The following is a 113,515-nucleotide window of genomic DNA, read 5'->3' on the forward strand; positions in this document are numbered from 1 at the left end:
GTAATGCTGCAATATCAAATAACACTCACTTGCAAGTATCAAGTAAATTTTACATTCCATAAAACATAACAGTTCTGAAGATATTAAGTAACATTTACTTAATTCCATCAAAGTTTTTTAATTATATTTATTTAACCAAATTAAGTAAAGTCTATTTGTTTTTTCATAAACAAGAACATCATTTTACTCAAAAATTTAAGAACACTTTATATATCTGTACACTGTAAAAAAACAAAAAACAATAGCTACTCAATAAAAATGAGGCAACAGATTGCACGCAAGGAAGTGCCTGTCAATTAGAAACAGACAAAATTCTCTTGATTTAGAATTACATACACATAAAGATTATATTTAATATGATCAAAATAAGTAGAATACTTCTCAAACATTTTTATATTTAAAGTTACTTAAACAACTGCCTCAAAATCAAGGACACATTTATATTGAATACATTTTATCAAATATATTAAGTAAAACAAAGTGACTACAGAACAAGTCAATTAATCACCTTTGACTTTGTAAAAATAAAATACAATAAAAACTGAGCAGGTAAAATTTTAACCAAAATAGAAACTGGCAAAGCTGTTTTACTGGACATGAATATTTCATTAGACTGTGCAGGTGTCCCAATTATTTTGTACTTATTACAGATCTGGAATAGTACTTTTTAAATATGTAGTGAAAACTTATCACCCTCTTTCAACATTCATTACAGAAATCACACACTCAGACACGCTCAAAAATGTTTCACTCACACAGACATGCTCAAAACAACTTCTGGGGGAAGGTCAAGACAGAAACAGTCTCTTAAACTTTGAGCAGTGGTGTAAGGATTATTCATACCCTTATTTAAATGGAAAAACAACCAAACAAACAAACAAAAACAAATTTTTTTACACGTACTGCATTAAAATTTGTACTAACAGTAAATTAAAGATGTATCTCCAGCAAAAGGAATTTAAAGTAAGACTTAGTATATTTTTAAAAGAAAAATATCCAAATTTTGATTACAAGCAGGGTAGTGACTGGCCTTGACCAGTGTGTGGATACTTCCACCTATATTTTTGTATGTATAACACATAGTACTGTAGTATTTAAACTTATTATCACCATTATTACCCTACACCACCTGTTACCATCCCCCACACACACACAAGCACACTCACACCCATGCAGCACCCACTTTTCATCTCACACACCTGTTTTCATCCCTATATTGTGTGAAGGCATGCTCTTTAAATTTGACTTTGAAGTGTTTAATGTTTGAACATTGTTTTAATTCTTCACACATCCCATTCCAAATTTTTACTCCACTGAATGAAATGCAGAACCTTTTTTTTCTATGATATATATGTTCAGATAAATTACTTTGCCACACATGCTGAGTCACAGATTGTATTGGACGCATTGCCCCGTGTTATGAACCAGACTGAGAAGCTTCTACAACATTTAAAAGAAATGTTGCGCTCAGACACTTGGAGTTAACTCAGTTCGCACACAGTTTTAAATACAATCTTGACAGAGTCATCAATTATTAAAACAAACCTCCCACAATACCCACAGACAATTCTCAGAGTAGACACACAAGACGTGTAATCTTTAAATTCGCTCTATGAGAAAAGACCCAGCCCATACATTTCAACCCTTCATTAATCACTCTGATTGATTATTATATAAACACACATGTTATTAAAACGTCTTGATTAGAACAGTCTTTATTAAAACATTTTGATTGGAATATTGATTGGAGAAATACAGCGAGACACTTTGCCTCCTGATTTTTGGCCGGATTTTCTAAAAAGAAAATCCCCCTTTAAAATCAACACAGAGAACCGTATTCTCTGTCTTCAGGCTGGATTAAAATCACATAATCCACCTTTTCTGCAATTTATACAGCGGACTCCAAACGCGGATCCCTGTTTTCGGCGAGACACGTCGGCCCCCCTTTACATCAAAAGGCCTTACAGCGGGACCGTTATCCCCTGTCTTCAAGCTGGACAGTCGTATGCCCCCTCTTTCTTCTATTTTTATTTTATTCTATTTTAATTTTTTAATTAAAATAAAACATTTTATTTGTTTTATTTATTTTTTTATTATTTTTATTTTTTTTATAAGTCAATAAATCTTCTTGACGTATTGTATTTCTAACTATGACATCTGTTTTCTATTGACAACAACTCAATTTTGCAATTAGGCCAATTTGCACAGATTTTATTAAAAAGGTTTGTGCTCACCTTCCTTTTTTAGGGTACCCTGCTGTTGTCAACAAAGTCTGGATGTCAGTGGTATCAGCAATAATTCAGGCTGTTATCTATTTCCAAAGAGAATTACAGGTTAAATTTCAGATCAAGCATATATAAAAAATTAATTTTAATACTCACGTCCTCCAGCTTCCACTCCCCATCACGTCAGGGTCACCATTTGTTAGAAAATTGCATGAGGAAACCTTGAAAATTGATAATCTGTCACCGACAGAAAAAAATCTGTCACCAACAGAAAAAACCTCACCATTTTTCTGCGCATTCTTTGATGGGGAAATGAAGAGCTGGAGACGTCCAAGTTTCTCAGTTTAACAAAAGTTTTATTACAATACGTCAAAAAATGTGCACTATACAGAGATCTCCGGGTTCAAAATTAACTCATGTCCCTGAATACAAACAGACGTGTTTCAGTTCATGAAGTCTGAACCACGACTCCCTCCCTGGAACCCATTAAAATACTAACATTTGTTTACAAAACATGCTGGTCGATTTCTTCCAGGAAGTTCCGCCTTCTTGATCCGCTCATTCGCCAGTTTTAATGCACGTCATGCCACCTGGTTGCTTGCTGCCGAAACCAGGCCTTGCCTTGACCTACTAACAAACTTGTTAGCACAAACATTTTTCCTTGTTATGACTTACAGAGATTCTCACACGGGATTTTCATTCGGCCTTCTGTGGTCTCCCCTCTCCAGACACACATACACACACAGCAAAAACTATTTATCAATATATCTGGATGTCATTCTCTGTGATTTATAGAATCTTAATCAGTTTAAACAAATGGAATATATGTAATTAAAGTAATCATAGTTTTCTACATCAATATTAACACACAAACACAATCAATGTATCAAATCATATTGTCTGACTTAATATAAATGCATAGAGATATTTATTACAGTCAAGGTTTGACCTTTGATAGTGACCTGCGTCACTCACAGAGAACAGAGACAGACCACAGAGAAGCAGAAATAAAGCATAAAACCATTTACCAATATAGAAAATAATCAATTATTTTAACAATAGTGAAAGCAAAAATGCCAATCTGAGGCTCCAACAGGGTCCACAGAAACCAATGGGTAACGCCACTGTGGCTACTCCCACTTCTTTTATACAGTCTATGGTAGCAACACTTGAGCTTCAGAATGCATAGCTTGATTAGCAGTAAACAGATTGCAGGAAAACTAAAAACAACAATCACAACCACATTTGTAGCCGGTCGGGTTAAATCTCTAGGAGGAGTTCGTTAAAGTATGACATGTGGAAATGTTGAAAAATGGCCATACTAATCAAAATGGCCGACTTCCTGTTGAGTTTAGGATATAGGTCCTGCTGACTTTTGTTCGTCTGGAAGAGTTCTATATGCCTACCGAGTCAGTGCTCGGGCCCTAAAAATCTGTGGAGTACCTTCAGATAATGGGGCGTTTGAGGACTAGGTAAAAGATTCCTGCCAATATTTGCTCAGTCACAAATCTACAAAAAAGGTGGATGTAACAAATATATCAGCTAAACTGCTACAGAACTGTGTGCACTGGGGGTTTTCAACTGAAACCAACAGCAGATGGCAGTTAAAGATATTACCCATAGACTGTAGTGAATGTAAGTTCACTCTCCCTTTAGCTTTGTCTTGGTCTGTTACAAATGAAAATATTTGGTTCTTTAGCTTCTTAATGCTTTGCTGTGTAGTGTTCTATGTTTATGAAGGGGCATTTCACGCATCAAGAGAAAATGATTGCATGCATCCTGTGTGTCATTTTATCACTTGATCTGATCTCTGACACAATCATGAACCACTAAAGTTCCACAGGAAGCAAACTTTAAGACAACTTCCCCAAGTTATTTGACAACCATTATTGGTACTATTTGCTGCTTCTCAGGAGACAGAATGTACAACACTTCTTGTCAACGCATCAGCTTTAACTTTGAACACAGATTCCTGCCTCCCGTTTACATCTTAGTCTTCATCGTTGGTCTGGTAGCTAATGGCTGGGGACTGAAGTGTCTGCTGCAAAATTGGAAGAATCTGAGGATCATCAACGTGTTTGTTCTCAACCTTGGACTTGCAGATATTTTGTACCTGCTCACACTCCCCTTTTTGGTGGTGTACTACTTAATGGAGAGTAAGTGGATCTTTGGAGATGCATTCTGCAAGATAACAAGATTCTGCTTCAACCTGAACTTATATGGCAGCATCGGATTCCTTACTTGTATAAGCGTGTACAGGTACCTGGTCATTGTCCATCCAATAAGAGTGATGGGAAGGATAACTCTGACTCACTCTGTGGGGATCTCAGTCATGGTTTGGCTGTTGGTGAGTGTTCAAAGTCTCCCGGACATGTTCTTCACTAAAACATCGGTAAACAGCACTGAGGGATGTTATGATACCACCAATAAGATCTATGTTGAGGATTATCTGAAATACAGCCTAGGATGGACACTCACTGGGTTTTTTATCCCATTGCTCATCATACTGGGCTGCTATGGACATGTGATTGTTGTTCTCTGTCGTAGTAATACCACCGACAAGTTACTGAAACAGAGATGCTTGAAGTTGTTGTGCATCTTGATTCTTCTCTTCTCTGTCTGTTACATCCCCCATCATGTATTGAAGAACCTCAACCTTTGGTCAAGAGTTCTGCTTAAACAGGGGATCTGTCGTAAATGGTCTAATGGAGTCTACATTGCTCATCAGATAAGTCGTGGCCTTGTGTGTCTGAACAGTGCTCTCAACCCTCTGGTTTACCTCCATGGAAAGGAAAATATTCTCGCTCAGCTCAGACAGCTGCTCCAGCAAACTTGTCTGATGTTCAGTCATCCGCCTCCAGCAGGCTCCGGTAGTGTGTCCATGGCACAAATCACGGATGAAGTTTAGCACAGAAACAACATGTTAAACATTTTACTGTATATATCATGTTTTTTTTTATTGTGACATCTAGAGTAACCTATGTCACATTTATATAAATGTTATGCAGTTTAGAGGGAAGAATACGTTATTGTTTTTTCGGTGACTGTATTTTTATGTTAATCGTTTCAAATAGATGTTTTATTTCTTTCATGATCTAAGTATAGACAGCTCTAAATATCTGACTTCCAGTTATTTTATTGCTGTGTGGTGTCTATATTAAGAGACTGTTAAAAAAATTTCTAATGTAGATCATCCCCTAGAATTGTAGGATTTAATTATTTAGGATTACAATGCTGAATGTTGTTCAGTTGGAGGAAGTGATGTGTCGTTAATTTTTTATAAACTCTATGGTCACACCATGCATCATCTTGCTGCAGTAGCACTGAAAGGATTCATAACATGAACCATACTGAACCATATATATATATATATATATATATATATATATATATATATATAAATACATAAAGGCATAACACATTACTTATTTTTGTACTTATTTTTACGCTTCTATTAAATGTTGAGAAGAAATGATCTACAGGTGCATCTCAATAAATTTGAATATCATAGAAAAGTTTATTTATGTCAGTAATTCAATTTAAAAAAGTGGAAATAACACATTATATAGATCCATTACACACAAAGTTAAACATGTCATGTCTTAATTTATTTAATTTCTCCTAATTATAATGATTATTACATTTAATGAAGACCTAAAATTCAGTGTCTCAAAAAATTTTGAATATTACAAAAGACAAATGTTGGCCTCAAAGTTTGTCTATCTATATGACTCAATACTTGAATCGGGCTATTTGACTTGAACTGCTGGAAATGGACTTTTCCATGATATTATAATATATTGAGATGCATCTGTAAATAGGTCATAATTGTGTAATTCATTTGCCTCCATCTTTGCTGTTGTTTTATTATTATTTATACACATAAAATGCACCTAATAAAACAGGTAGTCTATCTTGGCTTTTCTTGTATTTGTTGTCATAAAACACAAGGTGGAGTAGTGGGCTGTAGCTTACAGGCCGCAGGCTAACCAGGTGCAGTTAAACAAGACTCATTTCATTTCTTGCATTTCTTGATCCCCGCTGGTGGAACACACTACCAGTTCCAACCAGAGGGGCGTCCCTCTCTACCTTTAAAAACCTCCTGAAGACCCAGCTCTTCAGAGAGCATCTTCTTTCCTAGCACCACACGATAATTCTACTCCTTAAAGAATTGTCACTAGCACTAATAGCTCTTATTGCACTATACCTTGATTGTTTGCTTTTTTTCTTCCTGTAAGTCGCTTTGGATAAAATCGTCTGCTAAATGACTAAATGTAAACAATGTAATCATTGTTGATGTCAGCAAACAGTTAATATGTCACTAACTTCAGTCAGTACAGAGTTAAACTATCTTGTTGGAGACTTTTTGGAATTGACATTAGGTAACTAAATTTATGGATATTTTAATGCTGTACCAATTTCATGCAGTTAATATGATATGTATGCCAATGGCGACATTAAAGTGTAATAATACTCTGTAATAAGTAAAAGTCCTGCACTTAAAATGCAGTCAAAGTATAAAAGTATTAGCGTTGATGCACTGCTTATTGTAATGCTGCAGTTGGTACATTTTTTTTATTACTTTACTACTATATTCTACTGATCATCCTGTAATAATACATCCTAATTTGTTTATTTATTACAGGCTTGTCATTGATCTTAATCTGGAAAGCAACACAAGCTTTAAAAATAAATGTGGTTTTGTAAAAGGTGCAATATTTCCCTCCACACTTGTTTGTTATTAGACTGAGAGGACTGGGAAACTCTCCTGTGAGGAGTGGATGTGTCCCCCCTGCTGCAGCTCAGGTCGGAACTGTTGCCACCCACTGTCTCCAGGTCTTCATCTTCTCTCTGCCAATGCTTTGGGGACCTGCCGTGGATTTGTTAGTACTAACCAATATTGAACATGTGTTGAATTTGGATGCGCAGCACATTTGTTTAAGGCTGCCACACTCCCAAGTTACAGCCCAGGCCTGCAACATTTCAATGTATTTCAAAGGACATTACTTTTGAGGGGCAGAGTGAGTCATTTTTTAAGTTATATAAGTTAATGTTTCATAATTAAATTTATAGGGCTGACTTCAATCAGGATTTTTGCTTCCATTTTTAAGGTGCATTCAGAAGAAATTTAAATACAGCCAGTATTTTCTGCTGCACTTAGAAGGATGCATCTGTTACAGTCCTCACTCTATTTTACTTCCTAATATACAGATTATAATATATTAGTTCATAGACTAAAAGATGTTATACATAATGTAATTTTATGCACCACATTGTACTGCAGTTGCACTTATTTTTAATATCAGAATTTTGACCAGACCGGCTGTGTGAGTCCTTGTATCACACAGGATTATTTATATGTGTTGTTTTGCATTTCTGCAATATTTGGAAAATTGAGCTTATTGAATCCTCAAGAGTCTAAGCTTCCCACAAATACCAAATTTATTCAATTCCAAGACTGTTTATGGACCCCAGTATGCAAAAATATTAAACACCTTAGGCGAAATTTTTGAGGTCAGGCGGCTGCCTTGAAAATAACCATATCCCTTTTTACCTGGCTAAAACAGGAAATGGTTGGTACCAGTGGATTCCATAGATCTTTTAGTTTCATTTGATATCAATATTTTTTAGCCCTAGAATTGAGTCTGCTGCAGCCGCCAAAAGAAAAAACAAAACAGTTGAAAGGTTCACCAAAATAGACTGGCCAACTGAATACCTGCTTAACTATTGGCATTCACAATTACCTTAAATGTTCCAATGATAACACACCAAACTAAAACAGCAAACGATAGTTTCAACTGCTTAACCCAAGATCGTTAACATTGTCTGTTTTGTGCATTTAGCATTCTCATGACACTTACTCACTGCTGTGCATGGTCAGGGGTGCATTAACATCACTGGAGGCCCCTGGACTACAGAACTTTATGAGGCCCCCCATCCCCAAATGGTTGACACACTATATTTTGCCTATAAAAACTTGTTACAAGGTCATCTTTGACTCCGTGCCAAAGAAAATATGGGAGGAGGGGAAGGGGCCTCTCAATGTCGCACCAACCCCACTTTTAACCCCTCTTTTTTGAGTGCTTGTTGTCACACTTTCATCTATCCAGTTTTCATTTTTGCACCACCCTCACCAACAAACACACATACAAAGAAAAACTATGTTGCACTGCCACACACAACTATTTACTTCTGTGCTGAGAACAAAATATACCTTTAGCTATGTCAACTGTCTTTGACTTTGACTCCACCTTCTGGACAGTTTTTATATTAACCTCACCACAACTGATAAGCATTAAAAGCTTGCTTTTTATTTTTTTATCTTTCAAACAATGTGTATTTGCTTTATAATGAGCATTATGGCCTCAGAGCAGCTAGTGTGGCTGCAAACTTCTGTCTTTGCAGTTTATTTAGACCTGAGACTTCCTTTTCACTCACCCTGAACAACTGAAACACAGCTCTGCACAAGTTTGTTAAATAGTCTTCCTAACGTCACTGTTTTTTTTCACATATGCATTATCAAAACAATTTTAGTTTTTTTGAGCCTGTTTAAAAAAGCTTTAATCAGTGTTATTAGATATATGTTTGTGAATCACTGAGCCTTTTGACTGTTTCAATTGACACAAAGTTAAAGAATTTGTATAATATATAAGTATAACTTAGACTACATGCTTCTTTATGTATGTATAATATTTAAAACAAAAAGTCTAATAAGTTCAATAAAAGCATATCTTCAATGAATCTGTAAATCTCAAATAATGATTGTTTAAAAAGTCCTTGTGAGTGTAGCAACTCTACCATCAAAGGGAGACTCTTACCTTCCACCTGTGTGAAGGATGAAGCACTCCTGCATCAGTCAAACAGTTTACACACTTGCATATCATGTCACTGTGTAAATTATTGTCCCATCAAGAGTAAAACAGACGATGATGCAGGGTACGCTTTGGGGCAGAGCTTGATAGGTTGCTACCACAGAGATGATTTAAGTTGTTGCTTATTTTGATTCTCTTGTTCTGTGTTGGTTACATTCTCTATCATGTATTGAAGAACCTGATCCTCTGGTCAAGAGCTCTGTCCAAACAGAAGCTGTGTCATAAAGGGTTTAATGAAGTATTCATTGCTCATCAGATAAGTCATGACCTTGTGTGTCTTAACTTTATTCTTATTTATACAGTCTATGGTCTTAACAGTGCTCTCAGCCCTCTGGTTTACATCCATACATACCTATTCTGTGAAAATAATTCAGTAGTGGCTTTCATCATTGTGTCAATTGTGCACTTGTTAAGAATTATTAAATATTCTCCTATCTTTTTATCTTCATAAAAGTTGTCCATTTGTCCTTATTTGTAACGATGTATGTAAAAGAAACAAAACTTTGTGTTTTCAAAAACAAGCTGGCACCAATCCTTGATTTAATATTTTTAATAATATGAATAATATCATGCAACTGTGTGTTGTGTGCTAAAACTCAGAACAATGTGGACAATGTGGACTTTCACTGACTGTTCTCTGGCATTAAGATATTTTTTTAAATATACAGTTGAGGCAGCAGGACTTAACACAGGAAGTCATCATTGAACATAAAGTAGGTCACATTTCGTTCATCTCTTATAAGTCAGATCATCCGCGGATAAAAACACCAGTACCAACTTCCTTTCAGAAGACAAAATGAATAAATCTTCCTGTGCTCGTGTCAGCTTTAAATTTGAACACAATTTTCTGCCTCCCGTTTACATCTTAGTCTTCATCGTTGGTCCGGTAGCTAATGGATGGGGACTGAAGTCTTTGCTGCACAACTGGAAGAAACTGGGTAACGTCAACGTGTTTGTTCTCAACCTTGGACTTGCAGATATTTTGTACCTGCTCACACTCCCCTTTTTGGTGGTGTACTACTTAATGGAGAGTAAGTGGATCTTTGGAGAGGCATTCTGCAAGATAACAAGATTCTGCTTCAACCTGAACTTATATGGCAGCATCGGGTTCCTTACTTGTATAAGTGTGTACAGGTACCTGGCCATTGTCCATCCAATGAGAGTGAAGGGAAGGATAACTCTCACTCACTCTGTGGGGATCTCAGTCATGGTTTGGCTGTTGGTGAGTGTTCAAAGTCTCCCGGACATGTTCTTCACTAAAACATTTGGAAACAAGCCTGGGAAATGTTATGATACCACCAACAAGATCTATGTTGAGGATTATCTGAAATACAGCCTAGGATGGACACTCACTGGGTTTTTTATCCCATTGCTCATCATACTGGGCTGCTATGGACATGTGATTGTTGTTCTCTGTCGTAGTAATACCACCGACAAGTTACTGAAACAGAGATGCTTGAAGTTGTTGTGCATCTTGATTCTTCTCTTCTCTGTCTGTTACATCCCCCATCATGTATTGAAGAACCTCAACCTTTGGTCAAGAGTTCTGCTTAAACAGAGGAACTGTCGTAAATGGTCTAATGGAGTCTACATTGCTCATCAGATAAGTCGTGGCCTTGTATGTCTGAACAGTGCTCTCAACCCTCTGGTTTACCTCCATGGAAGTGAAAACATTCTTGCTCAGCTCAGACGACGACTTCAGCAAGCTTATCAGATGTTCAATCGTTTGTTTCTGTCAAACTCTGGCTCTGTGCCTGTGGCACAAACTGCAGATGAATTGTAACAAGAATTAAGAGTTTAACATTAACTGCTAAATAATAATTAGCTCAAACAGCATGCACCTGTACATCTTAACTAGTGGTGTGAATTGACAACAATGTAAATGAAATTGTCAGTTTTCTTTTGTGTTGCTTTCTTTACCTGAAAAATTAGCCTTCACAGTCATATTTTTGATAGTTGTGTTAGTCACGATGCAGTTAACACATGTCATACATACATATATGACATACTTTATGGGTCGTTGTTTAAACAGAACAGGTTATTGGAGTGATGTTGTTAGTAGTGTGGAAACCCACTGTCATGATTGATCTCTTTTGGCTAAACCAGGAACTTGAAATGTTTCACGTTGCAAACTGAAAACTCATGTGTTCAGACTGCGCTTTGGTCCATTAAATGAAAAAACAACAACAAGGAAACTCTTTCTTTTTCTTTATCTATGTCTTATTGTGTGAAATAAAGGCACAGATGATAAGCATAGTACTACATTTGAGCTAATACCCTAATGTTGGCATGCACCCATTGGCCTCTCTCCTGTTGACATATATTAAAAGAGTTGGGTCTGAATGTACACCCCAAGAGGAAATGGAAGCATCCATCCTGTATTGATGTGATTCATTTAAACTGTGTGTTGCCACACTGTTACATCCTGTGTTGATGGCAACCTCAAAATACCATTTATTATTGCATCTACCCGACTTATATGCTATTATTTTGGAGGTTAAAACAAAGGTGAGTACACTAAGGCCATTTACTTTTAAGCAAGTTAAACATACCCTGGGTATATTTTTGTTATTTGCCTCCACTAAACCTGACCAGTGATACCAATGCAGGAGTGTCTTTTACCTTCATTCTATACAGCTGCCCGCTGTTCAGCTACAAACAGAACTGTTTGTATGCAAGTCCATCGTAATATGACCATACTTCTGACTTGATTTATTACCTCAGCAAACATTCTTATTATGAGTTTATGGTCTCAATCATAGTTTCAATTCCTTCTTCCATACAGCATGATGTTCACTGTGTATATTATTGTCCCATCAAGAGTAAAACAGACGATGATGCAGGGTACGCTTAGGGGCAGAGCTTGATAGGTTGCTACCACAGAGATGATTTAAGTTGTTGCTTATTTTGATTCTCTTGTTCTGTGTTGGTTACATTCTCTATCATGTATTGAAGAACCTGATCCTCTGGTCAAGAGCTCTGTCCAAACAGAAGCTGTGTCATAAAGGGTTTAATGAAGTATTTATTGCTCATCAGATAAGTCGTGGCCTTGTGTGTCTGAACAGTGCTCTCAACCCTCTGGTTTACCTCCATGGAAAGGAAAATATTCTCGCTCAGCTCAGACAGCTGCTCCAGCAAACTTGTCTGATGTTCAGTCATCCGCCTCCAGCAGGCTCCGGTAGTGTGTCCATGGCACAAATCACGGATGAAGTTTAGCACAGAAACAACATGTTAAACATTTTACTGTATATATCATGTTTTTTTTTTTAATTGTGACATCTAGAGTAACCTATATCACATTTATATAAATGTTATGCAGTTTAGAGGGAAGAATACGTTATTGTTTTTTCGGTGACTGTATTTTTATGTTAATCGTTTCAAATAGATGTTTTATTTCTTTCATGCTCTATGTATAGACAGCTCTAAATATCTGACTTCCAGTTATTTTATTGCTGTGTGGTGTCTATATAAAGAGACTGTTAAAATAATTACTAAGGTAGATCATCCCCTAGAATTGTAGGATTTAATTATTTAATTATTAAGGATTACAATGCTGAATGTCGTTCAGTTGGAGGAAGTGATGTGTCGTTCATTTTTTATAAACTCTATGGTCACACCATGCATCATCTTGCTGCAGTAGCACTGAAAGGATTCATAACATGAACCATATATATATATATATATAATACATAAAGGCATAACACATTACTTATTTTTGTACTTATTTTTGTGCTTCGATTAAATGTTGAGAAGAAATTATCTACAGGTGCATCTCAATAAATTTGAATATCATAGAAAAGTTTATTTATATCAGTAATTCAATTTAAAAAAAGTGGAAATAACACATTATATAGATCCATTACACACAAAATTAAACATTTCATGTCTTAATTTATTTAATTTCTTCTAATTCTAATGATTATGGCTTACATTTAATGAAGATCTAAAATTCAGTGTCTCAAAAAAATTTTAATATTACAAAAGACAAATTAAAAAAAATATGTTTTAATATGGAAATGTGGCCTCTGAAAAGTTTGTCTATTTATATGAGTCAATACTTGGATCGGGCTATTTGACTTGAACTGCTGGAAATGGACTTTTCCATGATATTATAATATATTGAGATGCATCTGTAAATAGGTCATAATTGTGTAATTCATTTGCCTCTTTGCTGTTGTTTTATTATTATTTATACACATAAAATGCACCTAATAAAACAGGTAGTCTATATTGGCTTTTCTTGTATTTGTTGTCATAAAACACAAGGTGGAGTAGTGGGCTGTAGCTTACAGGCCGCAGGCTAACCGGGTGCAGTTAAACAAGACTCTTTGCATTTCTTGATCCCCGCTGGTGGAACACACTACCAGTTCCAACCAGAGGGGCGTCCCTCTCTACCTTTAAAAACCTCCTGAAGACCCAGCTCTTCAGAGAGCATCTTCTTTCCTAGCACCACACGATAATTCTACTCCTTAAAGAATTGTCACTAGCACTTATTGATGCACTAATAGCTCTTATTGCACTATACCTTGATTGTTTGCTTTTTTTCTTCCTGTAAAGTCGCTTTGGATAAAAGCGTCTGCTAAATGACTAAATGTAAATGTAAACAATGTAATCATTGTTGATGTCAGCAAACAGTTAATATGTCACTAACTTCAGTCAGTACAGAGTTAAACTATCTTGTTGGAGACTTTTTGGAATTGACATTAGGTAACTAAATTTATGGATATTTTAATGCTGTACCAATGTGATGCAGTTAATATGATATGTATGCTAATGGGGACATTAAAATGTAATAAGTAAAAGTAAAAAAGTATTAGCATTTATGCACTGCTTATTGTAATGCTGCAGTTGGTACATTTTTTTTATTATTTTACTACAATATTCTACTGATCATCCTGTAATAATACATCCGAATTTGTTTATTTATTACAGGCCTGTCATTGATCTTAATCTGGAAAGCAACACAAGCTTTAGAAATAAATGTGGTTTTGTGAAAGGTGCAATATTTCCCTCCACACTTGTTTGTTATTAGACTGAGAGGACTGGGAAACTCTCCTGTGAGGAGTGGATGTGTCCCCCCTGCTGCAGCTCAGGTCGGAACTGTTGCCACCCACTGTCTCCAGGTCTTCATCTTCTCTCTGCCAATGCTTTGGGGACCTGCCGTGGATTTGTAAGTACTAACCAATATTGAGCATGTGTTGAATTTGGATGCGCTGCACATTTGTTTAAGGCCGCCACACTCCCAAGTTACAGCCCAGGCCTGCAACATTTCAACGTATTTCAAAGGACATTACTTTTGAGGTGCAGAGTGAGTCATTTTTTAAGTTATAGAAGTTAATGTTTCATAATTAAATTTATAGGGCTGACTTCAATCAGGATTTTTGCTTCCATTTTTAAGGTGCATTCAGAAGAAATTTAAATACAGCCAGTATTCTCTGCTGCACTTAGAAGGATGCATCTGTTACAGTCCTCACTCTATTTTACTTCCTAATATACAGATTATAATATATTAGTTCATAGACTAAAAGATGTTATACATAATGTAATTTTATGCACCACATTGTACTGCAGTTGCACTGTTTTTTAATATCAGAATTTTGACCAGACCGGCTGTGTGAGTCCTTGTATCACACAGGATTATTTATATGTGTTGTTTTGCATTTCTGCAATATTTGGAAAATTGAGCTTATTGAATCCTCAAGAGTCTAAGCTTTCCACAGATACCAAATTTTTCAATTCCACACTGTTTATGGACCCCAGTATACAAAAATATTAAACACCTTAGGCGAAAATAACACGTTAAATGCATGAGAAACTTTGCTTTTCTCCTTTAACTGCATGGCATTGTATAAGGTAGGCATGTCTGTAAAGAGGAGACTTGTGGCACAATCATAGAACCCATTTTCTTTAATATCACTTGAGGTCAGGCGGCTGCCTTGAAAATAACCATATCCCTTTTTACTTTGCTAAAACAGGAAATGGTTGGTACCAGTGGATTCCATAGATCTTCTAGTTTCATTTGATATCAATATTTTTTAGCCCTAGAATTGAGTCTGCTGCAGCCGCCAAAAGAAAAAACAAAACAGTTGAAAGGTTCACCAAAATAGACTGGCCAACTGAATACCTGCTTAACTATTGGCATTCACAATTACCTTAAATGTTCTAATGATAACACACCAAACTAAAACAGCGAACGATAGTTTCAACTGCTTAACCCAAGATCGTTAACATTGTCTGTTTTGTGCATTTAGCATTCTCATGACACTTACTCACTGCTGTGCATGGTCAGGGGTGCATTAACATCACTGGAGGCCCCTGGACTACAGAACTTTATGAGGCCCCCCATCCCCAAATGGTTGACACACTATATTTTGCCTATAAAAACTTGTTACAAGGTCATCTTTGACTCCGTGCCAAAGAAAATATGGGAGGAGGGGAGGGTGCCTCTCAATGTCGCACCAACCCCACTTTTAACCCCTCTTTTTTGAGTGCTTGTTGTCACACTTTCATCTATCCAGTTTTCATTTTTGCACCACCCTCACCAACAAACACACATACAAAGAAAAACTATGTTGCACTGCCACACACAACTATTTACTTCTGTGCTGAGAACAAAATATACCTTTAGCTATGTCAACTGTCTTTGACTTTGACTCCACCTTCTGGACAGTTTTTATATTAACCTCACCACAACTGATAAGCATTAAAAACTTACTTTTTACTTTTTTATCTTTCAAACAATGTGTATTTGCTTTATAATGAGCATTATGGCCTCAGAGAAGCTAGTGTGGCTGCAAACTTCTGTCTTTGCAGTTTATTTAGACCTGAGACTTCATTTTCACTCACCCTGAACAACTGAAACACAGCTCTGCACAAGTTTGTTAAATAGTCTTCCTAACGTCACTGTTTTTTTTCACATATGTATTATCAAAACAATTTTAGTTTTTTTGAGCCTGTTTAAAAAAGCTTTAATCAGTGTTATTAGATATGTTTGTGAATCACTGAGCCTTTTGACTGTTTCAATTAACACAATGTTAAAGAATTTGTATAATATATAAGTATAACTTAGACTACATGCTTCTTTATGTATGTATAATATTTAAAACAAAAAGTCAAATAAGTTCAATAAAAGCATAACTTCAATGAATCTGTAAATCTCAAATAATGATTGTTTAAAAAGTCCTTGTGAGTGTAACAACTCTACCATCAAAGGGAGACTCTTACCTTCCACCTGTGTGAAGGATGAAGCACTCCTGCATCAGTCAAACAGTTTACACACTTGCATATCATGAATAATATCATGCAGCTGTGTGTTGTGTGCTAAAACTCAGAACAATGTGGACAATGTGGACTTTCACTTCCTCTTATTAACTGCATTAAGATGTTTTTTAAATATACAGTTGAGGCAGCAGGACTTAACACAGGAAGTCATCATTGAACATAAAGTAGGTCACATTTCTTTCATCTCTTATAAGCCAGATCACCCGCAGAGAAAAAAGACCAGTACCAACTTCCTCTCAGAAGACAAAATGAATAAATCTTCCTGTGCTCGTGTCAGCTTTAAATTTGAACACAATTTTCTGCCTCCCGTTTACATCTTAGTCTTCATCGTTGGTCTGGTAGCTAATGGATGGGGACTGAAGTCTTTGCTGTACAACTGGAAGAAACTGGGTAACGTCAACGTGTTTGTTCTCAACCTTGGACTTGCAGATATTTTGTACCTCCTCACACTCCCCTTTTTGGTGGTGTACTACTTAATGGAGAGTAAGTGGATCTTTGGAGATGCATTCTGCAAGATAACAAGATTCTGCTTCAACCTGAACTTATATGGCAGCATCGGATTCCTTACTTGTATAAGTGTGTACAGGTACCTGGCCATTGTCCATCCAATGAGAGTGAAGGGAAGGATAACTCTGACTCACTCTGTGGGGATCTCAGTCATGGTTTGGCTGTTGGTGAGTGTTCAAAGTCTCCCAGACATGTTCTTCACTAAAACATTTGGAAACAAGCCTGGGAAATGTTATGATACCACCAATAAGATCTATGTTGAGGATTATCTGAAATACAGCCTAGGATGGACACTCACTGGGTTTTTTATCCCATTGCTCATCATACTGGGCTGCTATGGACATGTGATTGTTGTTCTCTGTCGTAGTAATACCACCGACAAGTTACTGAAACAGAGATGCTTGAAGTTGTTGTGCATCTTGATTCTTCTCTTCTCTGTCTGTTACATCCCCCATCATGTATTGAAGAACCTCAACCTTTGGTCAAGAGTTCTGCTTAAACAGAGGAACTGTCGTAAATGGTCTAATGGAGTATTTATTGCTCATCAGATAAGTCGTGGCCTTGTATGTCTGAACAGTGCTCTCAACCCTCTGGTTTACCTCCATGGAAGTGAAAACATTCTTGCTCAGCTCAGACGACGACTTCAGCAAGCTTATCAGATGTTCAATCGTTTGTTTCTGTCAAACTCTGGCTCTGTGCCTGTGGCACAAACTGCAGATGAATTGTAACAAGAATTAAGAGTTTAACATTAACTGCTAAATAATAATTAGCTCAAACAGCATGCACCTGTACATCTTAACTAGTGGTGTGAATTGACAACAATGTAAATGAAATTGTCGGTTTTCTTTTGTGTTGCTTTCTTTACCTGAAAAATTAGCCTTCACAGTCATATTTTTGATAGTTGTGTTAGTCACGATGCAGTTAACACATGTCATACATACATATATGACATACTTTATGGGTCGTTGTTTAAACAGAACAGGTTATTGGAGTGATGTTGTTAGTAGTGTGGAAACCCACTGTCATGAATGATCTCTTTTGGCTAAACCAGGAACTTGAAATGTTTCAAGTTGTAAAACTGAAAACTCATGTGTTCAGACTGCGCTTTGGTCCATTAAATTAAAAAAACACAACAAGGAAACTCTGTCTTTTTCTTTATCTATGTCTTATTGTGTGAAATAAAGGCACAGATGATAAGCATAGTACTACATTTTAACTAATACCTTAATGTTGGCATGCACCCATTGGCAGTTGGGTCTGAATATACACCCCAAGAGGAAATGGAAGCATGCCTCCTGTATTGATGTCATTTATTTTAACTGTGTTGCCACACTGTTACATCCTGTGTTGATGGCAACCTCAAGATACCATTTATTATTGCATCTACCCAACTTATATGCTATTATTTTGGAGGTTAACCTTTGTGTCGTGTTCGTTTCTCCCCCCTTACTTTGGTGCTCCCGGTCAAATTTGACCGGCCTGTTTTAACTGCCCTTACATTAACACAAAAACCATTGATCGTCACCAAATTGTATTTAACTCCCTTTTAACCTGTAAACAATGTCTCAGACTACTGGTTACATGAATAACTGCAGTGAATAGACACAGAAATTGAAAGTTGTATTCCAAAATTAACATTTATTGTAGAAAAATCAAAACAGAGACCAAATTCTCCTAAATACTAATAATGATTATGAATAATTTGTAATAATACAAATACTCCTGCTAGAATCAACAGACCCATGTAGGCTTGGAGGTCTACCTGGTCCAAGGCCTTCCATGTGTCCGCAAACACACGCCCCCCTTCCAGGTTTGTCATCGCCAGTATAATTTCCACAATGGACTCTGGTAAAAAGAGTTGGAAGCTGGACTTGATGTCATCCACACGAGATGTTGCATACCGTGTTGGCCCTGGTGACATCCTAATGATATTTTCCCCTCTTGCTCTGCCTCCTCTGTCCTGGGGGGATGAATACCAGAGCAAGTTGCCATCCTTGGACTGGAATGTCACCTCAGGTGTGTCTTCCACAGGGGCCTCTTCCTCGCCATCTGTTGACTGTTCGGTCTCATGATGGTCTGGATCAAAATCAGGATCGTTGTCTTCTATTTCTGAAACATCCTCCTCTATTTCTGGTTCAACTCCAATCCCGTCTTCATCAGTTTGAAAAAAAAGGTCAAGAGCCTCTCTGACAGAAAAACGTCTGATCGGGCGCCGACTCATTGTGTTCAGAGTAAAATAAGAGCAATGCACAAGCAAGCTATATATAGGGGATCTGTGAGAAGATATCATACGTTTTGTATCGAAAGTGTGGTTCACGTGGGGGGATGGCCACATTAGCCCAGGAAAGAGCCAGGTTCCCATAACAAACACCTAATTGGTAACTTTGAAGTGTTACACGTTTAGTCTGGAAGGTGTGGTTCATGTAGGGGGACAGGCACATAAGCACGGGAAAGAGAGGACACATGCTCAGTCTGAAAGGGGTTCACGTGGGGTGGAGTGTGTGTGTGTGTGCGTGCGTGTGCGTGTGTGTGTGTGTGTGTGTGTAGGTGTGTGTGTGTGCGTGTAGGTGTGTTTGTGTGTGTGTGTGTGTGTGTGTGTGTGTGTGTGTGTGCGTGTAGGTGTGTGTGTGTGTGTGTGTCTGTGTGTGTGTGTGTGTGTGTGTGTGTGCGTGTAGGTGTGTGTGTGTGTGTGTGTGTGTGTGTGCGTGTAGGTGTGTTTGTGTGTGCGTGTGGTGGTGGTGGTGGATTTGTGGTTGTGTACTATCTGATGAATGAACACAATCTAGGGTCACCCATTCATTTCCTATGGCGGTCATTTTTGACCGGGAACACCACAGGTGTTACAAAGTTGACTAAACAACTCAAAATTCAATGAAAGTAGTGATCAGCAATTGTATATGTTCAAATGCCTAGTGTGGAGGATATCATAAGCCCTTGAGACAATAAAATGTAAAACACAATATTTATGATTGATCGAAATGGAAATCGGTCAGATTTGACCGGAACACGACAGGAAGGTTAAAACAAAGTTGAGTACACTAAGGCCATTTACTTTTAAGCAAGTTAAACATACCCTGGGTATATTTTTGTTATTTGCCTCCACTAAACCACACCATTCTATACAGCTGCCCGCTGTTCAGCTACAAACAGAACTGTTTGTATGCAAGTCCATAGTAATATGACCATACTTCTGACTTGATTTATTACCCCAGTAAACATTCTTATAATGAGTTTATGGTCTCAATCATAGTTTCAATTCCTTCTTCCATACAGCATGATGTTCACTGTGTAAATTATTGTCCCATCAAGAGTAAAACAGACGATGATGCAGGGTACGCTTAGGAGCAGAGCTTGATAGGTTGCTACCACAGAGATGATTTAAGTTGTTGCTTATTTTGATTCTCTTGTTCTGTGTTGGTTACATTCTCTATCATGTATTGAAGAACCTGAACCTCTGGTCAAGAGCTCTGTCCAAACAGAAGCTGTGTCATAAAGGGTTTAATGAAGTATTCATTGCTCATCAGATGAGTCATGACCTTGTGTGTCTTAACTGTATTCTTATTTATACAGTCTATGGTCTTAACAGTGCTCTCAGCCCTCTGGTTTACATCCATTCATACCTATTCTGTGACAATAATTCAGTAGTGGCTTTCATCATTATTCAAATTGTGCACTTGTTAAGAATTATTAAATATTCTCCTATCTTTCTATCTTCATAAAAGTTGTCCATTTGTCCTTATTTGTAACGATGTATGTAAAAGAACCAAAACTTTGTTTTCAAAAATAAGCTGGCACCAATCCTTCATTTAATATTTTTGTGACTTTTCAAAGGCATTGCAACATACAAACTAAGCATAATCAATTATCAGAAAGAGAGAAAAAACAGTTTTATCTCACGTTATTTACTGTCTCCAGCTTGATTCATCATGAGGTTATCTATTCTTTCTTTGACTTGGAAGTGGACATCTTGGTCCTTCTCAAACGTCTAACGAGACATCTACAGGAAACCCAGATGATTGTGCTGATCATCAAACCCAGTGTTACAAAGAATGCCGCCACATCAAAGCCATGATAGGTGTACCATGGCATCTTATAGGACTCAGTGCGCAGATGTGCTGCGCCCTTGTGCCTCATGACGTACTCCACCCAGAAAACGGCACTGTCTAAGGGTTTAATTGGTTTGTCATGATGAAGCTGTGACAGTTTGAGCATATTCTGTTTGTATGACTTTTCTGGGTCTAGAATGTTCTTCAGAGCACTTGTCAAAGACTCAACATCCAAGGTGGTCACTTCAACAAACTCGCCTACTCCTCGTGACTTCAGACGCACCATGTTGTCGAACTGGTCAAAGATGAGAGGAATGCCCAAAATTGGGACACCGTGGTTGATGGCCTCGTAAATTCCATTAGTACCCCCATGTGTGACAAATACCTTGGTTTTAGGGTGACCTAGTAGGTCATTTTGAGGCATCCAATCAACCAGCAGGGTGTTATTTCCCAGAGTTGTAGGTCTTTTTCCGAGGTGTCTCCACACGACCTTCTGAGGGAGGTTGGCAAATGCTGAGGCAATGATCTCTGATATCTCAGGGCCGAGGTCACTCAGTAGGGTCCCCATGGTCATGATGACTACCCCATGTTCACCAGAGCTCTCAATAAATTCCTCTAAATCCGGTTGGAGAGGCTTGGAGGGCTTACCCTGGAAGCCTCCAATATAGACAACATTGGGCATGGTGGGACGAGGGAACTCGAATGTAAAGTCAACCCGCATTAGCCAGATATCAGCTCCTTGCATGAGAGACATCACACTAACATCAGGTCCAAAATAGCGATCACACACAGCCTGGTAAGGTGGACTTGAGACATAATGGAGCATGTAAACCAATATGCTGTGATACATTGCATTTTTGAGTCTTTGGAAAAAGTCCATCTTGTCAGAGCTGTCGGAGAACAATTGGGGGACGTAGGACAGAGGAGAAGGAGCGATGGCAAAGTGGGCATCCCCGTTAAAAATCCAGCGCACATTGAAAACCATGGGAAGCTTGAGATAATGTGCCACCAACACTCCACCTGGAAATGCAGGGTCAGTCAGGCACACATCATATCCAGTTTCCTTCAGCTCCTTAATTAGTGTCTTGTTCTCAAAGATACTGACGACCAGTTTCGCAACTACTTGCTGGTTGTCCCCTATCATGTTGAAAAGATTCTCATAAAACTCAAAAAATGCCCATAGTGACCCTCTATTCCGACGTATCTCTAATGACCTCTTCAAGAAAGAAGTCATGAAGTCTTGGCTCTCTATGTGTTGGGACTGTTCCTGGGGGATGGTGATGGAGGTGTAATGGGGTGAGACCTCGGAAACGTACCAACTAGTGGAGGAACGCAGTACCGTGATTTGATGGCCCTGGGAATGAAGGGCTTCCACCAGGATTTTCATATTAAGCCAGTGGCTCCCATCAATGGGGTAAACCAGCACCTTTCCACCATCACAACTTGAGGACAGAGTAGCTACAAACAGCAGGATGAATGCCAGCGCTGGATATGACCCCATCACTGTAGAAGAAACAAAGAACTTTACTGAACAAATATTTGCAGATCATACAGTGCTCAAGCTGCAGAAGAACTTCACACATTATCATGTTTTTTATGTCATCTTCAAGCATTTCCTATGGTAGCCCTGAAGTGCCAAACACAACAAAAAAATCAGAAAACACAACGATATTAAACTCTAACGGAAAAGGTAGGTACCTGTGGGTAACATGACTCGTCACTGATTGGATGAACGCAACTTCCGTCTTTTTAACCGTAGGGACATGCTGCTTTCATGTATGATTTCAAAATATTTGCGCAACCGGTGATTCATACTTAGTCTCTACTATCAGAGAGTATTTTGATGCAGGGCATACATATGAGGTGGTGTTGGATATACTGTCAACATTTCACAACATTCAAATGAGTATACGTACGCTTAAGACACATGTAAAAGAAGGAGGGTTGTACAGATGACAGAAGAATTCTCAACTAGCTGAGAACTAAAATGTGCCATTCTGACCGAGCAGCAGGGGCATGGTGTTATGTCGTGGTAGACTGATTTTCACACTAACTGGTTGCTGTACTTGTGTGTGCAGCTGTGTTCTGCCTCAGTTACCAGCTTTGATTTTAATAAAAACATATTACTGCTGATTTTACTGGTTACATCTTCTATTTACTGTTGAGAATATTGATGTATAAGTGAAGACTACATCACAGCCACAGCCAAAATTTCAAAACCACTTTGCACCGTACTGTTGGACATTATGCAAACATTGGGGAACTAATGCCCTAATGTTGGCATGCACCCATTGGTCTCTCTCCTGTTTACATAGATTTAAAGAGTTGGGTGTGAATATGAATGTCATTAATTTATACTGTGTGTTGTCACACTGTTACATCCTGTGTTGATGGCACCGTAAAATCTGAAGATACCATTACCATACCATCTACCCAACTGCAATTAATTTGGAGGTAAAAAAAAAAAGTGAATATACTAGGGCCCTGTACTTTTAAGCAAGTTAAACATATCCTGGGTAAGTCCATAGTAATATGACCATACTTCTGACTTGATTTATTACCTCAGTAACATTCTTATAATGAGTGGATGGTCTCAATCATTGTTTCAACTCCTTCCTCAATACAGCATGATGTTCACTGGGTAAATTATTGTCCCATCAAGAGTAAAATAGGTGATGAAGCAGGGTACGCTTTGGGGCAGTGCTTCTGTATGATTGACAGGTTGTTACTACAAAGATGCTTTAAGTTGTTGCTTATTTTGATTCTCATGTTCTGTGTCGGTTACATTCTCTATCGTGTATTGAAGAACCTGGACCTCTGGTCAAGAGTTCTGTCCAAACAGAAGCTGTGTCGTAAACAGCTTGCAAAACAGTTGCATCTCCTGTTTACTGTGGAGAATTTTGTTGTATAAGTGAACTCTACATCACAGCCACCTATAAAAAATAAATAAATATATGACAATAAAATGTTTGTAAGATCGGTTAGAGCTGCTAGCTACAGCAAAATTAAATACCTCCTGAACCGCAAAGTCGCTCCTGTATTAGTGTTTAAACATTAGACAATACACTGTAAAAAAAAATGTCTGTAGATTTTTCGGTGAAAAACTGCTAAACCATGACCGTAAAAGACATTAAAAAAATTATAAATGAGTTAATTCAGTTTCAGTAACAATGAAACACTGTAAATGTTTATATCAGCCAAAACAGTATTTTTTACATTAAAAAAAATACATTACTCCACTGTGAAATACACTGGCACCGTGTTTGTAACAAAAATATAATTCTTTTGATGGAAAAATGTTTTATTTTTTACGGTAAAATATGGAATAAAATGGATATCTTAAACGGGAAATCAACAGTTCTAATATCATTTTGCTAGTTAGTTAGCTAGTTTTACTAGTTACTACTATAACTTTTACTTTACTTTTATTAGGGTAAACTTCTGGCAACCACAGATGCCACGTTTTTACCATAAAAACAACAGTTGAACAAACTTTGGCCCAGAATAAACATTTGACAATCTTTGTGTGTCTCTTTTACAGCAGGCAGAGACAGTGGGATTTGAAAGAAAAATCAATGTGTGTGCATGTGTGCTTGCTCAAACCTGATGAGGCCCACTTGATATTTTTTGCCCTGCTAGTGCCCTGCAAGGTATTGATACTCATCCACCACTCCTAAAATGTTTCCAACCACATCTGCAACATTTAAGTAACTTTGAATCCATATTTGGTGTGTTTCTTATCAGTTTTCTATCACAGTGTGTCTGTCTCATCATGTGCTACATGTTGCTCTTTGTCCAATGTCTCAATCTGTTATTTTTCCTGGAACTGTTAATGTTCATCACCTAAGTCAAAGTCCTTGTGCAGGTGTCATGTATCAGAGCCCTGTACTATGCAAGCATTAAGTCGTGTTGCACAAGACTTTACTGTGTGCATAGCATCATATTGAACGTAAAGTATTACAATTATTAGACTAAAATTAAAGCCAGCAGATGTAACATAAACAAACATTGTAGTGTCTAGAATGACCCAGACACAAGATATTTGTGCATTCGTTTGTTACACTAAAAAAAAAAAAGCAAGGTCTCATACAGAGATAGCCTTTTCTGCAGGCTTAATATGTAGTTTGTTACAGTGAAAAAACTAATTTGAATAGAGAAATAGCCATTTGTCCTGGAACAACCTCCTCTGAACAACCTCAAGATTAAAACCACATGGTCAAAAAAAGAGAGCTAAAAACAGAGCACACATGCATGAACAAGTAGTTTGTCCATAAAAAAGTTTCTCACCTCAGCTCCTCTGAATCCTCACGCTCTCTGTGACTTCTCCCTCAGACAAAGATAAATCCAGTGTGTGATGTTATCAATGAACTGTGCTGTTGAGCTTCTAGGTGAAATAACTGTGCATGTCAGTCGACTGTTTATCCAAACAAATGCAACAATGCAGAGGTCCCCTTTAAACCCTCCGCCTATTTTTCCTCCCTGTTCCGCCTATTTCCCTCTGCATCAAAAACCAGCTGGATATGATTTTACAAACTTCCGGAATGCGGAAGTTCACAGATGTTAAAAGGGGTGTCTGATGGAATTCAAACCAAGCTACAAAGTAGCCTCTGCTCTCTACCACCAAGGTTGTTTTGTTTTTGTCACTCCACCTTCTGGACAGTTTTTATATTAACCTCACCATAACAGCTAATCATCAAAAGCGTACTTTTTTTTTTTTACTTTTTTTTTTTATTCTTTCAAAGAATGTGTGTTTGCTTTATATGAGCATTATGGTCTCCGAGTAGCTAATTATGCTGCTATGATCTGGATATTGTTTATTACCAGGGCTGGACTGGCCATCTGGCATACCGGGCAGCAGTGATGCCGGTAACGCGTTAATTAGTAACGCGTTACTCTAATATGACCACTTTTTTCAGTAACGAGTAATCTAACGCGTTACTATTTCCAAACCAGTAATCAGATTAAAGTTACTTATCCAAGTCACTGTGTGCGTTACTATTTTTTGTCATTTTCCTTAGTAAAACGATATATTTGCTTTCTTCTTGCGACTCGGGGAGCGACGTCGATCGGCGGTTTTGCAATCTATTTTGCGGGTAAAAATGGGTTTGGGTGGGTGGATAAAATTGGGCTGTTTTCGGATCAGTTCTGGGGGTTTTTGAAGCCGAAACACGGGCACTTCAGATCCTTTTTCTGCGACCCTCTGTTCAGCAGGCAGCAGTCTCACTCACTCATTCACTCACACACACACTACAGCTCTGGCTGACGTGCCCCCTAAACTCACAACAGACACTCCCACTACCTTCAGGCTACGTTAAGTCAATCAGTAAGGATGACTATATGGCGCTTTATATCCAACACAATCATGATCTAGTCTGTCCTTAGCCTACAAAATAAAGTTTGAGAAATGTCTGCATGGAGCACAGCTGCTTACAGGTGTGCAGCTGACAGTGACAGTTTCCTCATCGCTACCTGAGCCACCATCCGATCCTCCTCCTTCAGTTTTTGCCCGTACGCGCCCGGTATCTCATCTCTTTCTCTCTTGCGATTCACACAGCACAGCTGGACAAAGTGGTCTATAACTGCCGTTTATATGCAGCAGTCAATATGATCGCTATTGGCAGTACGGGGTATAAATGCTCAGAGTTTGTTTCATTTTAATATATTATTATATATAAGTTGTAAGCTTCAGAAACCATCAAACACATATATTTAGGAAAAGTCGCCGAGAGTATTTATTTTTAAGTAAAGTCAAGAAAGACTGTCTTTATTTTATTTTTTATTTAAAAAAAAAAGAGAGTATTTATTTTTAAGTAAAGTCAAGAAAGACTGTCTTTATTTTATTTTTTATTTAAAAAAGAGTATTTGTTTTTAAGTGAAGTCAAGAAAGACTGTCTTTATTTTATTTTTTATAAAAACATGTATTTTTTTCAGGAAATTGTTTTTAAGTTTGTACGTTACTGTTAAAAATACACTTCCAATAAAATGAGCATTGGCAATTTAAAACTGGTTGTCATTTTTATGTTGAGGTGGCGAGGGGTGGTTGTCGGCAGCTGCTGAATGTAACTAATAAAGTAACTTGTAATCTAACTTAGTTACTTTTAAAATCAAGTAATCAGTAAAGTAACTAAGTTACTTTTTAAAGGAGTAATCAGTAATCGGATTACTTTTTCAAGGTAACTGTGGCAACACTGCCGGGCAGTATGGTGGGCCCGGCAAGACATTTGGGCCGAACGACTTGAAAAAAACAAAAAAACAAAAACTTTTTTTTTTTTTGGTTGACTGATTGCCCAATGGCCAATAAAACAGGTAGAGGGAGGGCCGAAGGCCAACGCCCCCTCCTCCTTGGCCCCTTCTGCTGTCAATCAGCCAGTCATGTCACGGCCCGGCAGTCTCATTGGCCAATGATCAATAAAAATCAGGTAGAGGGAGGGCCGACCTCCTCCTTGGGCCCATCGGCTGTCAATCAATCAATCAATCAATCAGTCACGGCACAGCCAGAAAATAAAAATGTAAAAGAAATGCATAGAAGTAGCGGAGAAATTAAGAGGAAAACAAACGACAAGCCCTTCCTTCGGGCAGATGCTGCTAAGTGCGCTACACTATCTGAAATGTTTGGTGTTGCGGCAGCTGGAGCTGACTCAGCACGGCGCCGCCAGGTGATGATGGAGGAATTATCCTTTAGGGAGTTAGGAGAGAGAGGTGGAAAGATGGCAGCACCCGACAACATGCGGTAAGAAGCAATACATATTTCTCTGCCTGGCTCAAATATCATGAAGTCAGGTTAATAACTTTATTTTGTTAGCTTGTTACCTTTTTGAACACAGTGTAGTTTGTTTGCTACATCATCAATGTATCGTGTATCGGTCTCTTGTTTACAAACAGTAACAGGTGCGCACGCAGCACAGGAAGAGAGGGAAGTTTCTGCTGCCTCCACTATGTTTGGCACGTCTGAACTTTTAATGAAGTTTAACAGTTATGGACTTTAACTTGATGGCTTAATTGTTTGAAGTTCATTGACTGGCACAGCAACATGCTAGGCTAGCTGTTGTTACCAGTTTAACATTATAGTGCCTCGCAATAATTTCATGTTGGTCAGTTCTGTTAGTGTTTGAAGCTGATTTGCTGTTGTCTGTGCTAGCTTGATCAGTTGTTGATAGATTTGGAGTTGATAAACAGACGAGCAGTTGGACGTGAAAATTATGATTTTACTGTGACAGTGTTAAATTTGCTAGTAGGACATTTCTGTCTCTGCAGGCTAATTTGCCCACCCATTTTTTCCCTGCAGGCCTATTATCTTGCTTTGTTGTGCTGCATGTTATTGCATTTATATTAAAAAGTGAAACATATCCATTCTGACTTCCTGTGTTTTGACACACTAGGATGAGGGCTATCTTATGTAGCCTAAATGTAGTGTACTGTGGAGTGATATAGTTCAGATATCTACATGTTCAGGAGAGCACTAAGATACTTGGTGAGTTATCAGTTGGTGGTGGGTCGGAGTAAAAATGCCAGGGCTGATTTTTTTGTCCCAGTCCAGCTCTGTTTATTACTGTCTGTATAATGATCAAAATAATTTTATTTATCTTAGATTTTTTTTGCTTATGTTTTTATAGAGCCTCTCATTTTATTATTTTAAACAAATTGCTATTTTCTAAATACAGAAATGTCATAGCTGGGTGCTTTTGATATGCAACCAAGACATTACATCCATGATTAATTTTTCTTCTTCTTTTTTTGTTGATGCTACTACCAGCTACTCTGTAAAGTCAATTCCTGAAAAAATAAAACTGCCACTATCTTAAAATTACAGACTGCTCCCGTGCATGCACCCTACATGTACAATATCAACAGAATCATGAAAAAACACAACTTTTAGAACCAAACTGCTATATTGGCTTTAAAAAAAAAACAACCAATTATTGAGACTATAAATAGCTGAAATTGAATAAAAATTGACACTTCACACTACTTGTTGTTAGTCACAAGTATTTCACATGGGTTGAGGGATGTGGTGAGGATGATTGTGGTAAAGGGGGAAACAAACTTACATTTTACCCCTAACTCTCAATGTTATTACAAGTAGGCTTAATTAAAGCTCTATAGTGTAAAATATACAAATTAGTCACTTCAATGAAAAATATCACAGAGCTTCTTCTTCTTTTCTTTTCTTTTTGTTGATGTTAATAGCAAATTCCCTGTAAAGTCAATTCCTTAAAATTAAAACTGACACACACACAAAACCCCCCTCACCCTGTGTTAACCCTATTCATGTAAGGTATCAACAGAACCATCACAAAACACATTTATTAAGAATATAAATAACTGAAATAAAATAAAAACTCTTGTTAGTCACAAGGTGTCCTGCGTATCTCACATGGGGAGGGGGTAAGCTCGGGGGTGTGGGGGATGCATTGTGGTGAAGGGAGGGGGAAACTCACATTTCTTAATGTTAGATAGGCTGAATCAAAGCTCTATAGTGTAAAATAAACAAATATATTCAGTTCAATGAAAAATATCATGATTACGCATAATTTCATGTGCATCCAAATAAATGCAGCCATGCAGAGGTCCCCTTTAAGCCCTCTGCCTATTTTTTCCTATGATTTTACTTACTTCCAGAATGCGGAAGTTCAGATGTTAAAGGGGGTGTCTGATGGAATTCAAATGTAGCTTCTGCTCTTCACCACCAAGGTTTTCTTTTAGAAAAAATAATAGATATCCCTCTTCCCACTTCTTCCCTCCACACACATAACAATGACAATGGGAAAAGCATATATGGTGATTTGTTTATACTGAAGTCAAATCAATGCTTTTTTTTCAAAGAGTATAGATTTGATCTGGTAACTTAGTTTGTAAGTGATCAATCTAGTGTCATCAAATGTCTGTAGACCTTTAGTCCAAATAACATTACTCATTTGACACTGTTAGTTTATTTGGCCTAACTGAACTACTAACTAACTGAAATCTTGATTATTTACACGGCAAACAGAGTAGGAGACTATAGGTAGATAAGATCAGCATTATTTTGCAACTCTGTGATTTGAACCAGATGTTATACAAAAGTCTGGATGTTATTGCTAAGGTTTTGTGATTTAACCATTAGAGACCAATGCTCATGAGGCAATAGATTAGAACATTAGAAACAATTTTAAAATGATTTTTAAAAAGTAAAAGAATTACAAAAAAATTTAAGCTATATATAAAATAATCATAATAAATCCATAAATATAAAAATATATTAATAAAAATAAATAAATAAATTGCTTTTGAAATATATGTATATAAAATACAAGAAAAAAACTAGACTAGACTAAAAAAAGACAAATGAAATCGAATAATAATAACAACAAATAAAATTAAATAGGGCATTATTATTATTATTAAAGGAAGTGAATAAAATAATGTAAACTTTTATGTTTACATTTTAAAATGTCAACACTTTCTCATTCATTCATTTGCCATTCTCAGATCCTCTGGCAGACTGTTCAGCAGCTTGGAGCATTATAGAAAAAGCCAAAAGCTGCATCACCACAGTATAGAAGAAGAAGAAGAAGAAGAAGAAGAAGATTACTTTATTAATCCCACAATGGGGAAATTCAACCTCTGCATTTAACCCATCCTTTTTTACACACAAGTGAACACACCATGCAAGGAGCAGTGGGCAGCACATTACTGCACTCGGGGAGCTGTGCAGGGGGGTTAGGTGCCTTGCTCAATGGCACTTCAGTCCTAGACCTGTCAGTACCGGGATTCGAACCGGCCACAGACTGCCCAATATATATATGAATGAACTGTAAAGAATTAGGAATATGGGACCTCCCATATTTCTTCCATGGTCGGTACAGATATATTTATGCCACCATGACTATTCTACTTCTTTACTAGATCTCAGATCAGACTGTCTTTAACACATGCTTCACTGACATTGTACAGCTGACAATAATGCCCTCACTGCTGATTAAACCAGACTGCCTGTCTGGTTTAATCAGCAGCAGTGAGGGCATTATGATGAGTGATTGTGGTCTGTAAGAGTGAACGTCGTCACCCTGTGCAACAAGAATCACCTTCTCAGCGACCTTTGCACTTGTTGACGCGCCCTCTGAGTGCAGCTTCTGCCTTGCCATGTGTGTACATTGTGAACTCCGGCCCTGGCAAACACTAAAAGGGCAAGCCCAGTCTGCTGCTATCATATGTCACATGTGGCGTGAAAAGAGAGGGCTTGGACAGGGTGGGGGTGGGTTGAGGATACTTAGGCAGAGGGGTTTCATTTCTTTAAAAAGGTTTGTTGCCTCCGGTCTCATAATCCAGTGTGTCGATTGTGTGGACGGTCTTTAGCGGCTCTGCTGGTTGCTTCATTGGAGTGAAGCGCAAAATGGAGCTTCCCCAGCTGGAACATGTGAGGCTCCGCAGGTGTGACAGTGCAGGTGAGCTTGCAGATGAACTGCCTCTGCAAAGAGCATGCCAAAACAATACAGAGAAGAGACATGCAGTATGGTCTCTACTAGACCATGTGTGACACATGCAGGCCATTACTGAGTCCATACTAACTGAGTGCAGCACAGAGAGTAAAAATAGACTGTTGCATAATGCTTTGCTCTATGCAGCATTGAACTTTTGGCAGCTATTTGATGGACTTCATCATGTTTTTCTTAACTCCTCTCACTTGCTTTGTTTACAGGTAATAAATGGTTTGCACATGTTTTGAGAGATAATGATGTGGAGTTTACGACTTTACAAGACTGTAAAAGAGCTAAGTGGGTCGTCCTGCAACTCGCCTCAAACAAAAACATGATTTTGCAAACTGATCACCAGAGAAACATGTCTTCTCTGGAAGGGCCGCTTGCTCTGTAATATATGTAGGAATTTGCTCATGCATTGTTTCATTTCCTTGAAAAACTCCTTGTGCTATTAGGTGTGTGTGTGTGCAGTCTGTGTGTGGGAGAGGGGAGATAGCTGGAGAAGTAGTTAGGAAGAGCAATCCCCTTTGGCTGTTGTTTGGAAGGACATGGTGAACTCCTGACAGGTCAAACACCCAGAAGAATAAAATGTACAGTACCTTAAATGGTCAAGCTCAACACAAAGCAGGAAACCGGCCATTACTGGCTATCGCTGCCCTGCTAATTGCTGCCCAACAGAAACTGCCTGTTAGACTTTGAACACTGGCCAACACTGGGTACATTTTGTTCCCTTTTAGTAAGTTAATTTATTGGGTAAAATGAAGGTTTAACATTGTGTCCTAGATGACCCCTTATTTTGGGATCAGGCAGGATAAGTTTCATATGTCATACACAGATTAAAAGATACAGCTGAAAAAACTTTTCACTGCTTTTTTTTTTTTTAATCCGGCTTGGCAGGTAGTTTGTCTGCTCAGAGAGCTGTTATCTCTGCCACATCCACCCTAGATTACATTAAAAGCTGGGAAGTAATTTAATACTTCTTCAAACCAAAGTTTTGCTTTCTTGAAACGAGTTAGATGAGAAGATTGATACGATTCTCATTTGTCCTTATTTGCCCTTTTTCATTATGCTTAATGTGTAGCTACATTCAGACGCTGGTTAGCCTATCTTGGCATAAAGACAAATTAAACAAACATTATGTGTTAATTATTGAGCTTTATAGGTGCTGGTAGTTACCTTTTTACCCAGGCAAATTGTTTCCAGACCAGGTTGTTTGTTCCTACCCTCTAATAAAACCCACAGAAACGTTTCCTAAATTTGTGCCCTTGTGTTGACCGGAGATCAACACCTCCCCTTTAAACACATGGTTAACTACGTTCATTTTTAGGAAACCAAAGTACATGGTTAGGCTTAGGAAAAGATGGTTGGCCTGATGGGAGGCAGTTACGGAGGTGATGTAGAATGTGTTGCTAATGTGCTGTTGCTATGCATGAAAGTAAAGTGACATACATAAACCAAAAATCATTGTTATTTTTTAGTTAACTCTGGTGGCAGGACAGTAATAACCAGTAATGTCGATTTATTCCTTTAAAGGTAAAATTTGTCACCTTTTATGTGGACATCCAATCAGTGCTGAGGATAAATGTAGTCGATTAAAGCAATTCATTCCCCAGTTTGTGCTATATTAACTGAGAAAGCTGAGTTCTTTGACTTGCAGATCCGTGCCGGTTACTAATGTCCAGCCAAAACACAGCGTAGCCAAGGTCAGAATTGCGTCTATACTTATGTAGGTAATAAAATATGAATATTGAGTCTCCATAGTCTGAACCAGCGTGAACCAAGACGGCAACTCTTTTTTTTCCACACAGTCATCAGCAGCACATTACAGCTTCACTCCTTCCATTTTTACCTTTCACAATAAAAGCACAACTTAAATTCACTCAGCATTACACCAGGAGACAAATCAACAAAAAGCTTACAGTGGTAGTTGACAAAAATACTTGTTCAGTCTTGGTTGTATTTCCCAGTTTATCTTATTGCTTCAATCAACTACACTTATTTTTTTAGAACTAGAAAGAAATGGTTCCTACTTCTGCCCGGCCTGGCCTATAAACGTATCTGTCAAAATCGGTGTATATGTTGCCCAATTTGCACTGATTTTTTTTTTTTTTTTTGCAATAATGCAGAAAATTAAAATGCTAGGGATGACTTAGACATTCTGTTAGCTAATACTTTTTTCTTTATTAATTGCATACATACTGTATTTGGTTCTGGTCATGCCAATAAAGCTACAATATCAGTAATCTGGGAAATTTTCCCTTCTACAATTGTTGTTTGTATCAGTCTTGAAAAATCTCATCAGGCAGGTTTATCTTTTTGGTGCTCTAAACACCGCAAGAAGAGTTCCATCTAGTTGTATAGTATGCTTAAAAAAGGCATACATTTCTATAGTCGATATCTCCAACATCCAGAAACTCTCACCAAAACAATCTAGACTGATAAATGGTATTGCATTTTAGAGGACAATATATTTTTGGGGGGGTTTGCGGTGAATCCCTGGTGCCAAACTGATCCATGAACAGGCTGGTGTGGCTACAGGAGCACACCTAACTCGACTTGACAATCACCTGAACTGTCTTCACACAGTTGCTTGTTATTTCAGGTTTGCTCCTCCTTGGTTTCATTCATCCCTTTCATGGATCAGTCTGACACACGTCTTCCAGTTTACCAGATTTAATGTTAGGGTCAAAACCGCCCTCTAGTGGTAAGAAATGAGCAGCCCACTCTAAACTTCACAGTTTAATAAACAAACAACTTGTGCTGCACCAACTGTGCTCATCTGAATTCATGAGAGGCTCCCACCTTTTGTTTCTCACATGACTCTGTTGCTTAAACTCCAGCTGAGAAACCAGCTGTGTCGCCACAACAGATTTACCGAACAGTGTTAATGAACATTTCTCTGCTGTCACCACAGAGATTTTTTTAGCAGCCCTCCCTCCCCTTGGGCCTTTTAAAATCATACAACAGACTGTGAGACAGACAAGCAGCGTGGCCTCAGGTCCTTCCCCCTCCTGCCTACCAAGTACTTCTCCTTAGCAACAGTCAGCTGACCTGCAGTAGGTAGTGTTCAGTGAAGCACTCATATGCACACAGATCACAGAGCTGTGCGCCTCAGTCATCCACGCTCACTCCTCCACCTGCCACTCAGGCCTCATGGCTCTCACTATTAACACAGAGCAGAAAAAGCTCACGCAGACTCCTCTGCTCAAGATCTGGGTGCCATGGATGGGCTGCAACTTGAACCGCAGGAGAGGATGTAAGTGCAGTGAAGAAGTAAAAAAAACAACAACATGGCTCAGTTTAAATAGAAGAAGAAATATTATTTTGTCTTGCTGCTGTTTGTTCTGCATCTACTTTAACTCATTCTTGTTTCACCAGATAAAGCTAGCGTTTGCTTTAACAGCAGTTAAAGTTATGTTTCATACTGCTGAATCCATCTGGACTGGGCTCAGTCCTGTCGGCAGGGGCATGCAGGTAGGCAGCCAGCAGTCTGTGAGACAGAGGAGCCAGTCATGGGATGACAGCCAGGCTGGACCAAGCCAGATCCGAGCTGGCTCTCTGTTGAGTGTCTGACGTGGACCTTTAAGCATTCTGCTGACGCAGCATACTCCATTCAAAATCGAACAGCCTGGAGGCTCTGTTCCCCTGCCTGTATAGACACACACAGGCCATCCGGGTACTTTTGGGGGGTACAGCTAACTGGCAAGCATCCCTGCAGTCTGCCTTATAAATTACTGGCATGATTTGAGACAGACAAGTATGCCACAACTGGGTCATGACTGGGTAAGACACACACAGATGCTTTAAAATATATTGGAAATTTCTGAGCAGGGATTTATCTCAGGAGTCATAAGAATATTTAATCTTCTCTAAGATATCTCCTCTGTAGCTTCATTAAATAATAGTGAGTAGTTTCACAGTCTGAACCAAAAGCCTTGGATTTATAGATAATGGTGCTATATCGGTAAAGCTGAGCTGATTTCTAACCACCTGCATGGAAAAGATTGACCTTTTTTTGAAACACTTGGAGATTAGAGTGTTTTGTTCTTGTGATACTTTGCCATATGGTGCAGTACACTGTGCTGCTCTGGATGTTTCTGACTACCTGAGGAGGAGGAGAAGCACCTGGTTTGTAAAAGATATTCCACTGTTGTGGGTGTGTCCGACTATTCAAGTGTCATTGTTATAATTTATTGTTTTAGTGTTTGCTTATGTGATTTTGTTTATAGTTTGCGGGACAGTTTTCCATGTCAGGTGCTGCTAGAGACGTGCAGATAAGCTGTGTGAGTCACTACACTAGATTGCAGACATTTGAGCTGCACCTTGGCGCTCGTATTCTCGCTCTTAATGAAGATTACCTTGGCAGTGACACACAGTCAGCACATGTCCTGCAGCACAGAGGCTCACAGAGTTGTGTGAGACTCTAATTTAACCCTGTGAACACGAGGCTAATTCTCTTCTGCAACAATAATGACAAAATGTCTACATCAGCAGCATTCAGTAACAATTCCTCTTTATGTTTATGTGTGTTTGTTTTCATCTCAGCCTCGGTGCCTCAGTTCTGTAACTCGCCCACACTGATTGTGATGGTGGGGTTGCCGGCCAGGGGGAAGACGTACATCTCCAAGAAGCTCACTCGCTACCTGAACTGGATCGGAGTACCTACAAAAAGTCAGTTTGAATCCTTGAATCTTGATTATAGATCCATATTAAAAAAACAAGCAATTTGCTGTTGTCAATGTTAAAGCAACTACAAGGTGTTTTAAACAGTTTCAATTTAATACTGATGCCCACATGACCTACATGAACAAATAAGACTATAAGCGAGAAGATTAGATATGTCTATATATAGTTATTCTTAATACATGTTCGTTGGTCACATTCCTTCTTTTATAGCCCCCAGACCAGAAGAGCCCTTGTTTACATTTTCCCAGGCAAAGTTTGGCAGGGATCTGTACTTTAGTCAGTTAAAGGGAAAAAGGAGGACATTTTTGTTTAAAGAATTTTATTTTTGACCTTATATATTGCGGGTATGGTGGATACTGGGGCAGCATCAGTAAAGAAAAGAAAAATTACTGAAGAGGGAAAAAAAGCTAGACAGGTAGATTTCCAATCAAATCTATTGCAAATTTTAACAGAATTTTGAAAGAAAGAAAAAAAGAGAAGAAAATGCAGATGATACTTCCGTGTCCGATGTTCCCATCCGCTGCTGATATCCAAATGTTGGGAGTTGGTTCATTAAGATAAGCGGGAGGTGATGCCAATTATCCAGTCAGAATCCTTTATGAAAGAAGAGTGTTCAATAAGAGGATGTATTTAAAAGAACACCAGTAGAAGCTAAAAACCATTAAAAAAAATAAGCAGAAAACTTGATGGAAATATGACACTTCTGCACATTTAATTCCAGTTACACTGCTCTCATTTCTCAGACCACAAACAAGACAAGTACCTTATTAGAAAACACTCTGCCTCACTCTCTGCCAGAGATTTCACCAGGAGGACAGTGGCCTACTTAACCTCATTATAGATATATACATGATTACCTCTTCACTTAATGTGTTTCCATTCCATTTTGTCAATTCTTTTTCCACCTTCCACCAACCAACCTTTCCATCAACACAAAATTAAAGTACCTTATAGTTTCTTAATATACAGTAATGCCATATTAAACACCATCTGTTTGTTCTTGTCCTAAAACAGAATCTATATATTTTGGGTAACCTCTCTTTTCCTCAAATCCAACCAGTGTTTAACGTGGGTCAGTACCGCAGGGAGGCTGTCAAGATCTATAAGAACTTTGAGTTCTTTAAACCTGATAATGAAGAAGCCATGAGGATCCGCAAGTAAGAGGGGTGATAAATGTCAAAGCAGACAGTTAGTTATTCATTTTCATACCACATTCATCATATATATGTGTGTGTATATATATATATATATATATATATATATATATATATTATTTATTAATTTATTTTTCTCTCTCAGGGCCTGTGCTTCAGCTGCCCTGAAAGACGTCGCTGCCTACTTCTCAAAGGAACAGGGACAAGTAGCCGTGAGTAAGAGGACAACTGAAACTGTCCCTCTAATCACAATAACACACACTGTTTAATTATTTATTTTCTATGTGTGTGTGATTGTGTGTGCCATGTCTTTTCACTTCATCATTAATGTAATAAAAGGGGCACTGATTTTACAACTAAAGATTAATTTACAAGTTATAGAGAAAACCACATAGTCATATAATGTGTTCTGATGATGTCATAGTAATGTCATCAGGGTTATCACAGTTTGGGTTTGGAGACTTTGAATGTATAACCGAAAATCAAATTAACCAGGCAGGCGGGGGCCAATGAAACGCACTATCAATTTGCATTATGGGATTTGTAGGACTCTTAAAGTCAGAGTTCCTACTTCCATCTGCAACTCCGACCCAAAAAAAGAAAGACAGAAATTATTTTTTTTAAATATGGATTTAAAGTCTAATGTTCTCAGTTGTTTTTGTCTCATTATTTGTTGCAAAATCTAGTATAAAAAAATATAACTTTTTGATGTATATTATAGGTATAATCCATGCATATTATCTATAATATATTTAGAATGAGGAAAAGTTTCTTACAAAATAATGTGCTCTCTTATAATGCAGATACTTTGTTGTTAACACCAATTATGATATTGTATAAGGATCAATAACACCTGGCTTCTGTCCTGTCCAGGTATTTGATGCCACCAACACCACCAGGGAAAGGAGGGCAGTCATTCTCAGTTATGCAAAGGAAAAAGGCTACAAAGTGAGTTCATATTGTGTTTACATTCATTTATATTGGCCATCTTGCCAGAGATAGATGAAAAGATTGATACTTGTTAACATATTACTCATTTACAATTTGATGCTAGAGCCAGTAGCTGGTTAGCTTAGATTAGCATAAAGCTTGGAAGCAAGGGGAAACAGCTAGCCTGGTTACAACTTCAACACCAGCACCTTCAAAATTCACTAATTAGCATTTTGTTTAATCAGTATAATAGCCAAAGAGTAGAAATTTCGTTTTTTTAGCCACAGTCAATTATTCCTTGTTTCTCTGCTGATTCCCTGAAGAAAGAAAGCCAAAAACCTTTATATCCCAAGCTGTGCCTTAAGGATGCGATTAAAAATACAAACAAGTGATGACGAGAGGAAGAGGAATAAATTATTCGCCTCTTGTATTCAGGTGTTCTTCGTGGAATCGATCTGTGATGACCTAGAAATCATTACAGAGAATATTAAGGTCAGTCAAGAGATTTGTTGTTGTTTTTTTTAAAATGTAAATGTTTGCAGAGGGTGTTGTTGTTGGTGTAGTGTTCTCAATTAAGTTCTGTCTTCTTTTTTCCAGCAAGTAAAATTTGGGAGTCCAGATTACGTTGATCGTGACATTGATGAGGCCATGAAAGACTTCAGCCAGCGCATTGACTGTTACAGGGCGAGCTACATGCCTATAGACGATGAGAGGGACAGGTACTGACCAGGACCAGAGCAAATCCTTTATTTGACTAAAAAAGTCATTTTTCTCCGTCCTAATTTGTTTCACTCATGTTGGCTTTTGAACAGGAAGCTCTCCTACATCAAGATCTTTGACGTGGGCAGTAGATACCTGGTGAACCAGGTCCAGGACCACATCCAAAGCAGAATAGTCTACTACCTCATGAACATCCACGTCACGCCGAGATCCATCTACCTGAGCCGCCACGGAGAGAGCGAGCTCAACCTCTTAGGACGCATTGGTGGAGATTCAGGCCTCTCCCCTCGAGGACAGAAGGTAAGGAGATTACAGTGTCCCAGAGGAAATGATCAGATCCTTTACTGAAGTAAAAGTACTAATATCACACTGTGAACATACACTGAAAGAAATGTAAAAGTTTTAATGGACTTGCAACCACTATATCTGTGTATTGTCGATTTTGTATTTTTTTTTTTTTCATACCGATAATGGACCTAGTATGTGTCTAAAATAATTGATTTCTTGATGACTCTATTACAAGGTCCTGCATTGAAAATGCTACTTAAATTAAAGTATGTACAGTAAGTATAATCAAGGAATGTTTTTTTAAGTATTAAAAGTAAAAGTACTCAGTGTAGGCTACTGTTGTAGTTGGTTGAAGTGGAGTTAATAGTAATTTATAACTAATGATGATTATTTTCATTATGGATTAATCTGCTGATTATAATCCCCATTAATCCATTGATTTTTTTTTTTTTTAATTTAAATTCTGAAAACAGTTAAAAATTCTGCAATTTTTCAGAGCCCAAAGTGAAAACCTTTAATAAGCCCAAATCAACTGCCCAAACATCATATTGCAAATAAATACAAAAAGAAGTTAAAAGGAAAAGCAGGAAATCATCACATTTGTCAAGCAGGACCCATAAAATGTTTCTGCATAAAAAAATTAAAAAACTTGTTGGAAATGTTGCAAATCGATTTTCTTTCAGTCAACTAATTGATGGACTACCGTAATTGTTTTAGCTGTACTTGTACAGTATATACTATTGAATACTTAAAAGTATTTAAAATGTTTACTGAACAGAATACTTGAGTAAGAGTTTAATCATTTTATGCAAATTGTAATTAAAAAACAAAAAACAATTGACACGTTTAAATCAGTTAAAAGTGAGTTGACAACAGTTTTTTAAGATTAACAAATTGCACTCCTTGTTTCCAGTATGCCAGTGCTTTGGCAACCTTCATCAGAGCTCAGAACATTAAAGATCTGAAGGTTTGGACGAGCCACATGAAGAGGACCATCCAGACTGCAGAGGCTCTAGGAGTCCAGTATGAACAGTGGAAGGCCCTCAATGAAATAGACGCTGTGAGTTCATAAAATACAACTCTGCATCTTAAAGCTTAATATTATTATGACTAATGCTGTATTCCTAGATGCTGCTCAGACATGTCAGTGCATGCACAGTTCAGAGTATTGTGTATTTGACGAAAGATATTGTGTAAGACTCCAGGTTGACTTCGATCACCTGATAATTTTATGTTGATGTTATTTTTTCTCACTCAGGGTGTTTGCGAGGAGTTAACCTATGAGGAGATTCAGGAGAATTTCCCAGAAGAGTTTGCACTGAGAGACCAGGACAAGTATCGTTATCGTTACCCAAAGGGTGAGGTAAGGACTCTCCCCAGTTCAACCAGAGTCTGATCTGTTCGCCAGTCACAGCTCAAGAGTTCAAGTTTTGATCTGGTTGAATAATTGATAAGCTCTTCAATAACTATGTCTTTTTTCCAGTCCTATGAGGACCTTGTCCATCGTCTCGAGCCGGTCATCATGGAGCTGGAGAGGCAGGAAAACGTTCTGGTGATCTGCCACCAAGCTGTGTTCCGCTGCCTACTGGCCTACTTTCTAGACAAACCTGCAGGTACAAATAGTCCAGGCCTGTGATACTCTGACACAACTAGGCCTGTCCTGATAACTACTTTTTACTAGACGATATATTGTCCCAGAAATTATTGCGACAAATGATATTATTGTAAAAAAAAAATGTTTATTTGAAATATTGAACTTTTTATATACTTCAGGTTTTACAATAGAAACAAAAAGGTGCAGTACAGAACATTCACAGAAAGACATCATCTAAATATTCCTTCCTAAGTTTCTAAAACAGGACTATACATTAAGTAAGTTTTTCAAGGGCAAGAGAGTGTGACAGTCAGGCAAGCCAGGCTTTCAAACTTGGTCTGGTAATTGATAAGAATATTTACACATGTATGGGATTTTCTTTTTTTAAATCCTCAATAAATAAAACAGAACAGAAAAGACTGCTGCTGCTGCTGCTGATGATGATGATGATGATTTTTTCCTGTTCATTGGACTTATAGATACAGTGAAAACCTACTAAGGTCCTATAACAGTCGGTAAAACCTGCTGTACGATAAGTCCATATTGCGATTATCATGACAGGCCTTAACAGTAAATGATGTTGTCTGAAAAACACTCTTAATAATCCTATTTCCTCTACAGATGAGCTGCCTTATCTGAGATGCCCCCTCCACACGGTGCTCAAACTCACACCGATAGCTTACGGTAAGTGCCTGAGTGTGTGAAATGTCCATATTTCTTTAAAGCTCTCCCTGACACTCTGACTTTCTCATCAATTTCAGGCTGTAAAGTTGAGTCATTTTTCCTCAATATTGAAGCAGTCAACACACACAGAGAGAGGCCGGTGGTGAGTTACCACACACACATTTGCCATAATAGTTACTTAGCTTTGCCAACTATATTCTGCAGTGCATTACATACGTCTGATGGCAGCCAGTAATGTTCATTACAATGTATTGTGGTGAGGAATGAGCTAATATAAGGCTGAACTGATTTGTTTTCTCCATTTGTTGTTTCATGTTTAAATAATTAGAAACAAGAAATAAAAGTAAGAATCACCACCGTCTTAAGGCTTCAAAATGAAACTATGTCACCTAAAAAAAAATAAGTATCACAATCTTACTCTTGGTAATATAAAATGTAATTATCTTTCTGACAATTATCATGATGATTAAAATTCACCACAATCAACTTATAGTGACTTGTTTTGTTGCAATCTGCGATAAAATTGTCCTATCTCTACTAGAAAAAAATATTTTTTAAGATTGATTACTTATTTTTGTTTGCCAAAATCTTTCTGGAGCTGTGTTGCCACCACCAGCAGTTTTTTTTTTTTTCAGCTATGAGCTGCTTCTTAATTTTTTTTTATGCCCTGCATCGTGGGAGAATAATCCCCATTAACAGCACATTCAAAATTGACTATAATTGTAAATGTTTAAGTCATTTGTATCGATTACATACAGATGTGTAGTGGTAAGGAATGAGTTAATATATTGCTGAGCTTTGATCTTTTTTTCCTTTTTGTTTTCTCATGTTGGAATAATTAGAAACAAGGAATAAAATTAAGCTTCAGGCCCAAAAGTGAAAAAGAAAATGTCAAAATTTTACTCTTAGCCATAAGTTTTATTCATAAGAAACTAAAAACTATTTCCCGCATAGCATAGATCTGGTTTGAGCTGGAATCCACTCAGAAAACAATCATTTTGGAAGCTTTTGGTTTGTTGTCTTGTCTTGCAGAAAAGCATGTGCTGACAAAGCATGACTGTAGACTTTTTACACATCAGCATCATGTTGCAGTTATGCAATGAAATCACAGCAAAATCAGTTTAATTGTGGCATTATTTAATATTTCTTCCACCAATGAGCGGCTTCTTTATTTCTTTTCTGCACTGCATTATGAGAGCATAGTCCCAATCAACAGCACAATCAATACATTGACTTTTTTTTGCATGGTGTCTGGTTTAAAGTATATACTTCATTAAGAACTGATTATAATTAGCATGCAGGGTTCATTTGGGCTTTAAATGTACTCTGAGTATCTGTGTTGCTGTTGCAGAATGTGGACATCAACAGGAACCCAGAGGAGGCTCTGCAGACCGTTCCTGACCACGTATAAATGCTGTTTCATGGGAAAAGGGACTACAATCACATGGAGCTGGACGTGTTAGCTTCTCTTAATATTAAAAAATGCACTCCAGTGACAGGTTGAATGTTTGAAAACGGGAGAGAAGCTCTGAGGCAGGAGATGACGAGATGTTAGCGACATGGAAACATCAAGACAGCAGCACGAGGTTTCCTGCTGCAGTGAGCCGACAGGTTATAAAGCTCGTACAGGAGATTTTGTTGGCAACATCACTGTGAAATGTCCTGTGTCTTATCTGACTACACTCAAAGAAATGAATGCTAGCTTTACTCATTTCAATTACATATATTAAAAAAAAAATAGAAAATCCTTTCAGATGAAACAATTGAGGTATTTTAAAAATAAACCAGAAAAGAGTCATTTATGTAATTAAATAAAATAAAACTGAGGTGAATAAGAAATGTATCCAAATTTAACTGATAGAATTTACCCAATTAGCAGTTAACAATTACTGTTTATTAGTTCACTGTATTCAAAATTTAAAAAATATTTAATTTTAATTTGCTTCTTCAGACTTCATTAACAGTAAATACATAAATAACATTAACATAATTAATTTAGGTTAATTATGTTAGTTGTAAAAAGTAGCAAGTACAACTACATTTATAAAGTTCATGTAATTACTGTTAATTAGTTCAGTGAAAATAAAATGTGTTTTCATCCAATTATTAAACTTGAATTTGGTTTTTCAGAATGCATTAACAGTATATACATTAAAAACATAAATATGATTAATTTAGGTCAGTTGCATTTGGTAAAAAAAAAAGTAAAAGCACAAAAATTATGTGTAATGTGTGTAATTAAAACAAATTGATTTGCATTGATAAAGTTTATGTATTAATGCATTTGCTGTTAATGCATTATGTTTATGAATGTGACAAAGTAAATTAAAGGTATATAATTTAAAATGGATAGAAAATCATTTTAAATACACAGAACTTATTCAATAATAACATAATAATTAATAATATAACAATAATAAAAACTAAATAACAGTAATTAAATAAGCTTTGCAATGTAAATTTGGTCTTTTATAGTTAGATACATTTCTTTTTAGTCTGTTCGAATTGGTTTCATTTGATTTTATTAAATAAATGGTACTTTTTGGTTTGCAGTAAATGAATTGACTTAATTGGAAAGAGATTTTCGATGAAAATGAAATGAGTAAACCTGACAAAATGTCTTGCTTCATTTTTTTTTAAAGTGTCACACTGTTTACAAATGATTTAGAGTTTTTTTAAAAATGCACTGGTTTGAAGCTGAGAAGACATTATGTAAGATAGATGTATGGAGGTTGTCTGAGGCTGTTGCACAGGTAATGTGTTGTTAATAATCTAATTATAAAGGTGGGAGTCAGCACCATGGACAGCACCCAAACAAACAAAACATGTTGTAGATGTTGACTGTAAGTTTTGTGATGCAGAGAAAATAAATAATGTAAATAAAGTAAACCTCCGACAATAAATCTTTACAGTTCCTGTTTGTTTTGTGCTTGGCAGCTCTGCTGTGTTGTTAACTCTCCCACATAGAAGTTAAATTTAACAAACACAACAGACCAATGCACTGCTCATTTCAGCCAATAATGGGTCTTTGTGAAAGAGCTCTCATGGGAAATGAAAATTCGCATTTGGGCGTAATTTAAGGAATAAAACAAGAGTGGAGCATTTTTAAGGAGCAGTCCTGCAGAGTGGAGAAGGAGGAAGAGGAGGAGGTGTTATGGTAGCGGGGTATTTCCCCCCCAAATAGTCGAGCAGGGGTTAATAATCCCTCATTTCTCGTGCACCTCGGTGGCAGCAGTCCGCGAAATTTCCAGTATGCATGAACACAACATACTGGAAGCTGCTCTCTGCAAACACAGCGCGACTTTCTGACTCAACTTCACGCTCTTTTGCCATCTTTTTTGCCGGATGTTTATTAGAACATATATTTATCACAGCATTTAAAGCGCAGGCGTTTAAAGTGAGCAGAGGTGAGGGAGGGGAGAGACTGCCCCTTGCAGAAAATAACTTGTGTAAAATGTGAGGTATGTGCACAGCGTCCTGCCACAGTCCCGCTGACAACGTGAAAATTCACTTCATCTTGGAGCCTAAAAACCTGAATTATTGTGGACAAGATGAATTTAAAGCTTCAGTGCATTCTACTGTTCCTCACTTTTTATGTGCAAGATGGATTATCGAGGCATTATGAAGCAAACCTTGGAGCAAATATTCTTTTACAGGTATGTGTTCCTTTTATTTACCTTTATTTCGTGTGTGTGTGTGTGTGTGTGTGTGTGTGCGCGCGTGCGAGCCTTGTTTTATAAAACACACCCATCTGTTAATGATATTAGATTAATTATAATAATAAATAACTTTATTTTGTTCGTATATAATAGCTGTACCCTTTTTCTGCAAAAGGCTTTATCTTGAACATTAAATTTCCTTAAATGTTTTCTTAATCAGCTTTTGCAAACAACCAATATAAGGGACATATATATATATATATATATATATGTTTCCCTATAAAGGGTTTCCACTCTTAAACTTATTTGTTTATGTTAAATTCCCAGCAATGACCAGGGTATGTGGTAATGTATTGACACAGCAATGACTTGTGTGCAAAATTAACATTTGAGAGCAAACCGTGCAGCCCTCACTGGCCCTGTGTACAGTGAAAGCATTTATTTCCAGTTCCACTTCCCCTCCATTCATGAATGGCTTTGATTCAGACTATTTTGACACAAACTCTTGACCAAACCCCTCACATAGGCAGATTGTGGAGATTACTTCAAAAAGGGGGCATTTTGAACAAATGGTGGTGCAAATAAAGCGGTATTATGCAGCTTATCATAACAAGGTGCCTTCAGACTATTTTAAAAACAACCCTGTGCACTTGACTGACTTGCTCACTCTGTTTCTGTTCCAGAGAGTAAGACGTCAAAGCAAACCAACAAAAGCAGTGGTAAGTTATAAAATGTCTTACATATGGTCATGTAATATGAGATTCTCAGTTTCTTAACTCCTAAACATTTCATCTAGGATTGTGGCAGAAAAGTAGAAAGTTCTGCTGCACAAATGTCTATGAATAAACCAAAATTCTCTCTAATCTTTGATTTTTAGTTATATATTGGATGATTTGGTCTCTTTGGTATTCAAACAGCAATTTAAATGAAACCATCTAAACAATTTAGAGGGAGAAAAACTCATAGGCACCTGAAAAATAACGCCTCTATAGATTGCTCCGGATTCGCTCTCACATGCTAGAACCTGAACATAAAGCATTGTCCAAATATCGTCAATATTGCTGTAATGTAGTTCGAAACAGAGGCCAAAGGGTGTAACTACAATTTCTGGGTCCGTCATGTAATGCCTCAGGACATCGTGAAAAAGAGACATCTGCAGCGGATTTGTTAAGTGTCAGCCCCTGCTAAATGATGTATTTTACTATCAAAATTTGGTCCAATTACATTCGGAAAGTCTAGAAGAGAATCACGATTAAATAATTTTATCCACAAGTAAGCGGAACGCTAAAACCGGATTTTAGCTGCCTTGGCTGGCTAGTATACATTCTCTATGGGCCCCACAGTGCAGAAGATCCATAGAGGATCTGGGTAATTTTATCCACAGAAGTCAAACTTTTTTGGCTTTGTGCACTTCTGACATCGCTTTCATAGGAATGAATGGGACCCTGCCTCCAGTTCTCTTTGTGCATCCTTGGTTTCATGTCACAATAGAAATTATAGAAAAAGCCATAATAACAAATTGCACAACCCCAATTCCAAAAAGTGTGGACATTGTCTAAAACATGAATAAAAAAGAGTGCTATGACTTGCTAATCCTTTTGACATATTTAATTGAAAACTTTACAATGTAAATGACAATAAAACTTCTGTTCAAAGTGACAAACTTTTGTTTTTGTAAAAGTGTATCCAATTTTATTTCGTATTTTAGTATTTACAAATGTAAAGTAAAGTACAAGTACCTTGGGAATAAAGTTACTTGATAAGAAGTGAACAACCTTCACAGACTGAAACAACCATCAGCTCCTCCTCAGTAACTCCACTGTGGTTTCCTCGTCAGTTTGCTTCAGTGTTAACTGTGCAGAAATCCCCTGAAAACATACAGTTATTCCGTCTGTAAAGCACAAACCACAGCCTTCCTAAATACCAGCGAGCTGGAGGGCTGATGTGGCTCTCTTCCTCCTGCAGTAATGTGGCCGGTACTGACCAGATTGGTCTCAGCAGGCGCCAGCGTTACCCGAGTAAACAAGAGGAGGACAGAGACACCATGCAGGGAACGGCTTTGTGTTATTTCATTGACTCGTCAGAGCGATGCAGGACAAACTGTGATATGGGGGGGAAGAAAAAGTTGAGTTTTGGGACTTGGGAGAACAGTGAGTTTAAGTCCATGGTTGGCTGTTAGAGTCAGACCTGATTGATTGTGTCACATTGTCAGTTTATAAATATGGCATTAACCCCCAGTTATATTCTGTGGAGATGACAGTCAGACAGCCAGCAGTGGAATGTAACGTAAAGTACATTTAGTAATGCAAATTCAAGATATTTACACTTCTACTCCACTACATCTCAGAGGTAAATATCGTAGGCTACTTTTTTTACTCCACCTCATTTGTCAGTTGAGTTTTAGTTACTTTTCAGATGACAGTTTTTCATCCACTTCCTGTCCAGTAAAAAATACATTTCTCCAGATGTGAAGCTTAAATATTTTGGAACCAGGCGCTGCCATCTTGCGTTGGTGACCTCATTCTGTGCCAGAGTCTGCGAGACAGAGTGAAGCCTTGATGTCGAGTTCCCGCCAAAACACCCGCCTGACTTTTCACGAGTCAATTTCTACCTTCCGTCATGATGTGACAGCCTTTTTTATTGCATCAAATAACTATTCAAATCCAAAATCATCAGAAAAACGATCACTTGAACAAACATCAGCAGGATAAGAACTACCTAAAATGACAGAAACCATCCTTGAGAAAAATGTATTTGACCTCTACTTTGAGTGTTGGCTCATGTCCCATCCACTAACATGGAGGGGGTGGGGTTAATAATCTATACTGCAGCCCACCACCAAGGGTGGTCCAGATGTTTTGGCTTTACTTGTGAGGAGCTGTCATGTAATCCATCTTTATATACAGTCTATGGTCCATACCTGGAGAAATCTTTAATTTTATTCAAACTCACCGTACATTTTATTTGGTTGTCTGTCAATGCCATCATATAACTTTTACTGTCTGGAGTTTTCACTGAGGATTAGAGTTAGTATGGCAGTTAACTGACTAACTCCGTACACATTAATGCAACCGTAATATTAGTCCAAAAACATCATAAAGGCCTATAATAGTATAACACTGTTTGGGAACATTTTACTCCAAGTTGAGTACTTTTGCTTTTCCTACTTTAAATACATGTTGCTGATAATACTTACATACTTACTACTTAAGTAAAGTTTTGAATGCACAACTTTTACTTGTGTTACTCGTGAATTGTTTTCTCAGTCAAATTTTTTTACTTAAGTGAAGGATCTAAACACGTCTTCCGTCACTTCTATCAGCCCACAAAGACCATATTTCTTGCATTCAATGGATAATCAATAATGTGTCTTGTCCCACCTGTGTAATAGGATAGAATTACTTTCTTCTCCAGCCTCTTAAGTGATGTGTTTATGTGTTTGTGATGTCACCAGCTGAAGGTTACAGACTACCATGTGAGGTGTTCAGTGGTGTCCCGCTATGCCGTCACCACAGTCCAGAGTTCAGTATGGAACCAGCTCCACATCACCAAGGAGGCTGCCTTTGAGGTGGACCTGCCCTCCTCTGCTTTCATCTCCAACTTCACCATGTAAGTCAGTCCCACATTCTCTTTCACTGTCTCTCTGTTACCTTCAGTACACAGTGGCATCCTAGCCTGGCTAACGGCAGATTATATCACAAATGAGATCTAGTCTGGCAACGAGCTATTCATTTTTCCGTAGATGAGGCGTATTTATGAACCTACAGAGCCGTTTATTGGGCGCTACGAATGTCTATCATAAGAGTCTTTAGGTAGCTCTTAGCCAATCGTATCAGTTATACCAGATGACGTATGTAGAGCTACAGAAATTTGAGGAAGCATCGAGCATGAACATGACTGATGTTTACATAGCCAGACTAGCCCATCTCTACTTTGAGACTAAAATGATCAATTCTGCTTCTGCAGCGTTTTTCTGCAGCATGTTTTCTGGCTCTGGCTGCTCACAGTCTACCGGCAGTGTTGGTCTGTGTGTCTGTGAGAGAGTGTTGCTTGCTGCTTTGCTTCTCCAGTTCTCACTTTCTGCAAGATTATTTATTTTTACGCCTTATTCCCCCTTCATGTCATTCAGCCACACACATCCACTGATTTTATGGGCAATAGACGAGCTGCTGCGGGTCTCTCGGCGGCTCCGCTGTCCCCCGGCTCGCTGCGAGATCACCAGCGTTACAGCAGTGAGCGGTAGCGGGTTAGTTAGTTGGTAGATTAGGCTTTTGTCAAATCCTGCCGGAAGCAAGGCTAAAACATCCTTTTTCGTGGTGAAACAGGGGTATAAAGTCAAATGTTGTTCTTCTTTTTTAAATAAACTTTGGCTCTAAACTATCTAGAACAGTGGTTCCTAACCTTTTTCTTGATTTTCACCATTGTAAAGTTTGGCAGGGCTAAGAAACGGCCATAGATTGCAGACTGTTTGCAGGTTCGAAATGAAATTTCGAGGCGTGCAAGGCAGTATGGGTATACCCAGGCTAGCGCGTCCCATCATGTGGACATTGCTGATTATCATACCATGTACATTTGCTTATCTATAGTATTGAAAAAAAAGAGAAGAGAATCACACCTGCGCATGTGCATCTGACTCGTCAACTTATCCAATACCTTCCCCAAGGAGGGCGTGTTTTCGGTGTGTTTTGTTGGTTTTCTTGTCTGTTTGTCAGCAGGATTATGGAAAAACTGACCAGTGGCAGTGTAATGACCAGTTTTTCATTAAACTTGGTGAAAGGATGAAGCATGGGCCAAGGAAGAAGTCATTTTGGAGTGGATCTGAAACACGAGGCGGATACTGGATTAATTTGCGCTTTTGTTAACATTGAGAGAAAGACCATTTGTGCTGCATTCATGTAGTGTCATATACATACATACATATAGAATGTTAATTCATTTTTGCTCCAGATTCACTCAGCCTTCCAGACAAATACTGGAAACAGTTATCAACATGTTGTTTAAATGCTCTAAGCAATAGAAAATTCCAAAAATCAAAATATCTAAATTGTTTTTTCCCATGCAGCACAAAGTATCCTGTTGCAACCTCTAGAATAATCTCAGCCTTGTGAAACGTTACAACTACAAACTACAGATCTAGATCATTCAGATGATTTATGGCTTATTATGGCTTGCCATCAAATCTGGCACAAATCTCCAAAATGTCAAGTTTAGTGTCTTAGAGTGGTGTTTTGGAGGAATTCTTAACCATTTTTACCAAATCTCAAGTAAAAAGTCAAATTCAGGACCAAATCTGTGTAACAAATGTTAGAAACCCCCAGAAATTCTACAGCAACGTATGATACATAATTGTCACAAGGTATACACTTAAATAATTTTAATTGATTAACTTATTGATTAATATTACAGATTTATGACCTGACACACAACTTAATGTTCAGGTTCCCAGCTTTCAGATGGTGTTCACCACTTTTATTTGGCATCTACTGTTGACCTGCCCCACAACCACACAATGGTAAGGGGTCATTGTAACAATGTAATAATAACAATTGGATTATACTGTAAAACTGTGATATTTTCTGAAACTGTAATAATTCCCTGAAATCTCTTATCTCATCTGATATTTCCTCACAACAAATGGGAAATTTTTATCCACACATACTGAGTCAAAAGTATTTTACAGGAAATATTATTCCTATAGTAGAAATAATATTGCTGCTAAATGGGGAAAATGTGAAATAAATACCAGCAATGTTCTCGTAAATGGGCAGACTCCAGAAATAAAACTTCAGAGGAGTTATGTAAGGAACTAGAATTCCGGTCCGGAGGAGAGATGCATAATTTGATTACTGAAGAGGGTTTGCTGACCGCTCTTCTCCTTCAAAAAATGCTAAATATAAACAAAACAAATAAGTCAACACTGCAGGCCAAACTCCAAACCTGGAGCTGGATTTGGGAGCGGAAGCAGGTCAGGAGGAGGGGGAACCTGAGGGCAGATGAATACCAGGCTTTGTAAATGCAAAGTCAAGAAAGTTAATAGAGAAAATGACAGGAGTTTGCCCAGTCCCCGCTTTCTCCCCCGCACAGTTTACTGAGGCAGCCTGCCAGTTCAGATACTCTACACACACACAAACACACATGCCTGGATCTACTGTATGTATGCGTGCCTACATGGAGGTAGATTTTTTAAGTATGTGTGAGTCTGGAATTTGTACACGTTTTTTTTTACAGCCGTAATCCTTCACAGACATATTTTCACACTCCTCTACAGCCGTCTGCACATCACCAAATACCCAGAGGAAAAAAATCTGTGGCAAATGTGTTACGTTAGTTCTTTGGCATTTCTGTGTCTGAAACTAAGAATCCTGTGTTCTGTGTGTAGGTCACTGGTGTACAGCAGTTCCTTTACCCCCTCAGCCAGCCACACATATAAATACAAGCACCTCCATTTTTCCACTCGGGCCATTCTGCTCTGTTTCTCAAACAAGACCCGCTTCAAGCCTGCGGGTTTATTTTAGTTAGCCCTTGATGTTTTTTCTCTTTGGATATATTTGCTCAAAGGACTTGACCTTAATTTAGCACCTCTTCATGTGACACCAGCGGTCACAGAAGTCTAGGAAGTGCTCTGTGTGAATTGGATCCCGCTCTTCAGGCGATGGTTTTGGTTGGGATTTTGCCGGGTGTAGCACATAGCGGCACTCCCTCGGAGCGTCATCGGCATGCAAGATCTCTCCTCATTAATGCTGTTTTTCGAGGGAAATTACTCTTTTTCCACTCGTCCTATTTATGACCCCCACCTCACCCTTCACGTCGTATGAACTCCGTTTGTACACGAGCATGATGCGTGTTTGTGAAGCAGCTCTGGAAATACATGGAGCAAAATAAAGTAAATCACCCTCAGCAGCTCAATGCAGGCCCTTACGTGTTTCTGAATGAAATATAATCTGGCTACTGTGAGTCACACAGAGGGCTGTTTCTTCTTCTTTTTCCTCTATCCCATCAGCACCTCCAATGGCAAGGTGTATGTGGCGCAGGTGAAGGAAAGAGCTGCTGCCAGGAAAATTTACGATGCTGCTAAGAAGCAAGGAAAAACAGCCGGACTTGTTGCTACCAAGTCAGTACCAAATTTGTTCTTTTTAACTACCACAAAATAAAAAAAAACTTACATGTGATTTCCTGCAGTGTCATCCTGCTTCCAATCCACTGCTGTGTGTCTTCTTTCCCTTTCACTCTGTTGTGTGTCAGAGAGAGGGAGATCGAGAAGTTTCGTGTGGCAGTGAGTGTACCGTCAGGAGCTCGGGTCTCCTTCTCCCTGACCTACGAGGAGCTGCTGCCTCGCCGACTCGGCCGATACGAGCTCAGTTTGGGTCTGAGGCCGGGACAGCCGGTGCAGAACCTCACACTGGACGTCAGTATAACAGAGCGGACAGGCATCAGTTTCATCAAAGCCTTTCCTCTCAAGACGAGCAGACTGCTCTCCAACACTGCTCAAGGTACAATTTTACTTAATTATTACTTAAGTGGCTTTGAAAGAAGAAACCTTCAATACCTTCATATCAGGTGCTAAGAGTAAGAAGTGCAGCAGAATCTGAAGAGATTTACTTATTCATTTAAAGAGGACATACTATATCATGCTTATTTTCAGGGTCATACTTTTGCAGTTCAATGCATTTTGGGCTTTCAATAGAAGTTATTTACAAGTTTCAAGTGCTAAAAACATGTAATTTTCTCATATTTTCTGTCTGAATATGCCTTTATATACCCATTGCGTTAGAACGCTCTGTCTTAGCGCCTGTTTCTTTAAGCCCAGCTCAGACTCTGATTGGCTCATGAGAAAAATGTGGCACACCTTTATAAAGGTATTTCTCAAGCTGTGGGTGGAGATACTCACATAGGGGCGTTTATCTTCATGAGTTTGTGTGTGACACAGGAAGGGGTGCCAAATTTGAATGGTTTAATTTTAATTTTAATTTTGAGAGTAAGATGAGAAGATAAATACCACTCTCACATATCAGACAGCAGCTGGTTATCTTAGCTGAACATACAGACTGGATACAGGGGGAAACTGCTGGCCTGGTTCTGTCCAAAGGTTACACAGTCCTGGATTCAGGCCAAGAAATAGCCCAGCCTATAATCCCAGATTTTTATTCTTCTTTTCTTCCCTTTAGACAGAGTCAGGCTAGCTGTTTCCCTCTGTTTCCAGTCTTTATGCTAAGCTAACGGGCTTCTGGCTGTAGCTTTACATTTACTGTAGAGAAGAGTATTGATATGACATCCAGTCTCATCTAACTCTCTGCAAGAAAGCAAATCATTTATTTTCCTTTTAAAGGGAAATGCTGCAGATGATTAATTTAATGATTACTATCACATGCATTTAACTATGTGCTTCTTTCCTGCAGGTGATGCAGAGGCACCTGCCTCTACTCACGTACAGCAGAGCACCTGCTGTGCTCGGGTTCGCTACAGTCCCACTCTGCAACAGCAGAACAGCATCTCCTCCAAAGGGCTCAATGCAGATTTCATCATCCAGTATGATGTGGAGCTCAGAGACCTCATGGGTGAAGTCCAGGTCAGGAGAATCTACAAACACATAATACAAATGTACACAAAGAGAGATAATTGCATGTTGTCAAAAATGTTTTATATATTAAATTATATTGAAACATCCCTTACTGAATCCCCCCGTGAGCTGGCTCACCACAGTTCAATGCAGTATAGGGTTTGGCTTCTAATTTCAGATACAGATACATGTGTTCACATTCACCGATATGCAGATATATACTTACAAACATATATAAAAATACAAAAACAATTAAAAAATAAAATATGAGGAAATAAAATACAATGGTTTTTAAAACATAATAAATAAATGAACATAAAATAAATAAACCAATAAAATAGTTATATAAAGATCTTCTAATAATAATAGTTAGAGGACAGGATATGGCATATAATATGTGTCATTCACCCTCTTCGTGATACAGATAAGTCAGAGGAGAAATAAGAGGTTAGATCAGGAGCATCTGGCATGTTTGTCACAATGCAGAAATGTGTGTTTGGTTCGAGTAAAAGTTGTCTTCTTTTTCTCTCAGGTGTATGACGGCTACTTTGTGCATTACTTTGCACCCAGAGGGCTTCCTGTGGTTCCCAAGGATGTGATATTTGTCATTGATGTCAGTGGCTCAATGATAGGCACCAAGATAAAACAGGTAACGTGGACAAACCTCATGGACTACAGCTAAAGCTGTGCAAGTGGAGGGAATAATCAAATATTACATATACTGTAGGGTTTTTTTTATTGCTGCTTTAACAAAGAGAAAAAAATCTCAGTAGTGTGGATATAGTTACTAACAATATAGCAGCTGCAACAGTCACAGTGACATAAAATTACGTAATAATATTGTAATGCGGCCTTTAAATTCAGAAAAAGACGACACTTACGGTATTAGCATATCTAAAATCAAAGACAATATCTTGTCTTACATAATTTAAAACAAGTATTGTCTAGCATTAGCTACAACTTCACCTACACATCTAACATAAGAAAATGTATATTCTGCAAAGATAATGTGAAATTTCTATCAATAATTCTTATAATTTCTGTCAGTAGACCAAGCAGGCCATGGGAACAATTCTTGAGGACCTCAGGGAAGGAGACCACTTCAATATCATCACCTTCTCAGACAAAGTTCACACTTGGAAGAAAGGACGAACAGTTCGGGCGACTCGGCAGAATGTACGAGATGCGAAAGACTTTGTGAAGAGAATAATTGCAGAAGGATGTGAGTTGAATTGTTGTTTGAGAAGTGGCGTTGTAGTTAAGTTGATCACATTTTTCCCCCCTTCAACACTGATTGTTCGTCTCTTCTGTATCAGGGACAAACATCAACGCAGCTCTGCTTTCAGCCGCCCAGCTCGTCAACCCTCCATCCTCGGCCTCTTCCAACCCCCTCTCATCCCGCCGTGTCCCTCTGGTTATTTTCCTCACTGATGGGGAGGCGACCATCGGAGTGACAGCTGGCGACACCATACTGAGCAACGCCAAGAAAGCTCTGGGTTCCTCTTCTCTGTTCGGCCTCGCTTTTGGAGACGATGCAGATTTCCTCCTGCTGAAACGCCTGGCTCTGGATAACCGAGGCGTTGCCAGGATGGTGTATGAGGATGCGGACGCGGCCTTGCAGCTGAAGGGCTTTTATGATGAAGTGGCCAGCCCCTTGCTGTCGGACATCCAGCTGTCATACCTGGATGATCAGGCGTTTGACATCACCCGCTCCCTGTTCCCAAACTACTTCCAGGGCTCGGAGTTGGTGGTGGCTGGGAGGGTCAAACCAGGGGTGAACGATCTAAAGGTGTCACTGTCCGCCACTGATTCAAAGCAACATGTCAAGCTGGAGAATGATGTGTTGGTTTCCCATGCAAAGGGGAACGACAGTGCAGATTCACTAGACTGCTCAGTAGGTACAGATGGGATCTCCAGCTTTGTGCACCGTCTCTGGGCGTATTTCACAATCAAAGAGCTGCTGCTGGCCAAACTGAATGCTACCGACCCCGCAACTCAAAGGTTACTGGCAGAGAAAGCCACCAATCTATCCCTCAAATATAACTTTGTAACACCAGTCACATCTTTAGTTGTAGTTAAGCCAGATGCAGATGAAGCAGCTCAAACTCCAACTACCGCAAAACCCACCACTGCTGCCACAACAACCACGACAGTAACGACCACTGCAACAACTAAAATATCTGCTGCTGCTGCTGCTGTAAAGAAGCCCAGCTCACCTTCTAACCCAAAGCCTAACAAAACAAAGCCAGACCCTCCACAGCCACCTCCAAAGCAAATTAAAAAAGTCACATCCCCAACGACCACAGCAAAAGCAGCAACTTCATCATCAAAGAAAACCACCACAACCTCAAATCCCAGCTCGGTAAAAACTCCTCCAGCTCCGTTCTCTGGTAAAAAACCCACTCCCTCCCTAAATGAATCCAAAACTGCCTCTCCTCCTCCTCCTTCGCCTCCTCCTGCTGCTGGTAAGATACCCACCTCTCTGCTTAATGTCCTTAAAACAGCACCACCCCCTGCACCTGGAAAAGTCTCCACCCCACAGCCCAATGCCTTGAAAACAACCACTCCCTCAACAATGTTCACCACCAGCACCACACCTCCTCTCAGTTCAGCCAGAACCGACCCTGCACCCGTGCCCGGGAGACCCCTTACCCCACAGCCCAGCACAGAGAGGACAGCCCTGCCTTCTGTCAGAGTGACCACGCCCTCCACAGAGGCAGAAAACGGCACCACATCTGCTCCAGATGCTCATGAAATCACAACCGCTGCGCCCGAGCTGTCGTCTCTGCTCACCTCTCCCACCCCGGCGCCGGCTCCGTCTCTAAACGACACAGACATGAACATCGCCACCTTTGTGTCGGCCACCTTTGCTCCCATGCCTGGTGTGACAGATGGGCCTCGACTGTGGGAAGCAGCAGGCCTTCTGGGTAGGTTACACCAGAGGTTCTTTGTCTTTTTTCAGCCTTTACAAGATCCCCCCTGATGTCCAGTATATCCCTTGGAATAATTTGACGTATATTTTACATTTTAAAATCTTAACACACACACATATCAAGAGAAAATGTTTCACTACATGGGCTTAATAATACATGGATTCTGATTATTTAAATTATTTTCAATGAGCCTTTAAAATAGTTTGTGTAAATAAGTATTGATGAATAAAGATCTAATCAGCAAATTATAATATCTAATATTTGTTTATCAACCAATGTTATATAAAGTAAATATTAAGGGTGCAGACTTGTATTTGTTCCTCATTGAATGTTCTTCATCTCTCCACTAGATGTCTCTACTTTCATCCAGAGGAAAGGTGAAACTGAATTTTCTTTTTATATAGCAGTTACAAATCAGTTTTTCAGAGCTTTTAATGACATTTATCTGATAAAAACAACTTCAAATGTAATTAGATACTCTGACAGCTGTTTAATTATGATACAGTATGAAATCAACTGCATGACAGCATTGTAACTGAATATAAATCTATTTCCTGTTCTATCTCTTATAGATATCGACCTGGTGAAAGGTGAGTATCTCTTTAAATGCTTGTTATTCTGTTGGTTCCCTGTAAAATCAGATCAGCTGTCATTGCACATGGCTGTGGCTATCTGTGGCATCTGTAACCATAAACCATAATCTTCATCTCGGTTTAATCTCATTCATTATTATTATTATTATTATTATTATAAATAATAATAATAATAATAATAAACGTCAGAAGGAAGATCAATGATTCATTCATAGCGTTTGTTTTGAAACTGACTTAACAAAGTGCTTCACAATTTAGACATCAAATGAACTGTTTCATAACAAAGATATGGTGGCTCATGTGTAAATAAAATAAATTCTCTTTCTTGCCTCCATTTCCCAGATTATGATGCAACTTATGACTACGACTACGATCTCAGCTATGACGCCTGTAAGTTTCACATTCTCATTACAGGTGATTTTCTACTGTATTTGTTTTTCAGGCCTTAAATACATTTTCTGACTCATTTATAGGGGATGATACTGTGGACACGGGTTCATTTGGTAAGTATTTAGTGGGTGTTATTAACAGCTGAATGTAATTTATTATAGAGACACTGCTTGCGGTATCTGTGTAGTTCTGTCATTGGTTTCAGTGCTGGGGAGTGAGGAGGACTGTCCTTTAGCTGAATGTCTTGTGCTTTTAGATGGTGCTTCATCCAGATTGAGCACCATCCGGGTCTTCTCCTCATCAGGTCGAGAACTTTTATGTTTTTAATTCTATTTTTAAATCAATTTGAATATTTGATGTACTTGTGTTAATGCTCAATCTTGTCTTTTGTAGTTGATGGAGATCCTCATTTTGTGGTCCAGCTGCCAAAGCTGCATCAGAACCTGTGTTTCACAGTCGATGGCCGAGCTAATGATGTCCTCAGACTGTTAGAGGACCCAGAGAGAGGTGAGCTTACTAACAACATCTCTCATGTCAGTCAAAGGGGACATGTTATACTCATTTCAGGTTCATACCTGTATTTTTGAGTGTCTACTAGAGCATGTTTACATTCTTTAATGATCAAAAACATTATATTTCTCATACCGTCTGCTAAATATCTGAAATGCTGTGTCTCTTAAATACCATTCTGCCCTGATTGGTCTTCCACTTCTGCCATCTCTGTGTGCACCACAAGAACTAGAAATGATCATAGTATAAAATACAGTTGCCCATGAAGTTGGAATAATTTTGTTTGCAGACACAATCCTTTGTTAATTGTGGTTTCATTTTCATTATGATATGATAGGAAGACATTGATTTATAAAGTTTTAAGAAGATATATTCTTTATCTGTCAAGAATAAATCACATTGTTCAATCATTTCATGGAAAGAGGTTAAAAAAAATGTATTCCAACTTTATGGCTGACCGTGTATTTTAACCATGTGGCATTTCTAGACTTTTTAAGTTATTGGACTGTAGTGAAACGACTTGGTCTTGAGAGCTTGTTTAAAAGCACAGTTTTTGAATACAGACTGTGTGAATCGAGTGTTTCGATACTGTCAAAGTACTTTTTAAGAGCATATTTTTAGATCAACTAATGTCAAAAGCATCACAGTTAGCCTTGACTCGTGTACCAAATGTGTGTTCCCTTCCTTCTATAGGAATCATTGTTGATGGCCACCTAATGGGAGCTCCCTCCAAACACGGTGCAGAGGACCGACCCCGAACTTACTTCGACCGGCTCACCATTTCCTCAGCCACAGGCGGCTCTGGTGACATCATGATCACACTCTCACTGGACGCTGTAGTGGTGGAAGGAGAAGGGCGGGACGATCTTCCCATCAATCAGATGGGGGCGGTGACGAGGCAGGGCGTGACGGTCGCTGTGGACAACCACCGCAGCTGCTGGATCGAGCTGGCCAAAGACGTGCGCTTCCTGGTTCTGTTCCACCACTATAAACACCCCAGCTACCTGCAGATGGCTCACCTGGGTTTTTACATCACAGATGGACGAGGGTTATCTGCTTCAACCCAAGGCCTGCTGGGTAAGTACACATCTGCCCACTGATTGTACTCACATCCTAGAAGTAAAAGTACCAATACAAGAAAGTACAAGTCCTTCATTCAGAGTCCTAAAACTGTTCCCAGACAAATGTATTTAAAGTACTTATTCTGCAGAAAAAGTGACTTGTGACTTGTAAATTTTAATATTTGATTGGTGCAAGTATCAAAGCTCTGTACTCAGCTCTCGTCATACATGATGATTGAAAGGGATCGCTTTAGTATAACTCTATATTTTATTTGAAAATTTGAAAATCTTGCATATAGAACAGTACTTAATATGAATAAAATGTTTATTTAGTATAGCCCCTTTCACAGCCATCAAATAAAGAATAAAAACAACAATATAATGCCACAAAAATGTGCAAATAATACAAAAAGGTAATAAAAACAACATGGCAATAAAGGCAATAAAGATAAAACATGTAGGACCATGAATAGAAGCAAAAGCACATACACAAAGGACACCAGAAAGAAAAAACAGAAGAAACAAACACAAAACTTCTCATGAGATAAAGGTCAGTATGAAGAGGTGGGTCTTCAGTAGCTTTTTAAAAGTTTCCACAAAGGATGTCTGAAAGTAGAGTTTTAGAGCTACTACTTCAAAGGCGTGGTCACCTTTTGTTTTCAGTCGAGGGTTAGTAGCAGAAGATCTAAGTTTGGACTAAATCTGTTTTTTTGAGGTTTTTCCCCTGGCTGATGTGAGGGTCAAAGGACAGAGGGTGTAGTACCATGTGCAGTCTGTAAAGCCCTTTGAACAAATCTGTGATTTGTGATTTTGGGCTCTATAAATAAAACTGACTTGACTTGACTTGGGTAAAAATGGATGGAGGAGGTCACATATGACCATGCAGGGCTCTATATATGAAAACAAGAGCTTCAAACTGAATCCTAAAAACCTGACACCTCCTTTAATTTTATTTGATGAAATGCACTTAGTTACCTTCCACCACTGTTTCACCTCTCATTTTATCTGTAGGCCAGTTCCAGCACGCTGATATGAGTGTAACGGCGGGGACGGACTATCTGGATGGAGGAGCTCACAATGAGGCGATTTCAGCCAGGGGGGTCCTGAGGTGGGGATCAGAGCACATGGCGGTCACCTTGCAGGACAAGACGCTGAAAGACACAGTGCGGAAACGCCACATAGGCAAGTGCTGGGTGGTGCCCAAGGCAGAGATAGAGAGACTACTGGGTCATCCATACGAGAGCTACGTGGTGGATCGTGTGTAATTCTAGCCGGGTCTGCTCCGCCTTGTTGCCTCTCCGCTGCTGCACGGCTCGGCTCAGGTCACAGCAGGTATTATGGCTTGGTTACTGGACAAAGGATGAGCAAAGAACTGGGACTCTGTGAGGTTAAAATGACACGTTGTCACACATTGTCTGCTGTTCTGTATGGAGCGGCAGGTGGGGGTACAAAAGAGGAAAAGAGAGGGTGGCAGTTTAAGGGAGAGGTGTGGTTCAACAAAGATAGTGAAGGACTGAACGATGCAGTTGTTCTCCATCAGTGTGTTCTGTATCTACTGACAGAGACATGATGTTCTCCTGTCGCATGGCAACCGCAAAATGTCCATGTGTGCCACAGCTCCAAAATGTCTTTCACACCAACTCTACTCACGACTTTGAAGATCAGATTATTCTTATATTGTATCGTGGAATGATTATTAGGCAAAGCCAGATTCTTGTAATTATTAAAAAAAATCTGTAAGTTGTATTTTTCTAGTACAAGTGTATATAAAATATTATTTTATGTATGTGTAGATAATCTTCCCACGCAACTCATCACAAAACAGAGAAATCAGGGCCTTTCCAGGTTTGCCATGTGCTTTTTATTTTTCTATCATTTCATTCATAGTTTAATTCATTTTATTTGTTACACAAGACATTAGGCATTGCTCACGTACTAGTGATCAAACAAGGACAGTAAGTTTTCTACTACTCAGCCTCAACTATTTCTTTTGTCAATTTTCAAAGGGATATTGTCAATAGTGGTTTCCAAAAAGGCCGAAACTGGATGAGAATTAAAACAGTACAACCACACGAGGCTTTTGTTTTCAATAAATTAAAAAAGGGAGAGAGGACAGTATCTGATGCTGAGGAAGGGCAGGGGAGGGAGGGCTTCAGATATGTTCAAAGAGTAAACAGTATTCCAGTTTTTATCAGATAAACATGTTTCCAGGATTAAGACCACACACAATGTTGAATGACGCACAGTGTGAACACACAGCTGTATAGATTTTTCAGCTCCACCACTGACTGACTGTTGCTGTTATCCTTCCATCAAAACCTGTTTCTTAGGAATGGTAATAATCATATTTAAATCATGATGCAGCACTGGAATGATCACTGAATAAGGTGAACGTAACACATGACACAGCAAATAACAAACAAAAACAAAATAATTTCTGTGTGCATCACTTTTTAAGATCCATTATTATCATCAGAACATAATCTAATAGCATAGCATATTCAGCATTTTGACATAAACCTTCTCACAATACATCAGTGAAATTCAAATAAATAGAGCATAACAGTAAGATAACACCCCAAACGCACGATAACTTTGTTTAGAGCTGCTAAGGGATTCGTCGTGGTGGAGATAAAGTGAGATGCTCGAGTGTTTTTAGAGGAAGCAATCAGGGCATCTCATCTGTTTGTTGTTGATGTGAAACAAGCCACAGAATCAATCTGGCTGTGAGTGAGCGTGCACTGCAGAGATCTACACTCAGGTGTACAGTAACAGCCCTGATAGAAAACAATATCCCTTCTGTAGCATACAATCACATCTGCAGAGCAACGCACACTACCAAACTGCACTTTAAACATCGTCAGCAACTTTTGCCAATAACAGCAACAGCGTTTTTGGCACTAGACTGACCTGCCTCTAATGGTTAGTTAACATAAAGCAGTTTAAAAACGTTTGAATAAGACCCCAAATTAAGGCTACAACCAAATAAAAGCATCTTGGTTCGTTCTTGCGGGGCACACCTTCATCTGTGGCTTCACACCTTTGCTACAAAGTCTTTTAAAGTTATGGGAGTATCCAGCTTATTTAACAACTTCATTTTATTTTTTTTTGTCCCTAAGGGGGGAATGCTTTACCTAAATCACATACACAAGGGTTGAAACAACCAAGACACAATCTGGTGCTTTCACTATGAGCCAAAATTTCAGTCTTCACCCTCTTCACTCAAAAAGTGAAACTTTCCACAAACCAAAAACATTTCCCACATACATTCTTTTCCCGCACTGCCTCACTTCCTCGCATCTCAACAAGCCGTCATTAATTTTATTTTCCTCACTCTTCCAGAATACTTAATAGAAAGCCCCTCCTAACACTAGAAAAATCCTCTCCGTGCCTCTTTTGCTTCCCTTTTTATTCAACTTGAAGACCACAGTTTCAACCTCAGATCTGTAAACTTCATAACTTCAGCCAGTGAAATGTGCACCAAATATATAGAAATAAAACTCTTCAATAATTTAAAATGTTAGAAAGTAAACTATTAAAATTCAAAATTGACATTACGCAACAGAGATAAACGAACAGTTTTTTTCGGGGGGGTGGGTGGTTTGGGTTGGGGGTGACAGTTAATAGCCACTGGTTAGCTTGCCTGCTAGCACAGGGAACACAACAGCATTGCAAAGTGAGCACTATCAGTTGACAGAACAGCCCATTTATATGTAATTTTTCATCACATTTTTTTTTGCCTGACCAACAGATTTTGCCAAAAGGAGCGGCGTCTTTTGACGAAAACACAGGTAAAAGACCAAGTAAGAGAAAAGTGAAAGCAGGGTTGACAGGAGCGATGTGTGGAATGGTCCAGCCGTCATACCGCAGTGTCGATTTGAGTCTATGTACAATACTACTGTGTGTAAAAGATGCATGCATGTCAACTGGAGGTGACCCTTCCAGAGGATTCTACACTAAGCCATTACAAATCTCTCATGTCAGAGCTCGCCGTTCACGCCTCTCGCTGCTATCAATCTTCCGCCCGACCTCTGATATGAGGAGAAAGACGTCACAGAAAGAATGAAATGCTTTTGAAAATCGCCAACAACAAGTAATAAATTCACCTCTAATGATAATAGTTAAGACATGATTATACTGTAAATTCTACAATGGAATGAAAGACCGTATCAACCCTGCTTTTCAGTGACAGAGATAAGGAGTGTGAGTATTTGAACAGCGTGTGTGTGTGTGTGTGTGTGTGTGTGTGTGTGTTTGTGTTTGTGAGCATTTATGTGTTTGTGTCAAGAGAGAGAGGGACGTAAGGAAAAGGAGGCAAACAGCAGAGGGCCGGCAGAGCCCAGCAACACACACCCTCTCTCCGCCACGCTCCCACCCGTTTGTTTTTTAAAGGACTGCCCAGGCAGCCCAGGCCCTCTACCGCAGGCTCTGCCGCCTCTTTTCGCCCCTTTTTCGCCCCGCCTCCTCTCCCGGCCCCGCCCTCTCTCTGAAGCCCCTCTACCCGCTCACTGCTCATCCTCCCCAAACACGTCGTTCTGTTTGCGCTTCATGTTCTCAAAGTCAAAGTCGCTCCCGGTCATACGTTTGTAGATGTCTTTGATGTCGTTGCAAGTTGTCTCGAAGTGAGTGGTGGCATCGTAGGACCTCGAGGCGAAGACCTGGGAAAGATAAAATAACAGGACTGAGAAACCAGCCACGCTAGCGGCTCTTTCAGGCTGAGGCCGGAGATATAACTCCTGTTTAACTGTGTGGTCTCGAACATGAATGCCATAATTCACTTACTTGCCTCTGTACAACGTGTGACACTTTCACTGGAGCTACCGGACACGTATGGCAGCCATCAAGCGCACATGAACACATAGTTAACAGCAATAATATCTCCGGCCTGAGGCTGCATTCACACCAAGACAGACATTGTGTTGACTGTGGTGTGGGAATGTCACTTAAATGGCCCATTTGTGTGACGTCATGTTGCTGACTTTAAAGGTGAAAGTGGTTTGCCAACTGCCGTTAAACAAGCGACTGCGTGCCTTATGGCGGGTCATCACAACCACGATCAGTCTCTCTTCCATCTTCACAATGGCTTGTTAAACAGCAGAATGCTACGATGCTTCAGGGTAAACAAGGTTCTTATTCCCCTAGTAGGACTAGTATTCCCAATCGTAGCGTGATGTTGGGTTGCGTTTCTCCCAAAGGCGATTCTGTTTCAACTTTTTGTTGCAGGGCCTCTGCAGTTTATTGCAGCATCCCCTGTGGTCCCCACTGCCACAGCCTAAATGCTTTCAAATGAATAGGAGGACTGGCATTTTCACCTCAGCACAGTGACAATTCTGATGTTTAGCAGGTAATCCTTACCATGCTCACCATCTCACTTTAGCCTGTTATAATGCTAACTTTGGCAAAAACTACACTGACACAAAAATGAGGCCGCTGGAAATGTCAATACATTAGAATGTATCCTCTTGGGACCTTGAGTACCTGGAGCAGATTTAATGGCAATGCATCCAAAAGTTACACATATCTGCCTCAAACCCTTATTGTGATGCTACGATTCCAAAAGAGTTGATACACTGCGTAAACCGTAAATAAAAACAGAATACATCCAATTCATAATGATTATATATTTACAAAAAAAACAAGTTTATCAGTTAGAACATTAAATATCTTGTATTGAATTGAATTAAGTCACAAAGAATTTGCAAATCATTGCATTCTGTGTTGATTATGTTTTTCACAGTGTCCCAACTTTTGGAGTATCAAGGTTGTTGATAAAAAGTCACCAGAGTCATTAGGATTATTAGGAAATCATTATATCCAATATCCAATTAATCCAAAATATAGCAATCAATTTAACAGCTGAGTGAAAGTATGACCTGCTGTTAGCACTACAGAAAAGGTCAGGGGACCATCTAAGTCAGTAGGATTCATCCGCTGGGGAACATGAAGACTGTACAACACTTCATGGCAATCCATCCAATAGTTGTTGAAATATTTCAGTCTGGACTACAGTGGTGGACTGACCGACCAATACTGCTATCCACATAGCCACACTCCTAACATACTGGCTATAAGCATCAAATATAATTGAGTTTTTCCTCAGAAAACTTTTTTGATCTTACCTGGCTTTCAGTACCATCATCTGTGGGCTCATAAAGGTCACTAATGGCCACAAACCTGTAAAAAGAAAAAAAGAAAAGAAAAAGGATGAAATCAATGAGTGCTATTACAAGGCTTCTTAAATATTTTGTGAATAAATACTATATTTGTTGAACCATAAACAAATGAATTGTTAAGATGCTGACTTTTGGTCTATGGGCTCCAGCAGCTCCAGAGCCGGCTCTATCTCAGCCTCGGGCTCGCTGGTTTCCACTGTGGTGCTGACGATGGCGATGTACTTCCCCTGGGCGGCCACGTTGTGAGCATAGGAGATCATGCACACATAGATGTCTGGAGAATTGACAAAAGGGCTTCAGATTAATAGAAGTCAAGTCAGAGTTCCCTAAAGGCTGCATTACAGGGGAGATATTACTTATAATTTATTACTTATAGATATTGCTTTTCCTTATTTTCTGCCATAAATATAATGTTACAATGTCGGATGAAATCTCCAATCTTGGTTGCTCCCTAATTTCAGATCACATTCTTGCATGTTTGATTGTGTAGATTTTGATTTCTTAAGCTGAAACTGCTAATTTTTGCAATGTAAAAAGTGCTGCTATACTCAGTTACAGTCAGCTGCAATGACAGGTGGTACAGAGACACCGAAAGGGCAGATTTGAAGGACTCAAAGATGCAAACCAATCAGAGCAGACTTTTTTGAGATTTTTTGGGAGGGGGCTTAAAAGAAACAGGCACTAAAACAAAGCATCTCAGAAAGAGGGGGGATAGAGGTGCAATAGTCATGAAAAAAGAAAATATAATGTTTTTTGAACATTAAACCATGTAAACATGTTTTGGTAGAAACCCAAAGACAAGTCTGAACATGAAAATGAGCATTATAAGTCCCCTTTAACTGATTGTTTGGCCACTTGGGGGAGTAGAACAAGCTCTTAAGAAAACACTAATTTATTATCCCCTTTAAAAGTTCTTTTATGCTGAACTTGGCATTTATTTGTGTTTCTGGCCACCTTGAATATATCCAATATTCATACCCTCCTTTTAGTCATGTTCGGTCACGCAGTGGTGAGCAGGTAGTGTAGCTAATTTTTAAAGCGTATTTCCTGAAAACATCCAGCTGCATCTGGAATCAAGCTGATGAGAGCCGTGAAAGTGAATCTCTTTCACATACAAGAGAGCCATTGTCAATTTAAGAACATTGATTATATCAGCTTTAAGAGTTAAAGGAGGAGTGTGTAGGATTTTGAGGGATATTTTGGCAGAAATGGAATATAAACTATGTTTTTATTGGTGTATAATCACCTGAAATTAAGAATTGTTGTGTTTTTATTAGCTTAGAATTTGTCCTTCGTATCTGTAGGTTTGCCATGTTGCACGGCCAGGTTTCTATGGTAGATCCTGAACAGACAAACCAAATACTGGCTCAAGAGAGGCCTTTTTGCCTCTTTACATTACCTTTTATGAACCCCGCAGGTTCTTTACACACTTGGAGAGGGAGGAGTATTCAGTCTAAAACCTCACTGCTAAATGCCACTGAATCTTACACACTTAACATTTAAAAAAGCTAGTTGTTAACATACAACATGTTTTTATTGCTTAAGAATAAAGCTATGTGGGGACTTACATTTCTAAATATACATTACTTGATTTTCCACATAAGAGTGCTCCTGATATCTCCAGGGCTTAAATTCAAATCAATTACATTAAACAGAAAGGCCATCTTTGTTTGTGATGTTGCTTCTCCGATTTCTAAGAACTAAATGTTCTGGAGTTTAGCTGAATCGTTCAGCGGCGTTAATGATCCTTACCTGAGTTGCGGTTAACCTGATTCTGAGGAATAATGATCTGGCAGGAGTTGGCGTCATTAGTGTTTTTGATGGGGTGGCTGAGGACGCAGATCACACGGATCACCTGACCCGCCTTGCGGACGCGGTCTGCGATGTAGCTGGGGTCACAGATGAGCTGCTTACAACGAGCAACCTGCAGCAGGAAAGAGATGGCATGCTGCACTTTAGAGGATTTACTATCTTATCCCTTTTACGGGGGAACAAACACAATTACATTGTTAAATTTGCACAATCACGGACAATAAACAGCGTACCTCGCCCTCGGACTTCACTCCAATCACATGGCCACCTTCCATCACGATCTCATCCACTGGTTTGTTCAGCATGTAGGTCCCTCCATAGATTGCACTCAATCTAAAATGACATGTGAATAAAAACTGTTAAATCACAGAGCAAGGTTGTACTAGGGCTGCAACTGCAATTATTTCCGTTATTTGATTAATCATTTGGTTTATAAAATGTCAGAAAGTAGTGAAAAATATCCATCCCAGTTTCTCAAAGTCCAAATTGATGTCTTTAAATTACTTGTTTTAGTCAGTCCAAAGCCTAAAGATATAAATAAAACAAAGAAAGAAATCAAAGAAATCAGGAAATCTTCATATTTCGAAGGCTGAAAACAGCATTTTTCTGCCTTTTTTCTTTGAAATAGAGAAGAAACAAGAAACAAACAAGAAATAATTAAGAAAAATGTTGATGTTGTAATCTTTAAAGTAATAAAGCACTATGTATAAAAAATATATGAACAGTAACCTGGCAAATCCCTGCGGCAGCTCTCCCAGACCGTATAGGGGGTAGAGGTAGGGGCTCTTCCCGTACCGAGCCAGCGATTCACTGTACAGCTTGATACGATTGACCGTGTCCAAACAGGGAACATCAAGATAGCTGAGGGGGGAGAGAAAACAAGATGATGAACAGGAATACACAGAAATAATGAGATATCTCTAATTCTATACATTTTACAGCATTTTACTTTAACTTTTCACTATTGTAAAAAATTGTATTGTTAATTGCAATTGTCATACAATAATTGTTGCATCATTGCTCTCATTTTCATTGAAAAAATATATAAAAATGAGTATGATGTGATGTTTTGCAAGGATCTGTACCAATAAAAGTTTTTTTCTTAAATCTGTAAAATATGACTTGCATGCTGGTACATCTCTGCAGCACCAAAATACTAAATTCAGAAGATATTGTGAAACATAATATGCCTTAAGAAAATATTAAACCTCCTGTGATTTGGTAATTGCATAAGTTTCATATTGCAATTTCGATAAAATTCTAATTCATTGTTCAGCCCAATTTTAATCTTCAACTGGTCAATTTAGAATACATATTTGACATCAAGTTTAATTAAACCCCTGAGTAGAGCAAATATTCTTCAGTTATTACATGTTTAAATTATGAATGCAGCCGTTAATGACTTGATGAGAGGTTATGTTTGACATTAAGCTGTTGTTCGTACTCATCTGTCCTGTAGAGGGCCAGGGCGTGGCCGGTGAAGTCAATGACATCTTGGCCGAGGTCAAACTTCTTGTAAACATCCCTCATTGTTGTGGTTTTGGGGTCCACGCCCTCAAAGGTTTTGGGGTCATTCTCGTCAAAGTTGGCCACAAAGACTAAGAACTTCCGAAACCTTCGCTTCTCAAACATTCCCATCAGATCTGGAAATCCAAACAAAGGCTTTAAGATGAAGTACATGATCACTTTAATGTGACTTAAATGACTCTTTGAACACTTTATTGTAGGAGTTAATATGAATCTGCATTTGTTTACATATCATGTTCTTAATACTTGTAGCATTCCTGCAAGTTTCTATATTTTATAGTGAGTAACTTACAATTGTAAATAAGTAGATAAATGAAAAAATAATAAGGTTGAAAAAAATAGACTAGTATGATGATGTATGTACATATATACACTTACTGTACATAGACAGGACTATCCCATATATACAAACCTACGTATATCTACGTATACATCTGCACCCTGCATCTTAAAAAAATAATAATAAAAAACAGAAAATTCAGGGCTATATACTGTAATATTATTTAATTGTGTCTCATATCAAATCCATTTATTCCATAGTTTCAAATATTCTTGTTCTTGATTTCTGATTCTATAAGTTATTCTTTTAATTTCTAAAATAATATTTACTTTTACTCTACTCTTGACAAAGATATATTTAAGCAGCTTACTTGAAGCTAGTGCCTCAGTCTCGGTTGACGGCACCTTGTAGATCTTTCCTCCTTTGTAGACAAAGCTTCCCTCCACGACTTTAAAGTCCAAGTACCGTGTCACTTCTGTGTATAGCAGCATCTTCACAAGCTGACCTGAAATCACACAGACAAATACATTACATATCATTAGTCATCATCAAAGATTCTGCCTTAATAGACTCAAGATGAAGAAAGCCACTTCCCCTATAACTTATTTTTGGGCCTTATCAGTAAAACTAATTGTACATTAATTGCTTATCTATTTCCTCAGTATATGATGAGTGTTCCTAGGGAGTTTTATGTTCAAAATCTGTGACGTGGGACTAACCGTTGGCCATGAGAAACTTGGGGATGAGGTCAACGTTCCAGTCCCTTCCTCTGCCCATCGACTCGGGCGGGCTATCTGGAAGATTGAAGCGCTTGTACAGCTGTGAAAAAACAGCAGTAAAGAGAAACATAAGCAACATCCTGAGAGGGTAAAAAAATCTACAAAGTTGACAGAAGCTAAATCATTACGGAGGATGAGGGCGGTGAGACAATAAAAATGGCAGCTGATGCACAATAGCACGGGAAAGTAAAATGAGATGTACTGAGGGATATAAAATATATTGATTGTTTTTTATAGATCCCCGGAGCCCTTTACCTCCTCCAGAGGGGTGATGGAGGAGCTCTCGCCACCATAATAGGGGTTCCTGTCCATGTGCAGCACCTTTTTCCCATTCACAGACATGATCCCGGAGAGAATGCATTCCTGCATGAAACAAGATTAATAACATGACATCAATTCTTTTTCAAAAATGAAAGAACTTTAAGAAAGGAGGTCTCTTAAAAGGAAAGAAGAGAGATTTAATAGATGACATAAACGCCTGTTACAAGGTTTTGACAGAAGGCTGCAGGGAGGATAGAAGGAGCGGTGTGCGCATGCGCGACTAGACCGTTTCACCCATGTATCTACTGTAATAATAATAATAATAATAACAAAGTTCTTGAAATTAATAATTATATCTGAATAACATCATCACGTTATAAAATACAGATTATTATTGCTATGCATTCACAAAAAGGTCATTAATACCTTATATAAAACTACAGAAATGTCGACTTTTATGCAGATTAATACCACATAAAATGTGTCCGGCATGTTACTGCCGCATTGGGTGTGATAAGTGAGGGGAATTGCAGCAGTGAAAGGCTCAGTCGTTTAATAAACCCGTGCTCAGGCCTGCGCCAACCTCAGGATGGAGGCCTGTCTATGCAAAGAGGACCATGACACACTGGGGTTACGCCTAAAAGATGCTACTGGGTGTAACACAACACTGAGCCGGCCGCGAGAACAATAAAATAACTACTGGACGCACTGCTTTGCTTCCTGTCACGTACAAGCAAGGGTCGAAGTCCAATTTAAAACACATTTTCTAATCATTAATAAGCACACAGAGAGGGATGCAGGGAAGCTTTCACTTCTGGGATCGGGTAGATAAGGAAATAAATGGCTGTATTAATCACATGCAAGATCGCACATCATTTTCGTGCAAAAGCGAAATGAAGCTTGACTACTTACTGTGAGTCCGGTGCCCAAAACGATCACATCATATTCCTCATCCATGTTGTATCACCGCCTCTCCCGTCTCGCCCTCTTTTTGCCTTGAGAAATGAAGGGTATCGGAGGGGAAAAAAGAAAAATCTCCAGTGAATCCACAGGAAAACGGGGGGGTTTTGACTCCCTTTTCTCTGCGCGAGTGCTTTAAAAACGGCTCGTTCAAGGTTAAATTGTTATTTATTTATCATCAGGTATTAGTGGCCAATGGAATAAAACTGTCCACACTGTCACCGGCGAGGACGACCAAAGATGGCCCTGTTCGTGGAGCACTCCAGAACAATGTCAGTGCGCGTCGGGAAATAGTGCCGCACCCTCCTTCCCATTTCGCCACACAATGGAAAGAAAAAGCTGACTGTAATATGAAACCCTGGCTTTTAGCAGGCGTTATCGAGCGATTATACACACGTTTAGTGCCGTTTCATACTTTGACTTTGACTTTTACCTTTATTGTCATTTTTAAACACATTTTGTCCAAGTCTGTGCGGTCTTTATTTCCTTTTCTGTCCTGCTTTCCAGTTGTAGGCGCAGCGTTACGCGGATGCAGGCAGTTGGTATCCCTCCGCCGCCACAGCTGTGTGGATGGGAGTTGCTTTCACTGACTTTAATGCAAGCAGGCCTCTTTTCAATAGGAAAAATAGTTCACATTTTTTAATTTTGTTGCTTTTTTGTTTGTTTGTTTGTTTTGCTGTTATTTATAAAAGCAACACATGTGGTTAACCAGACATGATGGCATGAGGAGTGAAATGCCCAAATTTAAGAGTGGGTCAGCACCATGGACAGTTGCCAGGTATGTCTGTCATTCATTGAGGAAGCCGCATTAAACACATGATCTGTCTCTTTATGGTACATTCAAGAATATGACAGTTTATTGTTTTAGGAGCAACTGTTCTGCTGAACACTGCACTTTCATATCCAACCAGAAGCCACTGGTGGAGAAAGTGTTCAGATCATTTAAAAGTAATAAAACCACCACATGCATTAAAACCCCCACTTAATTAAATTTGTCAAGATATATTTGAATTTTAGTAGTTTGTATGCCGTAAAATCTTCCTTGTCAGTGTTTTACTATCATATATGATGTTTTTGGATTAATATTACTACTGCACTACTGTTTACTGTATGTTGCATTTTACCACTGTGCTAATTTTAAATTATTTATATCCTATTAGTCAATTTAATCTATCTTAATGCATCACATTCTATAAGATCATCATATGTTTGTAGGGTCTCTAAAAAGTTGGAAAAACAGCTGCTTTCAGCTTTATTCCAGCTGATCCAGAGTTTATTTAACTTAACCTGTCATTTTACCCCTCAGTTAATCACAAACAAATATTAGTATCTCAACAAATGCAGCAGTAAACATACACAGTAATACGTATTCATCTAAAAACATCATAGTAAAATAGTGACAGGGACCATTTTACTGCACAGTGACTACTTTTACTTTTCATACTTTTAAGTACAAACTGCTGATATATATTTCCACAGTGTGACATTAGTAGGCTACTTACTTAAGTAAAGGATCTGAATACTAAGAGTGTAAATTAAAAGTTTCATCATAATACTATATTATTTCTATTTTTGGACAACAAGTCTGCCATAATATGATTTTGATTAATTTCAGAGGCCTGTGATATGGTATGATATATCCCCATTTAACACAACCAGTTAGCTTTTATCCAATAACAAAAAGCAAATAAGAATTCTATAATTTTACTTAGATATTTAGATATTAAAGATATTAATTGATATTTTCACTTTGCAACGTAAACATTGAATCACTGATATATCACTACACCCCTACTGAATACTTCTTCCACCACTGTCACAAACATTTAAATTCTGAATCAATACATTTTTAGATGTCCACTGGACAGTAAGGGGATGAAAAAAATGTAATCTGACAAATGTAGTGGAGTAAAAAAGATAATATTTGCCTCTGAGATGCAGTGGAGTAGAGGTATAAAGTAGCACAAAATGTAGATACTCAAGTACAAGTACCTCAGAATTGTAGTTTATTTATATACTGGGATCTTTCAGACATTTAAATAAAAAACAGGACATATATATAAAGGTGGAAATTCAAAAATAAGACATATCTTAAAGATCTGAATTGATTCTTTCACTTTGGAAAGTTGACATTGGATAATTTGTTTGATAAAACATTGAATCAATCTATCGATACACCCCTACTGAATACTTCTTTCACCAATGTCACAAACAACTACATTCTGATATGTTAAGTTACTGCACTGTAAAGATATTTAAAATTGCAGTTTCATCATATCTGGTTAAGTGCATGGTCTTGTATGTGGCCCTGTGGTAGTGTCGATGAAACCCCCTCCAGCATTTAAGCTGCCCATCCCTGCTCTAAGATGTAGTGGAAAAAGTAAATAGGCCTACTCAAGTAAAGTACAAATGGTTTATTTATATACAATGCTTGAGTAAATGTAGTCCACTAATCATCACCAACAGAAGACAAGAGAAATGAATGGAAACAACGTGTGCAGGGCTGCAGGCTGTCGTGGTGTTAAAGGGCAGCTGTGGGCGGTGCGGTGCACAGTGAAAGACGCAGGAAGTCCTTTTCTTTTGTGCGTTGACTGCGCACATGACTGTCAGCTGGTCTGCGTCACATGATCACAGCTTTGCGGAAAAACGAAAAAATGGCAGGACCGAGGTGCTCCAGTCGACTGCGGTTAATGGCTTTTATTGCCGTTTCCTTCTCCCTTTTCACTTCAGGGACCTCCACAGCTCAAGTGCCACTTTTAATGTGGTCCCAAGACGGGTAATGTATCATTTTTTGATAAGTTATCTGTCGGGTTTATTCACAGTCAACGCTGACCGGCTGTTAGTCATGCTAATGCTAACACTGTACTCTAGCCTCCAGACAAGCAGGAAGACATAAGCGAGCTAAAGTTAACAATTTGAAGTCTAAAAACGAAATATAATACGTTTATTTTAAGACATAGTTCTCAGATCATGTGGTATAGCCGGCGAAACAAAATCATAACTCTCAAAACACCGTGACATTCTGAAATGCATAGATAATTTCTCACGGTTTAATGTTGCTTCCATGCAAAATGTAAATTATATCAGCGATGCAGTAAGTTACCCTATATAAATATAAATGATATAAATGGATTAAACTGCTTATCTAGTGATCTTTATTACGGTCAGACATGTTTAACAATATGTTATGTTAATATAACGTCCATTGTTAGCTATCTTGTTATACCTGTAAACTATATTTACTGAAAGACATTTCGGATACTCTTTAACTGAGTTTTTCATCATCGGTACCACAATTTCCTAATCTATATCTATATAACAGTTGTTAACAATAATAATAATAATAATAATAATAATATTAATGATAATAATCATAATAATAATAATTTTAGTGCTTTCACAGACAAAGACAAGCAACGGCAGAAGGCAAAATACATTTTTAGGGTAAAACATATGAATGAATCATACTACTGTATGAGGTGGTTTGGTCAGAAGAAGAGGACATCACGGCTGCGGGGTTTCACTAGATTCAAAGAAATGCATGTGTATTGTCAGAGCAAATATTGGAAAAGAAATAGAAAGCTTTGGAGCAATAAACATGACATTGGTCTTTACTATAAAATGCTCTGTTGTTTTCTTTTTTACTTTGCACTGTGCAATATCTGAACCACTGGAAAGTGCAATATTTGTGAAAGACAATTTAGAGTCAAAATGTCCTCTGGATTAAGCATTGTTTTGCTGCAAGATGCCCAGCCCAGACTAATATATTTTATCATGATAATTAGTAAAACAATGGGAAAAATAATCCGATATCATGAATCAAAAATGATTGCAATTATGTATTTTTTTCCAAATCATGCAGCGCTATTTGTAGAAATGTTACTCAGAATTAGGGCTGTCATGAATTTAATAAAAACTGATCAAATGAGCTTTCAAATTCAATTATTGAAATGAAAAGCAGGATCGTAAAAAAAACTAAAATTTGACCATACAGCTTTTGTTTGGTACATTCCAGAAAAATGTGTCAGTTATGTCACACTTGATAGCATGTAGCCCTTCTTTTTAGAGAATAATTTGAACATGGGAACGATAGTTGTCAGGGCATAAAACCAATGATCCTTTAATCTTTACCAATCAAGACTTGATAATCTAACAATAGTGTAGCCTCCAGTGCTGGAAAAAGAAGTTTAAATCAAAAATGGAATTTAATCATCTCATCAAGATTGAAAGAAAAATTGTGAAACCCCTGCTCAAAATGTGATTGAAATAGTAAAACAAAGTACTTGCCAAGAATAAAAAGAAACTTTAGAGAAACTTAAGATTTCCAATTAACCGATTAATTGGTAATTTTGGTTTTTAATAAAGTTAGATTTAGTCAATAAGTCATTTTTTGATACTTTATTTTTTCACGATGGATGACATATGTTAAAACGTATGAGCTCTCTCATAAACACAAGATTTAAAGTTATACTTTTTTGTATGATTCTTTGTGGTGAAACTTAGAAACGTTTAACAGATATTTTGTGTTAATCAACCAATTTATTTGTTGACCAAATTGTATGAGTGCTAATCAACTAAGAATTTCCTTAGTTGAGGACAACCATACCACTCTTACTAAGCATTTGTACAATCATTTTGATTTGTATTCTATTTAGCTGGCTTCAGAGTAATTTGACTTGACTAATTGTCTGAATGAGAAATAAATATAACCGCACAGTTTCAGTGTTACCTGTTATCTTGACACAATTCTGTTGTTGATGTTTGACTGTCTTGGCTCAAAGAGAAATGTAATTTTGGTGGCAGTTAAACACTGGTTGATGATTAATGATGTTTTACTTTTGGCCCACACGTTAAATGTTATTTGTTTATTTTTTGTTTATTGAATGGATCCCCATTAGCTGACGCCTTGGCGACTGCTAGTCTTCCTGGGGTTATGAGTGAGTGACAGCCTTATGCAGGACAAATGGAGTGCTGTGAGGGGATTATTGTAAGTGATGATTGTATTTTCGTCTTTATCTTTCCTTTATGATTAGTTTACCACAACTGGCCTCACCTGCAGCTGGCCACATCACGTCTAAGGAGCAGCTGACTGCCTACCTCGCTTCTGTCTTTGGCTCTCGCCCCCACACTGTGCTGTTGTTCCTGCAGGACAAGGTCAGCCCTGAAGACATTAAAATTATATTTCCATGCTCTGCAGCAAACGTGGTCACAGACTGGAGCTAAGGTTTAAAAGTGTCATGGAGGAAGACTCGTCTTGTGCAAATTTCCATAGATTTTTACATGAAGCTAGTCATTAGATGTGTAAATGGTGTAAAACAAGGTTATAATGAGTCATGTGTAGTTGTGCTGCAGTCCCATGTGACTCTGTGTAAACAGTCTTCTCAGTCTGGTGTGACAATGAGCTTCGGCATAACTTCCCTTTTCACACTTCCTTTGCAAACAAATTGTTGCTTGACGGCCATTGTTGTGACTGGTTAATGGGATCAATCAATGTTTTAGTTGTATTGTGGCTTTGATTGTATTAAGATACAATTTCTTTTTAACCTTCTTTGCCCATATAGTTGAATTGTGACATTTTATTGTCCTTATCTGTGTTCAGTTAAGCAAAGATGACTTCACAGTATTTGGCGGAGTGTTTGGAAACAAGCAGGATAGTGCCTTTCAAAACCTTGAGGTAGGTTTTTATTTCTTTACACTTGAGTCCTAAATGGAGCTGATTTTGCCAGACTAATAATGCTGATTATTCCTTCCACTCACTCCTCTTTAGGCTGCACTGCAGTCTTCCTCCTCGTCAGTGACGCTCCCTGCTTTAGAGTGGTCAGACTCCTCTGCCGTCCTCACTCTGCTGCAGGAGAAGCTCGGTGTCTCGCCAGTTCTTGTAGACGCAGACACCCTGTCACATCTCACCCTCAACACATCTGCCAGCAATCTACTGCTCATCAATCTTCCTTATTGCACTGGGTAAGACTTGTATTCTGCAGCACATCAGGCAATGGAAGTGCAATGTTTCTTCTTTTCTTTTTTTTTTACCTCTGAAAATTTTACTGTTTTATAGCTTGGACAAGAAGTCTTGCAAGGAGGTGCTACATGACAATGGTACATTTATTTGCAAAGGAATTTCATAGTTTAACATAAGCATTTTGGCCACTGGATAGTATATATTTGAAGTGTAATATGTAACTAAAGCGTATTCTTTTCAACAGATGAAATTATTGGGAAAGTTCTAAGCACCATGAAAGACAAAAATGTGCCATATACTGCGATATACACAGGACTCCTGCCATCAAGAGTAAGATAGTCTAACCTGAACATCATGTATCAGATTGATACAATATATATATATATATATATATATATATATATATATTTATTATTTTATTTTATTTTTTTGTTTTAAATAATTTCATCCTTCCAAATAAGTACATATCACATGGAGATGTATAGCATTATCATATAATTGTTTTTTACTTTTCTCTGCAGGTGATTTTAGACACATCTGAGTCTAGCCAGGCTGCGGGGCGTTCCCTACTCCAAACAGCTGCGCCCACCATCAACCCGCCCATCACGTTTAACAATGAATCCGGTACCCCTTGCATACTGCTTTGGGCTAAGAATCTCAACGTCAGCCTCTCAAGGACAACAGAGACCGTCGACCTCGCTGCACAAACGCCGCGCTTGACAGGATCCGTGTGTAACGACAGCAACTCGCTGTGAGATGGCCAGACTGTTTTGTGTTTGTTCAAGTTAATTTTTATTTTTGTGTTATTGAAAGAAAGAAGTTATTTAAAATGTCTTTTTCTTTTTTCACTTTAGGCTTGTCCTCAATTACCCAAACTTTACTCTCAGGTAAGACAACACTTACAACACTGCTAATTTTAAAGGAGTAGTTAGACATTTTGAGAACTCTTTGAGACTTTTGAGAACTAATCTAGAGTTTGATACAGTTGAGGTTTCGAATGTTTCCAAGGTTTGAAAAGTCCTTTGATTTTGAATGAACTTCTTGAAATTATAATTTCATTATTTGCATAATAAATCCCTATCTGACAAAATAGTTCACTTTAAGATAAAGAAATTGGGGCAGAGAGAGCCTATTTTCCTTTGCCTTTCACAGAAAATGTTGTTGTTTATAGCACAATAAGATCTGATTTAATGTGATAAAGAAGTGAAATAATCAGTATAACATATACTGTATGTGTTGTATATATGCCATTTATCTTAGTTGTAAGGTGTTGGAAAAGCTTTAAGTGCATCTTGAAAAAGCTTGAATTAGATCTTGGAAAAGTTGTATGAAGAAAAAACATCCACATAGATTCAAGGATGAACTGACTCGATTTTTGAGGTTAAAGGTCAAGGTCACTGTGACCTCCCAAAATACAAGAATTTCATTTCATTTTTATTAGATGGAGATAACAATCATCCACTGCAATTTAACACAGCATTCATATCTAATTCAAATTGACAATGCCTTTCCCCAGAAGGGGCTTTAAAATAACAGTATGTGGTACTGTCTGTTGACCTTATTTGAAAAGCAGCACAACTTGTCAGCTAATTCACATGCTAATTATCAATAATTTAATAGAATAAAAATGATGAAGTGGTGATATTATATACCCAAAAGGTCAAAGGTTATCTTCACTGTGACTTCATATTGATCTGCAAAAAATACTTTTCTGGCCATTATTCAACACCATTCATCAGGAACACAAGGGGAGACATTTGGTTGTATACTGATTTGGTGACCATAATCTTGCATGTAAACCTTCAAACTGTGGTGATTTTATATATCCTCTGTGCTGCGTGTGTGTGTAGCATCCCATTTTTTAGAATTTTTAGCTTGTCTGCTGCTTGTCTACTTTCACACTTACATACGAGTCTGGACAGACTTTAATCCAACTACAGGAGTGCCATTTATTGAACAGTTAAACGATACATTATTTAATAACAACAGTATCAATTTGTCACAATTATAGCTATGAATACTTAAGATTTTCATTGGGATATTCCTGTTTATCTCCAGTTTTGCCATGAGTCAGCGGAAGTACCCTGTGTCTGGACGGAACTGGTTCACCTTGGACCGTGTGGAGCTACTTAATGGCGGTCTAAATGCATCCTTCAGGAGTCGTCACATCTACGCCCCTGCAGAGTATTCCTACCACTGCCAGTCCGTCTCCAACTTCAGAGACCCTCTGCTTGAGCTCAGCAGCATCAGCCTGAACACCTCGGAGTGGAGGCTCAATTTTGTCGACTTCCAGGTACGACTGTAGTGCTGCATTTTACATCCTGCCACTTAATAATCCTGCAGCAGTGCATCAAGATTTTTTTTAATTAGGAGTGTTTTTAATAATCAGGTGTCTCTTTAGTCTTCCTGTTGTTTATTGAGGATTTATGCCTTTTCCCATACAGATTCAGGGCTTCAGTTTGGCCACCGGAAATTTCTCCTACGCCAGTGACTGTGCAGGTTTCTTCACCCCGGGGATTTGGATGGGGCTGCTGACCTCACTGCTCATGCTGTACATTTTTGTGTACGGTCTGCACATGATCATGCAGCTAAACACCATGGATCGATTCGACGACCCCAAAGGCCCGTCGATTTCAGTGCCTCAGTCGGAGTAAATCGCTCTCAGACACACACTCCTCAGTCCTTCGGTGCCTCCTAGCAAAGTCCCTCCTCGTCATATTGCCTTTGTGTGTTTGTGCCTTTCTCTTTGAAGATATTTGTCCGACAGGTGGACCTTTTCTCCTGTAATTTTCTTTCCTAATCCCTCCACAGCTGTCTTTGGGGATACTGTTATCTTGCGAGGCACATTCCATTTCATCTCTCCGCATTTGCCAAAGTGGATGCACCTTTTATACGAGTTGATTTTTAATGTGCATGTGCTAAATGAGGTTTTTGTGCCACTATCAGCCACAGTGCCTGTTTTTCGCTAAAAACAATTAGCAATAATTTCTCGTACCAGAGAATGTCTTCTGTGCCAATATGAATGTGATTGCTGGATGCTGTAGGACCGTGCCAGACCTCAATTCTAACTTTTTTTTATTTTTCCAACTCAACTGTAATTTAAAAGACTACTGGTTATGAAAGAAGTGCCTGTATATAAAGAGTAGATTACTGTTTGTGACTGTTTTGGAATTGCTTTACAAAAATGCTAATACTTAACCCTGGATTATTTCTGTTATTACTTGCAGACATATCCGATTGAAGTGCCACAGTTAAAGCCAATGTTTTCTTGACAAGTAACTTATTTAAATGAAAAAAAAAATACTGCTTATTCCCTTAAAGTTTACTCCTTGCTTCAGGTTCATCAAAAACATTTAACAGTGCCTCAGATATGCATTCGTCAATTAATGTGCAATTGTCATGACATGTAAATTATCTTTAAATACAAATAAAGATCTATCAATTGTGATTTCATTTGGTTGTTTTCATTTGTGGAATGCAACTAAGTACAATTACTCGAGTACTGTACTTAAGTAGAATTTTGAGATACTTGTATTTTTGAGGCAAATATTGTACTTTTAACTCCTCTCCAATTAGCTGCCAGCTCTAGTTACTTTTCAGGTCAAGATTTAACATGAAAAATAATAAATTTAGTGAATAGACATTTTTTAAATGAAACCTCAAAACAGTATATTAAGTAGTTAAATGAGCCCTACCTTGTGAAAATTAAAATGTTGCTTACGTAAGTGCATCAATAATAATCCAATAATGTATTTGGAATATATAAAACAACCTGAGTGGGTCCATTCTGCCTGACGTGTGCTTTTACATGACTTTAAGTAGGCTACATTTAGATTTTGCTACTTTTACGTCAGTATGTTTTGAATGCAGGACTTTTACTTGTAGTGATTAGTACTAGTATTAGTACTTTTAACTTAAGTATGGGACCTGAATACTTTTTCCACCACTGTTTTTTTTTTTAAATGCAAAGACACAAGTTATGTGTAACCTCAATAAAGGATTCTTACGCAAACATGATCAATTTACGTAATTTACGTACCCACTCTGTTGCCATAGTTACAGCAAGTCAAAACAGTCGGTGACGGAGCTCACTGTAGCAGCTAAACGCTTCTTTTTTCCATGAATTTTCGCTTATTTCTTCTTCACAAGTTGTTCCCAAAATAAAAATGTCGGATCCTCATCAGAGATTACACTTCGGCAGCTGTCAGGAGAGGAGACTCTTCCCCCTCTATTATGCACCAGACTGGCTGGGAAACCAACTGCGCCGACAGGAAGCGCCACATCTCGGCCCTGGCTGCTATGACAGCCATGAGGTTCGTCCCTTTAATATTTCATCCACACATCTGTTTTTTGTTTATTGTAGGATAATTCGTCCGCAAAATATTTCAAACCAAAATGTACAGATCGTTTGCTTTTTGATGTTGGTTTACCTATTATCTGATTATAAAAAGTCTAAATCTTTCAATTTCTTTCGCAGTTTGGCACCATCATTTATGATCTAGAGAAGACACCGGGGAGTAAGAAAGGTTATGGGCTCTCTGCGAGGACTGCAACACGCTTTCCGCCCTGTAGCAAGGTATACAAAACACATATATCGTCACACTGTTAAAATAATCGCCTAAGTAATTTTTTGTCAAAATCGGTTTTTTTTTTTTGGTTTTTTTTGTTGCCTAAATCATCCCCTCATGACGCCGGCCACCTATGGTAAAATCGCCTACATCCTCAGTTGATCAGATCATGTGATTTTACCCCTTTAAGATAATGGCCTATATCAAGTGTGTGACTTAAGCGGATTTATTATGCCTAAGTCAAAATAAAATGTGACTTGGGCAATTGTTTGAAAATGCCTTTGTGACTTAAGCAAGATATGGTAACACTTTATTTTGAAGGTGTCTACATAAGAGTGACATGAGAGTGTCATAAACATGACATGGATGTGTCATGAACATTAATGACACTTTGAAGTAACATTAATGCTCATGATACTTGTCATGTCATGCTTCTGACAGGCTTGTGTGACTCTTATGTAGACACCTTCAAAATAAAGTGTTACCATATCTTGCTTAAGTCACAAAGGCATGTTCAAAAATTGCCTAAGTAATTTATTTCTCTTAAGTTGCATCATTTACACACAGGGTGACGATATATCTCAAATAAGTTATTAGTTATTAAGTTATTAAGCTCTATCAAACATTTAAAGAGAGCATAGTACTGGTGTTAACTTAAAGGGGCACTCCACCGATTTTTACACATGAAATACAGTGGTGAAATGTCATGGGAAGAACATTTACTCAAGTGTTTTACAGTTGAAGTGTATTTAAGTAGTTTTAATATACTCCACTTGCAGGTCTTTGACAACGAAGTATTGCTGCTTTAAATAAAGTCAAAAGTTGGAATACAACTGCATACACTTAAGAGATGTTTAACCTGTGTGTATGACTCATTATTTAATTTAATGAGCAAGTCACTGTGACTTTGTTTGATTAGTTATTACATATTTGATCATCCACTCAGGAGTGTTAATTCAGTTACTTGATACATGTTGACATGCAACCAAATTAGCTGAATACTATATACATAAAAGTTAATTTGCATTAGCTCAACCTCTCGAAAGCACAACAGTTACTATTCTTATGAAAATATAGTGACGAATATAAGGTCACAGTGGTCTGATTGTTAATGGTGAGCAACAGGAATTTATGATTCATCCTGCATTAAATCATCTGTCACGAGTCATGCATTAGTAAGGCATGATCTGATTTTCATACCCTGATCATAAAGTGCTACCCAACTATGTACTGAGAGCACATTGAGTGTTTGGTTAAAGTGGCACTCCACTGATTTTAAACGTGACGTTCAGTTTCTTTGTCTACTCCTGGGAAACAAACAGCAGTATGATATCGTCTTAAGGGTGCTTGCCAGAGCCTGGTTATGCCATTATTGAAAACTCTAATAGAATTTTAAAAGCTTTACAACACAGAGGTAGCAAGGCTCTGATTAATGATGTCATTATGTTGAATCATAGAAATGTATGTTTAACCCACATTAGGGACTAACTAGTAGTGGAGGATGAATTCATATCCTTTATACTCAAGCTAAAGTACTTATACCACATGGTAAAATTACTCTGTGAGAAGTAAAAAAACATTGATAATGTAAGTATGTAAGTATAAAAATGTACTTAAAACTTATATGTTGTTTTTGGATTTGGGTGGAGCTAATTTTAAACAATTTATAGATTCATATAGTATGTAGTATAGTATGCTATGTATAGAACTGCAACCTTTGTTTTCATTATGGATTCATTTGCTGAGTATTTTCTCTATTGATCGATTGATTGTTTGGTTTGTAAAAATTCTAAAAATAACAATGCCAGCCTAATTACCCAGAGCCCCAAGTAGCCCTTTACAATGTTTGTTTTGTCCAACTACAAGTCCAAAGCTCAACAACAATAGAAAACAAGCAGTACTGAACGGGCCCTCACAGTACACGCGTGTTGTGGCATGCTACCGTTGGGGTGTGTGCGTTACAGGTGCCAGTCTATACCACCCCTATGAATTTCATTGCCCTAAGTGTTATAGTGTGGCCACGGTACCAAATATGAAATTAGACTGCCACCACAGTGCCACCTAGGGGCCGATCAATAAAACCTTAAAGGGTTATCCTCAGGAAGACATTGAGAATAATTGTACCAAGTTTTTATAATAATGCACAAACTATCCCTTTAATCTTCATACAGTGTCTGAAGGAGGACTCTTAACTGATATGTATAAGTTAGAAGAGGCAGGTAGCAATGGTGGAAAGTAACTATGTACATTTACTCAAGTACTGGACTTAAAGTACAATTTTGAGGTACTTTTATGTACATTTTATGTAACTTTATACTTCTACTCCACTACATTTTGAGGCATATGTTGTACTTTTTACTCTTCTACATTTAGTTGACAACTTTAGTTACTTTTCAGGTCAAGATTTAAAATGAAAAACATGATACATTTAAAATGATTACCCATTTTTATGAATTAAACCACTTAAAAGTTTATTAGGTAGTTAAAATGAGCGGAGTGGTGTCATTTCACAGTGTGGTATTAGTACTTTTACTGAAGTAAAGGATCTGAATACTTCTTCAACCACTGTCCTTTTTACTTCTTTACTTTATTTTTTTAACTTTTTAAAAAACTCTTCGCTTCTGCGCATGCGCGGCCCCGCAGGCCGAGCATGCGCAGAAGCGCAGAAAAGCCGCACATGCGCAGAAGCGCACAGAAAAAATAAAAGAAAATAATAATAATAAAAAAAAGTTTTTAAAAAAAGTTGACGTGACAGTCAACTTACAGTGGAAACAGTGGTGGAAGAAGTATTCAGATCCTTTACTTCAGTAAAAGTACTAATACCACACTGTGAAATGACTCCACTCCGCTCATTTTAACTACCTAATAAACTTTTAAGTGGTTTAATTCATAAAAATGGGTAATCATTTTAAATGTATCATGTTTTTCATTTTAAATCTTGACCTGAAAAGTAACTAAAGCTGTCAACTAAATGTATTGGAGTAAAAAGTACAATATATGCCTCAAAATGTAGTGGAGTAGAAGTATAAAGTTACATAAAATGTACATAAAAGTACCTCAAAATTGTACTTTAAGTCCAATACTTGAGTAAATGTACATAGTTACTTTCCACCATTGCTACCTGCCTCTTCTAACTTATACATATCAGTTAAGAGTCCTCCTTCAAACACTGTATGAGGATTATAGGGATAGGTTGTGCATTATTATACAAAACTTGGTACAATTATTCTCAATGCCCTCCTGAGGATAACCCATAGGGATAACCCTTTAAGGTTTTATTGATCGGCCCCTAGGTGGCACTGTGGTGGCAGTCTAATTTCATATTTGGTACCGTGGCCACACTATAATACTTAAGGCAATGAAATTCATAGGGGTGGTATAGACTGGCACCTGTAACACACACACCCCAACGGCAGCATGCGTGTACTGCGAGGGCCCGTTCAGTACTGCTTGCAGTCCTAGTTCCTGGTTTTATTTGACCAGTCTGTCTCTTGTGAGTCCCCCAATTTTATGGAAGTGCAGTGCTAAGTAATACTGCACTAACATGTCACGTTTAATTGAATTAAATTTTGTTGCAGACAGCGACCCCTTCCCCACAGCAGTACCAGCAGGATCAAAGCTGGTCCAGAGTCCCCGCTCCTGGAAAAACACCTTTCAGCTCAACTACACACAGGTTCCAAAGCATGTCCTGTGCAGCTGAGGACAGCCCCGGGTGAGACAGGGAGACACACACACACACATCTTCAGCAGTGGTGAACTGAGCTGACAAGATTTTGTGATACAGGCCTGGGACCTATGCTCATGATGCAGAGACAAACAGGAAAGTGAGCTGGCCAATGTGCTTTGGGAAGCCAGACTGGTCCAGACTACCGCAGCTGGAGAAGAAGTCACTCAGGGTGAAGGTGAGGTTCCAAAATGTAGGATAAACTGAAAGACGACCGTCTTTCTTTTTGACATTTTTCGGCATTATCGACATGCTATAATGTGGTGTCTATTTGATTATTTTTGACATACTATGCTATAGTGAGCTATTCTACATTGTTTTAGGCATTTTTAGACAAACTCCACTTGATCCAGTCTGTCCGTATAATGGCTTGCAACCAAAATTTGTCTAGCTTCAAAGAGTCTTTGACGTAGTAATCGATAAGAATAAACGTTTTTTTAAGACTTTTTTTTTTTACTATTCCTGTTATTACATCCAACAGCACAGCCAGAACTCATTAACCCTGAAACTCTTGTTTCCCTCTATTTCCCTATTGTTTTCATAGATCTGTCGTTAATAGTAGTTCTTTCCCTTGGAGTTACGCTCGTCCCACAAAATACGTCAGCATTGTTGGTAAAAAGTAAATTGATATATTGTATGTTGATTTTTTGTGAAAAATGGTCAAATTTTAAAATGGGTTGATACATATTAGAGCATAATATGACCAGAAACATCAGAAAAACACCATATTATGGGATGTCCAAAAATGACCCCCTCAAAAAGTCATACTATAGCATGGCAATTTTTGTCAAAAATGGTCAAATTTTAAAATGCCTACAAATGCTTCAAATGTGTCAATTATAGTCTGTTGATACATATTAAATCATAATATGACCAGATATCACAAAAAACACCATATTATGGGATATCCAAAAATGACCCCCTCAAAAAAAAAAAAGGTCAAATCCATTTTAACTTGGATTTTCGTTAAAGCTTAAGCTGTGCTGCGGATAATAGCGGGTTTTGTTTCTGAAAAGAGACTTTGCTCTCTTTCAAGGTCTATCTGTGAACTGTAGGACTTTTCCTTTGCCATCATTTCTTCAAGCAACATGATTCCATCACTGCATGCTGTGCGGAAAAGCATATGAGATGCGGAAATTAAGATTGGAAATCGTGTTAGCATCTTCCAGGCACTTGAGATACCAGTTGCCTGCAGATGAATTGTCCTTTAAGTTGCATTCACATAAAAATTATTAGCAAACTGCACCGTTCAACATTTGTAATGTATACAATAATAATTTGCTCACTTGCTCTGCAGGTTTTCAGCTCAGTTTAAGCCATGTCATTTTTGTTAAAAAAATTAAATGGGTCAATTATAGTCTGGGATGTCCAAAAATGAAAATAAAGCATTTTCAGGCATTTTTGGACAAACTTCACTATGACTGATTTTTGAATTTTTTGACTTACTATATACTATGGCGTTTTTGTTTCCATTTTTGGACATGCCATAATATGGTATTTTTTTCCATGTCTTGTCTTATCCAATTTTCTTTTGTTTCCTGCAGCTCAACAGTGAAAAAGAGTTCCTGAAGCACAGAAACAGAGTGGCCTACTTGAGTTTGTATTATTAACTCTAAAGCTGATGGATGAACTCCTGTCCTCATACCGATGTCACAAAGGAATCATCTTACATAATTTACCAAAATTTTGCCTGTCAATTTACTGAACTGAAGGTGTTGTCAAGAATAGTTGAATTAGTCAAGTGTTTAAAAAAAAAAAAGAAACTTATTTTTCTTTATTCACAAAACAACTGGATCCCTGTATGGTTTGTATTTTACACCATGATGATGGTTACAAAGTGAGTGCTCAAAGAAATGACAGTTAACACAAGAAAAGAAAGTTATCTCTTCAGTAGAAGTCGGTATACAAAAAGCCAACAGCAGTACTGGTCTGGGCATTGAGAAACAGCAGCCGCTGGTCCAGGCTCACACAGTGGGCTTCAACGCTGCACTGCTCCCCTCTGTAGATTGAGTCACTGACTGGACTGCTGAAAGTACCAACCACTGTGGCAAATATAAGTCTCTTGGTTCATATTGGTCTCATTTCTTCCTCCTCACTTTGGGTTTCTTGACTGGCCGAAGGTAAGGGTTGTCGATCACGTTGTCCTCACTGACCTTTGTGGAAGGAACAACGCCACTGGGAGGAAGCATGGAGTTCTCTTTGTCAGCTCCTGGATCATCCTAAATGAGAGAATCAGGGAAAAAAAAAGAGAGAGTGAGCAATTATTGTAGTACTTCGCATTTTAAAGGAATAGATGACATTTTGCAAATTGCATGCATTTGCTTTCTTTAGTTAGAGGAGAAGATTGACAAAGTGGTATGTCTTCTCATCTAACTTTTGGCAATAAAACGTCAAATAAAGTCATCATATAGTATGTCCTTCCAGAATGGTCATAAGAATTTGATAAAAATGTAATAGTATAATAAGCCATGAACTTATCATTAAAAAAGTCCTAGTAAAATATGTAAAAAAATATTTAAAAAAAATCATAGTATGTCATTAAATTTTATTTTTAGGACGTCAAAAACGTCATGTTATCCAAAATGTCATAAAAATGTAATGGTATAGTTTGTTGAAAAAAAGCCATAATAAAGTATATCATGAAAATAAGTAAATTAGAAAAGTATTAGTGTAGTATGCTATGAAATTTTCATCAAAAAAGTCATAGTATAGTATGTCATCCAAAACATCATGAAAAAAGTCACATTATAGTTTGTTGAAAAAAATTAAATAAATAGTATAGTATGCCATAAAATGTTCAATAAAAAAGATATAGTATAGTATGTCAGGAATTTTCTTTAAATGTTTAGCATGTCTAGAAAAAATGTATAGTATAGTATACCATAAAAATGTCTAAAGCGAGTGGCCAAGACTTACATTGATGATGTTTCCCGCTGTGTTCTCGCTGTCTGTCTGGTCGTCCTGCTCAGAGGAGTCCGTCTCCTCCAGAGTCTGCAACTCCAGCTCTGAGGGCAGGAGGGCGCTGAGATATGGGATGGTGCTTGGCTGTGCTGCGATCACTGAAAAACACATTCACAGAGATTCTTACTCTTGCAAATTTAACAAGCTTTCAGTAGCTTAAAGGACATGCAGGCACACCAGGAAAAAGACAGACTTGAATGTTTAAACAATATATTACAACTGATTTTTAAAATAAAGGTATAAAGGTATGCTGGGTGGAATCACTCACATGGGAAGGCAGTGATGTCGTCTTTGAAGAGGCTTTGAGTTTCTCCGGTCTTGGCCATGAAGCGAGTGAGCGCTCGCTCCACATCTCTTTTCTGACTTGCTGCCTTCTCTCTCACCACTTGGTAGTCTGACACAGGCTCTCTGAACGTCTGGGTGCAGAAAGGAGAGAAACACACTTCAATTTTTGTTACAAATAATGAAGGGCTTGCAGACTGATGCCTTGACTGCAGTGGTGAAAAATTAAGTTTTCCATGTCATTCAAGGAGCGTCAACATTGATGAATGATATTTTATCTTCATATGTAATAGTACCAAAAGAAATTTGTATTAGTTTAGTGTTTGTTTAAGGCTCTCTGAAACAACCAAGAAAAGTTATGACTCACTGGTGTTTTGATGTAGGTGTGAGGGTCAGGGAACTCTGGGAAGTGGCTTGGGATGTAAGCTGGATGTGTGCGTTTCTGTCCGGCTGACAGAGCTTTTGGAGTCACGGGTGGGTTCGTCACTGGAGCTGAAGTACATAAAATTCAAACACACACCTATGTCAGTTTTTTCAGATATCATATCAGAATCCATACTGACAGTAGAAAGCAGAGTGCCTACTTACGGGCGGTTATCACCATCCTTTGTGATCTCTTGGCATACACAGGCAGGGTGTCGGCATTGAAACCTGTAGTGAAGCAAACAGATTAAACAATGCCCACTGTGTTACCTTGTGTTAGCAATGCATCACTGATACGTTGGTGTACTCCAGTACTTACCCATTTCAATGAGTGTGACCACTGTATCGGACAGGGTTGGGATGCTTCTGGCTGTGTGTTCACAATAGGCTTTAGCACACCGACCTATTTCAGTTATATCTGAACAAAAAAAACCCTCAGGGTTTAGAAATGTCTGCTTCTGAAGATAGATAGACATAGACATTTAGATTGATCATATATTGATTTACTGTTTGGTATGGAAACACACCTCAGCACACAACAAAGAAAACAGACAGAATTATCAACAGAGCATGAAAGATCATAGACTGCAATCTCCCCACACTGGACTCCATGTACACACAACACACAATTTCACAAGCAATAAAGATCATGAATGACCCTTTCAACCCGACTCAACATCTTTGTCAATGTCTCCTCTCTAGCAGAAGGTACAGATCACGAGGAGGCTGTATAGAGCATCTTAACTGCACTTCTTTTTGCACTGATATATGTGGTGTACTGTCACAGCCACTCCATCGGTACAGAGATAAATTCCACCGACCTAATAAATATAAGCTTGTAGTCTATCTAGAAAAGCAAGAAGCGTCTGTGTGTGTATGGATGTGTGTCTAGGGCATATCTCGCACTGACCTAAGATTTCGTATGTGGCTTGCGCACGGCACGAAGGTGTGCATCCTCGATTTTGAAGATTTTTTAATTACTTTTTCAAAATATCATTATTTACGTAGGGTGTGTTGCAGTATTGCACTGGTTCTGATCGGACGCCTTTTAGGGGAGCTCAGCCCCATTGTGTGATAGGCCTACAACTGGTCAGTAACCCAATTCACTCTGGATTTCCACACCTGACTCATGTTCTTGTGTTGCATCTCCCACTATACAAATACATACTTCCTATGGGCACTGCACTAGTAAAATTAACTTCATATAACAAAAGGGTGGGTCATAAAAGATGAGATAACAGCTGCAGGAAAAAAACCAAATGCTGTTCGTTTTGGACATATCTTTTAGAATAAGCCCATCATTCAAATAATATGTGGAAGTACACAGTGCTGATACACCTGGGTATCTGCCAATACAGAGAAACAATCTTGTACCCTTTGTACAAGACTGTCTGTCTCAATAAGATGTGACATACATCAATTCCAATTTTCTGGAAGCACCATCATTCATCAAGCTTTGCTATAAAAAGCTTATAGAGTAATAAAACTATTTGCATCCAACTGTACTGACTCAACTCTTTGGTCACACCAGCTGACTGAATGGCGCAGTCAACACACCCAGTGCCACAGCCTCTTTCACATTACAGTGCAATAACTGATTGAAGCTCATGCAGGAAGCGATTCATCAACTGGCCTTTAAAAAGGTCAAAGCAGAAACTGATCGCAGCACAATGAGAAGCTGTATTGAATGTGGATCATTCACATCTGGCCGATGCCCAATATGCATAACAACAAGTACAATATCAGGGCCCATACTGAGCCAAAAAATCCTCACAACTCAATAGCAGCAACAATAATGATGAATGACTGCCACAGGGACGAACTGTATCTACAAACAAATGATCCTGCACAAGTTTTCTATTAAAAAAAAATAAAAAAGAAAGAAAATCAGCAGAGAATCTTAACCGTCCTGTGGACATTATTTTTTTTAAAGGTCTGCAACCCATCAGCAGAGTGAAGAGCTACAAAGATATAAATTATTTTTGGTCGAAAAAAAACTTGTATACATTTTGGAAATATTAGAAAAGTTTCTAACATTGAGACTGCACACCAACTCCTCTTTGAATCAATGTGCTACTGCTATTCTATAGAAGGGTCAATGCGTGCATTTTATGAATTTACTTCATGATTCAAAGCATCTTAACAGAGAACGCTGGGATAGTGTGTTGTTGTTTGTTATTATTGTTATGTCAATGTAACTGAAAAATAAAGCTGCCTTATTTGAGCTGGGTTTAGTCTAGTGTGTTTTATGATTGTATTTCCTGTTTGTTGTGTTTTATTTAGATTTAAACTGTAACTGGAGTACTGTCTTTGTCAAGTCTCCCTCAGATCTAGATTACATCTACCTACGCTATGTGCTGTAACAAATTTTGTTTATATTTGTGGTAAAATAAACCAACCTAAAGACTAAACTGATGAAGGCAAGTTAATACAAAACATTTGGTAAATAAAGCATGGTGCCCTGGAGAAGAGTTGTGTGCCATGTTTGAATTTAATACACAAACATCTTAAAACATGCAGCTCTCAGGTATATGAACAAACAACATCTACTTTAGGATTAATACATACAGCTCTGCATCATCTCTGTGAGTGTCTCCACTGCTGCCTTCTCAGCGCTCTCAAAGCCACACTCTGTCAGGAGGGCACTGACAACAACCTGCAGGGTTCGACGTCGGGCCAGGTGGTAGTTTTCTGCAGGGCTGGTAGCTGCTTTACCACCACTTCCACGCTGAAAACATACGAAATAACATATACAGTAGGTGAGAAAAAATAAACAAATACACATACATTAAATTTGATGCCTGGTGGTGGGGGGCTTCCCTACTTCTAGACACACAGACAGACATATAAACAACTGGCAAAGTAATCAAAAACAAGCAAGAGTGTCTTGAGGACAACAAACATGCTCAAATAGTACAACCCTGATTGACGTTGTTTGAAACGTAAATAAAAATAAAACAGAATGACATAATTTGCTAATCCATAGACATACTGTATATTCAAATTGAAAACTGTACGAAGACAATATATTTATTTAAACTGATTAAAAGGCATTATATTTTAGAAAATATACACTGAATTCTGAATCAGATGCATTCTGTTATTTACCGTTTCCACAATGTTAATTTTTAAGGGAATTAGGCTTGTATTATATTAGCATTTTATGTTTAAAGCTTCTATCTCCTATTTGGCCTATTTGAGTTAGAAGAAACTCCTTAAAAAAGGGGTGTGTCAATGCTACGTTCAATGTAGTGAACTGTACAGGAGCACATCGTCACACTGTTAAAATAATCGCCTAAGTAAATTTTTTTTTGCCTAAATCATCTCCTTTACCTATGGTAAAATCGCCTACATCCTCAGTTGATCAGATCATGTGATTTTACCCCTTTAAGATAATGGCCTATGTCAAGTGTGTGGCTTGAGCAGATTTATTATGCCCAAGTCAAAATAAAATGTGACTTAGGCAATTTTTTGATGATATGGAAGATATGGTAACACTTTATTTTGAAGGTGTCTACATAAGAGTCACATGAGCGTGTCATAAACATGACATGGGATGTGTCATGAACATTAATGACACTTTGAAGTAACATTAATGCTCATGATACTTGCCATGTCATGTTTCTGACAGGCTTGTGTGACTTATGTAGACACCTTCAAAATAAAGTGTTACCATATCTTGCTTAAGTCACAAAGGCATGTTCAAAAAATTGCCTAAATCATTTATTTCTGTTAAGTTACATAATTTACACAGTGTTATTACTATGCCAATAGCCATCCTTTGTTACATCCTTTTTGAGTGAAATGATCAACAAATGTCATACGTTACACTTTTGGTGAAGTTTTTTGTGTTTCCTGCAAAACTTGAAATAATGAGTTAGGCGATTATTTTAACAGGGTGACGACATGTGACGATAGCTGTTAAATACTAGCAGGTGTATCGTAAAGGATGACAAATGCAGACAAATGAGCCAAGACAAACTGACTATACACTGCATGATATCCACGCTGTTGGCGGTTAAATCTGGGTGTGGAGTTTGTACACAAACACACCCACGGCGTACAAATACAGATATAGCTACTAAGGTTTGCACAGAGAGGGGGGTGTATGTACGTAATTAGCATTTCCGGACAAATAAACAACGTAAACGTTGTCCCAGCTAACCTTGTCGTCTGCGACGGAAGCACAGCAGACTCATTATTTATTTAAGAGTAGTTATTTTACGTTTTTAATCCTTGCAGAGACATATTCAGCACAAACGAGTCTCCTCTAACTGATTGCTAACAGCTAGCAGTTAGCAACATCCGGCTAACGGCTTCGAGTATAAAATCCACCTCTTACCCCTCCTGCGTTCAGTGAACCTCCCGATGCCACCGCAGGGTCCGCCATGAGTAATTATTCGCAATTTCTCTTTTGATTAAAGTAATTTAACTATACAACAACTATATTTGTCCGACGGCTGTTATAGCCGCCGTTAGTAGTAAACACTGTATGAATTTATGTCGTCATTTCCGCCACACAACCGGACGTTTGAATTTAAGCGCACTATTTTTTTTTTACCGCCATCCAGCGGTTATATTTAGAATTACAACCATGTCTATGATTACAACTACTACATTCTCAAACGAGGTTTGATTCATTTTCCTTACTAAATCTAAACTTTTCGGCAGTGATGGAAGTACTTTAACTAAAGTACTATATATATATATATTGTTTTATGATTAATATTTATTGGGAATATCATTACAAGTTCACATGTGGGAATGACTGGTTACAAAGTGATATTAAGAATCGTACACAGAATGTTAGCAGTAAAATATGTTATGCAATGCTTGCACTCCATGAAAAGGAGCAAAATAACAAAGAAGAAAAAAAGCGAGACAAGAACAATCTAACAAATGATAAAACAGGACAGCACCACGACAACACAATAAAATAAATAAATACATTAAAAAGTATAAATAACAATATTGGACAAGTATCATTCCCATTTCAAATTGAAACTTTCCACTCTGTTTATTAGCCTGTATGATAGGCCCTCCAATGCAGCCAGTTTGGCTAAGTGAGTGTGCCAGAGGCTGACAGAGGGGGGTGATGAAGCCTTCCACTCTGAAACAATAAGTTTGCAACGTGGGGCGGGAGGTCATCAAGTTGGGATGGGTCCAAAGTACTATATTTTTTAATTCAAGGTACCTGCTTGAGTATTTTCGTTGTATGCTACTTCATGCTTTTACTTCAATAAATTTATTTTCCACCTAGTTACTTTTTAAATGTAAAAACACAATATACCTATATGATATTTTGCAGTGCTTTACTACAACTATACACAGTAGTATAAAAAGTAATCTAAAATTGGCCTTACATTGACAAACGACAACATAAAAAAACAGAATTATATAACATTCTGAATGGAGCCATTCTGCATAATGAACTCTTACAACTTCAAGTGCATTTTCCTGATAACACCTACATAAGTGTATTAGTACTTTTACTTATTTGAACTTAAACTTTTAACTTCGCCACAACTGATGACATTTGTCTGATAGCTTTATTTAGTGGTTTGTTTCCAGATTAAATTTGCAGTGCTGCAGATGGAAGTAAACAAATCTACAAATGTTTAATAAAATAAACAGACAAATTCAGCAGTAATATTAATCCTAAAACATTATGTATTATTGTACAAAACTGTTGGGGAACATTTTATTTCACTTTTGATGCTTTCAGTACATTGCATTGTACTTTTATTGAAGTTAGGTTCTGAATGCAGGTTTTTTTTAGTAATATAGTATTTTCACAGTGAGGTGCTGCTACTTTTATTTAAGTAAAGATTTTTGAATTATTGTTCCCAACGCTGCTTTGAGAGATGCTGGAGCTAAGACACAGCACACAATAAGAGAAGTGAAATAGATATTACACTGATCTGAATGTGCATATGTTTTTCCTCTCATGAGTAAAATGACACGTTAAGCATACAATTGTCACACAGAAGGTAAATTGTAATTTTGGCCCTAAAACTTATATGTTGTGTTGGTATAAATGCATCTTTTTGATCTTCTTCTTGGCAAAGACCTATATTACTTTGAAATAAGACCGGAATCAACTGCTAGCTGAAAAATAGATTTATTGGAGTGCAAAATGAATGAAATCACACAAATTCCATTTTCTCAACACGTTCACCAAGTCACATCCACAAATATCTGCTGCCCAGCAGCCAGACGTTACTGAAGCCTGCAGTTTCCAGTGTATTTATTCATTTTTTCAAATTGCATGTTTAGCCAAATCTGAAATAAAAAGACAAGTACAAAGTGACCAGTTCAAAGTGGTGATTTAATTTACCACCATTTGCATCAACATTGCAAGTCTCCATTTAGCTGGGGAGGGTTTCTTTAAGAAGCATGCAACCTGGACCTGGAGCTTCTCCGCTCAGTCAGATGTTTGGCCTTGGCCTCCACCACCTCCGTCTCCATCACGTCCACAACTTCAGTGGGAACCAAGGTAGTGTTTGACTTCAACACCTGCTTCTTCTCCTTCTTCTTCTCCTCCATGATCAGCTCTTCCAGTACGTCCTCAACAGTCTCCTGCTCGACAAATGGCATTAAAACCGTTTCCACCAGTCCACCAACGACTCCAAGCATCGCCAGAGTGGAGCCAAGCATGTAGATCTTCAGCATGCTCCGGCCTGGCCTCTGGTTTAGCATCTCCTTTGCGAATGGTATGATCTCGCCAATGGTTTCCATAGTTTCCTGTTTGATTAGTCTGGTAAAGAAAAAGGGGAAATGCACAGATATTTTGTTAGAAAAAACTGTCCAAGAACTCTGTTGCCTTATTATTAAAAACAAGTACCTTTACACACACACACATAAAATGCTGATACTCACTTTGTAGCACACCACAAAACTAACTTTCTGTCAGTGTTCGGCCCAGTCAGGAAATTAGCAGGCAAAGAGACCATGGCCGATCCTGCAATATAAACACAAGTGGAGTCATGTCAACACCCACCGTGGTGACAGAATGCATATTCATGAGCTACTGCAATCTCTTTTTTCGGAGATTGATGCGTTTGGGTGAAAGGGCATGAGTTTCTAGGACAAGAAGTGAAGCAAATATTCCCTTGAGGTGAAACTGTGCATGTGACATCACAGGAGGTCTGTATGTGTAGCTACAGACACATCTACCAACTATCTCAAAAACATCTTGATCCATGCTGATACAGATTAATCATACAGATATTCAAATACTGTAAGTTATTGAACATTGAAGTCATTAATGAGAGGTTGGTCCGTGTTGTTTGGCTAGTTACCATAAGTATTGATCCTCATCAGGAGAGCTTGACTAGTGTCCAATCACAGTATGTGAAACCGTGTTAAGGGAGGCCCATTCATTGTCTGGAAGGCCTTGTTCGACACCAGTGTGGTTTCATATGCAAAACCCCTTATTGAACACCAGGAGATAAGATTCAATAGAAGAAATGGGTCAATAGAATCCCTCCCGATCATGCCGTCCTGAGCTGCTCTGGCTCATGTTCACTGTCTGACCATGGAGCTCAGCTGACAATGAAGTGGTGAGAGACTGCAGGAGGACTAACATGTATGTGTGTCTGAAACTGTCTGCACTCTGACCTTGTTCCCCCACTGCAGTAGGGGGGGTTTTAGTTTTGTAATGTGTCTGCTCTTTGTCACAGAGAGAGACGTGTGATCAGTGCTCAGTGAAAATGACAACCAGCCAACGTCACGAGAGCTCTGCATGTCAGTTAAACATCTGCACACCAGATGACAGATGCTCGGCACCAAGACACGTAGTCCAGTTTGGTTTTATCCATGGTGGTGTCGTGGCTCTTGCTTTACAGACTCTACAGGTTACAACACACTCTGTTCTGTGTCCCTCAGAGGAAACCTCAGAGAGAACAACAGAGGAGGAACAGAGTCAGCAGAGTGGTGGTGCTGGTAAATAAAATCTAATAACAGCAGCAGTAGCGGTAATAATAGCAGTAATAATATTAAAAGGAATAGGACTAATGTCAATAGAAGTGAATATAAAAAGACAGAAGAAGGGTCTGTAGCAGAAGCAATGATAATAAGAAATTCGACTAATGAATCCCGGACCTATAAATCCTCTCACACCATCAAGAGGCTGACGTTTTCTTGTTTTATTTTACCATGTGATGTTGTGAGTGAAATGCCTGGAAAACTTGATTGTATTGCCATGAAACTTGGTACAGATATCCATTATCACCTTTTTTTTCTGGAACCAAAATCAGTTTTCTATCATCCATATTTTAAGTTGACCAAAATATATTTAACTAATTAGCTTTAAGTAATTACCCTGGCTACCAGACAAATCTTCCAAACTCATTTGTACTTGCTCTGGCAGATGAGTCTGGTCATATGTTTGTCCTTCTTAAATAAAGACCAAGCACCGCCCCAATTTATGTGTAATAAAGAGGTTCCTCCTTTATGATTTAGGTGATTTCTGACTACTGACTAATAGAGTTAATCAGCAAATGTTAACATGCTAAACTATCAAGATGAATATGGTAACCAGTGCTGTTGTACCAACTGAAAGACAATGCCTTCCTTGAAGTGAGGAAAGGGCAGAAGATAAAAAAACATACGACCAGTACTAAGAGAAACAACAAAAACAAGAACAAGAAAAATAACATTGTGTCATTTTCTTTTAAATGTCCATCATTTGGTAACAAATAATCCGTGATTTCAACATGCACAGACACAAAATGAAAAAGTTGCACCAAGCACATGCTTTTAAAATGAAAGAAAAACAAAAACAAAAAACCCTTCACAACTTCTGGTGCAATTCCTCTTTTGGTGGATTATTGATCAACATTTGAACTTTTGCTGAGCAGTGATGAAATGTGGTCAAATTCAAGAACAACCTTTTACCCTGATAGTCAGTTCTGAAGCACAAATATTGCTTTATAAATACTCTGTCAATGATTCAGTTTGGCTTCGGGGCATTTTGGGAAAAGGTTTAGACTGTTTAGAGACCTTTGCCCCATATTTCAGGCTTCTTCTGCTTGAATGGACAGTCTGTCTCTACACCAGACTTCACCAAGTCAACACTGTTGTGGCTGCGGTGGGGTGAAGAGGGTTTACGGTGTGTGTAGATGTGAAAGCTCTTTCAACAGGAGCTCAGCGGAGGAAAGAGTAGGTACACACAGGCGGTGCTTAGAGAAACAGAAGTGTATAAATCTAAGGGAATAACACACACACAATTATTTTTTTGATGATTGTTGACATTTTAAAGCTGAATCTTGGAGTGTAAAATCTGTTATATTTTGAAATAATATTATTTAAATTAGACTATATTGTTTATACTTTAGCAAAGGCTGGTGCAAGACAGGGAAACTGAATATGACCCTAAAATGTAAAGCAATTAGGCTTTCAGTTTGAATCTGGTTGCAGGTCGAAGATATGTTTTGTAACTGATGGCTTACTGGAAATGACCATGTCTGAAACCTGTTGCCCTTAAGAAACCACTCTTAGTAATCCCAAGTGTACCTGAGCAGCTGTTGTGTCATCTAAGCTACTGATGAAGTACAGACAAGTAATTGGTTTGGAGGTTAATTTAATCAGGAATTCCAGGTCAGATAAGGAGTTATTTTTCCTCTTTATTTTGTTGTTTTCTTATGTCAGCAAAACAACAACAAAGAAAAGGGGAAACGGAAGAAATTTGAAACAAAAGAATAAGAAATTACGTAACATAAAAAATTACATTTCCCTTTCAAAGGCTTAAGAGGACATTTTTTATGATAAGTGGGGACCAGTTTTTGATATGTTTCATCTGTAATTTCAGTCTATAGTGTAGGTTTGTTTTTCTATTTCATACACTTTTTAAATCTGCTTATCCGGCAGAGAACAGACAATAAACTAATTTGCAGTGATACTGTATGTTTTCTTGCTGCTAGCAAATCAAAAGTGAATTGCTGCAACATTCAGGGATCACTCACAATTCTGCAGTCTTGAGTTTCCTTTGTGAGGAAAATATCCCCCCCCAAAAATGTATATATATATATATAAAGAAACTCAGTTCAAAGTTCATCAGCCAAAAAAACATGTAAATAGTTTTTTTTGTGGATGATTTTCTATTTAACCTTCAAAGTATTTCAAAAAGTAATGGTACATGTTTGCACATGAGTTAAAATTGCCTTTTATTCTTAATTTTGCAAAATACTGTCTTATGCCAGAGTGGCAATAGTTTTATATAATGTTACTACTAGTTTGCTATTATCATTCCATTCTATGTGTCAGTTATGATATATTTTCCTGTGGTTGGTGTGGAGTAAGAAAGAGTAAGAGTCAAGACCAATAAAATGTGAGAAAAACGAATCCAGATTCTGAACAGGCTTTATTGTTACGAGCATACAGGGATCCCATCGTAATACAAGGACTAGATCAATATCTGCTGAATGCATCAACACAAAGCCACATACAGCTGGGAGACAAAAGACAGACTGTGCAGAATGAAACATTGACATTTAGTGAAGAAGCATCTATTACACTGAATATAAATGACGATTTATACTCTATAAGCAGTTTGATGGCATGTGAGAGCTATGAGTTGGCAAGTTATGGATATACTTGTGGCATTTACACTGTTAATGCTTTGTCAGTTCAAACATATATTGTGTTTTTGTCTGTACAGCTCTTTTTTTTATAATTATATGTTTGTTTGTTTTTTTATAAAAAGAAGAAAATACTTAATACAAAAAATAGAATAATTAACACAAAAAAGAAACAACTTCACCAGAATAAATTATACCAGTATGGCTTATTTAAAGCAGTAAGCATGCAGTTTTTCCATATATCCTATTGCACTTACGAGGGTAGGTTAAAGAATAATATTTACACATGAGGTACAATAATTTGTATTATCGCATTGTGTGTTTTTTCTTTAATAACATGTAACCACCATCCTACTAAACCTGGACACTAAGTGTGCGCTGATGAATTAAACTCTCCCTGATCAAACAACAGGAAGTATGATGTAAAGCTCGCTTCACCCTGAATGAGCTGAACATTCAGCTGCAGGTGAGCCCGTCTGTTAAATACTGTCTGCACTGCCCCCTTTAACTGAAGTCTACCCTGTGTATCTGAGTTAAAGTGATTCTTGTGCATCTGTGTGTGTGTATGTGTGTGTGTGTGTGTGTGTGTGCGTGTGTGTGTGTGTGTTAATGTGTGTGTTAGGAAGCTTCATAGGCACTCTTTCCAAACTAAAAATGTCCCACTGACTGTGTGGACCTCGCAGACCGTTTAGGTCCATCAGAGGATCAAGCCACTTCTCATTCTCAGTACCGGGGGACCTGCTGACACAAAACAGCTGCATGCTGAGTCAGCACAGCAACACTGACCTGCAGAGGGCAGAAACACTCACGGTTAGACACACATTCGCCTGTCATGACCTGGATACATTTATATATACTTCAAGCCTGTTTCTTTAGTTTGTAGTGTCACTAAAATATTATAAATCTAAGGATTATAATACTTTATTTCTGTCTCTGACTATAGACATTTTACTGTTTAAAGTAAAACACTAGTATAACACCATCATTGTTTAGAAACCTATTTAAATTTAGTCCCCAAATTCATTTTTATAATACTAGACAAGTTGATCATCTTCACCTTTTTTTTTTACAAAACATTAACACTACTGTGCAAGTACGTGTTATCAAAAGCTTTTTATCCTTAACATTTTTAAAGTAAATTGTGAAGACTATGTGCGTCTTGTCATTATTTTTTTTAATATTTTTTTAAAATCAATTATAACTTAGTTTAGTTTCTTTTTGTATGTTTTTATTGTTATCTATTTATTTATTTTACCCTTCAGTTGGGGGGACAACAGATGTCTGTGGCTTCTTTGCCTTTCCTGACACAGCATAATTATTATTATTATTATTATTATTACTATTATTATTATCTTATTATTTCAAAACTTGTCCTACAATGCATTTGGTATTGACATGTAATGCATTTTTTGCTTGAACTTACCGTGTAAAATGCTTGTTTCCATGTAAACTTCATGCAGCTTTCACATGACTGAGCAAACTCCAGTCTGTACCGGCTTGCCACTGTGGTTTTTATACCTGGTGGCAGAAGAGAAAAGTTTCATCATGCATCAGTCCTGCTGTGATATCAGAAATCAAATATCCACAGCATCAGATGAAACTGTTACATACCCATTGAGGTTGGCGGGCTCTGAGTGGTAGACGTTCTTGCCCTGCTCGGCCATAGTGGGCGCGTGATGCGGGCAGGCTTGACTGTGAGTGGCCTTCAGTGTGTGATAATGGCTCTTCAGTTCAACGGGGCTCGTGGGCAGGGACATGTGCACCGTCCCGTTTATTTTACCGTTGATCTCCGTCGGCTTGGGGTCAAATTTGTCAGGATCAAGGCGTTTGTGGTTTTTCTTTGGGGAGGACACATCGGTCACCTTGATGTCTGGGATGCTGGCCTGCCTCAGGACCAGGTCTGAGTGGGCCATCTGCAGCTTTTTCATGTGGTTGATGGCTACTGCAGCGTTGTAGGCTTGCTGTGAAGTGAACATAGACAAGAGGTTCAAAAAGAGATCTGAGAGGCATACAGACTACAAACAAAGGACCTATCAGCTATTGGTCTGATGAATGATTGTATTGTAAAAACTGGAAACATGCCAAAAAAGTTTTCCAGTCATAGAGGGTTTAGAGGCAGCCCACTGAATATGTGCAGTAGTGTTTCTCCCGCTTCCAACTCATAGATTTTGCATTGTGATGACAAGCATTTTTAAATACATTTTCTCAGCTTGAGTCAAGTTTCTTAAAAATCTGAAATGTTCATTTATCAAAAAATGTAGCTGCACTACCACAAGGGGCCACTGGGAAAAATTGGCTGCGAGGCTGAGTGGGGGCATCCTATCCAGTTCCTATTTATGATCCATGACTTATGGTCTGATGATAACTTTTGCAGGCAAGGGACAATTTTCGGGGGCTTTCTGTGTAGCCAGCGGAAATCAGGATAACGGATACCCAGGCCGGACTTGTTTCCAGTCATAGTTGGATTGTTTCCCTGCATTTCATTGCACATACATTTTTTAGAAAAGCAAATAAAGAGCAAAATCCTCATCAGGGGACAGCTGAAGGGTTTCAAGACAGAGACAGTCTATTCAAACAAAGCTCGCTCAAACATGATTGGTTAACACTATTTGGACTGTAAACGGAAACCAGAACACGTCCAACAGCAAAATATTACTTTATTACTCACATACTTTGTCTTTTTACTTGTAGTGTTTAATTTAGCAGCCCTTACAAAGTCTGCACTGTTAAATGCAGCATGAATACAGTTGGGGCGTACTACTGTATCATAATATGGTGCCTGCATTTGACATACTATGTATTGTGACATGCTAAATAGTATGGTAGTATTGGTAAGATAGAGACTGAGACTACACTGCATAGTCCATACAATAGATATCTTGTTTTAGAGTGTGTTTTACTGCTTAACAATCAGGTGCACTTGGGTTCCCCTGACAGTAAAAAGCCCTACGTCAGCCACAAGTGGCCTTGATTACAGCACATTATATTATTAAACTGTCCTCTGTAAATCAGGAAGGATTTAGGTGGATACCTGATTAATCTACTATAAACTGCAGGTCCTCAATGGGCTTACCACATCAAAGCCAAGAAATTAGCGAAGGCTTACCTTCCACTTGGACTTGGCAAAGTTCTTTTGGATCTGAACGCTGACGGAGTAGTAGATGTCCTGGCTCCGGGCCGTCTTCCCGATAATCCTGGAAAAACAGATGACGTAGAAGAATGGTAAATATATTTCAAGGTAGACATTAATCCTAAACCGATCTGTGTGACCTAACCCGACTGTGTGGCCACAAACCTTTAGTTTCTTTAGTTTGTTGTGTCACTAAAATGTTATAAATCTAATGATTATAATACATATTGTTTGACTCCCTTGTTCTAGGAGAGATAGAATTGCTATTTTCATTATGATAGCTGTACTAAATCACAATGAAATCTTTTTTGATTTATGAACCTTTCAAGACATGAAAATAAATGTTTTGTTATTTTAACTATGATACATGATGTGATGTATAATTACCTTTTCTCTTCTTCTTTCCCCCCACATTGTTTTTCATTTTTTTTATTGTTGGCAATTGATTTGTTAGTCTTTCTGCTCATTTTGTGCGCTTCTTGTTTTTTTATAAAAAAAATGTATCAGCTATGTTAGCTTAGTTTCTTTGTTTGTTTTTTGTTAGTTTTTAGTCTTTATTTGAGGGGGACAACTAATGTACCAGTCTATGGCATCTTGTTTTGCAGCCTTATGTGAATGCAAATAAAATAAAATAATACGTTTTTTAAATAAAATGTAATACAATTTAATTTAATTTAATTAAAATACAATTAAGTAAAATAAAATGAATACGAAATGAATAAATAAAAAGAACACAACTCACTCAAGAAATGCCTCTGTATTGCAGGGAATTATTTACTTTTATTCTAAAATCAGTTTAAGAGTAAAAAGATGAAACTTTAAGACTTTAATTATAGTTCAACAAAGCAAATATTTATATTAATATCCTCTGAGGCTGATGATTGACACTCACCATGGATGTCTGAGTGCGAGGTCAGTGGAGTAGCGCATGCTGGGATTCTTCTGCATCATGTTACGGATGAAATCTTTAGCTGTAACAAAAGGCGACACAAATATTAGAGCTGGGGCTGCATGGAGGAATAAAGCAGCATAATGTCTTCTGTGCTGTTGCTCAGTGTAATTACCAGATTCAGAAATGTCATCCCAGAAGGGCGAGTCAAACTCATACTGCGCCTTCATGATCTTGGAGAACAGTCTTGTCTCACTTTCTTCATAAAAGGGAGGATATCCACAGAGTCTGAAACACAAACATTTATCATTATTGAATAAAGAGGGCATTAAATGAACGTTCCCCGCCTGTTAATGTGTGCAGATAAACTAGTCTCACTAGGTGGTGCTGTGGCTCAATCACAGTAATTAGGTAACTGTGTCATGCCTAAGACATGCATGAACAGTAGCAGCTTTTAATCTGAAAATCCTGTCCCTCAAAATAGGAAAGCACAGAGCTGATTTATAATCTTAGGAGTCTAATTTCTGCTTTCCTCTTTGTGTATGCACGCATGCACCATGGCTTTATACTTACAAGATGTAGGTGATGACTCCAATAGACCAGCAGTCCACTGCCTTGCTGTACGGCTTCTGCGCCAAAACTTCAGGAGCTGAAAGTGAGTAAAACATGTCAAAGCTGAGCCAGTTGTCGTTCTAATTATACCATTATACACAGGTATAAATATTGCATATTGTCTGTGCTATCTTGGTGTTACACCCCTGTGTGTGTTATATTCCTCTGACCTATTTAAGCCCCCCCACTCTGTCACTTTCCATACATCATTCATGAGACAGACACGTCTTCTTACCTACGTATCCTGGGGTGCCGCAGGCTGTCGACATGATGCCGTTGTCTACCATCTTGGAGAGGCCAAAGTCACTAATCATGATCTTGGAGTTCTCGTCCTGGCTGTAGTACAGGATGTTCTCTGGCTGTACAGGAACAAACAGACACACTCATGTCTTCGATGAGGAACTTCTCAAAGTGTTACTTCACATGTGGTGGAACAAAATCTCAAGTTTTCTACTCTCTGTAGAAGTCACACTGCTGTAAATGGAGCTGCACCTCTAAAAGTCTCTGTGTTTTGGTGAAAAGGTTTCTTGTTGAAAGTTAGATGACATGAACAACACATCGATATTCAGATTTTTACTTGAGTAGGTTCCAGCCCATTGTACTATACTATGATTGGCTATCTACGTGGTCAGAGGTGGGGTGTTTGGCTTATTTATTTAAAAATTTGTAATTAAGACCTTAAAAAATAAAGCATGGAAGCTTTATTTTACATCTGTATGGTGCCTCGGTTGTGATTGGTCTATTTATCTTAAAATAGTATCTTAAATAAAGATGCTATAATATTAGTCGTTAAATAAGATGTGAAAAGTGAAGACATGGTAAATTAGTTTTATTCTGACATGTGTGCGCATCACTGTCACCACTGAATAAGTCAGTGCTCCACTTGGTCAAAAAAGTCTGGCCACTGGTTCAGACACAACAACAAACAGACTGGATCAAGTAAAAGTAAAGAAAACTGTTTCAAATTGTCTATGAGGTCATTTCTATGTTGTTGTCAGACACTTAAAATAACAACCTGAGCCTCTCAGTGGCAAAAACAAGAACTTTTAATAGCTGCATCGACAGTGCACAATTGTGCTTGAAGCCTGTTTCTCGGCTGCTGGATGCAGCTCTCTCGCTCAACTGGACCGATTTCAAAAACTGTTTTCCCCATTAGTCACTTAGACATAAAAATGTGGGAAATTAGAGTTCAGGTGGAGAATTACCCACGTTTAGTTTAAGCATACTATATCAGATAAATAAAAATCCTGCAAAATGCAAATATATAAATATTTATTGCAAGATCTTGAGTTCAGCCAATGTGAACATATGACTGTATTATAGTTTCTGATTCATACCTTGAGGTCACGATGCACAATGCCGCTTTCGTGCAGGTAGCTGACGGCCTGCAGCACCTGCTGGATCACACGGCTGGCATCCTTCTCGGAGTACACCCCACGGTCCAGGATACGATCAAAGAGCTCGCCGCCTGCAACACTGACAAGAGGACAGCACTGCCATCAAAATGTGTTCTAAAAATCAAACCTTTTATTAGCTCATCTGCTCATTTAAATCATAATATAAGAATATAAAAACTCACAGCTCCATGACGAGATAGTAATGGCTCCGACTTTCATAGAAATCCTCCATCCCCACCACGTTCTCATGTTGAATTCTGTTCAGGACATAATTGCATTGCTGTTATTATAATCCCACAACAGAATTCACATATTTTCAACATAAGCGACATTTAAAAGAGGAAGCGGATGAGTGTGATTCCTCACCACACTGACTCCTGAGGGACTATGAAATGAAAGTTGTTGGCTCATAAAAATTCATGTTAATTACTTTCTCAGCACGGCAATCTCATTCTCCAGATTGATGTCCCTCTTTTGTTTCTTCTTCACGCACTTCATGGCAAACAGCTTCCCCGTCTTCTTCTCCTTCACCATATACACCTCTGAGAACGCCCCACTGTTCATTAACACACAAACACAATGAAAGTCAGTTATTGATGATGCAGCCGCTAATTGCTTTGAAGCATCAGAGAAAGAGATAAAAAGGCTCTTTCAGTAGGAGGAAATATGAGTCTTTTCTCTTATTAGAAACAGGGAATTGTTAGTTAAATATGGGAACTTTAACAGTATTGTAAGTATTTGCCTCTTTGTGTGTCTACTTTCCTTTTTTCTTAGCCAATCAGAGATAGCTTACTTAAATGTTTCTATTTTGTTCACACATCAAATGCTTTTGTTTAGATAATATCATGTCATGTTAAACTAATGCACTTCATACTGACAGTTAGATGAAAATATTAATACCATTCTTACATCTGTTCAATATGAAGCTGACGCAAGGATGCATTAGCTTAGCTTAGCATTAAGACTGGAAGCAAGGGAAAACTGCTACACTGGATTTGCACAAAAGTGTATAAGGACAATAGTGGGGGTCTATAGGCCAATCCCCTGTAATTATGACTTTTAGAGGTGCTGGTAGACACATTTTATTACCTATGGACAAAACCAGCTTAGTAACATTTAACCCAGTATTCACGTCGTTTATAAATTTTTCATCAAGATCATCATTGCTCTGTTCATTTCTGCCTCATATGTTCAAAAAATGTCTATAACCTGTATAATATGGCTCTGTTTTGTTGTTTTGAATGCTTATTTTACTGTTGTTGTTGCTTTCTTTATTGTGTTTTGTTGTCTTCTGTCTGAAATGTTTTACACTATTTACTATGGTTGTAAAAAACAAAAACATCTCACCAAAGGACTGCACCTGAAAATTAGCCAGCTGGCCAATACCGGTAAATGTAGATTAATGTGTGTTGTTATAAACAATTAAATTAAATTAAGTGTTTATAAAATGTATCCTGTTTTGTTTCTGTGGATTTTATAGCTCCATCGTGTTATTTCTCGTTGCCAACTTGTCTCATTCAGAGATGGAAACAGCCTTGACTTCTTGGAGCGCATCAGAATTAAAATAAACATGTCGCAAATAGCAATATCAAGAGGTTCAATTAAGGCCTGCCGAAGATCTTTGTGGCTTAACTATTGTCATGTCAGAGGCTTATTATTCTGCTCTGTGCTGCTCTGTGGCCGTGCTATCTTCAGCGCTGTCTGGGAATAGTTGTTCCACCAGGTGGATTAGGTGCTTTATCCCTGACGTAATGGAAAACCGCAGCAGGCTGAGAGCTTGGGCGCAAAGGTCAGAAACTGAGCATGTGCAGCAGGAACAAGAACTTCCTTCAGAAAGTACAGTACAGTACAGTACAGTACAGTACAGTACAGTACAGGTCAGGTCAGGTCAGGTCAGGTCAGGTCAGGGTGGGGCACAGATTGATGTCAAGGGCAGCACAGCCCTGCACTCTGCCTGTAAGGTGATGACTCTGACCCTGAAGGATGGAGGAATGTAGGTAACACTTTCTATGAAGCCTGTCTATAATGCACTATAAACACACTTATAATCTGCTTATAGCACAGTATAGTTATAGTTATAAACACATTTAAATATTAATAATGCTTTATAACAATAATATAGCACATTATTAAGAATTTAAAGTATCACATTACTTTAAATTTTGTGGTCACTCACTCACATTGTTTTGCAAACCAACGTCTATAATGCATTATAAACACATTTATAATGTGTTATACCTTATATATCATCATAAAATGTGCAACAATTATTGCTGTAAAGCAATACAAATATTAATAAGTGCTTATAACTATAATTAAACAGTGTTATAACACTTATAGCTATCACATTATAATGAATTGTAATAGGATTTAAAATGCATTATAAAATATTGTATGTTTAAATGGTTAATGTATTAAACCAATTGTAACACACTATGATAATTTACAAAACAATCTTTGTAAAGTTTATAATGTGTTACGATTATTGCTCTAAAGCATTGCAAATATTTGTGTTCATAACCATAATTAAAAAGAAGATTATAATGCATTCTAAGTATGTTTATAATGTTGCTATTAAGCAATTATAGACTTCGGCATCATACAAAGTGTTACCAGAACATACAGGCTTCCTGTAGATCTTAGTATTAATTTAACAGCACAGTGTGAATCATAACTGTTGTCAGTTTTATGTTTTCTAATAAACGTACTGTGTCAAATTTGGAAGGCAAACGTTGCCACACACACTCCGACAGGCCGCCTCGGGGAGGGAGACAGGAACAAGCTGCCCCCACAGCATGATCACAGACAGCTCTTCACTTCCCGTTGCTCATTTGATTTCTCCTTGGTTACTGCAGCTCATTTTCTCCCTCAGATCTCCTTCAAACTTATTGTGATTCTCAAGAGAAATCATCAATAAAGTTCTGAACAAGAATGCCGGACTGCATCAGGTTTTTTTTATTATTCAAAAAGACAAAGGTCAATCAAAAATCAGCGGCTTGCTTACTTGAGTGTGTAAATTTGGGAACTTAAAATACAAAAGCAGGCAAAAATGAAATTTCTCTGCGCTTTTTGAGAGTTGCATTTACCCCTGAAGAGACTGCATCCTGATTGCCAGGAAACCAGTATGATGTTGTTTACACTGTGATGAGGCCCAATGGGAAAGGATGTATCTGGTGTTTTACGCAACCTCCTCTCCCCTCTGGATTCTCTTTCCTTTTATTGTGATGGAATACAAAAACCGTATAGATAAGAATAGACACAACAGCTCAGAGATCACTAACAGATTTGCTTCAATCTGCTTTTGTGTCTCTCCTTTGGTTCCTTGTCTTTAATCTTATTGCGGACTATAAAACATCAGTCTGTCTTAATGTTTTATTTGAGGTTTTACAGCACTGAACTTATTACAAGCACATCCACACGACTTGGCCTATTTTTCCATAAAACTCCCTGAATTGTTTAGTAGTGTTTGGGGAAATGAAAGCTATTGCTGCAAACTAATTGGACCACACATTATATGATGTGCTCAGGAGGGCCTCGCCTCCTCCACAGTCCAATCACCGCTGATGTGCTCAGCTAAAACCTCTCAGCAGCTTCCTCAGCCCTCTGTGTAGATCCGCTCTGTTTTCCTGAAAACACGATGACCTCACTTTGGCAGCTGTCGCTCCATCGCACCTTTATTTACCGTTGGCCTCTGATCTGCTGTTCTCCAGCCGCTCGGTAAATACATCAGAGTGTAGAAGAGCAGCTGATTATCAGTGTTGACCTCGCAGACATTAGAGCAGCTGAATGTTTGCATGGTGTACAGTAACACATCATCTTCATGATTGGTATTTCAAATGACAGGTGAACTTTGAGTTCAGACAGTGTTTCATCAGTTTTATATCATCTTGTTTTGTCTATGAAATAGCAAAAAAATACTGAAAATTTTCAATCAAAGCTTCCTAAATCCAATGATGATCTTATTAAATGTTTTGTTTTGTGTGACTTGCAACGATTAGTCACCCAGTCAATAAGTAAATTGACAGAAAAGGCATTTGAGATACTATTTGGATAATTGATGGTTCATTAAAGTGGTTTTTAATTATTAATGATTATTGTTTGCATTTCTTGTATTATGATCTGAATATCTTCTTCTATCTATCTTATCTGAATATCTTTTTTGGATTGACAAAACAAGATATTTAAAGATGTCCTTGGACTTTGTGAGACTCGGATGGACATTTTTCACAATTTTATTACATTTAATTGTCCAAACTATTATTAAATTGAGAAAATAATGATGAAATGAATCACTAGCTGCATCCCTAGTGAAAGCAAAATTCAAAGTCCCAAAGATTATCAGCTGATTTACACATTAACAGAGAAAAACAGTGAACATTATCGGAGAAAATTTGGCTTTTTAAAAATTTTTTTAAATCACCTAAAATAGGTGTTGATATTTTTTCTGGTAATCAACTAATCAATTATCAACTAAATGTTGCAGCTCTGCTTGTTTTCTATTTTTTTTCTTCTGAGTGTCACAATTCAATAAGACTTTACAGAATATAATTTAAAGTTACAAAAAAATATTAGCAAGATGTGCATTTTTGTGAATGAACTGTTGAATGAACTGTTAAGCCGACTCACAGCCAGGTGCCATCAGGGAAGCCAGACTGACTAAACCTCTAACGGCCAAGGTGTGTTGTTGTCTAAGACCGCATGAAAGTAGGCCTCCCCATGTCAATCCAATTAAACCAGTAATCTGTCCTCCAACTCAAACAGCGTGTGGTGAGTCTATAATCACGCCACGTGGAAGTCAGGACAAAAGTTCTGCTTGTTGCCCTCAATATCACAGAAAACAAAAACATCCAGCAATGCTAAATATTTCCAGAGGTACGAAGAAACACAGGGAGACATTCTACAGTATATACAGTAACTGGATATTAAAACCCACTCAATAAATATTAAGATTTCTTGAGTAAATGAATACTTTGTATGCAAACAAATAGTGCTAACCAGTGGTGGAAGAAGTATTCAGATCACTTACTTAAGTAAACGTACTAATACCACACTACATAATTACTCCACTACAAGTAAAAGTCCTGCATTCAAAACTTACTTCAGTAAAAGTACAAAAGTATCAGCATCAAAATGTACTTAAAGAATCAAAAGTAAAAGTACTCATTATGCAGAATGGCCCCACTTAGATTGTTATATACATTCCAAATATATTATTGTATTATTTTTGATGCATTTATGTAAGCAGCATTTTACTGTTGTCAAGGTAGGGATAATTTCAACTACCTAACATACTTTTATGTGGTTTAATTAATAAAAATGCATAATTAATTTAAATTGATCGTGTTTTTTTTATATTCAATCTTGACCTGAAAAGCAACTAAAGCGGGCTGCTAAATATAATGGAGTAAAAAGTACAATATTTGCATCTAAAATGTAGTGAAGTAGAAGTATAGAGTTACATGTGGAAATACTCAAAATTGAACCTAAATACAGAACTTGAGTAAATGTTCTTAGTTACGTTCCACCACTGGAGCTATCTTAGATTAAAGTGAAGTGTACTTACGATCCCAACTCTTCCATGAAGTCAAAAACCTCCTGGATGTTTTCAGTGTCCTTTTTCCACACATGGTCAGCCTCTTGACGACCCATGTCTGCAGACGCTTTGGTCGAGGATTCTTTCAGAAGCAAAGAGAAAGAGGAGACTAGATGTCAACACTGAAGTTCCACGATGCCCCGTTTCCCTTTACGCTGATCAACTTCTGCAATAATCCTGTGTTATTGTCCAGACTCCCTCATGATTATGCACAGAAAGTCCTTTGGGATTACTGAAGCCATGAGAAAGCAGGTGTGAAGGCAGGTGTGAGTGTCTGCTGCGCTGCTCAGACTGTCTGTAGGAGGATGACATGTGTCTTTGTCTGGCTGACAAAAGGTTAGAGCAACTAATCCGCCCTGGAACTAGCACACTGAAGGGCATGAAGCAAGGCCAGGACAACTGTATACTCTGTGATGCTGCAGTGTATGAATAAATTATGTTATATATGTCAAAGAAAAGAAAAGAAAAGAAAAGAAAAGAAAAGAAAAGAAAGAGAAATATTTCCTTTTTTCCATTGCACTGTCAAAAAATGTTCTTAAGAATAAAATAATAAAATAACTGTTGACAAACTATTTTTTTAAAAGCCTCCCTGTACAAATCTGACCATCAGTCTGATATGTTCAGTTCTCATGTTAGGCAAAAAATGTTCGTGTCTTAAATAATAAACATTTCTCAGGATTCAGAAGAGAATCCAATAAAACTGAAGGTACTTAGAAGGATTAGGAGCACTTTAAAATGAGCAGGTTACCCAGTTTGCTTTCCTGTCCTCTTTCCTCTTATATAAGGGATTAACTGTTGATCTGGAGACCTGACCTTACCACAGGTTCACATACTGAAGAATAACTTTAAATAACTTTATTGTTAGTGCTGAATAAATGTCTTTAAAAAAAGAAAGAAAATGTACCTGCTGAATCAGTCTCATTCTCATTTTTCTTCTGTGTTCTTAGTTGTGTAGGTATATTACATTAACTCAAATGTTGCATAACATGCATAAAATAAATTACATTTGCATTATTTGGTACAGTATATCTGAAGGTGTGTCCCCACACTGAGTCACTATCCACGCACTGATGATGAGTTCTGAGGCTCTGGTGTTTCCCTGAACACAACAAAGCATTTAAAAAAAAAAAAAAAAGATTTCCCCGTTGTTCACACTAGCCTCCCCCTGCAGACATTATTTCGTGTTGTAATTTAGCGGAGCAGCTCCGAAAATGCAAGAAGACTCAGTTGTGTCTCCCTCAAACACGCACACTGTGATGCAGAGCGAAGCACTGGCTGCTGGAGAATAATACACAAGCAGCGATGCAAAACTCATTTGCAGTCAAAACCTGCAGCAGAGCCCCGCATTTCAATGCAGCTGCTGTGTTGTTTTTGAAATTTTGCGCACACAAAAAAAAATCCTTCCACATTCTCCTTAATGCACAGAGCAAGGGAGGACCCTTACCTGCACGTTTACGCGTTTGACGCACACAAAAACAATGAAAGAATAAGAACACAGAAAGCTTCTCTATTCTCTCTGCTACCAGCAAGTTGGCTGCGGCATCCACGGAAAGATCACTCTGCGGCAAAACAACAGGCCAGTGATCAGATATTGAGATCAAGCTTGGACCACACAGCTCTCACGTTTGAGCGATATTCAATACAAACAAGTTTGGACTCATAAATTGACTCAGGAGGCTGGACGTTAACGCAAAACTAGCCAGCATTACGCACAGAATACAAATGAGGCAGAAAACATGCGGCTGTATTTTGAAATTAAACAACAGATGATTCATTAAAGGTTCATTCATCAGAGTGAGACTTACCGAGAGACTCTGCGCTGGAGGAGCTCTGCTCTGACTCTCCTGCCAACTGCTCGCTGAGGTCTGTGCAGCTTACTTTGTCCGGGACCTTACAAATACCTGTTGTCAAGTCAGAGATTACATCCATGAGAGAGCCGAGGGGAGGGGCTGCTGAGCAGGACAGTCACAGGTGCTCAGAGACACTTCACTGCTGCAGTCATCTCTCCACGCAGCTACAGGTTTCACAAAAAACGGCGTGTGCTGCGCAGAAATGAGCAGCTTTTTTCCAAAACTGCACGATTCATTCATAACAGCGACGCGTGCACGCGCACGTGCAATCACATGTACATGCACGTATGTTGTGCAGGTTTCTGAGCACTGATTGAACTACCATTTTGAAATGCATGGTCAGTTTTAAAACTGTGTACCACTAAGACGAGCTAAATGGAAACTAAAGGCTTAATTAACACTTAGAATGTTTATTAATGCCTTATAACAACATTTATGTTTACATTTTTACTAAAATAACTAAAATTACTGATTTACCTATCAATTATTAAACTAGCATGCATTATGTTGCCCAGAAAAGCACTGCATTAGAATTAAACTAGAACGTTTTCATGTTTACCAGCATGTAATGCGGCTTTTTCACACGGATTAACAGAAAAAAGGGTAGT

The 113,515-nt window shown here is 38.1% G+C and overlaps 12 protein-coding genes across 16 annotated transcripts; 7 read left to right on the forward strand and 5 right to left on the reverse strand.

Moving 5' to 3' along the window:
* Positions 1-4,011: 4,011 nt before the first annotated feature.
* On the forward strand, positions 4,012-5,133 carry LOC131971427 (P2Y purinoceptor 1-like). The gene has a single exon (XM_059332866.1). The coding sequence runs from the start codon at positions 4,147-4,149 to the stop codon at positions 5,131-5,133; it is 987 nt and encodes a 328-aa protein (XP_059188849.1). The 5' UTR covers positions 4,012-4,146.
* A 4,760-nt stretch (positions 5,134-9,893) lies between these two features.
* LOC131971426 (P2Y purinoceptor 1-like) lies at positions 9,894-11,284 on the forward strand. The gene has a single exon (XM_059332865.1). It carries the CDS (start codon positions 9,894-9,896, stop codon positions 10,878-10,880), a length of 987 nt encoding a protein of 328 aa, XP_059188848.1. The 3' UTR covers positions 10,881-11,284.
* Positions 11,285-16,626: 5,342 nt separating this feature from the next.
* Positions 16,627-18,026, forward strand: LOC131971424 (P2Y purinoceptor 1-like). Its single transcript, XM_059332864.1, has one exon. It carries the CDS (start codon positions 16,627-16,629, stop codon positions 17,611-17,613), a length of 987 nt encoding a protein of 328 aa, XP_059188847.1. The 3' UTR covers positions 17,614-18,026.
* Positions 18,027-19,919: 1,893 nt separating this feature from the next.
* LOC131971418 (UDP-glucuronosyltransferase 2C1-like) lies at positions 19,920-25,516 on the reverse strand. The gene is made up of 2 exons (XM_059332853.1): positions 25,219-25,516; positions 19,920-22,434 (listed from the first exon to the last, which is right to left on the reverse strand). Exon 2 carries the CDS (start codon positions 22,430-22,432, stop codon positions 20,822-20,824), a length of 1,611 nt encoding a protein of 536 aa, XP_059188836.1. The 5' UTR covers positions 22,433-22,434; positions 25,219-25,516; the 3' UTR covers positions 19,920-20,821.
* Positions 25,517-27,623: 2,107 nt separating this feature from the next.
* On the forward strand, positions 27,624-44,341 carry pfkfb1 (6-phosphofructo-2-kinase/fructose-2,6-biphosphatase 1). Of its 4 annotated transcripts, none has more exons than XM_059332856.1 (14): positions 27,624-27,661; positions 35,934-36,059; positions 37,135-37,231; positions 37,374-37,440; positions 38,102-38,176; positions 38,594-38,650; positions 38,756-38,877; positions 38,971-39,178; positions 40,080-40,226; positions 40,425-40,529; positions 40,650-40,779; positions 41,382-41,444; positions 41,522-41,586; positions 42,796-44,341. In XM_059332856.1, the coding sequence occupies exons 2-14, from the start codon at positions 35,975-35,977 to the stop codon at positions 42,853-42,855; spliced, it is 1,281 nt and encodes a 426-aa protein (XP_059188839.1). In that variant the 5' UTR covers positions 27,624-27,661; positions 35,934-35,974; the 3' UTR covers positions 42,856-44,341. The 4 variants fall into 4 exon arrangements, with proteins under 4 accessions (XP_059188839.1, XP_059188838.1, XP_059188837.1 ...); XM_059332855.1 differs by lacking the exon at positions 27,624-27,661 and adding an exon at positions 31,209-31,355; XM_059332854.1 differs by lacking the exon at positions 27,624-27,661 and having other exon boundaries at positions 34,712-36,059.
* A 642-nt stretch (positions 44,342-44,983) lies between these two features.
* Positions 44,984-61,192, forward strand: itih6 (inter-alpha-trypsin inhibitor heavy chain family member 6; the record flags this gene model as incomplete). Its single annotated transcript, XM_059333049.1, has 17 exons — positions 44,984-45,100; positions 45,787-45,822; positions 48,558-48,712; positions 52,104-52,214; positions 52,346-52,593; positions 53,500-53,669; positions 54,193-54,309; positions 54,711-54,882; positions 54,977-56,587; positions 56,944-56,970; positions 57,166-57,183; positions 57,529-57,576; positions 57,660-57,689; positions 57,833-57,880; positions 57,970-58,083; positions 58,780-59,163; positions 60,159-61,192. Coding segments are annotated over 17 exons (3,660 nt in total), but the record flags the coding sequence as incomplete, so codon positions are not given.
* Positions 60,986-71,198, reverse strand: gdi1 (GDP dissociation inhibitor 1). Its single transcript, XM_059333156.1, has 11 exons — positions 70,892-71,198; positions 69,974-70,081; positions 69,659-69,758; positions 69,310-69,444; positions 68,577-68,775; positions 67,862-67,993; positions 67,366-67,465; positions 67,073-67,244; positions 65,450-65,594; positions 65,267-65,321; positions 60,986-63,805 (listed from the first exon to the last, which is right to left on the reverse strand). Exons 1-11 carry the CDS (start codon positions 70,934-70,936, stop codon positions 63,653-63,655), a joined length of 1,344 nt encoding a protein of 447 aa, XP_059189139.1. The 5' UTR covers positions 70,937-71,198; the 3' UTR covers positions 60,986-63,652.
* A 2,334-nt stretch (positions 71,199-73,532) lies between these two features.
* On the forward strand, positions 73,533-80,346 carry LOC131972257 (V-type proton ATPase subunit S1-like). The gene is made up of 10 exons (XM_059334060.1): positions 73,533-73,715; positions 75,973-76,093; positions 76,539-76,613; positions 76,707-76,900; positions 76,995-77,035; positions 77,143-77,228; positions 77,420-77,649; positions 77,753-77,785; positions 78,957-79,191; positions 79,343-80,346. The coding sequence occupies exons 1-10, from the start codon at positions 73,564-73,566 to the stop codon at positions 79,550-79,552; spliced, it is 1,377 nt and encodes a 458-aa protein (XP_059190043.1). The 5' UTR covers positions 73,533-73,563; the 3' UTR covers positions 79,553-80,346.
* A 575-nt stretch (positions 80,347-80,921) lies between these two features.
* Positions 80,922-86,872, forward strand: LOC131970994 (protein pitchfork-like). 2 transcript variants are annotated; one of them, XM_059332252.1, is made up of 5 exons: positions 80,922-81,211; positions 81,376-81,474; positions 85,045-85,178; positions 85,277-85,368; positions 86,735-86,872. In XM_059332252.1, exons 1-5 carry the CDS (start codon positions 81,065-81,067, stop codon positions 86,743-86,745), a joined length of 483 nt encoding a protein of 160 aa, XP_059188235.1. In that variant the 5' UTR covers positions 80,922-81,064; the 3' UTR covers positions 86,746-86,872. The 2 variants fall into 2 exon arrangements, with proteins under 2 accessions (XP_059188235.1, XP_059188233.1); XM_059332250.1 differs by having other exon boundaries at positions 80,928-81,211; positions 85,251-85,368.
* Positions 86,873-86,934: 62 nt separating this feature from the next.
* On the reverse strand, positions 86,935-93,361 carry taf8 (TAF8 RNA polymerase II, TATA box binding protein (TBP)-associated factor). The gene is made up of 8 exons (XM_059332249.1): positions 93,199-93,361; positions 91,425-91,584; positions 89,176-89,274; positions 89,022-89,084; positions 88,801-88,925; positions 88,420-88,567; positions 88,107-88,249; positions 86,935-87,409 (listed from the first exon to the last, which is right to left on the reverse strand). Exons 1-8 carry the CDS (start codon positions 93,244-93,246, stop codon positions 87,269-87,271), a joined length of 927 nt encoding a protein of 308 aa, XP_059188232.1. The 5' UTR covers positions 93,247-93,361; the 3' UTR covers positions 86,935-87,268.
* A 1,600-nt stretch (positions 93,362-94,961) lies between these two features.
* g0s2 (G0/G1 switch 2) lies at positions 94,962-96,361 on the reverse strand. The gene is made up of 3 exons (XM_059333814.1): positions 96,158-96,361; positions 95,736-95,817; positions 94,962-95,613 (listed from the first exon to the last, which is right to left on the reverse strand). The coding sequence occupies exons 1-3, from the start codon at positions 96,174-96,176 to the stop codon at positions 95,244-95,246; spliced, it is 471 nt and encodes a 156-aa protein (XP_059189797.1). The 5' UTR covers positions 96,177-96,361; the 3' UTR covers positions 94,962-95,243.
* A 2,841-nt stretch (positions 96,362-99,202) lies between these two features.
* Positions 99,203-113,279, reverse strand: camk1gb (calcium/calmodulin-dependent protein kinase IGb). The gene is made up of 13 exons (XM_059333214.1): positions 112,863-113,279; positions 111,028-111,139; positions 105,895-106,020; positions 105,647-105,721; positions 105,405-105,543; positions 104,303-104,426; positions 104,029-104,104; positions 103,631-103,743; positions 103,459-103,537; positions 102,543-102,630; positions 101,048-101,397; positions 100,860-100,954; positions 99,203-100,222 (listed from the first exon to the last, which is right to left on the reverse strand). Exons 1-12 carry the CDS (start codon positions 112,984-112,986, stop codon positions 100,900-100,902), a joined length of 1,461 nt encoding a protein of 486 aa, XP_059189197.1. The 5' UTR covers positions 112,987-113,279; the 3' UTR covers positions 99,203-100,222; positions 100,860-100,899.
* Positions 113,280-113,515: the final 236 nt, after the last annotated feature.

Source organism: Centropristis striata, chromosome 5 (assembly GCF_030273125.1).
Source record: "Centropristis striata isolate RG_2023a ecotype Rhode Island chromosome 5, C.striata_1.0, whole genome shotgun sequence".
In the NCBI taxonomy this organism is placed as follows: domain Eukaryota; kingdom Metazoa; phylum Chordata; class Actinopteri; order Perciformes; family Serranidae; genus Centropristis; species Centropristis striata.

What these genes read in the sequence shown, in the direction of transcription:
- LOC131971427 (XM_059332866.1), top strand. Translation starts at nt 4,147, where the DNA reads ATGTACAACACTTCTTGTCAACGCATCAGCTTTAACTTTGAACACAGA.
- LOC131971426 (XM_059332865.1), top strand. Translation starts at nt 9,894, where the DNA reads ATGAATAAATCTTCCTGTGCTCGTGTCAGCTTTAAATTTGAACACAAT.
- LOC131971424 (XM_059332864.1), top strand. Translation starts at nt 16,627, where the DNA reads ATGAATAAATCTTCCTGTGCTCGTGTCAGCTTTAAATTTGAACACAAT.
- LOC131971418 (XM_059332853.1), bottom strand. Translation starts at nt 22,432, where the DNA reads ATGGGGTCATATCCAGCGCTGGCATTCATCCTGCTGTTTGTAGCTACT.
- pfkfb1 (XM_059332854.1), top strand. Translation starts at nt 35,867, where the DNA reads ATGTCTACATCAGCAGCATTCAGTAACAATTCCTCTTTATGTTTATGT. An exon ending in GAAGCCATGAGGATCCGCAA is followed by an intron (nt 37,232 to 37,373) that starts GTAAGAGGGGTG and finishes TTTCTCTCTCAG; the next exon opens with GGCCTGTGCTTCAGCTGCCC. An exon ending in ATCGTTACCCAAAGGGTGAG is followed by an intron (nt 40,530 to 40,649) that starts GTAAGGACTCTC and finishes TCTTTTTTCCAG; the next exon opens with TCCTATGAGGACCTTGTCCA.
- gdi1 (XM_059333156.1), bottom strand. Translation starts at nt 70,936, where the DNA reads ATGGATGAGGAATATGATGTGATCGTTTTGGGCACCGGACTCACA. An exon ending in CCATCACCCCTCTGGAGGAG is followed by an intron (nt 69,759 to 69,973) that starts GTAAAGGGCTCC and finishes GTTTTTTCACAG; the next exon opens with CTGTACAAGCGCTTCAATCT. An exon ending in GACTGAGGCACTAGCTTCAA is followed by an intron (nt 68,776 to 69,309) that starts GTAAGCTGCTTA and finishes TTGGATTTCCAG; the next exon opens with ATCTGATGGGAATGTTTGAG.
- LOC131972257 (XM_059334060.1), top strand. Translation starts at nt 73,564, where the DNA reads ATGATCACAGCTTTGCGGAAAAACGAAAAAATGGCAGGACCGAGGTGC. An exon ending in CAGGACTCCTGCCATCAAGA is followed by an intron (nt 77,229 to 77,419) that starts GTAAGATAGTCT and finishes TTTTCTCTGCAG; the next exon opens with GTGATTTTAGACACATCTGA. An exon ending in TCAATTTTGTCGACTTCCAG is followed by an intron (nt 79,192 to 79,342) that starts GTACGACTGTAG and finishes TTTCCCATACAG; the next exon opens with ATTCAGGGCTTCAGTTTGGC.
- LOC131970994 (XM_059332250.1), top strand. Translation starts at nt 81,065, where the DNA reads ATGTCGGATCCTCATCAGAGATTACACTTCGGCAGCTGTCAGGAGAGG. An exon ending in GCTTTCCGCCCTGTAGCAAG is followed by an intron (nt 81,475 to 85,044) that starts GTATACAAAACA and finishes ATTTTGTTGCAG; the next exon opens with ACAGCGACCCCTTCCCCACA. An exon ending in AGAAGTCACTCAGGGTGAAG is followed by an intron (nt 85,369 to 86,734) that starts GTGAGGTTCCAA and finishes TGTTTCCTGCAG; the next exon opens with CTCAACAGTGAAAAAGAGTT.
- taf8 (XM_059332249.1), bottom strand. Translation starts at nt 93,246, where the DNA reads ATGGCGGACCCTGCGGTGGCATCGGGAGGTTCACTGAACGCAGGAGGG. An exon ending in AAGGATGGTGATAACCGCCC is followed by an intron (nt 88,926 to 89,021) that starts GTAAGTAGGCAC and finishes TATGTACTTCAG; the next exon opens with CTCCAGTGACGAACCCACCC. An exon ending in CGACATCACTGCCTTCCCAT is followed by an intron (nt 88,250 to 88,419) that starts GTGAGTGATTCC and finishes TGTGTTTTTCAG; the next exon opens with TGATCGCAGCACAGCCAAGC.
- g0s2 (XM_059333814.1), bottom strand. An exon ending in GTTTTGTGGTGTGCTACAAA is followed by an intron (nt 95,614 to 95,735) that starts GTGAGTATCAGC and finishes TTTCTTTACCAG; the next exon opens with ACTAATCAAACAGGAAACTA.
- camk1gb (XM_059333214.1), bottom strand. Translation starts at nt 112,986, where the DNA reads ATGGATGTAATCTCTGACTTGACAACAGGTATTTGTAAGGTCCCGGAC. An exon ending in TTCATGGAAGAGTTGGGATC is followed by an intron (nt 106,021 to 111,027) that starts GTAAGTACACTT and finishes GTTAATGAACAG; the next exon opens with TGGGGCGTTCTCAGAGGTGT. An exon ending in GAGATTGCCGTGCTGAGAAA is followed by an intron (nt 105,722 to 105,894) that starts GTAATTAACATG and finishes TGTCCTGAACAG; the next exon opens with AATTCAACATGAGAACGTGG.